This window comes from Polyodon spathula, chromosome 23, assembly GCF_017654505.1.
Source record: "Polyodon spathula isolate WHYD16114869_AA chromosome 23, ASM1765450v1, whole genome shotgun sequence".
NCBI lineage: Eukaryota > Metazoa > Chordata > Actinopteri > Acipenseriformes > Polyodontidae > Polyodon > Polyodon spathula.
Genome location: NC_054556.1, coordinates 6734870 through 6879048, shown reverse-complemented (window position 1 = coordinate 6879048; position 144179 = coordinate 6734870). Strand labels below are relative to the sequence as shown.

At 36.2% G+C, this 144179-nt stretch overlaps 2 protein-coding genes across 4 annotated transcripts; one reads left to right on the top strand and one right to left on the bottom strand.

Annotated features, from left to right (window-relative positions):
* The first annotated feature begins 25333 nt into the window (after nucleotides 1-25333).
* Nucleotides 25334-72693, top strand: LOC121297797 (leucine-rich repeats and immunoglobulin-like domains protein 1). 3 transcript variants are annotated; one of them, XM_041224301.1, is made up of 19 exons: nucleotides 25334-25621; nucleotides 44518-44589; nucleotides 45799-45873; nucleotides 55427-55564; nucleotides 55975-56118; nucleotides 56727-56870; nucleotides 56989-57132; nucleotides 58446-58589; nucleotides 60327-60407; nucleotides 64379-64450; nucleotides 64903-64974; nucleotides 65075-65238; nucleotides 66257-66577; nucleotides 67154-67435; nucleotides 67776-68207; nucleotides 68360-68491; nucleotides 69579-69674; nucleotides 70021-70317; nucleotides 71036-72693. In XM_041224301.1, exons 1-19 carry the CDS (start codon nucleotides 25419-25421, stop codon nucleotides 71263-71265), a joined length of 3243 nt encoding a protein of 1080 aa, XP_041080235.1. In that variant the 5' UTR covers nucleotides 25334-25418; the 3' UTR covers nucleotides 71266-72693. The 3 variants fall into 3 exon arrangements, with proteins under 3 accessions (XP_041080235.1, XP_041080238.1, XP_041080237.1); XM_041224304.1 differs by lacking the exon at nucleotides 25334-25621 and adding an exon at nucleotides 26446-26647; XM_041224303.1 differs by lacking the exon at nucleotides 25334-25621 and adding an exon at nucleotides 42194-42392.
* Nucleotides 72693-126593, bottom strand: LOC121297798 (S-adenosylmethionine mitochondrial carrier protein-like). The gene is made up of 10 exons (XM_041224305.1): nucleotides 126463-126593; nucleotides 123957-124113; nucleotides 121799-121908; nucleotides 113863-113967; nucleotides 113469-113516; nucleotides 86065-86109; nucleotides 82240-82309; nucleotides 79876-79940; nucleotides 78398-78471; nucleotides 72693-75148 (listed from the first exon to the last, which is right to left on the bottom strand). The coding sequence occupies exons 1-10, from the start codon at nucleotides 126493-126495 to the stop codon at nucleotides 75052-75054; spliced, it is 804 nt and encodes a 267-aa protein (XP_041080239.1). The 5' UTR covers nucleotides 126496-126593; the 3' UTR covers nucleotides 72693-75051.
* Between the last annotated feature and the right edge of the window lie 17586 nt (nucleotides 126594-144179).

Genomic DNA, 144179 nt, shown 5'->3' with positions numbered 1-144179 from the left:
CTAAAAAACAATGATTGAAAATATTCAGGTGACATGGGTTTCATCGTGTGGATAAGCACAACCAACAAGTACAGTATGTTTTATTTCTTTTCCCATTTTAACAGAAACAACAGTTGGTAATGTTGACAACAGAAGCTTGCAGTTTTTTGGGTTTTTTTTTTTTGTTTGTTTTGATGAAACTGGTTGACCCTCTCTGCCTTCACAGCTGAACAGCCTCGGTTTGCCATATTTCAGTCAGACGTATTTTGGGCAGGTTTTTAAAAGCAATCCCCAGGGTCGTCTGAGATCACAGGCCTCCAGAAGTCTGTATTAGTTGTGTTTGTGAGTAATGCTGTGATTAGGATGGAAAAGGCATCTGTTATACCAAAAAAAAAAAAAAAAAAAGAACCAGCACTTTTACTCATTTAGGTCAAATTAAGATGGTCTGGAAATCATTAAGTAAATTAAAGTTGAAAATAAACTTTCATACTGAGATTTGTTTACTTCATTGTCCATCTGATTTTGGCGTCCTCACAATATACTATTAACGGACTGTATTCAAAATGTTAACTTTTAGATTTCAAACTTTTACAATGGATACATTCTAGATTTCGTTATTAATGAGTGCATGAAACGCCACTGTGATTCATGTGCTGATTATCACATTAATTGAACAGATGGTCAATCATGAGAAATTAATAAAAAATACAGATTATTCTCAAAGATCTTGCATTACTGCTACCTCGTTTCACAGTCAGGAGCTGCCGCTCCCACGAGCCATCTCGGGGTTTCAGCGTTAGCCACCACTGTCCAGCAAGTACCCTGACCCTTTTGTTTCTTTCCTAATCAATGGTCTCACAAAAAGGTTTTCTATTGGTCTTTGTCTCCCTACCTCTTCCACTGCAAAAACCTCCAATCGGCCATCTTAGACCCCGAATCTGTTGATATTTTACTAAATAAAGAAATAGACAACCAGTTCATGACAGGCCCCTTTGAATCCCCTCCTTTTCCCATCTTTAGCATTAACCCCATCGGGGTTGCAATAAGGAAATACTCTGAAAAACTTATAGTCGCCCTTTCTGCTCCCCATAACTCCACCACCCTCAGCATCAATAGTTTAACACATCAGAGATTTCTCCCTGCAATATGCAACAATCGACCACACCACCTTAATTAAAATTGCTGGGAAAAAAGTGTGGCCTAAAGCCGATATATCAAACGCATTTAAAATCATGCCCATTGATCCTGCGCTCTGGCACCTCTTCGGAGTACAGTGGCGATCCAAATTTTACTTTTCTGTTGGCCTGATGTTTGGATGCTGAAGCAGACCCAAGATATTCAATACCCTATCAGAAGCGCTGTGCTGGATCCTCCTTAATAACTATCGCATTCCTTTTCTGCTGCATCTGGATGATTTTATTCTCATTGACTTTCCCGATGCTCACCCTGCCCAGAACATAACGATCCTTAAATCATTATTTTCAAATCTTGGCATTCCCCTAGCATCAGAAAAAACCTTGGGTCCTCTCAGTTCTAGGCATCACCCAAATAGACTGTATTATATCTATTATTTCCATTTTTCTGTCCAGTCCCCCTCCTACCAAATACAATCTTCTGTCCCTCCTAGGCCATTTAAACTATGCAATGAGGATAATTCCTCAAGGAAGACCTTTAATCTCCTAACTTCTTCTCCTGACCCCTTCCATTGTTTCCCTCAATGATATAATACTCCTGGATCCTTTTTGCTGCAAGGAACTCCACCTGTGGGAGCTCCTACTAAAAGAATGGAATGGTATTACTTTATTTTACAATGACTATCTCCTGCTGCACGAAGACATTTAATTGTTCACAGATGCAGCTCCCTCTCTCAGCTTTGGAGGATGCAACAAGGGAAAATGGTTTTCTGCTCCATGGCCCAAAGAATTCAGCACCTTTCCTTTACCCGATCAGTCCTCGCCATTGTACGAGATGCATCCGATTGCTGTAGCCACATTCCTCTGGGGGTCTTCTTGGGCCCAAAAATCCACTTTTATCCACTCAGATAATTTAGCTACAGTCCAAATCATTAACAAAGGTTGTTCATCCTCCCACCATATAATGAGAATATTCAGAAGGATCACCTGGTCATCTATTACTCATCAGTTCATTCTCAGAGCTCAACACATTCCCTGCCACCTGAATGTAATCACTGATTCTCTTTCACGTGCCCAAATGCAAAGATTCAGAGCATTAGCTCCCTAAGCCGACCTCCTGCCAACTCTGATTCCTCCCTTTTCAGACCTGACATTCCTGTGAGCCACCCGCTGCATTCCCTGATTCTGCAGGTTCAAGAAACAACTCTTCTCAGCATCGCTCCCCACTCATTGCAAATGTACTGGTCATCCTGGATTTGCTTTAAAAATGTTCACATTGCTTTCAACATTTCCTTCCCTTCATTTTCAATGCCTGCAGTATCATCCTATATTATGTCTCTTAAGAATAGAGCAATCCTCCATCAAAGTTTCAATTTCCGGCATCCAGTTTTTCCACAAACTCATTTTCGGCACCCCTAGCTCTACACTCAGCAACTCACAAATGTCACTAATCTTGAAAGGGCTTCAACAATCTGAATCTCCTTCTCCCCTGGCTCGCCTATCACCATCAACATACTCTCCCAGTGCATCTCATTCATCCGCTCCGGCGACTCTTCTGTTTTTAGATAAAACCTTAGAAGCCTTTTTTTTTTCCTAGCCTTTTCTGGGTTACTTAGGTGTTCAGAGTTTACATTGCACTCAGATAAATTCAACCCCCAGATTCACCCCTGTATCTCTGACCTATCAATCAGTGACCAAGGAAAGGGTTTCTCTTATCTTCATCTCCGTCTTTCTCAGGGTGCATCACCCTCAGACCTGCTGTTTATTAATGAAAATGGAACAATCGTCACCGCCATTGGTTCCTCTTTCACCTTCGCCAGATTCTTTCCAGCTTCAGATTCGCAGCCGAGCAGTTCTCTGATCATTCTTTCAGAATCAGAGCAGCATCTTCAGCTTCTCGCCACAGAGTTCCAGACTCCCTTATCAAACAGCTAGGTCATTTGTCCTCCAGTGCTTACCAAGTTTACATTAGAACAAATATTACAGATCTTAAAAATGCTTTTATAAATATGTGCTCTTAAGCATCAATAGATCAGCCCTGGATTCCCATAAGTTTATTTCCCCACTGGGGTTTTGTTTTCCTCTCCTGCATGCTGACTATCATTTACTAAAGGTTGGCTAAACCTTCAGGTGGGCTATATCCAGTACTACTTGCAGCATTGAGACCGGCTTGTTCTTTCTGGGGGTCTGCGCCTCGTCCAGTCGGCCAGGCAGTGAGCCCTTAAACCAAGTTAGCTTTGATGCCAAATGAATGTGTGTGTATGTGTGTGTATGTATGTATGTATGTGTGTGTGTATGTATGTATGTATGTATGTATAAAAATGCTTCTATGTAAAATTATATACTCTGCATTCTCCTCAAATAAATATTTGTACTTAAACATTTTGTGATTGGTGTTTGTCCTGGCTACTGAAATCACACTTTGAAAACTGACACTTCCTGTTGTCAAACTGTTTTGAAAGGTGAACTCCCTGTTGAAATTAACCCTCTATTGAAATTTTTTATTTTTTTTTTAGAAAGGTACACAATGTAGCTTGAAACAAGAAACAAACATTCTTGTTTATTGAACAGAGACTTCCAGCCACAGGTGTTGAATTGTTAAGACCCTGAGGTGGCTTTAAAGGAGGTGTTATTATTTAACACCTCCTTTTAAGATAGAGATTACACAGGCATGTGAGGCCCAGCAGGAAGGGTGGGGAGAAGGGTCAGAGGTCACTGACAGCCCTCATGTTACAGATTTGTTTTCTGTCAGAGCACAACAGGTGAGCTCTGTGGAAATCTCCTGTCATATCTGACAGCAGCAAAGATCATGTCAGGAATCTGTGGAACACACAGAAAGCCCCATCAGTCAAGATCATCTTTTTCCAAACAACCACTGTTTAGCTTCACTGCGTCAATGGAACGTGGCATGTCTTAGAAGAAAACAGTTCTCCAAACCTGTATACCCCCAAATTAAATGTCACCCTCTGTCTTAGCTTTTGTTAACATTTTCTCACTTTGGAAGAATTAGCTACATTTGTACCTGCACTACTGGATCATTCAGCCTAAGGGAACAGAGCTAGCTATTTCAGATCAACAGGTTTTTATAGTTCACCTAACCCCCCCCACCCTGAGCATGTTCAAGATACATGGGGGCCAGAAAATAAAATAAACATGCAGTGATGCCCAGTCCCCTTCTTGGAAAAATAGAATGCAAACTAAAAGCAAAGACTGCAATTACAGTGTTTTTTTTTTTTAATGTGTATATGCTTTCACCATTTTATAGGCAATAACGTGATTAAGTTTGTACTTTCTTACATCCACTTGGACTATTAAGACAGTAAATTGTTGCCATGTGTCTTTTGGGAACAGTAGGATGTATTTAAACTAACTATCTAAGTCCTAATGCTGCCGTCATAAAGTTAATGAACTTGCTCTTTTGTAGACTTTTTTCTTTTTCTTGGTGATTTTTTTGTTCTTCTTAGTGATGTTAAAGGGATATTAATACAGAAAATTGTCTTTTTTACACCTGCTGTTAAGATCATTGAAATGGACACCAACATGTTTATGAACAGATCCATATCAACATATAAAGAGTCCCTGTGTCATACTAGCTAATACTGTGATATAGATAATTACATTTAAATAAAGCAATTTCTTAACAACAGTGAATAATGTATTTAGGTCTAATGCTATTTATTGTAAAGATATGTTTTTGTATCTGTCAAGCTAGCTTTTCATTTCAGTTAAGCAAAAAATTGTAGTGATTGGGTAATACTGTTATTTTGGTCTTTTATACAAATACCATATAAAACTGAACTTCTCTTCATCAGTGTTGTAATAGGACTTCAACACAGCACTGTTAGGCATTAGCTGAAAAGCAGTGGAGCTAATTTCTTAGAGCTTTACTTAGTAAATTCTTTATGCTTACCCTATTATACGACTGTTAGTAGCTGCATTTAGTCAGACAAATCCAAACCCCTCTGTCTTTGTTTGTTGGGTTTGTGATTGAGGGATACATTACAAAAGCTTTAACCTGCTTAGAGTCTTAAAGGATAACTTGGACACAGATAATTCACAACATTCCTTACCTTTTTAATACGCTTTGAAGAACAGAGAGGTATGCTTCGGACTGTCTCACTTTAAATGAATCCTAACTTAGATTTATGAGTCGCTGTAAATCATGACAATTTGTAAGAAAGCTGAATACAGCAGCTATCCATTTTTAGCAAAGTAATTTGTGTTAAACCGCTCAATCGATTATTGCACATTTAATGCTGTTATAGTTATGCTTTACAGCTCCACAAACTATTATTTTCATTTTATATTTTATCCATGTTATAGTTATTATGAGAGAGAGAGAGAGAGAGAGAGAGAGAGAGAGAGAGAGAGAGAGAGAGAGAGAGAGAGAGTGAGAGAGAGATTTACCACTGTCTATACCATGCCATTATTTTGAAAAAGTAAAAATAAACTGTTAAATGGTACAAGAACTAGCAAGAAGGAACAACACAAATACACCTACTGAGATACTTACCCTGTCCTGGCTTAGCACAGTGGTAACATTTTTGTGAATATGGCCCAGACTTATTTCGATCACAATCTGACAAAAAAATCTCACAAAAATGATTTCCATATACAGCAGGGCAGAAGCTTTCCTGCGTTCATCTCACTGACAGGACAAGACAGAATCCATAACAGCAGTGTGTCACACAACACTGCCCATTACACATACACTAAGTAGAATTTAATTGTACAATATCTTTCACATTGATATAAAATAGAAGTATATTATTTCTACTTTTACTTATATTTGGTAAGTCCATGCACAGCAAATAAGTGTTTCATTTTAAACGTGATAGATTAATTTGTTTTACGTTGTGGTGTGTGTTTTACAGCCTACCCAACAGGGAACCATTTGAAGTAGTCATAATGGATGGGAAAAATATATACATTGTAGTACTGTATCTCTATTTGATAATTCTGTTTTAGTAATCCAGCTATACATCTCATCTATTCCCAAAATTCCAATACTTTGCTTGCACACTGGCTACAATAAACTGGACACTTCCCAATGGCTTAATTTACTCCCAAATTCAATTTGATATAAGTAATACAGCTCTCTAGTGGCCTTTGTCTCATTTCATAACAGGATTCAGAGTGACAATGATCTTCCCACTCATGCAGTTATGTCATGCTATCAGTGCCACAGCTGTGCAATATGTCTATCTAAAGACAGCTAATACTGTGCTCTGCCAGTAACAGATATGTAGTGTTTCTGTAGCTGCTTGTTGTGTAGTAAACTTGTGGAGTTAAAATATTTCAATAATATTATAATACATAATTTCTTATAAGACATATTTTAATTAAGTGTATTTTGTTTGTTAAAAAGACAAAATGAGCTTCTTTTATATTTAATGGTTATACACCAGAAAGTCATAGATCAATGATTCTTTGTGAAATTACACATATATATATATATATATATATATATATATATATATATATATATATATATATATATATATATATATATATATATATATATATTTGTGGAAAACTGAAAACTATCTGTTTCATCTGGCATGAACAGTTATTATAAAGAAAGACAGTACACTCTTAATTAACCTCTGCAGTCCAGGTTGTTTGTGTTTTGTGTCTCAGGGTTTGAAAAAAAATCCCTATGCCCCTTTTTATGTTTTAACTATTAAGGCTGCTGTTGCAAAAAGAAAACCAAAGTCAATTGCAGCACTCAAAGCTGTATGTGTTGAAGAATAGGCAAAAATATCTCTAGATGCCAGGAACTGGTTTCAAAATACAGAAAAAGGAAGCGAAGGGTGGACACGCAACATATCAATGTAAAGGTACCCAAATACCTTTGTCAAAGTATGAAATGAGTTTTTACTTGTTATTTTTCATTTTATGCATGTTATGTCATAATTTGTTGTTTTATTATAAAGCTGAATCTCTACTTTAATTTGTATCTTTCAATTGAACAATTAGAAATGATAGAAATCACTTTCTTTGTGGTTTTTTAAATTTGTGTGAACTGCCCAAATACTTTTGTCTACGACTGTATATATTAAATAACATGCAGCATCTGGACAAAGCATCACAAACCATCATCTGTAAACCTCGTGGTCTATTTTGGCTTTAATAACAACATATTTTGCCAGTGTCTTAAATAGCCCTGAATAGGGGTAATATCATAACCCTTGGAACGTTCTTCTTTTTAAAAATGTTCAGGCTTCTGGAATCATCCAACTAGTAGCCTTTCCAAAAGCCTACAGTTGGCAAGGACACAGCACTGATGAAATGCATTTTTTCACTGTTTACCTTTGCCAGCTATTGTTCTATGTAGAGGCAACATCTATGCGAGAGATTTCTTAACTTTGGGCATCAGGATAAATGTTGACACAAAAGGACATACATAGGATCTACATTTCAATGTCCTGGAGTGTTTGAATTTGGTCTTAGTGGTTTGGGAATAATTTTGAAAAATACATTTAATCTGTCTGAAACCATTTGCTTGATTACGTGCTATTCCATATTTATTTTTTTATTTTTTTAAATATTATATCTGTGTTAAATTTTTAATTCAAGTTAGCTATTGAAATATAGAAATATTCAGAAACGCACAACTAATGTATACAAAATATTATGTTCTAGGATCACCTCTTTTTTTGTTTTAATATATTATATAATGAGTAATTGCAAGAAAAATACAAAACCAAAAAAAAAAATCAACATTGCACATCCTCTATATTTAAAACTGCCAAAGAGGATGGCTGGATCTGTTTGAAAGTAATATAAATCAATATCCTGTACATGAATGCAGTGTCTGTGGGATGACAGTAAATTGCTCAATCTAGTGGTTTACCCAAAATTATTACCATTTTGAATATTATAATAACCTAGGAAATAAATCGCCTTCTGCAAAAAATGTTTTTTATTTTTCTGTATCCCAAATTGACATATTCCTCATGAATTTCTTGCAAGAAATTAGCTTGCACAGTACTAAAATAAATCAATATAGTAGATTGTTGGAAAGACAACACTTATGATTTATACTGTATATGTACTCGGCTGTCACATGATTTACCATGCATACTATTCTCCCCTGTTTTACAGTGTTTACAGTGATTTAATATGATAGACCATACTGTGTTTATATATTTGATAAAACACAAAACATGGAGCAAACATTGTGTCCAATTTAATTCATACAATGCTCTCTGCTTTAAGAATACAATAGAATGTACTCACTCAAATCTTGTTTGCATTCCTCAATACTCTCAAAATTGTAACTATAGTATTATAGTGAGTTTTTGTTAGGCTACTTGTCCCCCACTCTGTCCTTCTATGAAATCATACTGTTGACTACAAAACCAGACTCAAGACAGATTTTTCTTCTTTTATTCCAGATCAAGACTTGTCAAAAGCTGATATGCAACAATTCTAACATTCAATAGATTTATTTCAGTCTCTGGATGAGTGCCACAGCTTTATTCTATATACCAGCAGTTCATACCTGACTAATTAAATTGTTTTCTTTATTAGAAAGTGTTTCTTTCTCAGACACAATTTAGTCTATCAGGAAATTATTCAGAATGCAATGAAGCATTGTTCTTTATGTGGAAATAATTAGTATTTAAAAATGAATACAGAGCTGATAACTCATACTTCTGTTTTGTCTGGCACGTGAAGTTATTAATAACTTTTATATAACGTTGAATTAGAAAAATGTATTCAAGCGTGAATATATTTCTCAATTTTTAATCTACTGTACCTTGATCTAAATAAAGATCTGAATTAAAATGCAATTTCTAAATGAAACTGTTTTCTAAGGTTTAAGTATACTCTCCTTTCATACATTCTACATTCCTGTAATTCTATATTTATTTCACTAATGAGGTAAGCCTTAAACAATCCTCTTTCCCCTTTCCGGGACTTGTCGCTTATAATGTTCATGAAGTATCCTCTATTTATCATATATTTGAATTTCCTATAACACAACAATATTTCATAAGCATAAACAAAAACCCTTATTGATGTACAAAGATTAGTTTTAAAATGAGTTTTTCCAGGAGGATTCTTACGATATTGTGAATTAAGTTAGAAAGATAATAAAGTGACAACATAGTACAACGGACTTGTTACACTTGAATGTGAAGAGTTAAATGCTCTGTGGAAGAATACATGGCTCCACACTTTCCTCTCTCACACTGTCACACACAGCTGCGAGAACCTTCACTAATCTTTTCAATTAGTCAGGCATTTTCTGAGGATCCCGTGTTGAGCCAGGAGAAGACATCTGCCAGGCAGAATGGGCACTGTACACACAGAGGCCGCAGTCCAACACAAGTTGGAACCAGTCACCTGATAGCAACATGCGTACAACCACAACCACCTCAGAAGGATGTTGCAGGATTTCTATAAACACTTTGTGCTTAACAGTGAGTCTTCCCTTTATTTCAAGGTGTCACAGCATTTTTGTAACCCTCCAAATACCCTAAATAAAGACCATCTGCAGTGCTACTAAGAACTGAGCAGAGGAAAAAGTGAATCTGTTATGAATATTTGCTTTGGGAAGATCTTAGGTTAGATTTCTTTTTCAAATGGCGTCCACTTTAGCCATTTATTACTGGAAAAGGGTTTAGGATTAAGGTTACAGATTAAGGTGTTCTTCGAAAGACAGAGAGACTCGTATTTATATTAGAAGCTGCCAAAAATAATAATACAAAATGACTGCTGAAAAATCGCGGCAGTGTTTTTCAATCAATTCTATTTGATCCTGTTAAGGACTTCCCTTATGGGGAGTGTATTCTGGGTCCCTCTCAGGGTATTGTAAATGTATTTTATGATCTCTTTTTAATATCACAAAAGGGATAGTTACATACTGCATCCCAATGCCTAATAAGAGTTTATTAGGATGCTAAAAATGTTGTTCTTCCTGAACCTATTGACTGAGATAGTTCAGTGAAACATGGGACACTGCTTTATGTCCTTTTAAAGTTCTGTCCACAGTTGCAGTAGGCTGTTTCTATGAGGACTTGTGGAATTCATTATTCATTTACAACTGCTTCAATACATTTATAAAGTAATTATCTGGCAAGCTGTTTCAATCGAAACATTCAGCAAAAGTGCTGCAGTTAAGCATTTTTATATTTCATATACAGGAATGTATTATTGGTCTTCATGGGTAAGACAGCAATAATCAATTAATGAGAAAAGACACAGCAAACTCTGTTTTTACATAGCAAAGTTACATATCATTTCGTTGTGTCCTTAACTGTATTCTAGCTAACAACATTTTTCTTGTAAAGGCATTTAACATGTGTTGATATGGTTGTGCAAAGCCAACCACCTTAGTTGTGGTAATGTGGTTTTACAACTGGTTTCATTGGTTTTAACAAGAATTTCGTTGGAAACCAAAATACAGTAATGGGTCCCAAACTTCCAATTCAAAATCAATATGGAAGTAAATAAGTAGAAATCTTTAATCCAGGGTCTTTATCTAAAAGAGCTCAGCCACAATGTCCTGTTTTGCTGTTTTGTGATTATGATTTGGTTTTTTGAAAATAATCATTTGTAAGAAAATCCAAAAAATCAACAACCCCCCCCCCCCCCCCCCCCCCAAAAAAAAAAAACAGTACAATTTAACTTTTGGCCCCTAAAGTACACAGAACCTACCCATTTCAATACAATTAATCTTTTAGAACATGCACTTCACCTGAATCAAGAGACATTATATGCTGGAAAAGAAGTGTAGATAAATGAAACACCTGTGTGCTTTCACCTCTTAACCTCTCTGAATCATGGAACACTTTCACAATGCAAGATATGTTGTTTTGTTAAGACAATCTTGGTCTTGATAGACATGAGATTTTTGAAAAGGGTGTAGTTAATGTTTGTCTAAACCAGGTGGCTGAAAGTAAATGCCTGACTTATATAAATGTGGAAAACAGGCTGTTGGAGTTGGTCACGTGGAGCTGCATCACATCTGCGTTGTCAGTCGTCCAAAGCCCTATTGTGAAAATGCTTGGCAAATTCCAAAAGCATTATGGAAGCTGCTTAAAGGTGTAGCAACTGAATTTGTTTTTATCAATTTCCCTTCTTTTAATTAGATTCTAGGTGCACTTTACATAGTGTTTCTAAATGCCGTGTATTCACATAGTAGTTACTTAGAAAATACACGTGTACTGACACACTTACAATGTGATTATGTATAATATCTCAGATTTAATATTTAACTCTGCGTGGTGTACCCATTACGCTGTTTCAGGAAAGTAGATTGGTACAGGGTTATGTTAGATGGATATACAAACATACTAACACACTGATCTATAGCCTCTCTTGTACTTTTCAAAGAGAATATATTAAAATGAATTTCCCACAGCTGGCCTTTCTAACAAGGAAGAAATAATTTCAGTTTTCTGATTAAAACAATAAATCCATCACTGTGAAAACTGAACAAACTCTCCTGGTGAAACTAGAAATCCAGAAACACAATAGCAGAAAATTTGGATCAGTCTCTCCTATAAAGAGAAATCCAGACTACTGATTTAAAGATCCCAAATAAATCACATTTAAACCCTAAGACATTGGGTTAAACCATTTTCCTGATGCCATGATCTCTGCACAAGTGGTCACTGTATTTGCTTTAAAAGATAAATGGGGGCATCTCTTATTATGATCTGCTCTTAAATAAGCGTTCGTCATAATCATTTAAATAGTTGAGAAATGTTACAATTTTACATTCTATTTAAAACCAAATGGTAAATAAAACACACCAACAGAATAGCAAGCAGGTCAAAGGTAAAAGGTGAAAATATAGCACCCATCGATCTATATTAAGATACCATTTACACACGTAAATGTATAACGAAAATTGAGACATTGAGAGACAAGTTTCTAAAATTACAAGTGATGCGTGGATACATAAGACAGGATCAAGAAAGCGCGGCTTAAAAACATTTGATTTTGTTGTGATCCTGTTTTCTGTTATAAGGAGAGCAAACGAAAACCAAAACATTGTTTTTTTTCTTTGCACAATGCCCCTTTTTGCACATTTATTTTTTGAAGAGTTTATTTAAGTTAAATCTGACCGTTTTTAGTGCGTATACAGCTAAAACAAACAAGGCATAAATAAACCTCAGTAATGCTATTACTCTGAAATGTGTCTTTTCCTACATTGTTTATTACGAAGGAACTACAATGGCAGGGATAAAAAAACACAACAAAACACAACAAAAAAACCTTTTCTGCCTAAATACACAAAAATGTATCTTTAACTACTGTGTGACAGGCAATAAGGACTTCACAACCTAGTATTATTCTGAAAATTTACATTTTTACATATAATATTATGATAACAGCATTGTAAATTATTATACATTTGTTAGACTTAGCTGGGAATAGTGCAGCATTTGATTGGAACAGGAAAGTGATAGTTTGTGTATTTATTTATATATGTTATTTATATACTTTAGCTTAGGTATGTTTGAGAACCACTTGTCTGTATAGTAAAAGCATATTTTATTAGATTGAATAAATGTGAAAACAGCATTACAAAAACTGGAGCTTTCAGTTGTAAAAATAATTTAAGTATTTGCCATGTTGGCTAGCAAATCTGTTTTTTTTTAAATTCCCCTGAAAAAGACTTCTCAAAGCGGATTCCCAAAAAGCCATCACGCTATGTGCTCAATTTAGGTGCACAGTATGTGTAACACTGATCAATTCCATCATGTTTCCTCCAGTTCAGCTTTGAGAAGCCTTTTCTTAAACTTCTTTTCTGGAATAGTTAATAGTAATTAATTTACACAAGACACAACAGAGAAGCAAACATAATATATTATTGAAGATAAGTAATGAGTAAAAAAATAAATAGAAATAAAATCAAATAAGATATACGTTCTAATCAAAGTAGGGTGGCCAAGTTATGTGGTGATGATTTCAGGAGAATACTATGGAAATTATGAAATACATTTTTTTTTTTTTTATGAGTGGTGCCTGCTACATTAAAAAAAAAAGTTATTTCAGTCCTTATTGTGCATTGTTTAACCTTTTTGTAAATGTGTTCATAATAGAGTTGTTTTTTCATACAATTGTATTATAACATCATGTCTTTTTTAAGATATCTTGAAACAAAACTCCCTCTCTACAGTAGTTACTGCATAGTGTAACAGTTGTTAATGCTTTAACTGAAGTGTTATATTACAGTACATGATTGAAGGATACATGCAGAGAGTACAAATCTTTCAGTATTTTCAGCTTCCGTATTGATGGTGAATTGGTTATAATTTATCATCAGTTATTTTTTAAGGCTTATTTTGTATTGAAAAATGTATCAGTAGGCCTGTTAAGTCATTTGAAAAACATGTCTAAGCTATTATATGTTGAAACAAGACTTAACAAAAGAAAATGGCTTATAGAACAAGTCGAGCCGAATAGCAGGAGTAAACCGACCACAAGCTAATTTTTTTAAGAATATTACTGCAGGAACAATCTGTAACACTACTAAAATGGTAAGGCTCCCATCCATCAAAAAATGTCTAGAAGATTGATGTTGCCTGAAACATTCTTTTGTTTGCCTCTATTTATCAGGTTACAAGAGGCTGTGACACCTCTCAAGTGCTTGCAGCTGTCCCCTTCAATGTTTTGCTTTGCTCTACCAAATTAAAGGCTTTCAGTCTGTATGATACGGATATGCTTTAAATGCTACTGCTTGTTTTAGATTTATCTGTTGTAATCCTTGTGAACACTAAGAGTATTCTGAATTCTGCAGAATGATATATTAAACGCTGAAGATAAAAGCAAGGTTAGCTGACATACACTGTCAAGAAACAGCACCTTCCCTGCGCTCACCCCTAGAGCAACCCCAAGAGGCTGTAACAACTTTCACACGGTTGTCACAGGGTCTAAATCTGTTGGAAGGTCTCCTGAAGTATCAAGGATCCTTCATCTTTTGTTGGTTGGCATTTGGTCCATTGGATTCTACTGGTTTGGGGTGCAGCAATGTGACAGCTTAAATGACATGCAAAATGCAGTTCTACCTGTGCAGTTGATGGGTATAAAAGCTGCAGATAACCCTATCCATCCAAATACAGTAGCAAGGGCAGGTACTACTTTGAAGAGCACTGAAGCTCAATGGAATGAACTCCTATGTGAAATTACATCACATTTGGCACTGGTACTCTTTGAACAAGAAAGGCATTGGACTGACCAAAGACTACCAGTCAGTGGTGTTTGTCAGGTCAAGATTGTGTGCTTGAGTGTGATTGTGTTGAGAGTTGGGAACCACTAATATAACCAGTGCCACACTTCATAAATACATTTTAGATTTAAAACAAAGTTGTTTTTTTTTTTTTTTTTTTTTTTTTTTTTTTTTTTTTTTAAATGAGCAATATCTAGCTGGCTATATGCTACATTGTGGGTGTAAAATATATGTATTTTGCATAGGAAACTCCTGTAACTAACCTATGCAATGTACAGATGTGATTTAATTAGCCTTGACAAATCAGGAATGACAGTATTACATCATAAATCTGTTACACCTTCACCAAGCCCATACAGAGGTACAGCTAGCATCCATAACAAGTTAAGAATGTTGAAGTCGCTGGGAATGTGAATACGCTCCATTATTTATAAGCAAAGCTAATACCCACGATTAGTTCAGTTTCCATGTTTACAGCTTTAGTTTGGTGTCCACATGGTATTAACAACCAGAAAGTCTTTACATCTAAAGTAAGTTTATACTGGTTTTGTTGGATCCTATAAACGTCAGTAAGCATTAGCTTGTAAAAAGTTCAAAAACCAGAGTTGATCCGATGTCTTGAACAAGTGTGCTGGCAGTTCACTGCTTTCTAACAGTGAGTTTACTGTCCCTTTTCTTTTCTGTGGATTCATTTCAAAAGGTTCTCAGACGAGATCTGTCTGTATCAAGGTTTAAGATAATAGAGAAAATGTTTGTTAGCATAGTGTTAATCTGTTCTGTATCGCATGCAGTTCCACATCTAAACTGTCTCAATTTAATAAGAGGTGATTCTTTTCCAATCGGAATTACTTTCCAGAATAAAAAAAAAACCCTACTGGAATTCTTGTGTGCATATAACTGCACTGCACTGCACTGCATGTTCGACCACAAAATCCTAAATATTTCAGAACCATATATATTCTTAAACAGAGCTTCTGCCTTCACTGAAAAGAATTTTCAAATGCTGTTTCATTTGGGATTCTGACTCAAAGTTAATGAATATAAGAATAAAGCAAATGTATAGAATTACTGTCAAATCATCAATTTGCTGCTAATAAAGAGAGTGTGGCTGAAAATATTTTTCAGCTTTTGTTACCAACCAATGTCACTGACCACCTGTAACAGGAAAGGAATTGAGAGATTGGAATTTAGTAAGAGCACATTCCAGAACAATAAACAATAACTGATTGCTGTAAATACAGTCAATAGAAAGCAACTGCGTTTTTGTTAGGTTTAATTGTTTGAAGGCAATGAATAGAGAAAAATAACAAAGCCAAAAACAGTCATTTCACATATACATAGCTCAAAAAAATATATATTTTCAGATTCACATTGTGATCTACCTATAAAATATACAAAGGATATCTGAAAGCAGAGGTGAATTTTACTCTCAATTAAAACTCCATTGTATCTGTTCAATAAATTCCTCCATAGTTTAATCTTCTGTGCACTGTGCTTTATCACGAATAGTTTTATCTTCCTCCCCACTTGAAACTGTTCATTCTTTATTCTCAAATTGCCATGCTTCTGCTTCTGCTTCGACTGCAAGCAGGACAATGGAAACAGGATGGAAAATAGTGTTTTGTTAATTCCAGGTTTTATTATAAATGTATTCATCCAACATCTGTACAGACTGCAGGGAACTGTTTCTTTCAATATTTCCAATATATACTGAAGATTTTTAGAAGAATGCATGAATGCTGACTAAGAATAAGAAGCAAGTTTCCTAGAGTTGGGTGCCAACAGAAATAATAAATATTACCATAGTTTATATTTATGCTAAAAAACGTATCTTGTTTTTTATTGACCTTGAAAATGTCATACAACAACATATTTCACGCTTTTGCTTCAAGTCAACGTTTGCTCCACTTTTTATCTCGCCTAATTTGAAATTTAAAAAAAAAAAAAACAACTTTTTTTTTTGTTTTAAATGAGTTATAAGCAACTTATGTGTACAGTGCACTTCATCACTGGTTGCAAGTTAATAAAGTGGTCTCAGCTGTTTGATTTCTCATATTTGAATGGTCTGATTCAGCTCTTTTTCTATAGTTTATTAACTTTAACTCATTATTGTTCTAATTTTTACTTCATCCTTACAGAATGGCCTGTGTGGTTATCGTGAAAATAATCAACTGCACATAGATACAAATCTTAATTTGAGCAATTGTGTTGCCATTATGTGAAAACTCTGCTTCTTTCCACAGTAATTTCAGTTTTCTATCTCATGACTTTCATATCGGGGAGAGCTGCCAATTACATGCTGGCTGAAAGTCACAGGCATATTCTCAAAAGCCTCTTCACGTTCGATCTTCTGAACTGAAAACGGACTTTTGAAGCTAGTTCATTATACCATGCTAATTTCTATTGTTAAACATCAAATAGACTTCTCACTGCTTTATCCCTCCTGTCAGAATTGGCAGGATGAGCACAGACGCAACAGGGACTCTGGTATCATGCCATGCTTTTATTTTAAAAGCTGGTTTATTCAGCAGAAGCAAAATCAAAACACAAGCATCTGGCAGCTGTGAAACGCAAGTCTTTTTTTTTTTTCCTTCAGTGAGACATCACTTGATAGACAGTCAGGTAAACAATTAAGTTTAACTATCATGTATCCTGAGAAAATGTTATAGTAACTTTTAAATGAGGCCTCTATCATGAAGTATTTCCTATGAGCACAATTGGTTTTCTTCTGTTTACACTTAAAGGGGAAGGTAATTAAATTGTTGTGTACTTTCATGTGCTATTTGCATCTCGCATGTGTTATTTTGAAATAGGCACATTTATTTTTGGCACCATAACAGGTTAAAGGCACCTAGGGTGTTTTTTTTATTATTATTATTTTTTATCTCAGCTGCAAAGCATACCAATCATTATGTATAGCACCGGATTGGATAATAATAAGAGAAAGTGGAGAGGGGAGTGGAGAGAGAATCTCAAAAAGACACTCAAACATGCACTTGCAGTCAATACATTCAATGTATAAAGCATCTATTAAACTGGGATCTTTGTTAAGCACAGAAAATATTTTTCTTAAACTGTGTATGAAATAGGAAAGTAAACATGTGCAATGAGTTTTTCAGCCATGTATCTTTCACAGTTTAATACAAAAAATAAACCAATGTTGGCAAAGGCTTCTTTGGGGATCTTTGTACAAATTATGGTTAAACAGAAAAACTGTTCCCATAGCCTTTCTTTATTAATGCATGCCTTTACGGTTGCTTGTGTGGACAAAGTCAAGCAAAGGGAATTTCTTTCAACAGTTTCAGTTAGAAGCTTTTATTGAGAACAAATGCAAGTGAAAGGAACTTGGCTCCACACCACAAGCCTTTCTCTTTAAAAGAAAGAGTAATTACTAATGTGAAATGCTAGAGCATGTTCATCCAATGAAACTTAAACAAGCAGTTTTATTTAAATAATTGGGACAGTAAGGTTGCCACGTATCCAAAAGTAAACTGAATGTGACCATTTACCTAGTTAGAAACGCGAGGTGGTATTTGAATAGAACTTCCAGTCCAATAATTCAGTTGCTAAACTTGTTTGGAAAAACCATCATAAATCACGTTGGTGCTCTGTGCCAATTTAATTAAAACTGACAAGTGGCAACCACAATCTTACCAAAACATGTCCAGACGAATCATATTTTGAAATCAGAATTTGAATATAATAAGGTATGACTAGAGAACATGAACCAGTCTGGTAAGTATAAAGACCCAATCCCATTTTGGGGCAAAAACAAGATTTCTGATTTTTATATATTTTTTTAAATTTTATTTTTGCTTTGTTTGTTTAGTCTAAAAGCAGTTACTGTGCAGATATCATACATGTTTAAACTACTATACACTTTCCCACTTTAAACTGCACACAATTTACCAGTGATATCTAAAAAGATAGTCAAGTGGTTCTGCTTCCCATTATCAAGGCATGTCCGTGCTCTTCTGCTCACACCTGTTAACCATTTAGGAAGACGATGATGTGTTTTCCTAGTTTAACGCCTTTCTATTTTATTGTTGATGAATGGCTCAAGCAGATGTCCTGTTATCTTTGAAGATTCCAACAGATGACAATGATAAATTCCCCGAGTATTGGTCTGAATAATCTACAATGTGGAAAAGCATGAAACAACATTTTCTTCCAAGCGAACATCTCTCTACTTTGTACCGTCTCCTAACAGGACCTTTCACGCATAAGGGCGTGGGGTCTTCACTCATCTGCTGCACCCGTTACTCTTTTATAAAACAAACACTAGGTGCTATTTGCGCTGTTCAAGTTCAGATAATATTTCAAGACCAGACAGAACTGTACCACTCCATTAGGGAGACTGTTCATTGGCTGAGACGTTTTATAGTCAATGTCTCCATTTATATGTATTTGCAGTTATTATATTTAATAACTGTTAAACCCTTTACAGGTAACTAGTTAATGACCTACAGGGGCAATTTGAAGAACTATCTATTATTGATGATTCATTTAACAACCTATAACGCTGTTTTTTTTTTTTTTGGTTCCTGGGTAGTAAGTGTTATTTCCTAATTGCTTATGCCTCAAAAGTATAGAAAATGGCTATTACTCCCCACAAACTTTGCTTTTGTGACCAGGACAGTGATATTTTGAAATTTACCTATTTTCCAGAACATTCCAGATAGATTCAGTGCTGAGTAAACTTGGAGTAACTTCTAGAACTTTCCAGTAATATAAATAGTAGTATAAATACAGGGGCCTTAAGCCCACCAGTTCAGTTTAGTTCCAGCTGCCTAAGTGGATACATATCTGCATTTTTATGAGATGGCATCAAGAGGCTGCAATGGTGGCATTCCTGATGGGTCTCCAAGGCAGTTTTACCAAGTTTCCCTGCTATCTTTGCCTTTGGGACAGCAGAGACACCAAGGCGCACTACCACAGGCGGGACTGGCCACAGCGGGACCGAGTTCTCTGTGGGGAGGAACAACGTCAAGTGGGAGCCACTGGTGGACCCCCGGAAGGTGCTGATGCCACCACTGCACATCAAATTGGACCTTATGAAACAATCTGTCAGAGCTCTAGACAAGGAGTCGGCAGCCTTCAAGTACCTTCAAGACTTCTTCCCTAAGCTGTCTGAGGCAAAGGTCAAAGCCGGTGTCTTCGTAGGACCACAGATAAAGAAGATCCTGGAGTGCAATGAATTCCCCAAGAAGCTCACTAGTAAGGAGAAATCGGCTTGGAACAGCTTTGTCGCAGCGGTTCGGGGCTTCCTGGGCAATCACAAGGCCAAAAACTACGTGGAGCTGGTTGTGACTCTGGTGAAGAACTACGGCACAATGGGCTGTAGGATGTCCCTCAAAGTCCATATCCTTGATGTTCATCTTGATAAATTCAAGGAGAACACGGGCGCGTACTCGGAGGAGCAAGGCGAGCGCTTCCACCAGGATATACTGGATTTTGAACGCCGCTACCAAAGAGAGTATAACGAGAACATGGTGGGAGACCACATTTGGGGGCTGAGTCGTGAAAGTGATTTACAGTATAATCGTAAATCTCGAAAAACTACTCACTTCTAAATCTTTTGTAGTCATTTTTGTATTACTTTAGTATAAATACATGTTAATTTGGATTCATGTGTTGTTTTTTTCTGACTTTATGTGAACGAAAAGACACAAATTCTCCAGTTTTCTCATTGGAAATAGGTACATTTCAAAATGTCACTGTCCTGGTCACAAAAGCAAAGTTTGTGGGGAATAATAGCCATTTTCTATACTTTTGAGGCATAAAGAATTAGGAAATAACACTTACTACCCAAGAACAAAAATTGTGTTACATAGTGTAATTAGTAGTAGCTGGGGGGTTAACAGCAGTATAAAAATAGGCTACCTAGTGCCAAATCAATGTTGTAGAACCAGTCAAAAGCACTGACACTAGTAGTAATCTTTCAGAGGTCGTGATTGAATTAACATTGGACAGAATTATCAAAAGATTAAAATATCTTCAGTTTTGAAAAGTAACGGGGGCTAACTGACATTCATAAACCTCTAAACAATGCATGTTACTATTTACATAGATGGTATAAATGGGGTGGCACAAATAGAAAAATAGAATTTCAGAATGAACAGGTGGAAAGCACTTTTTTGTATGCAGACAGTAAGGAATGCATGTGTACTAGTGTAGCAGGTGAAGTTTTCACTAAAACACAATTAGTACATCCTGCCGTGCTAAACGAACCTCTTTAGATCCCTACATTTTATACGTTCTTATGATTACTGAACCTCCTCCAAAAGCTGGTCTTTAAGTATTCATGTGTTTTTTGTAGGACTTTATCAAGGTAATAGGCACTGAAACTACTGACAAACCTGTCTTTTCGTAATTGTGACAATTTTTTTTTAAAAGTACTATTGTCCATTGGCTTTTACCATGGTGCAGTATCCATAGTGATACTATATTATTATTGTGACAGTTTTAGTTGGCCACCATGTGTCAATACCATGGAAAACAGGCTGAAAGGGTACTAAAATTGAAAGTGTACAGATAATGCCAGATTCCATGGTTCTCTCTGCAATTCTACATTCCCAGAAAATGTCACTGTTTCCCCAAGGGATAGTCAAGATAAAAAAAAAAGCAAAAGGGAAGGTTTCCAGCTAAAAAAAAAAGTTGTAAATGACTCCAACACTCCAATTTGCCAGTATTAGGGTGGAGGCAAATAATGCATTTCTGAACAGTTCAAAAAGGTGGTAGGTTTTTAAATGGTATCCGAGTGTCTCCAGTTCTGAGCACAAAAGCTATGTCTTTACAACCCAGCTGTGGGTTTTCTGACTCATGAGAAACATAACAGCATTTTGTCTTAAACTGAACAATTATCCTGTTGAGACTGCATCAATTACACTGAACCTTAAGGAGATTACATTTAGATTGCTGTATAATGAAGTACTTATTAGGCAGTTGACAATCAAAAGGATTATGGAATTATTTTATTAGAACACGGTCATTCTTCTGTTAGAGGAAAAGTATTCATTCATTCATTTTCTTATATTATCTTTATGGAAAGCAGCTTTTTTGTTGTGGTTATTTGAGGATGCTTGCTGGTTTCCATTAAAACCACAACTGTATCTTAACCTTAAAATGTAACCATAAGCCACAAATGAGAGCTATGGGGAGGTTCAAAAATAACGAGTTTGCTTGCGCAGTGTTATTTATAAAGGTCATATTAAGAAAATGGCGTTTTAGAAAAGTCTGAAATTAGACTGTTGAGCCTAGGGTTGGGGAGTAAACCACCAAACATACTATTCTTATTTAAATAAATAGTTGCTCTATTAATTTAGGATAGAATCGCATTCGCAATTTCATACAAGTATAAAGCTGCCAGAGACCCCTGACTGCTTCTAAAAGCCTTTTAACCAGAACGAACTCCTTCAGCTAGATGCGTGTTGTTTCTTCTTGAGAGCTGCCTTTATTTTTTCCTCCAGAAATGATGCACTGTGAAAGCTATTGCTGCTTGGTAAAAACTACAGATCCATTGCCTCTCCAGACATACAGCTGCAGATACAGGCAGGCACTCCCAACATTTGTGATTAATTGCTTGAAAAACACGACTTACCTTCCCTGACAATAATATATTGTCTTGGCGTTTGGTTAAAAATTATCAATAATTTGAACCAGGTACTAGGTAGAGCTCAAAAGATCTTTGCATTTGACACAGATTGCATTTTTTTTTTTTTTTCCTTTTTTGATTAACAGGCTACCATTTGGAAAAGATTATAGGCTATCATGTAACCATTAAATGGATCATGAATCTGCAGCTATGGGATATACAAGTGCAATGAAAATGGTGATTGAACCGAAACCTTAGAAATTACAATGAAATAAATTAGTATGATCAAATAAAACACACACAATAAAACAGTGAGGAGGCATTTGGGGAAAAGGTACTGGTGCTGAAAATGAATTAAATTATTTAATGTGATAAGTGTATATATGTGTATGTATGTGTGTGTGTATATAAAATATGACTTAATTATATATATCACTATTCTACATATATACACATACATAACACACATATATAATATATATATAATTTACTAATGTGATATTTTCTAATGTTTTTTTTTTTTCTTGGACATCATCAAGTCATATGGGGAGGATATACATGTACAGTAGTTACAAAAACGAATATATACTGTAAAAAGACGCGTTTTGTGTTCATATCATTAAACGAAAATGAACATGACAAAAAAAGTGACATTGTGACAAAGTGATCATTGACAGCATTAATTCTGTTTTAAAGTTTCTAATACGTTCTTTTGAAGGAGCACTTTACGTGAACTGCACTTTGTAAGTTCATGTACAGAGCCACCTTTACATTAAAACGCAATCACAAAGAAAACCGCGGCGGCAAATCTTTGGTAATCCAGTTTCAATGAAGTGCTCACACCTCATCAATGTGTAAAATGCGTGCACTAGATTAATTTAGCATCGATTTCCACTTGCTATGGTTTTGCTGAGTTTAATAATAAGAACGGTACTTTGGTGTCATTTTTAAACGTAGCAATACAAAAGCAATTTTCATTTAAATATCATTCAAATATGAAAGTAGATTTATGCGAAGTTGTCGCAAATAAGCGTCATCACGTTATGATCAACTTATTTTCACGCTTTATGAATATGCAGGCATATTTACATATTTTGTATTGTAATGTATGGGCTTGTCAGGTCTTCAAAACGTCAATGCATTAACTGAGCAGTTAATGTCTGAAATAACAAGTTTCATATTTAAGTCAGAAATAAAAGCAAGGTGCGATATGAATTCCTAAAATAGTTTAATGCAATACTAAATGCTCAATATCCATTAAAAAAAAAAAAAAAAAACAACAAAAAAAAAAAACAATTTCCCCTTTTGAGGTAGCTATAGTACAGGATCGGATCAGTGCAGTGTCTGTAGTGAGGCATGTTCTATGTACTTATTTAAATATATACTTCAGTAAATGCATAGGAAGGGGGAATGAGTTAAACATAGTAAATCGAATGACTTATTTTTCCTCACCTGCGCCTTTGATGAACTTTTACAAAGGGATGTCAGGTTGGAAAAGGTTTTTAAACTTGATCAACGTGAAGAACAAACAAGTCTGCAAGTAGGCCTACTTAAGCTTGCTCTGGAACTTATTATTATATCTACTGCCTAAAAGAGCTTTTACTTAATGAAACTCAGTTTCAATATTAAAGCAGCCTTGAGCTGTTTATTATTATTATTATTATTATTATTATTATTATTATTATTATTATTATTATTAAATAATAATAAAAAACTTTATTCAGGCAGGGTAAATACGTCTCGTGTCCAGCAGGTATGGGATAAAACAAAATAAAAATAAACGTTTTTAGATGGGTTTAAAATAGACTGCATGTCAGAAATGTATAAACCGTTCGACCTGTTATTAGTGATATATCTTAAAACACACCCTTGGAATATTTGCCAGTTAGCTTTTGAATATCAAAAGAAAACAAATCATGTTAGAAAATGTAGCAAATTTCTTATGGGCTACTGGCGTCCTTTAATTTTGCAATAAAATGATTTCCTATTGTATGTATGGTTGTTCACATCAGTTGAATATGACATATTTTAAATTGAATAGTATTTTTAAATTGTGTATGAAGATCATTTTAAAACATTAAGAAATGTAGCAAAAGCGTAGTAATTATATTTTATTTCATTTGTTCTGCTTTATTAAATGCGGTAGGGGGAATGTTAATTATACACTTGTTTCTTGTTCTGCATTTACAATGTATTTCCAATATATAACGCAAGTTACACTCTATACGTTAAAACTGTAAAAAAAAAAAAGGTCAGCAGCCAAACACTTTACAAAAGTGAGTGGTGTTGTTTCACATTCCGGTTGGGAAAGGTGGGTGTGGCTGACTGGTGATTGATAGCTGGTCAATTTTAATCGGACTTATGGCGCCTGAAGAGCTCTGGACTGCCAATGAGCTGACGAGCGTGCATGTTTCTGACATCCGCTTAGCCAATAGAAGGCAAAGATGGGAGGTTTCAGAACGCTGTGATGTATCCAACGTGGGTTCAGAAGCAAGCACTCTCAAAAAAAAAAAAAAAAAAAAAAAAATCTGAATAATGCTTACGATCTGAAGTGGGGGGGGGGAAAGGGGGGGAATCAATTTGGTAACAGTCGTATTGCTGCGATTTATCTGGCGATAGTGTGCGGTTGATAAGCAATTGTAGGAAACTCGTGGAGTGTGGATTGGGAATCGTAGAAGCGAGATACTGAGTTGACGTGCGGGCTGGAAAGGTGATTGTAGTGCAAGACGCGGAACAGCAACAACTGAGAAATAATCTTGATCATCAAATAGACCGTCCTGCTACATCTCACTTATCAGTAGTAGGCTGTTGCAGTATTGGAACTTGTTACAATTCTGTAAAAACTGAGTCGGTAGAAACCTGATACACAAGTAGCCTGCTTCCGAAAAGTTTTCAGATATCATTGTTTCCAGAAAAGTGGCAAGCTGGATCGTATCTTTGAATATTTGCAAGAAATCTACCACTCCATCAGCATACTGAATATTTTACATATTTTCCCCGGAAGAAGTAACACGCTTGGATGTTGCGATTTTGCATAGCTGGTGTACAAAATAGTCGGCTTTTTTTCGGAGAATTCGCACGTTTGGAAAAAACAATTGGATTTTTTTTTTTTCTCATACGTTTTAAACAAAACATCGTTGAGAGAAACCGTGTGTGTCTGTGACAGAGCCCGTCTCTTACATCCTTTTAAGGGCAACCGCTTTCGACTTGCATTTAGTTTTGGCCGGTAGACAAGTTTCTTGTATTTCTTTGTAAATCGCAAGCCACTTTTTAAATTTTGCAGTAGAGTGCAGTTCGGGTATCCCAAAACCTCTCAGAGCTGCTGGAAGTATCTAACTAGTTTCACAAGGAGAATCGGGACATGCAAGCGTCTTTAACTTTCATCAATGGGGTAATGAATACCGAGCCTGGAAATGCCAATGCAATTTGTGTGTGGGGTTTTTTTTTTTGGTTTTTTTTTGAAGCTGTTCCAATCTGTGCTTCATCTGAGCTGCCGTAGACTTATTAAACTGGATACAAAATGGCGGCCTCGTTGGGACAAATTGGATTGCTGCCTTATTATTTTCCGTATTTAATTTGTATTCTGCAACTGCTTATTTCCTCCGGGTTCAGCATAGAATTGCAGTGTCCTCTGAATTGTACATGCACTGGAAACCTGGTAGACTGTAGCAATTTGGGACTGACGAATACTCCATTGGATCTCCCACCCTGGACTTCCTATCTGTAAGTAATTATTAAGTGGTCATCGACTTCAATAGGCCCTAATTTACAGTATATTCTTAAGAATGCTTAAACAAAATACAGGTGCAATATCCCTGTATGTCTGTGTACTTAAATAATGTCCATTCCAACTAAAACATTTTCCGCTAACTTGCTAGAATTAAGTTTAATATGCAGTGTCCAAATTCATAATTTAAGGGTTAAATGCTGTAAACATGCAAACCATTTTAAGATTTTTAATTACAACAGCCGCGTTAAAAGGTAGGCATGTGTGTGACGTATTTGTATTTTTAAATAGTAAAATCCATCACATATAACCTATATCGGCTATTTTATATAATTACCCGTGTTTCCGTTCGTGGATGCTACCTCTGGGATCAGGTCTCCTAAATATCCCAATATTGTTCACGATTGATGCAGGTAGAGGTGCAACACAGTAACAATAGATCGCAGATCAAATCTCCATTATATTATTTAAAAAGTAACAGAGTTAAAAACAGGGCAACGTTTCGGCCAGGTGGCCCCTCATCAAGTTTAAGATTAAATATTTTGTAAAACAGCAAACTCTGTTATAGAAATTAGATTAAAAGATGACTAATTTATGAAACTTTTATGACGCTCCCGTAGAGAGCGCAGAGCATGAAGTAAAACTCCAGATTCACTGTCAGACTTGTTGAGAAGTTTACAGATATTCTCGGTTTGTGGTAAAAGATGTTTAAAGATAACGTGGAGCCCTGCCAACAAGTTTGCTTGCATACGACAGTTATTGTAACAAGATTAAAGAAAACAACAACAAAACACTTTAAACATTAAACAAATAGAAAACTTAAAAAAAAAAAAAAAAAAAAACAATTCAGAAAGAATCAACCATTATAACAAGAACATTGATTTGAATGTACTGCCAATCAGATGACAACACAAAACAATATTTAATTATCGAAGCTTGCTTTAACTTTAGTAACGTAAAACCTATTAGTCAAGCAGACAAACGTTTGAGGAGAAGCCTTTATCAATGTTTTCGTCAATCAGGTAAGTTACTCTATTCGTTTCTGGATAATTATACTTATTGAATGGATTTTAAAAAAGTAATCAATTAGGAAAGTTGATCTGTACTTGTGAGTTTGTGCAATAGGCCTACAGAATTACCAAAACAACTCTTAAGGTCTCAGAATAATGTAAACCGTCCATATATCTTACTATCCCTGCTTAGTGTAGGCCAATGTCTTCAGTGCAGATTAAACACACACACACCTCGAGTTTATATATAATATATAATACAATAAATAAATATATATATAGAAATAGGGGGGGGATATATATATATAATATAGATAGCCCCAACAATATATTATGTATGATTTCATCAAATTTCCTGCGTAACGAGAGTGATATCCCGTGTCAAACTAAGATCATTCTATATATACACACACACTAAAGTAGATGTGTAATAGACACATAAAGACACATTATCTCTCCATATAGTCCTACAGAAAACTGTTTCAATGTTCGCCTATACTGCAAAGTTTGCACCGTTTCTCATAAGTGGGTGAGGGGGAGGTTGTACGATTTTAAAACTAGAAATCAACAACCTAAATATTAATGCAGTGCTTTAGTATTAAACCAGACAGCTTGTAGTGCAACATCATACAAGGATGTCCAGAAATGATTGTTTGGCCCAGAAGACTAACTATTTATAACTGCAAAAGTAGTTGTGCTGCTTGTTTGGTTTCAACACTTATCTTTTTTAAATGGAAGCTCTTGAGTGAAAAGCAGTGAATGTAGCCTATATATTTTTTGAAAAGCAGGGAATGTAGCCTATATATTTTTTGAAAAGCAGTGAATGTAGCCTATATATTTAGTTTTCTTGTCCTTACCTTGGAACGTGAGAGAATGTTTCCGACTTGTTGGCCAATGTGCATGTTTACAGTATTCAGACTGTTAGTCTGGAGCTGAACTGCTAAATAGCCTGTGTCTTACTGAGCCCGCCAAATGGTAAGTGGCAAAATATAATATTTGTGGTCTGCACAGGATCCAGATTATCTAAACTATCCAAACTATTGGTGAAGACTTTTTTTTTTTTTTAAACTCTTTAAATTTGGATTTGGGGTTACAAAAAAAAAAAAAAAAAAAAAAAAAAAACAAGTTCACCTTGTTTTTAACATCAAAGTGACATCTTTGCCAGGATGAACATTTTCTTGGCATAGTCCTGTGGTTTGGTCTTCATTTACTTGGCGCTTTAGTTTCTTTTTCCCTGAACAGCTGTTTTTTCGGGGAGACCCGATCCTACAAAATTGCAGTTATTCAGGCCGTATTATTTAATTTTCTGCTCAAATCATACACGCTCTTGCCAGACACGTTGTAAAGTGAGTTGACAGAAGAAACAGTGTTTCTGCAGGATTGCTGGGCATGTTATCTCCAGAGATACTGTAGGGAATGTCTTGCATTCAGTTCTTCCTGGCTCATACAAAACGTGTTGCAGTTACTATTCCAATATTGATTGAAATACAAGTTGTTCTTGGTTGAATATAGTATCATTTATGTGAGATTTCCTGCCCTCTGATTGTGAGATCGCAGGCCTTTTTATTCTGTACCCAGAAAGCATGTTAATGCAGACTGAAAAGAATGACCACCTTTATAAAGGGACAGGGGGCTAAATGGACCATGTAGAACATCAGCTGCTGGGACAATGAACGTGATTCTGGGGGGACGGGGACGGGGGGACATAAAGAATAAACTCTAAAAGGGGGTGGACAAGTTCTCATTGGACTGGTTGGGCCTCTGAGGGGATTCTGTTGAAGGGATGGGAAAACTACAAGAGGCAATGTAATGCACAACTCCACCTAGCTCATAGATAGTTCCAGCACATACTGTGTTTTTAGTCATGTGTACGTTTTATTTAACAGCATACTGACACAAGGATCTAATCGAAGCCACAGTCTCACATTAAAAGGAAATAGAATGAAATGTTTGCTCTGATTTATACTGATTGCAGGAGAATTAATTCACATTTTAAATTTTAGTGTGCACAACAAAAATCGCATGATCCAGACTGGACATGTTAACAGTGTTGTCAGGCTGTACAATACTGATTTGTGGTCAGTCATTGTGTTTATGAAATGTTTAGTGCAAGTTTCTAATAAGAACATTTTGACACGGTACATTAGCATACCCCCTCCTTACCACGGCACTTCAAAAAGGCTCTTCCATTCAGCAGCTATGTATAAAAGTTTATGGCACACATTGTGTTTAGATAAAGTCAACAGAGACTGACTAGCCTGGGTCACACCGTCTGTTATGAAGTGCTGCTTGGGCTGTGTTATAATTTATAATGAAACAGTTTTGCATATGTAAAGTCCCTGCAGAATGTCTTCATACATTATAAATGAAAGCAGTTGAATAATTCTCTCTAATAGCATAAAAAGTATACTAACATTTTGAGTTGAGTATTGGCATACACTTGGAGACTAATATTTTTGCATATTTATGTAAATAATGTAGCCTCACTGAACAAAATATTTACATGTATGAAATAGGAAAGCATTATTTATTTTTAATATAAATGTAATACAAATATAATTCAGTTGAAATGTATTTTATCCAGCCACACTACACACTCACACTGTTGAGTGCTTTATTAGGTGAATAAAGTGGCTCTAATGTTTAGCAGCCTTACTGTAGTGGTGGTGCTGATATCTCATTTAGAGTAGGTGTCAGTGAAAACAAATGTCTCTTTTACAGATATCTGCTTTTCACAGCCCCCTCTGTTGGTGTGGTATGCACTGACAGATGGTCAGAGTTTATAAAGTTTTGATCACCTAGTCTGCAACGTTCTATCAGAAACAGGTTATTAATGTTAACTTTGATCGTTACATTGATATAATGTATCTCGGGATTCAAGACAAACGTGCAGTGATTTCTGGATATACACAAGGCAACACACAACATTAGCACTAAAAGCTTTTGAGTTGTACTGTGTATTTGGTGTGTTGTGCTGGCGAAGTGAGTGGTACCTTAAGTTTGCTCCAGGTTTCTAGCCAGTAGCAGAGAGAGGTGAGAAGTCCTTAGGATGTTCATCAGTATTGTATCACTTGAAGAAAAAAAGGCCTGTGTGAAAAATCTCTTCTTAATGTCTTTCAGTAGTCTAAACGCCATGCTCTTCCTTGCTTTTACAGCCGTTTTTGTGGTAACCTGTGATTGGAAGGCAGTAGAGCCAATTGTTACATTTCTGAAAGAGAAATTAGTACTTCAGTACATGCTTTTAATAGCTTAAACGTAGAAAACTATAAATTGAGGACAAAATAATTGTTCTCCAGGTAGAAATTGGACACATTATTTTCTATCCAGCTTTGTCTCTTAATCATATTTCCTTAATGTGATCTTGTTTATGGCCTCTGAATGCCTAAGATGTAGTACTGGAAACTTATGCAACCCTTTGTCTGGCATTGCAAAGTTTTAACATTGTACAGCAGTGCAGGCGGGGCGGTGGGGGGTGGGGGGGGGTGCAGGCGCACATCCTACAAATTACAATAATCACATTGTAATGCCTCTCTGTTCACTTTCATTAATGACTGTATTACAGTGGCCTAAATGTACATTCATTTGTACAGCATACATCATGAAATCGTCAGTTGTGCTTGACAACAGGAGTCCTGATGCACACAATAGTGAGAAAAGGTTTATCACCTGTTGGAGAGCTCTTGTTTTTTCAAGTGTTTTGTGTTGTGTCCTTATCTGACCTATATCTGTTCTTTGGCTCTCTTAAGGGTGTCCTGTACGGTATGGCATTAGCCATAATGTCATGTTTGCGTGAAGGCAATGTTTGCGGCCATAACTGTTTTATGTACTGTATGAATGGGGTATTTGCAAACCTTTAACTGCTACATTGACTGTGGGCCCATTGTGACCTGAGTCCACAGTACTTCTAGTGATTTCCTGTTTGGCCTGACCAGTGATTATTAAGCGTGCTCTTCCCGTCAACATTGTGACACCCAATTGTACAGAATTTTAGATCTCCCGGTATCTTACTTCTGTCAGCAATTTGCCCTCGGCCTGTAGTGTTTATAAATGGGGGGGAATGAGGGCTTCCCCTCCAGGAAATTGGTTTGTTGATGGTGTGGTGTGATAGGAAGCAATAGTGGCAGCTCGTGTGGGATTGTGTTTTCTTTCACTTGGGAACCATTTCAAACTGTACTGTGGAAATGTTTTGTCAATGTTATGGTCTGCTGCGCCCAAGATCTTTTATGCAAACTATGCATGGCTTTTTTGTAACCCCCTCCACTTTTACAAGACCATGTTTTAAGACAGTGGCTGGGGAAAGCTGTTTAAATCTTGTGGTTTTTTTTATTATTCCTTTCTTGTGGCTGGTCATATCTTCTGCATGGAACTTCTATGTGTGCGACTGTCTTTCTCTTTGGGCAATACAATAACCCAACGTGCTGGAGCCAGATGCCAGAGTGTTATTGTTAGAGGAATTTAGAATATAATTGAAAACAAACCTGAATTTCACAAAAACAAAACAAACAAAAAAAATAGCCGGAACAGAGCTAGTGGAGCAGAGGGGAGAGACACAATCCAAGTACTTTTAAGCGGGTGTCTACAAAGTGGTCATGATAGATGAATCATCTGTGATTTCTCCACATCTGGTAACAGTTTGGAAATCTGGAAAAGACATTAGAAAAACATCAAAAAAGGTTCAGAGGTACAGTATAGTGAAGTAACTGTCAGAGTGCTGGAATTAAAGATACAGTGGAGCAAATCAGCACACCCTCTTCCCTTTTCTTATTCATACATAGACTTTTTTATTGCTCCTGTCTATTATTGTTATTATTAATGTATTGGTCAAAGATTACCGCTCTTGTTGATAGGCCACACCACTTTTTTTTACTTATAACTAAGAACACGTACAGTATATTAAATAGCCTATTTCATTTTGCTTAATAGGTGATTCTCTGTTAACGACCTGTTTGTATGTGAAGTTGTTTTTTCACAACAGTGTAACACTGTATAATTAAATGAATACTAAAACAGACCTTTCTGTGCTTTTATTATGAACTAATGAACTCTCAACCTTTCAGCTCTCACTGATATCAATTTATTATTGTTTTTTTTCAAGCACTCCAGCAAATGCAGACGTAATTCTATACTTTGAGGAAAACTTAAATCGTGTTCTTTCAGATTGTGACTTGCCATTTAGCAGTTCCATGACTGTAGCTACTCCAATGTGGTACTGGATTGAACAGGCTTGGATTTTGCTGACAACAGGGCAGAGTGCTATAAATGTTCAAGGAAGCTGTCACCAAGCAAGGCCTGGGCACTGACTGCAAGAGCCAGATGGATAGTTACTTAAAGCTTTAGGGTGTTTTGTCTTCAGTGCGCTTTCAGTGTTGTGCTACAGTTCATTTGTTTGTCGACCTGTGTTGGTTTTAAAAATGAAACCATTATTTTAATCCCCCCCCCCCCCCCCCCTGCAGAAGTTAACATTTACTTCTGGGTATAGAAATTTCTGCACACAAGCCTCTTCCCTGTCTCTGGGTTTTTGGCCTGGTTTCGGCATTTTCTCCACTTTGCCTCAGGCCTATGCAGACCCTTTTACCCTTTATCTGGACTACTCATTTAATGGAAAAACACTAGCTGAAAACTACAAAAAGTTTTGAAAGGGCAGCCAACCACATGCTACCAAAATGTGATACTGCCAGTCTCGTACAGACATAGACGATTTCCCACAATCTCTTGAAATAGTTATATGTTTATTTTCTTGCCTCAGGCTGTTTAATATTGCTAAATCATAATGTTATTAAAGCTATGTTGTAAAAATGAACTGCCTTCCTGTCCCTTTCTAATAACAAAAACACATACAAAATAAATAACATGACATCAGAAAATGAACTATTTAAAGAAAAAAAATCATTACTGAAGATCACAGAGCATATTTTAGCCTTGTGGTCTACTAGTGCAATAACCACACAAGCTTCTCAAAGCTATTGGTTTGTTTTTGCATACAACAGTGAAATAGCTTTAAAGAGTAAGTAGCAGGCTTCCAAAGTGTTACACATCCCCACTTGTTGCTACAACTGTTTAAATAATGTACCTAGAATTTTTATTTATATTAACACCCTGACAACGGTTTACACTTATAACTTTAAATTCTGTTTCAAAGCTCTTTTCAAAATGGCTGCTCTAGTGCACTGGGGTTTGTGATCTGTCCCCTAAACTACTGCAGGAAGAGCGATTTAATATCATGTATAGTTATCACTGTGTTACCTGTTTGACAATGGGCAATAATCCTTACACTATCTGTGCACTGCAGAGGCCATTTTGAAAAGAGTTTTGAAACAGACTAAAGTTCTAAGTGTAAAAAGTTGTCCGGTTATTAACAATGAAAATAAAAAATTACTGGCACATTATTTAAACAGGGGGACGTGTAACGCTCTTTTTCAAATACTTGATCTTTAAATGTCAAGGAATGTGACACTATATAATTCTGAATCCCAAGTCCCTCAGTTCTCTGTCCTTTTATGGTGTATTTCAAGGTAGTGCAGCAATAATTTTCCTGAAATCCAGTGTGTTTAAACTGAGAGTAAAAATAAACGCCAAGCTGTCATTGTGCCAGGCCCAGGGCTTTGGTTCGGCTGCACTAGTCTGAGCTGGCCTGCACTAGCTGAACTGTACAGAATTAGTGTATGTTTTAACTGTGGCAGGGTGCCTGGAACAGCTAAACTGCCACAATAACTGCCGAGGGGTCTCTGCCTGCCTTGGTGTGAATAGCAAGCTGCCCCCGAATATACATTTATTCCTACAAATCATTTAATTGGAAGTTTGGGCAGAATAGTTAAAGCGTGCCTTTAAGCGTAATTGAGGTTACGCTGACTAACAATTTAACTTCAAGGCTTCCTTAACTGCTTAACAGAAATTAATCTGTTTTATACTGTAGTTAATTTATTCTTATTAGTGTAATGTCAGAATTATGGTTTGTAGATTTGAGGTATATAAAAGAAAATAAATTAGGGCTGTCATTCAGTTACTATTTTTATCTGTTAATTTATAGGCATTAGTTGATTAACCAGTAGATTTAATTGTGCATATTTAAGAAAAGTAACGATCTTACAGCAGCTGTTCTGCCTATTAATCCTTAAAAAAAATCAATAGGCTCTGAAGAAAAAAACAAACAAAAAAAAAAAAACACTACTAAAAAGCATTTATTATTTTTATTTTAGTAAATATAACTGAACAACATCAATCCATGAAAGAGTTTAATAGCAAAATACAATGCACAAGAACGGAGAATGGAATTTTGTCATGTAACCACTGCACTCCTTATGACCAATTTATAATTTTATTATTCAAAAGAACAACCAATAAAAAAAAAAATACAGCTTACATGTTTCAGAATCTATCACAGATTCCAATAAATTGTTATATATGTCTGTCTGCAGTTGTGAGCCTCGGCCAGACTGACTACTGAGCTATAAAATGTGCTTTTATGACAGAAAGAGAAAACAAGTTTGTGCAGCGTTCTTCCGGACAGGCAGGTTATTTTAGCAGGGTGGTTTATATAAATGCAGGTTCTTCTTTAACCAAGTTTTTTTAGTTTCAAATGAGGGGTAATAACGGCCGCTGTGGTCTTCCACCTGTGCAATAAAACCCTACCAGTGAAATCACTTCACACTTTTAAAGTACAAAGTTCTCACCCTTTTGCCTTTCATTCACTCCCTCCATTGTTGTCAGTGAATATGTTTTAACCTGGTAATCTCCAAACAGATTTGATTGATACTGATTCTGTAGTGTGGTGTAGGACCTCTGAACTCAACAGTTATGGATCTTGCATCGCTGTCCTTGTGGTAACCTTACAGTACCAAGGTTACAAGGAGTCCTCCAGACTACTCACTTTTCAATACAGCAGCTTAACCATGTACTTGGTAGTCTCACAACTTTCATAACCCAGTTTCCTTAAGTCCTAGTTTGCAGCTTTATCACTGTTTGTTTTATGGACTGTTGGTGTCCCTTGCAGGCTTCTGACACACATGAACACTGCACCGTTTTACTGTTTTGCAAATCGGTTCCTAGAACGGACGACCAGCCCTGTTTTTAAATGACTTGCCTCAAACTGTGAAATATTTTTGTAAAAGCTATATGAGCAGAATGAACAATGTTAGCTTTTATTTGTACTTTTGAAAATCATAAAACGGTTAGTTGTGAACTCTTTGTATAGCCTTTCTGAAAGTCAAAAAAAAAAAAATATTACCGGAGTTAGATTTTAGCATAAAGCAGTTCCTGTACCAGCAGGAGAACAAATAAGCAAGCTGTATTTTGTGTGTACTTCTGGTGAAATTAATTTTTGTTTTGTCCTAATCCTCTTTCTGCCCCAAGGGACAGCCTGCTTCATCAGTATGGCTGTTTGCTGCCCATAAATGTAGCTGGAAATTGTACTGCCGCTCATACTGAGATAGAGTGATTGCTCTGGACAGGCCTACAGTAGGGAGGTGTGAAGTGCTTGCTGTCTGCCTGTGTTACCAGCGATGAGTGTGTAGAGGAAAGCACTGTAGTGTAGCTAGGCCTCTCGACAGACGAACATGCTGCGTCACCACTGAAATAGTGCAGCATGGGCGGCTCTGTGGGAGAGTGAGTTTTGTGGGTCACTAACTTTATGGGGGATTGTGAGAAACTACAAAGCAAATGAGCCTGGAGTAAGGGTTCGCTTAAATAAATGCCATGAATCACTTGGGCTTCTGTAGACATGGACACCTAAAGAAAAAGAAAAGATTCTGAAAGTTTCTTCTAGTACGATGAGGAAATAAAGCCTGCAATTTCTGTGTGTCAAATCGTTATTACCTAAATTCTAAAAACAAGTTTGCGGACCGCCTGCCTTATAAAGGCTGGGCAGCAGTACATAAATATTGACACCAAAGCAGTGTATGTTCTGCAGTGTGCCAGTCACTGTAGAATAAAGGAGCTGTTCATTTGCAAAAGCCTGCGGTGTTAACTGAGCCAAATGGTTAGTACAGGTGCTGAATAACATACCCACCCTAACATGTAAATTCAAGTTACTGTGACATTTCATGAAATTCTAACAAACTGGCCGATGTCAAACATCAGTTCTGAGCTATTAGCAAGGAGGTTTATTGAGTCTATGTTAGACAATGTAATAGTCAGGAATATGCATCAGATACCAGTGTTTGCTCCAGGACTACCAGACTGAGGGTCAATGTAGCCCCCTCTCTCATAGGCTGACATTTTCTTCAGTGAGGGGGTCAATATGTTTGATTCAGAACCAATCACCATTTCTTATTTTTGTTTGTTTTAAATATCCCAACAGAGTTCACTGACCTTTTTGTTTCTGAAGAACAAAAAAATAAAACTGTAAAGCTGTAGATACAACCAAGGTGTCTCTACAATATTCACTGTCACTTTTGGGGAAAATATTGGGACAGGTGTCACAGTGATGCTGGCTTATCACTGAGTAAAGGATATTCATTGTACCAAATCACTTTAGAACAGGGTTTGCAATCTTTTTAAGCTGCATACCCTTAACAAAAAATGTATAATAATAATAATATAATCATAATAAAATGAATACAGAAAAAAGGTATGTACAATAACATGATACAACAGGAGTGTGTGATGGATACAATTATAAAAGTGACAGTATTATAACAAAATATGTTTACTTTTGGATAAAAAAAGACGGTCAAACCGGTTTCTAGTTGTTGGAAACCGTCAACATCATTTTATTGTAATTACTAATGAATTAAAGTCAACGAAGCCTCCGTGCTGGGCCTCAAATCACTCAGAAATGACATAGGACTATTCCGTGATAGTAAATGGCAATCATGTATTTTTTTTTTTTTTTTTTTATTGATAATAACATTACAGAAAAGCAGGCAAAGAAAAGTTCACTATCCAAGCATCTCTACAGATGACCTCATTACGAAAACATGTTACTGGCATTTTCTAATTTTTTACTGACGAGAACGTACAGTCTTTTGATGCAAATAAAGAATAACAAAACGCTTACCTAGCATCAGTGTGATGGATGCCCATGCTTGTCACAAATCACTGGTGATAGATGGCAGGGATAGACGTCAGGGAAATTGAAGAGACCTTCAGTCGCAAGACATTTGTGGCGTTTTTAATCTGACGGTATTTCGCCTTGATTACATTACTTTGCTAGTAATGTACTAGTACTGAGCCAACAATCCATACATTTTTCACTGGTTTGAAAGCTAAAAACTCATACTCAGACACCAGACTAACGTCTTGTAAAATTAGACCTCATGACAAACTGCGGTTTTTGATTGGCCATACATTCTGTATTTTTAAATGAACCAATAATACTTAAGTTACAATAAACTTTAATCGGGTCATTGAAAAAAAAAATCGATTTGCAGGCACAAACGCACACATTAAATAAAATGGAGTTAAAAACTAGGCTTTGAGTTTTTTAAAATATGTATTTTTTCCCCTATATCCCAAAGATAGACTGCAGTAACCGCCCTACTGTTTGTAAGACATTTGAACAGGACTTATTTCAAACGTACATATAGACATTAGCCACAAATGCACCGAACGCTCTGTCAGCACACGTGTCTGGTGTTAGCGATTTAAACATTGATTACAAGACAAAAGTTTGCAATAGATTGGTAAGTGGTACTAAATAAGCGTTGTCCGCCATTCCAGAAGTTTTCTCGCGTACCCCAGTTTGAAAACCACAGTAGAAGAAACCACATTACCAACAGATACATGTTTAATAATAGTCGTATTTAAATACATGCCAGTGTCCTGACTAGTAAATTCTTACCTTCCAGCTGCCCCTTTATTTTGACAATTTTCATATCAAAAATGGCATTTTTGTTCGTTTACATTTTTCATTCTTAGCCCCCAAGTAAATATTTTGGACAGTTTTCAACACATGTTTTGCTTTATTTTTACAACACACGGTGATGTTGTTGATATGATAAACGCATATATCTGCTTCAGGTAGTGTATTTTTTTTTTTTTTTTTTCAAGGTTAAACGATGCCCCGTGTTACACAGAAAACTAAAAATAAAATGTCAAATATACAACATGCATTTCGTTGGGTTTTGTGGATTTGCTGTATTTTAACATATTCTAATACTGCACATAAATATAGTTTTGAAAATGTTGCTTACCAAAACCGTGACTGCACGTGAACTGTATTACATAATTTCCTTTAAACAGAATTGCTGAATTGCTGTATAGTGGACTGCCCATGTACATAAAGTAGACTTTTAAGCCCATAACGACGCTAAAATAAGTCTGTCAAAAACTGTACAGACGCGGTACAAAAAATAGTTGAAAACATAACAGGAGATGCAAATATCTGGCTACAAATGCCCACTATTGAGGTACTGTCAGAATCCAGCAGATCGCTTGGAATACCATTAATGTATACAGTGAAGGGTTTATTGATGAAAAATACAAGGACAGTGAAAATAAATGGGTTTTCCCCTCACATTTCAGATAGACTTTAGACTCCTACATGCACACCTGCAGGGGCAAGCTAAAAGAGAACTACAGGGGGGCTACTGTATTCAAGCTTTCTGACTTGTGGTCAGACCTGGTGCAATGCACACATTTTCAAGAACATGAGAGCAGGAACACATCTATGGCAGTGTTATATCAGACGGCTCAGTTTAATTAAAAATAAGATTTGATATCGACTATGCATTGCAAGCAAAAAAATAAATAAAATGTGAGATATTAAAGTATTTTTAATTTTAGTAAAGTAAAAAAATAGCACAAAATAAAAATGCTGTTATCAATCAACAACAATAATAATACTTCTTTTGTTTTGAGCCAAGATTGAAATTATACTGTCAGTATCTCTTTTGTGATTTTCTTATTACTGTGATATCTGTCTTATTTGGGTAATGAAAGTCAACAGTGCAAGAACCACAGATTTCCTTAGAGCTTGTCAATAGGATGATGATGATTTTTTTGGGCGGGGGAAATGTGTACTTTATGCATACATGCCATGTCAAGCCTTAGAGGCAATCTTGATGTGTTTGTTTTTGCTGTGAAGCTTGCTTTTATTTTTTCAAGAGAAGTAGCTGAAAGCCAAATTCTATTTATCTCTGTTGCTGAGAGTATGCAAAGGTGCTTGGTTACAGCTGTTGCCATCACAGGAGGGCCTACTGTAGCCTGCTAGGCCTCAATGCAGAGCTGATGAGAGAAATGGCAGAACGTTTACAGTATGTGCCAGGCAATGGCTCACATTTTAAGCGCTACCTTTACAGTTTGCTTTATCTTTGTCTTGAATCAGAGGATACGTTGCATTTTAATATTTACATTTAACAAAAAAACTAGACGTTTCTAGAACTTTCTCTGTACTGTAGCTTTACTTTAATTTTTGTTTTCTCCTGAGTACAGGGTAAAATGGGTTTCCTTTCTTTAGGATTAACACAATAGCTTGCTACTCAAATACAGACCCTTTCTTTTCAGTATCAAGTGAACTGATAATTGTAGGCATAGAGAGACTATAATTGGGTAATCCTGCTCATCGTTGTTCAAAAAAGAAAAACCCAACAGTCATTCTAATCTTCTTTAGCCAGGGGATGGTGATTGGTTTAATTTAAACCCTTTGCATTTTGCCCCCATCCCCCTCCCATTTTGCTTTGTGTGTAATAATTATTCAAATCTACAATAAAGATAACCCTAAAAGAGTCAAAGTGGATAACAGTGTGTCAGAAGTTGTCTTTGTAGACTCCTTTAGTGTATTCAAGGCACAGTAAATCCGTCACTTTTTATTGCACAGTAATCCTTTCATTTCTAAACTGCAAAATTTATCATCTATATGAACAAACAAACACCGTTCTTACGATTTATTTTTACTATCGGTAACATTCAAATCCCATATTCCTTCGAATTTAAGATGTGCTTTTATTTAACCATTTTTTGCTTCTCAAAAATAGCCTGCGTCTTAAATTCGAGTACAGTATGGTGATGTGTGTATTAACATTGGCAACAAATGACGTGACTATCCGACTACACAAACAGCAACGTGACTGCCGAGAAAAGGCAACAAAGACATCTGCCTGAATACACAAGCAGCAACGTGATTTACTGCTGAGAAAAGACAAACCAAGCTTCCTGAGGAATTCCAAGAGAAGAATTTACAATTTCAGCATTTCTAACAAACAAACAAACAGTATCAGCTTGGACAGATCGGAAATGCTGATCAGACCCCTGTATTTTTCGACATGCCAAGCAATACCACAGTTCAATGCTGTTGTGGTTGCTGGGTTATGTGTTGCCGTGGAGTGTTATGTTGTGCTTGCTGTTGCCAGGATGTGGGATGCCGTAAGTGAGTGGTGGTATGTGTACGACAGAGACGCCATTTTAAGTATTAGGTATACAGTGCGCAGCACAATAAACAAGCTCCATGATTAATCTACAACAACAGTGTTTCGTGTCAGTTTTGTACGATGCAACGCTGAAATGTAGGTGTTATCTTTGTAAATGCATATTTAGTGTTTCTTATTTTTTCTTCAATTTGAGAATTGAGTAAATTTGGTCTGAGTCTTAAATTCGAAGAAATACGGTATATATTTTTGAAAGTTTTATAAACTAACCAGAGCTCAGCTATGTCTTTGTAATGGCTTCAAGATTGTACGGTTTAAGTAGGTGTGGCGTAATCTGATTAACTGTAAAAACGAAGCTCAATAAAAGAAATCAAAGTCAAGTAAACAATCCAACTAATTTCTTTATCGCTACCGGAGAAATTAATGAGCCTTTGTAGCTTGTTTTAAAGTGGGAAGAACCTTTGGTGTGTGTGTGTGTTTTATATTGTTCAAAGAATCTGCTTTCAAAGATAAGGTTAATGTGTTGGATATAAATGTAATCGCGTTTCCTGGCTCCAGGCACTTTGAAGGAATAGTGCTGCATTATTATTTGTTCCATTATTCATAAAGGCTAACGCTGTTTATTAAAGGATAGGCTTATGTGCAGGTCAAGCTTGCCAATGCCACACTGAAGGCAACAACACTGCACCTTGTGGTTTTCGATTGATGGTGCTTTCCTTTTTTACTTTTCAAAAAGGTCTTTAGATTATTCTTTGGCATAAATTTGTTGGTTTGTGCAGAATTGATAGAATATTTTCCAATGCATGGCTATTGAATTTATTTAAGATTAGAGTGAAGGCTGAGCACTCAGTTTACCGTCTTTTGTTGACTACTTAACTTCTGATTCCCATGTGACTACAGCAGCACCCTGCTCTGCTTGTCGGGGTCATGTTCTGTTAGTTTTAAGTGGAGAATAAGAAAGTGTGACTCACTTCTAAATGGAACTGCAATCTCAACAGTTGACGTAGACACGCTTTATGAAGGGTAGAATGTTTGTTGTCTTCACTGTACATTAATTACCCACTCATAAATCACTTACTATATGTGGTTGTAGAAAATGGAACTGCAGAGATTTGAGATTTATGCAGCCGAACCTAAAGGGCACAAATTGTTTTTTGTTAACTTTTAGTCGATATACATTTTCTTTTTTTAATTACATTTTGGAGGTTTTTTTTTTTTTTTTAAATAAAGCAATAACTTTCAGTGTGTTTAAAATAATAGTAACAGAAATCTATTCAAACGCACTTTTAATGCAGCAGATAGAGGACACAGCAACACTGTACTCTGTTACATTATAAAGTTATGATGTAAGTAGCCTCTTGTTTTTATCTTGAAGGAAACTAAAGCTCAACATTATTTTGCCTTGCAGCACTTCACATGTGTCAACCCAGTCGTTTTTACTGTATTTAGTGTAATTTAGTAATTATCAGTTTGTAAGATGGGCAGCAATTTTCCTATCTGCTGTACAATGCCTTGTGTCATTTCAAAGGCTGAGGAGCGTGTGATTTTATAATGAAGCATTTTGTCAGAGCTGTAGCTGCAGGGGATCTTCAAGAGTGCTATTTTCTTGTCTCCATGTGGAGAAATTTGAAATTGGTGGCTAGCACTGCCCTCCTCCTCCTCCTCCTCATTCCCAGCCTCTCCAGTTGTACTGCTGTAGCAGCTGGAGCATTGGCCTGATATAGTGTTGAACTTCTGTTGGGGGTCTTCAGTCGACAGCCAATCTTCTTTCTGACCACTCCAGCCAAACTATACAACTGTGCAATGTTAACCATCTTAGTATTTATCATCTTTAAATAAATTATGCTTGTTCTATTCTTCCTGTGTTAAAGCATTACACCTTCTGTATTGATGTGTTCCAATTACATTTTTTTTTTTTTTTCACGAGCCTGGGGACTCGCAAGACCAAAGATGGGCATGGAGTTCTCTAGAGCTGGAAGATGGTTCGGAACAGACTGAGAGCTGTTCTGTCACCTGGAACACAGCTTGACAGTCACATGATGTATTTTAGAGGAGGGGTTTGTAGGGCTTATGAAATACTGAAGTTACAGCCCTAAAGAGTTTATGCTTGGGATCTGATGATGCTTTATATGTGTGGAAGACTTCTTTTGTGCTTCTACTGCTACAGTAACTGCTCAGAATCCTGTTTATATAACAGATGCATGCAGTGGTAGATGAAGCTGTATCTTGAAAGTGTGATGATGGGTTCCCTGTGGGGGAGTTACTTGACGTTGGTCTTCCCATGCTTGTAATTATTGTTGCTTTTCTCGGTGCTCGCAGGCTTGCCTGTTTTTGCCAGCTTCTGTTTTCTGCTGTGACAAGGGGCCTACTGTACCTAGCAGTGTCATAGTTCTAGTCTATTTTTATCTTTCAGCTATGCTTTTGGAACACCTGAATGTCCAGTGGGATTCGCAAATGTACGGTCCTTTCATTAAGTGTAAAATTTTAGATTGTGTGTGTCCGCATCAATTTTAGCAATTAACATTTGTAATTTATTTGTGTGTGTTTTATATTTTGGAAAAGCTGTTTTAAGTACTTTGTTAAACCATTAGTCACAGCATTACGTTCATTTTTAAAGTCCACTTGGCAGTATTTTGTAATTGGAACTGCAGCTATCAAGATATTAAGTCACTCTATAATTAGATCAAATGCTTTCAGACATTTTTTTTTCTTCCTACTCAGGAAAGGAGAAAGGGTGATCAAAAGAGTTGCAATATGAATCAATTTATAGAAACTTTGTGCAGTAATTGTGCTGTTTTGTCAGTTCTTCTTGAAGGCAGGCTTTGTTTTCTCTCACAGACTGCAGGCCCAAGTGCTCCCATTCCCAGGGGTCTGTCAGAGGAATGTAGTACATCAGGTAGTGCATGTTGATTAGGCCTGGGAACACCCAACCATCTTTCGACAGATTAGCTGGAAGAATTTCTGTAGCAGTTCCCCATTTGTTCATGGGTTCTGGGCTGCTTTTGTTTTTGAACAGTAAAAAATGGTGTTATGACAACAGTTGACAAAGTGTTTAATGAAGGCTAGGGGTTGGCGATAAATGAATTCCAATGTCTGGTCTTCCTCTGTTTGCTGTAACTGAAAGATGCAGTGTTATAGCTGCCTGTGCACGTATTGTACAACTCAAATCAGGAGATTAAAATGTTTAAACTTGTCCAGTGAGAGAGAAGTGGAGGAGGAGTGTAAAATTACCGTATGCTGACAGACTTTCAGGGGCCTCAAGACCATGGCTAAAAACAAGTTACAAGCTCCATTTATAAGGATCAGAAAATAAAAACCTTACCCTAATGAATGGCACCTGTAATGTAATTAAATATCGGAGAACATCACAGTGCAAACCAGTTTTGAAATCCTAACTGAGCACATGCACACACATTTGTGTACCAACCAGCATAAGCCAGGTATAGTACACATGCATTGTTTATCTTCAAATACAGGGCTGTGAGTCCATTTTCATTAATAAGATCCAACCTACTGTAGGCTACTGTTCATCATTACAGGCAAAATCCAGTTTGCCGTGAACATCACCACACTTCTGTTATTGTATATTTTCAAAGTGGAATCCTGGGTTCGAGGAACCCCACATGTGACACGTACGTACACTTGCATGTCATCTCTTGAGACTAGCAAGAAAACTGCTGTTTTAATAGCACGGCAAGGAATGCGACATTACAAATGCAATTGGAAGTGAGCACTGTATAATGGTAAATGGGTGTTTTGCCAGATATTCAATACTGCTTACTCAGGCCTCTAGTACTCGCTGGAGAGAATCTCTCTGGATACAATGTAGTGTGTGGCAGAAACCTCTATCCTTGCCGTAACATAATCCTTGGACAAATTGCACTTTAATTCCAGTTACAGTATGAATATAGACTTGGCTGTTAAATTCACTGTTAGTCTAAACTGCAGTTTGACTTTTATACAGATAAATGTCTTTGAGTTGGGAGTGAATTGGATACCTGCTGAAGGCAGCATATCGATTTGAAAATCCCTCAAGTGCTTTAGAAATCCATTCTGGACTTTTACTGGCCAGGAGTGTCATAAAGAGGTCTAGATTTTATCTTGTGATAGTGTTGTGGATCCACTATAGCAGCACTGAATCTTTTATGTAGAAAAAGAAACTAACAGCAAACACTACATTTTTGTGTAAAATTCATAGTATGCTACTGGTGCACCACAAATATTCAGTGACTTGAACTGAAAAAGAATTTCTTGCATGTTGTAGATGGACGTTGGACTAAAATTATTTTTGCAGTACCATCTTTTAAAGGATGTTAAATGGTGTGCATTGGAACATGGCTCCATTTGCCAGTACAAAACATATTCTAAATTTAATTAGTACAGTACCTAAAATAGGATTGTGAGGCTCTAAATCTCTAGACATTTGTGTGCGTGCTGGTAAAGTGAAATGTGTTTTCAAATTTCCTGAATGAGCTTGTAAAACAGTGTAGCGTTTCGCAGGCACAATTGAGAATAATTACCAGCGTGTGTGAGCAGTGTGCCCTGCAGCGTGCTGATTCCACTGTCTTTTTATTTTAACAGAAACCTGAGCTTCAACAAGCTGACAGCGATCGATCAGGCCGCCCTCTCTGAGCTGCCGAACCTGCGGGAGTTGTAAGTATCCCTACTAAGCATCTTCCGCGAAAGCATTTTTTATGGGGAAAGGTGGAGCCTACCAAAGCTTTAAGTTGCAAGTTTGCATTGTGATTTGAACTTTTAAAGCAATCAGTTAAATCCACAGCTCTTACTGGATGACAGCCATTTAACACACCTAATGTTAAGACTTCAGATTAATGTGATTTTAATCATACCCGACGACTATATTACAAATGATGGCATGTTGTATTTTTTTCCAGTCTCAGATTCCATTCTGTCAAACATGCTTTACAATATAATACCTGTCTGATGGTGACTCTAATTGGAAGGGACCTGCTATTTTAGGCAATCTCCATTAAAACTTGACACCAGTCTGAATCCAGGGCTTAAATATTTTATGCTCCAGTCTGTCTGTTACCATTTCGGAGAAGCAATTTTGTTTAATTACAAAGCAAGTGAGCTTGGTAAAACTGAGCTGAGTGATTGGAACACTTGTTCTGCCTAGTGCAATTTCAGAATTAAAACTAGAAGCTTAATTATGGTTAACAGCGATCCTGAGCTAGAACAGTGAGTGAAATTATATGGGAGAAACACCAGGTTGTGCTCTGCAAAATATTTTTTAACTTGAAAATGAATTATTCAAGTCCTTAAGATCATCCTGAGTTAATGTTACTCGTATACCAAACCATTCTGCCCTTGAATTAGTCAATTCTGGCATGTTTTTGTAATTAAAAATGAAAAAAAATAATACATTGGCTTTGCTATTTTCAAGCACCTGTAAGTGCATTCGCATGAACAAGGTCTACCATGGTCATGTAATTACAGTAAGAAGAAGAGTAACTACAGTAAGGCTCCATTGTGCGCTGTACATGTTTTTTTGTGATAATTTGTATTCCAGCACCAGTTGTGATTTGTGGTTTTGTACTGTGAGCCAACTATCCACTCAGGACTAAGCTGCAATACCACCAGAACTCAGTTTACTTAATAGAGTTTTGCTGCCTATTTTGCTCACACAGCCACCTTTTAAAAGACATATAGGGTCTCAAAACTTTTAAACTGCCATTAGCGTTTTCAGAAAGACAAAAGTGAGCAAATAAACCAGGGTCTGGTAAATTCTCTTAAAGTTGTTTCATAATAGTTTTCGAGATCCAAAAAATTGTACTAATAACCATGAATGCTAAACATCGCCTATTCTATATTCTTTCTTTTTGTTATTTTGTTTTTTAGGCGTCTTGGTCACAATGAGCTGACAGACATCCCTTCAATAGGAGCCAGTTCTTCGAACATTGTCTCTCTTTATCTGTAAGTACAATACTGCAAATTACTGTACAAACATGTATACGTCTTGAGTCGGTGGTAAAAAGGAGTGAACCTTCTTTCCAATGTTAATTATAATGAAAACATCAGGTAAACTCATATCTGCTGCTATGTAATTTTTTGTAAATGAAGTATAATTAGAGTATTGCTAAATGTCCATGTCTGTATAGCAATTGACATAGTAGAATGTTGGAGCCTGATCTGCAGGGAGACTGTAACTTTCTTAAAACGCGTCCAATTTAACGAAGCAAAACAATCCTATCAGAAGAGACGGCTGCCAAATTTTCCTTTTCATCATGCAAAATAAAGGCTTTAAAAAAGCTTACTCAAAACCACAAATTTATTTTACTTGTCATCCAAGGTTTTTAGTAGAGGAGGAATAAAAACCTTGAGTGTCGGCAAGTTCCTTGATGGCTACTGTATCGCATTGGTAAAAACAAAAAAAAATAATTCCCTGGGTTTAACCCTGGGTTGCATTGTCAAATATAGTCCAAAACTATTTGAAGGGTGATAATGGTTTGTGGACCACCTAAATTAAAGGGGAGGCAATAGTAATGTGTGCAGTTCCTTTCCTGTAAGTTTCTAACTCTGAGGTCACAAACTGGTCATTCACTCTATATTCATTTTCTATATTGTCAGGCTATATCTAGAAAATAATGAAAGAATGTGGGAGCAAGAGTGGTTTATCCTGTGCACAGTACCACATAGACAGTGAGAGGCAGTCGGTCTCAGCATCGTCTGCAGCAGTCAGGCCAGAGGGCCTGCCACAAGCTCAGTGAAACACTGCAATGCTTCATAGTTCTTTACAGTAGGTAGCTGTGCACGAGGCTTGCTATAATAATTGAAAGTCTGAGGATTTATATTGGTAGCACACTCTCTTGTTTCTGCAGGTACTGTGACTGCCAAACCATAAGCACACCCTCCCTGGGCCTGTGTGCTGACATGTGTCTTTTTAAATATCTGAATTGTTCCGGCAATGCTTGTTGAAAATAGCAATGCGTTGGCCAGGCACCAGTGTTTTTTAGAGGTTACAGAGTTTTGTTATATACAGTAGAAGGTGCTTCATTTTTGTTCCTATTGCAAGTCTTAAGTGCCTTTATTCATTACTGTTTGCTTGGCGAATTTGGTGAACATTTTTGCAAGCAATAATTAAAATGGGGTGTAAAACTGATGTAATGGATCACAGTATTGGCTTATAAAATATACATTTTGATATACATTCTACATATTAACTGCTGTAATATAGTGTTAATAAAAATAAAAAGATTCTGCCAGTAGATTTAAGGAAGCAGTGCTGCCTCCTGTTTTTTTTTTTTCTGTCTGTTTTGTCATAACTAACCTGTATTTAGATTAGCACACCTGGGACACATTGTTACTGTGTGTTTACACGGCACTGCCTGTTGTATCTCTCACAGCCACAGGATAAACGGCAATCCTTTCTTTGTGATCTTTGCTTATTGGTTTCCATTTTAAAGAGCATGGCATGCAAAGAATTAAGATCTCAAACAATGCTGTCTACACAAAGAGAGCAATTGAAATGAACACAGTGTTTGACACAATATTTGTCTACCTTGCTGAAATATGAAAACAGGCAGGATCAGGGGGTCTTGTGAACCTGTGTCTGTGAAAAGGAAATGGTTTGAGTACGATGTTACATTAGAGCATCTGTATATGTTGGAGGGATGTAACAAATCAATAAGATTGCTTTGATGGCAAACTGAACATAAACCTCTTTAAAGAAATCAATGATCTTTAGAGCTCATTTTATGTAAATATCAATTGCAATTGGAGTATATGGAAACACAAAGGACTTAATTAAGCAGCTCAAGGTGATAAGATGCAGTGTGTATGTACAGCAATACAGACAGGAGTTCCAGCTGTTCAGACTCTGGCCTCCTGAAATGTAAGGATAATACATTTGTCCCTGGATTTCAGATACACTACTAATAACAACTGGGCATTTTTTTTATTTTTTTAATCGTAGGAAATACTACATGGCAAACGTTTCAACTATGTCTTTTTCAGCATCTTCAATTATTATTATTATTATTATTATTATTTACATGTAGTTCAATGCTGCAGAGTTTAAAAAGAGTGAACAAAAACAAAGCAAAATCACATCTGTAAGTTCTTTGTAATCTGACGATACTCAAATGTGTCTGTCCTCAATTTAGTCTAAAGTATTCCTTCATACCTAATTGTTTGTCTGCTTCGAGGAACTTTTTTTGACGTTATGATTTCCCGTTATGATTTCCAAATAATCATCTGTAGCTTTTACATGTAAATATTTTGAATGGCAGGCCTTGTACCTAAAAAACACAGATTTGCCGCTTTTGAACTTTCTGCCCCCCCAGGCCTTGTTTGACTGGAGGAGAGAGCGCTACAGACTTTGCAAACTGAAACTTAACATATGGTATTGTTAGACGAAGAGTTTACATGTTTTTATTACAAACTTCATGTTTTAATATTACTTTTAGATTGAATCTTGTTTTCTTCAGTGTTTTACTTCTTGTAGCCCAGCACTGGTCTACACACACATATGTTTTAAAATAATGTACAGAGCTCCAACACAACCTCCCCTTTTAAAAAGATGTACAGAGCTCCAACACAACCTCCCCTTTTAAAAAGAAGTAACTTCAAAATATCTTTTAGTATGCAGTTTGTGTCATGATTAGGAAACAATTCTTTTTGTGCCTCCTGCAATTCTGTTTTGTTACGCATCAGGCATTTGGTTACAATTATAAGCCTGGCATCCAATAAGCGTGTGCGTGCTGGCATTGTGAGAATAAACGTGTTGCCCTTTTTGGGAAATAAAATCCGCAGGCATGTGCATGTTTCTCAGATGTGATTCATGGATCCAAGCATAACCTTCCTAGAACAAATTTAAAAGCATAATTTGGACTGCTGACCACCTCAATACCTAATCATTTTGCTGTTGTCATTGTTATTACAGTTTCATAACTCCTCAACCCATCACAGGATGCCGCAAGTCATTATCCTGTTACAGCGAACTGGTCCTTCAACCACTGAAGTCTAACCGGTGTAGACTTACTGTTAAAACAACTTTGGATTGGCTTCCTAGTATTTCTTGATTTACTTGAATTGTTGTTTTTGTGCATTCCTATAACTATGTATTTCTACTTTTATTTAACCCTATGTTGCATTGTGTGCATCCAAAAATCCAATTCAAGTTCAATTAAAATTGAGGTACCTGATTTTATATTTTGGTCCCATTTGGTGCGTTACTGTGTAAAGTTGCAATGAACTGTGGGGAACTTTAACTTGGATCTCATAACCACAGCCTCCATTGTCAATCAGAGGGCTTACTGTAAAGTGATGGGGGCATGACATCATTGTTGGAACCGTCTGGAGCCAAAACTGTACTCCTCGGTTTCTACTTCTGAACTTGTGACCGCAAGTATCAACTCATGATGTTTCTGTGTAGAGAATTCTTTTAGTGTTCGTTCACCGGCTGGATGACTTTCAAACAGCAGTGGGACTGATAAAGTTCTAAACCTCAGGGTTGAGAGACATGGCAAAGCATAAGGTGTCTGTGTTAAATTGTGAATTGAATAGTATCGGTTGCACGCTGGACTGTATCCACTTAATTTTCTAAAGTGGTGTCATCCAAGTGCAGTAACAGTACGCCTACTTTTTAAATAATTGTGATGTGATTTTATTAATTTAAAAGGGTGTAAACAGGTCTCGTTTCGTGTTTTGTCAGGATCCACTAGTCGAACATAGTTGCACACATATCCTAGTGACTCGAACATTTTAACAGGATCTTTTTGCTGCAGTTTTTTTTAACGTAAAATATAAGCAATGCATCACACTATTTTATGAAAGCTGGAGGAAATATTTATGGTATATCTTTCTATAATTTGGACTGATTAGTGACTCGGAAATACATTCCAGTAAGTGAAGTATAATCAAGAAGTCATTCAGTGTTAGTGATGTTATTTGTGATAGTAATGACAAATCAGTTTGTAAAACTCAGATAAACTTTTATTCACTTAAAAGAAAAGCTTAGTCCTAATTGGTCACTGGCTAATCCCAGATCTGTTCGCAAAAGCCCATTGGGCAGGCACTAAATGTGGTTACTGTGACCTAAATGTATTGTATTTTTAAACACGCACAAACACACTGTGGCTAAGTTTGGTTTCAAATGTAGTCCAAATGATGTAATCCTCACATGGCTCTTAAATTGGCATATCTCTTTAATACGTGAGTCAGGGTGATCTGTTTGGGTTTGACCTCTCCTTGCGCAGTCCAGCTCACTTTGATGTAGTTCACCGAGCAGATAAGCCGATCTTGGTGTAAAACAGCAAATTTGCTAATATTCAAGATTAGTGGCTTTAGCTTGCTTAAGGAGAATAATGGGGTAAAACCTTAAGACTTTGACAAAAACACAGCAAGGAAGGTGACAGTGATCACATGATACTAGGGTGGGTGTCAGACCAAAAAAAAAGATAATGCAGATCAACAATTATTTTCTAAGCCCCTTTCTAACTGTAGTTCATAATTAGGCTAGAACCAAGCATGGGGGGGCAGGGTGAAACAAGGTGACAAGCAGAGTGTTAGAGAGCTCTATGTAAATTTTGATTTTGATTTCACCATATTAATAGAGTTTCATCAGAGTAATACATGTGTCTTATTTTGTCATACATCTTTATAGTTTAATGTAATGCAAAAGCTTTGAACCGCAGCAATTGTGTTTCTCTTTTGCTCCAAACTGTTTTAGTGAACACGGTTCAGTGTTGCCTTACCCCTGTAACCTTGCCTGACCCGTTGACTCTTGCTTGTCTAAAATTCCTGGTTGAAACTCATAAAGTACACCAATAAATTGTGCTGGTGCCTCGAACCTGTTGTTTTGAGTCTGCCGGAGAGTAATTAGAGCCTTTTAAAAGCGGCTTGGTCTGCTTGAGGAGAGGTCATGCTAGTAGCTGTGGGGTGTTTGTGGAGTGCTGTGAACTGATGTATATGAGATTACATGGGCCAATATAACCACATAATGAATATTGATTTTTATTTATTTATTTATTTTTGTTTATCATGTTGTACAGTGCATAACCCGACAGGGGACTGAAACATGCAAAAAAAAGTGCAATTAGTAACATAAGTTTCTACTGCCGTTCTTTGAAGAGAAAACTGAAGTACAATTCTGTCACAAGTAACTAATACCAATCATAATTGAGACTGCTTTAGTCAAATTCTTTTAAACTTAAGGTCAGCAGCTGTTAAAACTCCCTCCATCCTCCCTTTGATGCGGACTGTGCACGGCCACCACAACAATTCACTTGTCTATTCAAATGCCTTCCCTCCTAAGCACCCTCCATATCAGCCCCCCCTCCCCCTGCTGGAGCACATTCTCAGGCCCCCTGCTGGAGCACATTCTCAGGCCCTCTGCATCTCTTGTTTATTCAGGTGGACGCTCTCAACTGAAAAAATAAAATGCCTCCAATTGGAAAGCAGTGCCAGCCTTAGCAAATTCAATTAGCTGGGACTGGAATATAAGAACATAAGAAAGTTTACAAATGTTTGGTTGTTAGTAGCTTATTGATCCCAGAATCTCATCAAGCAGCTTCTTGAAGGATCGCAGGGTGTCAGCTTCAACAACATTACTGGGGAGTTGGTTCCAGACCCTCACAATTCTCTGTGTAAAAAAAGTTTCTTTTTTCAGATCGAGTGTCCCTTGGGTTGACATTGTCAATACCTTTTAGAATTTTGAGTGCTTGAGTAGATTCAGTTCTTTAGGCCTGTCTGCATATGACATGCCTTTTAAACCCAGAATAATTCTGGTCGCTGTAATTTGCAATCTTTCTAGAGCAGCAATATCCTTTTTGTAACGAGGTGACCAGAACTGAACACAATATTCTAGATGAAGTCTTACTAATGCATTTTAAAGTTTTAACATTACTTCCCTTGATAGATCCAACACTTTTCACTATATATCCGAGTATCTTGTTGGCCTTTTTTTTATAGCTTCCCCACATTGTCTAGATGAAGAGATTTCTGAGTCAACATAAACTCCTAGGTCTTTTTCATAGATTCCTTCTTTAATTTCAGTATAATATGATATTTATAATGCACATTTTTATTACCTTGCACTTTTCCCTATTAAATTTGCCATGTGTCTGCCTATTTCTGAATGCTGTCTAGATCATTTTGAATAACCTTTGCTGCCGCAACTGTGTTTGCCACTCCTATTTTTGTGTCGTCTGCAAATTTAAAAAGTTTGCTTTCTATACCAGAATCTAAGTCATTAATGTAGATTAGGAATATCAGAGAACCTAATACTGATCCCTGTGATACTCCACTGGTTACCTCACTTAATTTTGAGGTTTCTCCTCTAATCAGTACTTTCTGTTTTCTACATGTTAACAACTCCCTAATTCATGTGCATGAACTTCCTTGAATCCCTACTGCGTTCAGTTTGAGAATTAATCTTTTATGCGGAACTTTGTGAAAAGCTTTCTGGAAATCTAAATAAACCATGTTGTATGCTTTGCAGTTATTTGTTGTCTATGCTGTATCCACAAAGAAATTAAGCAGGTTAGTTAGACACGATCTCCCTTTCCTAAAACCATGCTGACTGTCTCCCAGGATACTATACCATATAGGTAATTTTCCATTTTGGATCTTACTATAGTTTACATATACTAGAAGTCAGGTTTATTGGTCTGTAGTTACCTGGTTTGGTTTTGTCTCCTTTTTTGTGGATCAGTATTTGTTTATTTTAAGAGCCCCTAGTCCCTTTTTAACACTTCTGCCTCTGTTATGCTTAAGTTATTTAAAACTGGATAGAAACAGGTCAACATGTGGGGCATGTTGCCCGTATCCTCCTATAATATTGAGCAAGTACCCTTGTTAGTTAAAGTGATTGTTCATTACTTTATAAGGGTTATAAAATACATGGTGTATATCTGACGGTGCCACCTTGGGTTAGGTTACCGTAATTTGTCTGACAGTCTTCCTCTAATTTGATGGAATTCACAGTGTTTATTTGTTCATTTTTGCCTCTTAGCTTCTCCATATTTTTGTCCATCGTTGTGAAAGGAGTGTAGGTGTGTGATGAAGCTAAACCTCTGCCTTTTCTAGCATGTGGAAAGCTGTTCCCTTAAATGGATTTGACAGTATCGCAGTAAAAGGCTGTTGGGATGCGTGCCATGAGCTCTGTCTGTGGCGCATGGTGAGATAACCACGTATTGACGTGCTGTAGCCACTGCAAACGTCTGCTGGGAATTGGGGTCAGTTTGGAGGAGAGGTGGTGCTGTAATTCTACCTTGTGTCTCAGGGATAAGCTAGCTAAGGAATGTTTGATCCATGTCATTTAACACTGGCTTTGATGTGAGTTCCAGTAACTCTCAGGCATGGCCTCCCTCAGTGACTCCGGGCCCTGTTTGTCCTTCAGTAGGTGCCGACTATAACTTTCTCGTGTCGGGAGATTAGCATTTGGTTTGCCCAGAAGGGGCTCAACGAATCATAGCTGTCTTTGCTAACTAAAGGAAGTGGACAAAATTCCTTTAGTTTCCTGTCAGTCCACAGTGGTGGATTATTATTGGACGCATAAGTGCTCACCCTTTTTCCATTAATAGGGATATCCTATTAGGGATATCCTGATAGGGATATCACAGCTTTTTCTTTTTTTGTGGTTTGTTTGCGATGGCTGGAGAATTTTTTTTTTTTTGATGTGTAACCATAGTTATGAACTTTAATTTCCAGTTGTAAATGTTATGGTTATAAACTAACAGCTTCTAAACACTGTCTGCTGTTTTGCAGTGATTTGCTGTTGCTGCCGAGCAACAATAGCCACAAGTCATCAACTCCCAGGAGGATGAAGACAGTTTGAAATCTCGTTATTTACTTTAGACAGGGATCTGTAAGCAGATTTCCAATGTGTAACTGTAAACGAGCGCAGACAAAAAAAAAGTGTTCCAATATTGCTCAACTTGTGTAGATACCCACTCAAATAAAAAGTGACTTGATTTTATCAGTTTGGGCATGTACATTTTGCAGGGTGCTGTGCAGTATATAAGCAAGTCTAGTGTGCTCAACTTTTGGCTCAGTCACTATTTGGTAGATCGCAGATAAGTCAGGCATTAGCTTTGGATGTCAAATATTGCACTTTGTCAAACTAGCAGCTGCTTTGTGGAAAATAAACAGTCAAACTGACACGGGCCACCTGGAAATTATAAGAAACGTCTTTTGCCAGGTTCTTCTAGTTCTCTCTGCTCTGCAAATTACTGTGGACAGTAGGATTATACCTTCTTATCAATCAATCAATCTTTCTTTTATATAGCGCCTTTCACAGTGGAATACCATCACAAAGTGCTTTACAAGGTGCAAATGTAGCTTCTTATAAAGTGAGTAAAACAGTTTAAATAAAGAAAAGGGTTAAATTATCATTCTTGAACTTTTGCCTTGAGCGTAGAAATGTCCCCAAAGTCAGGATTCATCCCATGGTTTTTGGAAAGTCAGCGTGGGAACATCATGTTGACAGATGTGCAGCTTTTGAGCAAATATGGGATGCTGGCTAAACTACCAACCATTTTAAATAACACCCTGTTAGAAGCTGCAGCTTTTGAAAAATGACCAAAAGTAACATTTTACAAGAAGGATCTTTTTACAATGAAAAAAAGTTTAACTCTACTACAATAGCATTACAAGAGCATCCACTTCCTGGTCTGATTTCTAAAATCTTAACTAATTTTTCAAAAATTAATTTACTGCTACTTGTTCTAGGGCAGGGGTAGATAACCTTGGCTCTTCCAATTCATTCCACTGCAGGACTTTGTTCCAACCAGACCCTTAATTATTGAATCAAACCTGTTGCAGGTCAATTAAATAGTGAAAGGTCTGGTTGGAACAAAGTCCTGCAGTGAGATGGACTGGAAGAGCCAAGGTTGCTTACCACTGTTGTAGGGGGTCCCAGTGAAAGAAAAGTTGAAGCAGTCTCTGTTAACAGTCTGACCTTGCAGGAAGTTAGGCCAGACCCTAGGCCTCGAACAAGTCTTTCAAGTGGAGGAAAGTGTTGAGTATCTCTGCAGATAAATGGCTGTAACAGAGTTGCAGCTCTTCTTCACTCAAGTGTGTTTATTGACATAAGAGCCCACTTTGTAACAAGAGGCCTTATTGGCACGTTTACATGAATGCACTGCTTTGATTGGCTGAAGACATATTTTTGCCTCATTGCAAAGAACAAACCTGGAGATTGATTAGGGTCCAGTGTGGTTCTAGTAAGTGCTGTCGTAGGTTGGGAATGTAGCTTTATTTTGTGTACTTCATCAGAAGTTTAAGTGGCTGAACCTTAAACCTGTATTGAGTGTTTTTCAATTTTATGCTATTTGTCAATGTACAAAAATAGCAGATTGTAAATCTGATTTAAATCATTTCCTCATGCAAAACAAATACAAAAATACATTAGCATGGTATTTTATTGGCAAAAGTGTCAATGTTGTTTTAAGTTGCAGTGTTCCGTATCTAATATGATTTCTAAGAAGGGGGCACTGATTCTTTGCTCTTGTATTCCCTTTTGCAGGCATCACAATAGGATTCGCAGTATAGAGTCAAGCCAGCTAAAGCCTTTCGTCTCCTTGGAAACCTTGGATCTAACTTCCAATGAGATCACTGAAATACGGAGCACCTGTTTTCCATCGGGACTGCAACTCAAAGACATGTATGTTTCTCTTTACTGCATCAACTGACTAAACATAAAACTATTTTTAAAAAAGCCAGACAGAAAATGTCACTGAAAAAACATTAAATTCTACCTTCTGAACTTTATAAAAAATGCTCATTAGGAAAGCCAATTATTATTGTTTTTGTTTAATAACAAATATGACTTTTTGAGCTTAACAACTGTGTTCTTGTAATGACTTTAATACGTACATTGATACAAGAGATAAAGTGCTTTTATGAATGAGCTGATGGACACAATGTAACAGTAGAAAGGTGGTTCCATTTCTTGAGGCCTTCGTAGTTCTAAGGTAATTAGTATAGTTAGAATCAGAGCTCTATGATTGAAGGGGGAAAAATCTAATGGTGTGACATGTCCAATAAATTTACAATTGTAAATCTTTATTGCAGATATCTGGGCAGTAACAAAATAGGTCTCCTGGAGCCCGGTGCTTTCGATAGCCTGTCACATTCCCTGCAAGTACTTCGTTTGAGCAGAAACAGGATTTCCCAACTTCCTGTCAAAGCGTTCAAGTTACCCTGGCTAACACAATTGTGAGTGGCAGTGGCTGTACACATTATTAATGTTTATGGCTTTAGTTTGAATTTGGTTTAATGGTTCTCTGCTATTTGAATACTACAGTGTGTGATATATATATGACACAGACTGTATAGGATAATTTGACAAGATAGGAACTGGATAATTCAAGGTTTGGAGTTTTGTTGGGATTCAGGTACAACAAAATTAAACGTTAACTTAAACACTTGCTTCACTGCATATGTTGGACTGAGAGGCAAAACAAAATTGGTCCCATACTGTTATATATTATGTGCCACATCTCAAAATGAACAGAAGAGTACCTGTAATTGTGTAAAACCAATGTCGGTAACTAAAACAGCCCATTATCCAGGTGGTCAGATTTTGTTTTTGGTCAAGCGGGTATCATATCACTGACCAATTGTAAAAACAAGGCATATCATACAAAGGAACCACAGATATGTGTATTGTTAGGAAGCTCAAAGGCCTTTTGAAAGCAAACCTGCTCACTTCCTCCAGGTGTAGATAGGCGATGAGATAAGGTGGTCATTTTGAAGGGCAAGAGAATTGTTGATTTTGTGTGTCTTCTTTTTCAAGACAGTGTATAAATGTGTTTGTGTTTCAGAGAGTTGAACCGGAACAGAATCCGCTTGATTGAGGGCCTGACTTTCCAAGGATTGGACCGTTTAGAAGTGCTGAAGCTACAGAGGAACAACATAAACAAGCTGACCGACGGGGCCTTCTGGGGGCTGGCTAAAATGCAAGTGCTGTAAGTCTGTCTCCCTTTCTACTTTGATATAGGGGTACAACAGACTTCCCATAACCATTTGTGTGTATCCAGACCACAGTGTGCTGTTTTCTGAATGTTTTTTCATTGTTTCCTGCAGCCACCTCGACTACAACAGTCTGACTGAAGTGAACAGTGGCTCACTGTATGGGCTGTCCTCTCTCCATCAGCTGTACCTAGGCAACAACTCCATATCGCGTATCAATCCTGATGGCTGGATGTTCTGCCAGAAACTGCATGAGCTGTAAGTGTTGTTTATATGAAAAAGCAAAACACTTTACCTGTTGTAATGTAGTTGTATATTTTGTGATTGTAATAAGCAGGAAATGTGGTGCGACTTATGAGTAGCCTCAGATTCTAGCAGCAACAACATCGCACACCAGTCTTTCCCAGCAGCTTTTCCCCCTTAACGCCCACTTGTCTGCCTGTCTCTGTTTTAATTATGATTGGGAGGGGGGGGGGCAGATCATAGGGGATATTTTGACACAAGAGCTAAACATTTAACATTGCTGTAATGTCTACAGACAGGCTTTTCACCAACAGGGAGATGGATTCTTGTTTCCTAAACACATCTGCTTAATTCACTCCCAGCCCTTCCTAATGTAAACCTCCACAGAGAGCTGCCCTGTTTAATAAAGCTGCCGGAGCCCAGCGGATGAGCGCTGTGAGCTCTCCAAGAAGAGCTCAGCCTGTAAGTGCCGCTGCTGTGTGAGACGTTCCAGCTGCTTTCCAGCGCTGACGGACAGCCTGAAGAAAGAGCTTGAAAGCAACAGGCATGAGCCTGCAAGGGTGGATGAGAGCTCCAGAAAAGATTCAATAGTGACACTTTCTCAAAGAAAGAATTTGGGAATTGCTTTAAATAAATTAGTTTCTGGTTACACACCATGTGCATTCTTACTTTCCATAGTCTCTTCAGTTGTTACTATAGGTGATACCTATACCTATGATACCTATACTATAGGTATCACTAGGAGAAGTCTTGTTCCACTGAGACCAGCAAGAAGCACAAACTATATACCTTCCAGGTTTAGTAATGAATTCATAGATTTTCCAGTAAACTTTGGTTTAGTGTTTAGTACTTTGCATTCACTTTGTGTGAAAGCTGCCATGTAAATTGATCTACATCCTTAACATCCCTAGCTAATTGTGTTCTTCTGTTCACTCAGAATGCTATGCTCTACTTTCTAACAGCCACACTGGAGTCAAAAAGAGACATGAATTTAAAAACATTGAATAGGATGTAACAAGCTGAAACAAATGTGAAAATGTTCCCAACCCTCACACCAGCGGTCTTTGATGTGAAATTGTGTGTGTCAGTGTTCTTCACAGTATTTTTTAAATGTTTTTATGTGTATACCTTGCTGAAGATCACATACACTAGATCAATCCAGATGTCCCACTGAGGACCAATAATATTTATTTCTTAAAAACAAAGACACACATTAAAGATTGATTGTGTTTGTGTGTGTGACTGCTTGGGTGTATGGTACTGTAAATATAGTAGAAAAAGCTGCCAAAAAAAAAAAAAGTTTTAAAAAACCACTGCTTTTTCTTTAGGGTTCTGTCCTACAACAACCTGACGCGGCTGAACGAGGGCAGCCTGGCTGGCCTGGGGGGGCTGTACACCCTCCGACTGAGTCACAACTCCATCAGCCACCTCTCCGAGGGAGCTTTCCGGGGACTCAAGGCCTTGCGCTCACTGTGAGTATCCCTGAGTGACCCTTCTCTTAACACCTGCCGTTGGTAAATCCCAGGGCTAAAACTTTTGTTAATGTGTTTTGTTTAGTTTTTTTGGTTTTTTTGATATATTACTAATGAATTTACTTTGTGTAATTTTTATGCTAGGCTTAAACTAATACATTTTTAAAAGGATCATTGTCAGCAGATGATACAACTCTTGGGGAACAGACATACATCAGTGTGTTTTACTTTCGATAGGTAAAACATTTCAGAAGCTTGCAAACCTATGGTAAACTGACTCAAGCTACAATGATGTTAAGGAAAAGGGACTAGGTGAATAAGCCTCCACCTAATCTATTGTGAAACCTATGTATCTGCTTTGTCTGCTTGGAATTATACCAAAGATCAAACTTTGTGCACGTACTGTTTGGTTCCCACAAATACTGAGTGTGGATTCCCTAGAGAATTTGGTTCAATGCAGAAAGGGAAGAATGAAAAGAAATAATGGGAGCTTGCTCCCTTACATTTCATTGCACACTTGAACTCCTCACAGGAGGGAGTACAGTAGCTGCTTCAAGCATGTTAGGCGAGAGCTTTTTCCCAACAAAACAAAAAAACACTGTCTCTTGCCTGCAGGATAAGGTTTTCTCATAGTGGTGTGGCAATCCAAGGCCTAGGCCTCTTTTTCACTGTGTTTCTAAAGCAGGGAGGAGGAAAGCAGGGGGTTTGGTTTAAGAGAAGCTTGTTTTGTGTATTTGGTTTAGGGCCTCTAACTGAGCACTGAAGCCTTCCTTCACCCATTCAGAAAGAGTTGTTCTAATCTAATGATGAGGGAAACTGTAGGGTCCTGCACCTGCTGAAAGAGACCCGGGCATGCTTTAATTAGGGCCTATTGTTGCCGGGGACTGACGAGCCTTCAGTGGGTGTGAAACTGCTGAAATGCAGAGCTATTCAAATGGAGGTCAGGCCTTGGGGGGGGCCCTGGCATAGCCATGATTAACAAGGCAGCAGGCATTCAGGCCCATCCAGCCAGAAAGAATAGGAAATTGGCAGCAAAGCCTGGGAGAGGAGGGAAGTGAATACAGACAAAAAGTCAGAAAGAACCCTTTAAACAAATCAAAGGATTTTGTGATGTTAAAAAGAATTTCCCCCTACAGACGGTAAAGAAAGGAAAACATGACAGTATCTTTTTTAATTATTTATTTTTTTCTAAATAATGTCGCAGCCAATTTTATAAAACACTATGTTTGAGAATAAATTGGCCTATTTAAGAAAGCATAATAATTCTGCTCATGCATTTCTTCCTGTTGGTCAGGTTGTGGGTGGGGGAAAGAGAAACATGAAAATGTTCTGCACTGTGTCAGTGCCTTACAATAGACCAGAAGATGTGAGAACTACTTCAAATGCTTCATTTTAAAGTCACATGTTGATCATATCTGCAGGATTTGGACACTTTTTGGCAATAAACTAATCTTACAGATTGTTTATACAAGTCAGGAAAATCCAGTTCTACACCAGTACAAGTATATGCAATGATTTCAAGTAATGATAGTTAATAGTTTTGTAATTGTTTAATTTGTTTATATTTTAGTAGAGTTAAGATACTTAAAGAATTGTATTGTATCTTAAATAGGTTAGGGGTGGGGTAAAAAAAAAAAAAAGCTTTTTACTAGAAGTTCCCAACACCCCAAGCCCATTTATTCTGAAGTTTTATAGGAAGCCTCCAGGACTGGAATCCTCTTTTCTTCTTCTCCCCAGGGAGCTGGACCATAATGAGATCTCTGGGACAATAGAAGACACCAATGGGGTCTTCTCAAGCCTGGGCAGCCTGAACAAGCTGTGAGTATTTCAGCGTTTGAAATCACTTTGAGCCGAGCAGGCAATTTTTAGGCAGCTATTGTTGTGCCTTAAGTGAGGATCATGTTGGGATTTGACTTGTATCAACCTGGGTTTAAATAAAAAAAAACGGGAGCTTGTCTTTTAAAGTAAACTTAGTAAGGTCAGTTAACAGGCTAGGGATATCTTCTGCTAAAGCAATGCAGAATAACAGGAAGCTGTTGATGAGAATTCAAATAAGTTAAGGGCTGGCATTTAAATGGTGTTTGTTGGCAGTATGATGTAGTTTTTGTTTTACATTTTTTAACATGTAGTTAGCTAGATAGTTCATTCTGTTAAGTCTGTTAATGAAAGTTTTAATATTTTCCAAATAAATAACTACTCTATTCTTAAAGCATAGTGAAATGTAAATATGACTGTAGACAAAGATTTGATGGAAGAATTTTTTGTATTTTACATAGAAAGTTTTGTTAGTGAGGGTTTAAAAAAAAAATAAAAAATCACAAAGCAAGTACTTATCATTTTTGTCCTAGCTCTTGAGAAGCAGGCATATAAAATGACTGAATAATCGCCTCAGCCTATGACAGGATTTAAGAGTCTGTTTGATCTACAGAGGATTAGCCAGTGAAAGGCAAATCATGAACCCGGCAATGAGAGTGCTATTCAGGGTAGAGAAGGTGCTAAATAGGAAGGGGGAGAGAGATAAAACCAGCCAGTTCAAAAAGCCCTCCAATTCTGTCTCGCTGCTTTCCGGTCCAGCCTTGTTCACTTCACCTCCTTGTTCAAACTCCGGCGGTGACTACACGATGGACCGTCCTCTTGACTCCGTACTAATTTCAGTAATTCCTTACGACCCTTTGGAAGTTCTGGGACCCTATTCTTATGGGGGGGGGGGGGGTGGGGGGGGGGGTCTCTTTTGTGATAGTTGTCATTTATTTTGGAAATTGTTAACCATCCAAGTTTGAGAGAGACTAAAAAAAGGTACCATTTTATTAAAACCTATAGAAAATTACAGTATAAACATTTAATATTGTGTAGATTTTTTAAACCATATACAGTTCCTAAGTGGTTTTGTCTGTGGAAGCAGATTTAATCATCAGGCTAGAGAAAACAGTTCTAAGTTTATGAATGAGTAACAACTTGGACTTAGGGGCCCATTTAAAGCTGTATATAGTAATTTTATTGAAGCTTATCTGACCTTCAGCAATATATATTTTGTGTGGATCCTTTTACGAGGTGTGAAGTTATCCTACTGTACACCTACGGGCCTCCTGATGTAGGGATCAGTTCAGAAGGTAAAAACTGTAAGGGAGGGGGGGGGGTTGGGTGAGGAATAGATATTCAAGGGATAAGCAGCAGAGCTATATATAAAAATGGCTTGTTTTCACAGCATTCCACAATCTAAAAATAGGAATTAAAAAAAAAAATAATAATAATATTTCCCAATTTTAAACTCTCGAGTTATACAAAAAATATTCCTAAAGATTTAAATGTTTACCTGAAAAACACTTGATGCTAAATTGTAGAATATTTCGTTTTTATGTCTACCTTTTTAAAGACATTCTATTTTCACAGTCAGTAAATTAACAAACATAAATAAATACAAATGACAACACATATGTTAAAATGTCCACTTGTATTGGTGAGAGAGATCTTTAACAGAAATATTTCCAATTTTTTTCGTTGAAGACATTTTAAAGAAGTAATGCAGCTTTTTCATCATTTAAGCAAACTAAACCAGCTGTCAGGTTCCTAAACACAGTAACAGGTAGTGTGTTAGTAAGGCAAGCGTTTGCTGTATTAATTTTTAAGTGATACAAAATATATTTAATTACACCATTCTTCCAGAATTGTGAATTTTCATGAGGAACTGCATATTACACTGCAGTGGGTACATTTCCCAGAAATTAAATGGCTATTTTAATATACAAATTATACACTTTTTTAATTTAAATACATGTGGTGTTTCTTATTTTACTTACTGTTTTAAATAAACATTCTTATTATTCCCAATTATTTAAATTTCTGCATGTTTTTTTTTTCTAATAGGCACGAAATATTTGTTAAGATAAACATGGAACTTTAAATTACTCGGCTTGAACATATGAATGCAGTCCAAAACAAAGAATTCTGTTAACATTTAATGCTTCAAGCTTGAGATTCCTGGTAGCTGAATTGAGTGGACATTTACAAGAGTCTCCTAATGTCTGAACTTAAGACCTTACATGGTATGAAATGTCCAGAAGTTGCCTTTTTTGCTAGATTAAACATGTATTGTGTTGTTACTTCTTACTGTGGGAGTTGTTGGTTATTCTCAAAAAGGGTGAAATACAACAAGCAGGTCACGAATAAAAAGCGGAGTTAAGCTTCTTTTGAAAGCTGAAAGCAGCTTTCCCAGAATAGAACCTGCAGCAGTAGCAGCAGTAAATGAAAACTCAAGATATAGTCATAGCTGTGTAGCTGGGCGTTTAATACAGAGAAGGCCTTAAGAATGGTAATTTGTTTCCTATTAAATATGCGACACATTAAGTTACCATGAAATTGGCTGCTGGCCAGCTCTAGGCTGAGTTGCCGGAGGGATGAATTAGTGGGATGTCTCACTCAGGTTGAGACTGATCCAGCTTGCATGGGCCTCCTGATTAGGGACGCTGTAGCGAAGTGATTTGGATATAGCTATTTTACCATTGTGAAGCTTACTACTACCACTAGGGAAGCTGACATGGGCTGCTGATTCTTATGTCCCAGGGTTTCTTAATGTTTCTTACACAGTAATTACTCTTTTTTTGTGTACTGTGACTTTAAAACTTACATTCACAATACACTTGTATATAGACACCTCACCCTCTCAAAAGTGTGTGGTTTTTTTTTTTTTTTTTTTTAATGGTAGTTCTATTCGTGGTATGACTTTGCACTGGAGGCTATTTTTCCTGGATCAAAACTACTTCAGTTGCATTCTTCACCAATTTTGTGGTAAATGTTCCTTTGTGCACTGAACAGTAGGGACTGAAACTGTTTCAGTTTGTGTATGTCATGTCGTCCGCCTGATTTCGTTTTATACAAGCTGGTCCTATACCTTTTTGAATTGGTACAAGTACATACATTATGACCATACTGCAAACGTTTGCAAATATTATCCAGCCAATTGCACAGTCCTGTCAGTAGCTGCCCTTGGGGAAACATTTAAGCTTTTCCACCAGTGCAAAGTTGTGTCTAATTTGGTTTCTGATTTCTAATTTTTTTTTTTCTGGAAAATAAATGTCAAACTGTAGATTAATTTAAAGGCAGAGAGTGAGAGTTCTGTCCTTTGCTGGCAGAGTTGCTATACCATTGGTGAGATATGCAGTAATAGGTAGATATCCCACATATGCAGAGGCCAGCTGCTCAGCATGACTCTGGGAAAGAAATCCTCTTGCAGGAAACTCTAGGATACAGAAGCTTTCATCTGTGTCTTGGCCAGTTCAGATGAGTGCTCTAATGACAGAGTAGTTAGTATTCAGCCTCCATTGTTTGAAGCAGGGGGTGCTGCACTGATTCAGCCGCCCGCTTTCCTGTACAGAGTGTAATGTTTGAAGATTGGCCTGGATTAGACTCCAGAAAGAGGGAAAGTGTCCGTTCTCCGCTTGCACTCCAGGTTGACAAGGGTACTTGTATTAGTTTACAAGCTGTTGTGTCCTTTCATGTGGAAACCTGCCTTTCAAGTCACCCAGTACTCGCAGCTCTGTCCTGTCATCGCTATTAAATTCTAATTAAGATAAAAGTCTTTCTTTGAAGAGCAGCACAGGGCCAAAATACTTCACCTTCCTAATCTCTGCACAGTTCGAATTTCGAGTACTTCAAACTGGTCTCTTATCAGATTCAGCCAAACTAATTGTGCTTCTTTCTTTTTCATGCTCTCTCTCTTTCTCTCTCTCTCTTTCTCTCTCCCACCCCCCTCCTAAATCTTTTAACTGGACCTACGTGTTTGGAAACTGCAGAACTCTGTTTGGAAACAAGATCAAGTCAGTGGCCAAGAAAGCGTTCTCAGGCTTAGAGGCCCTCGAGCACCTGTGAGTATCCCAGCATGCAATGCAGTTCGTGTGGAACTGCCAGTAGTGGCTGCTTGAGAGGGCTGCTAGCAATTTAATCGCGTCTTTGTAAACTGAGAAGACGGGCCGTTTGTGGAGGCCAGCTGCTTCCTTCTCGTTATAGACAGCTTCAACTCTGGCCTTTTTTTCCTGATGCAGGGAACAAAGTTATTGAGCATATGGCTAGTTTTGTATAAGAAATTTGAATTTTTATAAGCAGTTTCACGTGCTTGCTAAAAACTCACTGCGTTTTTGTCAGAATACAACTTTTAAAAGCAACTGAACTGAAACTATTTGATTGATGAATTATGTTCCTAGATGTACAGCAAAAAATAGCCTATGCCAGGAAAAAAGAATGTAATGCATATTATAGTATGGTTTCTTATTTATTTATTTTTGTAACTAAAACAATGTACAATTTTTTTTGTTTGTAGGAATTTGGGAAACAATGCAATCCGCTCCATCCAGCCTGATGCCTTTGCTAAAATGAAGAGCTTAAAGGAACTGTAAGTGAATTTGAGTGGTTTTCTTATCCTTTGTTTATTAGTATTAAAACATTATCTTATGTATCAGATCTTAATAGTTTATTTTTTTTTTTTTTAACAGACTTATCAACAGTGACAGTTTCCTTTGTGATTGCCAGCTGAAATGGTTACCCCAGTGGCTCAGCGGGAAGAAATTTAAGTCCAGTGTCACGGCCTCGTGTTCCCACCCAGAGTCATTACAAAGCAGAAGCATTTTCAGTGTCCCTGCAGACAGCTTTGTGTGTGGTAAGAGTGTTCTGGATTTTAACTCTGATTAAATGTACTGAGTGTGATTTGCAAAGTAAAAAAAATAAAATAAAAAAATTCTTATTAGGTTTTGCAAATTTCTGATAATGTTGTGCTTCAATATACATCTTTCAGTAAAAATGACACTCAGAAGCTGACTCAGACTTTTGAAATGACATATTTCCCAAACAACAAACCTTTCTGTTTTTGAAAATTCCAATCAATTTCTTCTGCAGGTCTTTCTGCTCAGAGTACAGTAGATCTCCTTGAATTAATTAAATGCTTATCGAATATTAAATTACTCTGGATGTATAAATCTTTGAAACGGCACAGCCTGGAATGCAGCTTAAACCAACAGGCTCCTCTGGTCACATGGATGCCACAAAGGCACTTGCTTTGGAGGAGTCAAGCAAACACAGCTGTTGCACGCAGACATTTTGTAGTTTTGTTTTTCGCCTTTGAGAGCTCCTGTCTCACTAACTAATTGGCATAACTCTGGGGCTTTATTCTATGTCATTTTGATTCTACCAGCAAAGCAGGGATGCTTGTGGGAAAGTTTTTTATTTTGCCACTTTATTTGCCTTGAGGTGGTTATTGCTGAATCAATACTTTATTAAACTAACATGCACAAGCCTGTAAAAGAATGTGTTTCATCCACACTGAAAAATGTGTTTCATCCTCTTTTGCAGACACTTTCACATCAGATGCATGTCCATAGCTTTATTCTGCTTAAACATACACAATTAATTAAGAACCAAGACCACAGTGTTAAAAGGGGAGAATCCTGAGAAATACTAAGGAAACACAAATAGGAAAGTCCCTCCTGTGTTTATGTGTTTGGCAAACACATCCTAACAGCAAATTAGCACATGGCTCTCTTTCACCTTCAGTGTTGTGTTCAAAGACATTTGAGATTTCAAAAAATTTCAGCCAAATCAAAAGCAGAATGGCATTCTGGATTAGTAAGGTCATCTACAGTAGTCATCCCAGCGTGGCTAAACACTTGTTCTACCCTCAGATGATGTCCCGAAGCCACAGATCACGCTCCAGCCCGAGACCACAATGGGAGTGCTGGGGAAAGACATCCGTTTTACCTGCACGGCAGCCAGCAGCAGCACCTCTCCAATGAGTTTTGCTTGGCGCAAAGACCAGGAGCTCCTGCGCGACGCGGACATGGAGAACTTTGCTCACGTGCGGGCCAAGGATGGCGAGGTGATGGAGTACACCACCATCCTGCACCTGCGTCATGTAACCTTCGCACACGAGGGCCGCTACCAGTGTATCATCACCAACCACTTTGGATCCACCTACTCGAACAAGGCGCGTCTCACTGTCAATGGTATGTTAGCTCTGCAACAGTTTAGGAATGAGGAGAGGGAATGCTAATGTCATTTGCTTATTTTTAAGTATATTCCTGTAATGATTAAAAAATATGAAATGCCTTTGTCATTGCCTTCATAGGAACATACTGTAAATATCAACCATTATCAAGCCCAAGGCCTCAAAAGCTTATTACAGCCGATGTGTCTTTTTAGTTAGTCACAAGTTAAATTTGTGATAGCAATTTGATTTCTCTTACTTTTATTTTTTTTATTTCTGTGGAACTAATTGATTTAAACCACATAATGAATTGGATAATTTCCAAATTACATACATAGTCTCATTTTGCCAGTCTCTCTAGAACATAACAAACATTTAACAGCCGCAGACAGGCTTGTTATCCACATTCCATGCATATGGATTTCAAAACTGACTCCACATGTAAGAAACGAGACATAAACAGGCTTTCCAAGATATAAAAATAGAATGCGCCTAAGTATGGTAACATTAAAAGCTTATGTGAGAAATGTAGATCCTTCATGCAACCATAGATGACACTGGTTACATCACTTTTCTTTTCCACCTCTTTGTACAGTCCTTCCCTCCTTTATCAAGATGCCACAAGACATCACAATCCGCACTGGCACCACGGCCCGCCTAGAGTGTGCTGCAGAGGGGCACCCCTCTCCCACCATTGCCTGGCAGAAAGACGGGGGCACAGACTTCCCAGCCGCGCGGGAGCGGCGTATGCATGTGATGCCCGATGACGACGTCTTCTTTATCATGAACGTGAAGATTGAGGATATGGGCGTCTACAGCTGTACAGCGCAGAACGTAGCTGGTACCCTCTCCGCCAATGCCACTCTGTCCGTGCTGGGTAAGGAAAACTATTTAAATTCACACCTGCAGCCTCACAAACACTGCCTCTTGTTATCATTTTTTTTTTTTTTTTTTTGGTACTACTAAAGACAGTTTACGGTTGAGCTGACAATACTTCATTCGGCTCCTATCGGTCTCACGCGGCCACTGAAAGGTTTGCTCGGCTTTTTCTGGAGAAAAAACGACTAGAGACCTGTGCTTTACGTCTTTTTGATGATATCGGACCGGAAAGGGAAAATTGTAATGTCGGACTACAAAGGGTTAGACATCAACTTTTTACAGAGACTCTGTAAAAGCTGTATCCCTAACATGTACCTTATGTGGTATTGTGTTTGCAGAGACACCTTACTTGGTTCAGCCGCTGGAAGATCACACTGTGGCAGTGGGGGAGACGGTGGCACTGCAGTGCAAAGCGTTGGGCAGTCCCCTCCCCAGGATCAGCTGGCTGAAGGGGGACGAGCCCCTGCAACTGACGGATCGCCACCACTTTACTCCTGGCAACCAGCTGCTCATAATCCGCAACGCGGAGCAGGAAGATGCTGGCAAGTACACCTGCGTCATGTCCAACACCCTGGGGACCGAGCGAGCTCACAGCCAGCTGAGTGTTCAGCGGGCAAGCGGCTGTGTGGTCAGCAGGAAGGATGGCACCATGACTGTGGGCATCATCATCATCGCTGTGGTTTGCAGCATCGTCATCACCTCGCTGGTCTGGGTCTGCATCATCTACCAGACAAGGAAGAAGAGTGAAGAATACAGCGTCACGAATACAGGTCTTTTGTTTTTGCTTTATATTTTCAATATGTCAAGTTACAATAACTAGAACAATTGTTGAAAAATTGAGAAAAGAAGAGCTTCACACCTGTGTTTTTACCAATATATGAAGTATTTTAACAATCCACTATTTTTTTTTCTTTTTAAACAGATGAAACCATTGTCCCTCCAGATGTCCCAAGTTACCTGTCTTCTCAAGGAACTCTGTCCGATCGACAGGAAGTGTGCATTAGCGTGGAAGCCAGCAAAGGTCCTCAGCCCAATGGACACATTGAGAGCAATGGTACAAACATATGCTCTATTTTTGTTATATGCACTGCAGATTTTATGCTTCTGGTTATGTCAAAAATGTTTGAAAGCAATTTATTCCCCTGTGGGAAGGAGTTTTACATATATCTAACCATGTATCCAATAGTAAAGAAACTTGGTTAGAACATTATTTAATTATCTGGGATGTACAGTCAAGGGGATGTTTGTATGTGTCTCACATTTTAAGATATACAGTAAATGCCGGTTATAAGCAACCCTGGTAAAGACAACTTTCGTTTATTAATATTTTCCCAGGAAACAATCCTGACCCATAGACTTTAATGTTAATGGAATTCTGATATTAGCAACTGCATGCCGCTTATTGACACTTTATAACTAGTTACCAGTGCTACAGAGCGCACTTGCACGATTTTATGCCCATACATCATCCAGCTTTTATAACACAACTGCGGACCGAGGCAGAATCGTGCCTTTGAAACTGGCTACGAAGCTGCTTGCAAAATTGAGATGGATTTACAGCGGGAGGTGGTACATTGTAAAAAGCAGACAACATTGGACAATTTCTTATTTTAAAATTGTGTTCTTTAGAAATGGTTGTGAGAACAACACATTTTTTTATGCTTGCTTTACTCATTGTAAGGACAATTGCAGCACATCGTTGTGCGGTACTATTTAAGCGCACTCCCTTTTTTTTGTTTCATTTTTTTGTTTTACACACATGAAGTAAACAGTTCTATGTTTGTGTACTTCGTGTTTCTCATGTTAATTTTTTAACACTAATATTTATAACACATGTATTTCAGTGCCATATTTGTACAACTACAGTAAATATCGTTCCGTATAAACACTTGAAAACAGGGGAGTTTCGCTTATTGGCAACACTTGGTTAATGACAACTTTTTGCTGGGAACAGAGAGGTTGTTAATAAGCGGCTTCTACTGTACTTGTATTGAGAGAACCGTTTTATCCAGTTGTACAATGTGATAAACTTCCAGGTTTTGTTTGTAATTTTCCCTGATGAGCTGGAGGTGAGAGTCGCCAGTAACATGTATTATACAGTATAGTCACTAAACCTCTTGTTGTTTTAATTTGAAATGCAGGTATTTGCCAGAGTGATGCAGGAGGATGTGAACACATGGAAACCCACGTGGCGTGTAGAAGAAAAGAAGACGACACAGCAAGGCCAGAAAACACAGGTACAGATTGGACTTCAGTGTGGAATTTGCCCCACCTTTTTTTTTTTTTTTTCTTCCCTGAAAAGACAAACTAAAAGTCAGAACAGTTTACTTTGTTTTATTAACAAAACAAACTATTCTGAATGTTAATACAGGTTTTCTTTGTTTCATAAAAGAAACATTTTGCATTGAAGGTTAAGAAATCAGGTGTTGCCTTTTGGGGAAACATTTATTTTTTAATTTTTTTTTTAAACTAAAATAAAACATACCGAGACATGGGTTGGTCATGGGTTAATTTAATTTGTATACAGTTGGAAATTATTGGAAAACATTTAGATTTTTATAATTTTTCTCATTTTAAATTCAGCTGGGTATGGAGTGCAAGTGATCTGCAGCGATTGTTTGAATAATACCAACACTTACTCCAAAAATCAAGAATGTTATTCTCAGAACTTCAGAGCAGAGGATCACTCTCATCAGCAAGCACTTAGCAGCACAGGATCATGCAGGGCTGACCTGGAAGATTCAGGCCCTGAGAATCACCAGCACTACAATGGGACTGTCAGTAGTTTGGAAAGAGAAGGCCCTATGTATCCTAGCAACCATGACAGGATGACGCCACAAACACAGAAAGGACCATCACTGAAACATTTTGACATAAATGGTAATATTTTAAAAGTTTTTATTTTGATTTTTTTTTTCTTCCAACGTTTCACGGCAGGGTAAATAACCTGTCAACCACTTCAAGCATCCTAAATTCCATGGTTTGTACAGGTTTGTACATTTTAATAGGGATAATGATATTCGGTTTTATATACAGCTATGGACAAAAATTTTGCATCATGCTATATAATTAACTCATTTTGCTTCATAAATTCGAATTAAACCTGCTGAATGATGTAACGTTAACATAGTGAATTACATACCACTTTGTAGTTTTCATATACTTTAGAAAAAACTGACACAAATTGAAAAATGTGACATTTCAAAATCTAACTTGAAATACTGTACTACTTTTATGGCTTCCGGTAGACTTTTACAATGTAATTTTATAGTTTCTTTGATTACGTGATGTTAAATTAAAAGATCAAAATGATGTTCATCTTGTTTATATATATATATATATATATATATATATATATATATATATATATATATATATATATATATATATATATATATATATATATATAATTGTTTCAATCCTAAAATTCTAGATGATGCAAAACATTTGTCCACAGCTGTAGGATGCCAATATGTCCAGGGGCTGAGTTAAACATGTTATACCGTGTAATTTATGTTCTAGAATACCTGTTTAGTATGTCTTACCACCTTAAGTGCATTAAAGTTAATATATCTCAACTCTTCTGTTTTTGTTCCAGGTTCCCATTCACAACCTATGGAAATTTCAGGACCACTTGGTACTTTCTGCCCTCCATCTTTAGAAGGTTCATTCCACGAACCAATTAAATTAACTGGTCTTCCTCAGACGTCATTGGACAATAAATGTGAGGCCAAAGCCAGACAGGCATTGCCTCATAATGGACACCTACCCGTGCTCTGTGACTCTATTATTAGTGAGAGTACTCCATTGAGGAGAGCCAGTGATTGAAAGGATGGCCATAAAAACTGCTTTTCCTCTTTGCACTGAAAACCCTTTATTTATTGTTTTTGAGACACTACCTCAACTTTGAAACCAGAAGCTCTCCAAGGAATCAGAAGTTTGAGGACACTGTTGTTGGGGGGGGAATCCTGTTCGAGTGTTTTTGAGTTGTACATAATTGTGATCTTCCCAGAGTTACCATTTGTAGTTCAACAGTTGACGTGCATTTGATGCACACAAATGTAGGGAATATTATACAGAGAAAGAGTTTTATTGAATATGGCTTGTACATAAGAGTTTTCATATATCTTTTACAAAGGATATTTTAATGTTTATTCAGTGCATGAATAACTGAGTGGATTCTTTTAAACTAGTTTTTTTTTTTTGTTTTTTTGTTTTTTTTCCCAGTTTCTAAACCGAAAAAAAGTACTGTCTGGTGCCTTACTGCATGAACACTAAGTATACTCATAGGAATCCACTTCTCACAACATTCGATCAATTACAAATATATATTGCAAAAGGATATTGGAAAAATCATCAGCACACATTTTTCTTCAATTTTTAATTGCACTTCTAGATTTAGTTTTATAAAGAATTACAATGCTGGTGATTTATGGCCTTAAACACACTTCTCATTAACTGAATTGTACAGTGGAAGAGCTTTGATTCGACTTCTCATTGGTGTAGAAATGAATGTAAACCTTATACAGTTGTGTGGATACAAAAAGGAACATAATATTTTCAAGCACTTTGTCTGGGGACAGATATCCATTCTTGTAGCTGCTGAACCTTATTTTGGATTTCAAAAGTTGGTGAAAAACAGGTTGCAAAATGTTTGGCCTACGCAGTGCAATTACATTTACAAAGGTAATTATTACCTTCATCTAAATCTACTGTTTGCAGACTAAAATTGTGGTTTTAATAATTTAGTTTTTTTGTTATGTTACAATGTTTGAAAGTAATTGTGCTAGTATTGCAACTCTTTAGTGAAAGTACCAGTAACTTTGGCTTATCCGGTCAAAGTGTTGCTGCTGGGTGCCGCAAGAGGAGTCGCACAGCTTGGACGGCACCGGTTCGTGTCCAGGCTTTGCAAAGAGGCTGAACTTTGCTGGGGACTCCCAAAGGGGAGTCGCATTGGCTCTAACGCTTCCAGGGAGGGGGATAGGGAAACTGGCAGGGACTCTTTCTCCTCGTCACGCAACAGTGAACCCTCCTGGCCAGACACCGAGCACATTGAGAGTGGATAAAAGCAGGGCTGGTTTCTGTTCTCCGGTATGGGTAGCCCGCCTGCCCACCTCTGCTCTGGATTGCTCGGCGTAAAAACGATTCTGGCTTTAGGCTTATGAGATTGGAGGACTATCACACACCCTCAGAACGTCTGTGCTGTGTGGGTACTCACAGTGGTGAGGAAAAAAAAACAGAATTGGGTAGAAAAATAACTATGAAATAATAATAATAATAATAATAATAATAATAATTGGTCACTCTAAATTTAAAAACAAAACAAAAAGCACTACCAACTTTTGTTAAATGCAGTGCTTTATAAAGAGGTGAAACTAAAAGCCTCTTAGCTTATCTCATTTACAAATCTCAGCTATGTACTGTACATTAATTCATAATAAACCTACATATTTTCATTTAAAATGCCAAAATCTAAATTTTAGATTAATAATCAATTAATCCATTTTTAATATGGTCAAGTGTAAGTGTTTTTAATATAAGGTTGTTTCTGGTTTTCATAGAGTGATTATCTCAAAGCCCAAAGACTTTGAGACTTATCTCCCCTGTCATTTGCTCCACAATTTAAAGTTAATCTCTTGATTCCTATTGGCCCTATAGGGGATCTTCATTCATGTCACCACATATTTAGTATATTATATATAAATAAAGTACGACAGAAATGTCTTTAGTGCTCAGGATGCGATTCCTTTTCATGTATCCTGTAGTTATATTTGAAATAGGAATGAATTGAGGTGTTAACCTCAACACTATCTGGTATCCAAGCTCTTCCATATAGAATCATTTTACATAAACAAAAGCTGCTGCAGTTGGTGTTGGTTACCTGTGGACATTATCAGTTTGTGTATATTAAAAAATAAATAAAGTTTTAATATTATTACATGTTTGTTAAACTGTAGCGGTAGTAAGAAATATGGACCACTTGAAAAAGGAGAATCTTATTTGGGTTTTAAGTAACATGAGACAGCAACACATTATTTTCCAAGCTACTTGACTAGATCATTCTAGTCTGTTTTTGATTCTCGACAGAATTGTACTTTTTGATATGAGTGCCAATGTACTGTTGATGCTGTGGGGAAGTGAAAGGATGTGTAATATTAAGGAAAATACCTGCAGAATAAAACGTGAAGCTGTGATTCAAAGAAACAAACCAGAGATTATGTTTATCAAATTGTTTGCAAATTGGAAGCAAGATGTTAGACAACGATGTGAAAGAATCTGTATTCAAACTGTTGGCAGAAAAATATTTCCCCCTCTCTAACCAAATGTTATTGAACACACAACATTGCCTCAAATATAGAATGGTAAAAAGCTCAACGTTGTATTATTTTTTTTTTTTTTACTGCCACAACTATGTTTATGTGCTGCTTCCGAGAGATAAGGGGAGAGTTAAAAAGAAAGTATCGCTTTTCTGTACAAAACTATTTATTTATATAAACTTTGGTAAAAAGATTGTACACGGAATAGAACAAGTGTCTAACAAATGACACTGAAGTGTCTTTATTAAAAACCCAGTTATAATATGACATGGTGTCTTTGCATCATTGCTCAAATACACACTTTTTTTTTTTTTTTTTTTTTTTTTTTTTTTTTTTAAAAAGGACATTCTTTTAATAAGATTCCTAAAACTAAAGTAATTATTTTAACTCCACCATTCGTCAGATTCAATTTACATGTAATAAGGGTTTCCGAAAGCATTCCATTCTAATTAGTGCAACAGCACAACGTTAGTATAGAAATCTGTGTTCATTTTACTGCTTTTCTGTTTGCAATTATCTGCGTATTCCATAGGTCTAATAACTGTGTCTGTCATTCCAGGAAATGTGGAATTGCCTGCTAATGCCATTTTCACAGGTCAAATGTTTTCATTTAATTCAAATTGGGCCAATCCATATAACTGCTACAGCTGTGAATTGAAATTGGAGCCACTTTTACCTTTTTTTTTTTTTTTTTTTTTTTAACTGCAACCCTAATAAACTGCCATTATTTCAAGGGAATTTCACTGAATGGAAAACTTGTATGATTGAAAACAACTTATATATCAGAATTTAACATCGTAAGTACATTTTATATATATATATATATATATAATACTTATGTTTGCAGTGTGTATTCTGGATACAGGGACGCCATTCTCATGTCACACAATTTGTTGAGGAAATTCTTGCTATTGTACAGAAAGTTGACAATGTGCAATCAAATTCAACAAATCATCTATCTGCACACCTGCTTTATGCCAAATGCACAACTTTTCTCTCCTTTATCTTATTCCGAGAAACAATTTAGTAACAACTACCAATTACTGAGAAATGGTTATGGACACGACATCAACCTCTTTGATAACTTTGCTCCATGTGTCCAAAGACTCCAGCCAGAAGAAATGGCAAGTGGAAAGCCAGACGATTCTCCTCTAGGCGCTTACGTGATGGTCCACAGATAAAATGCACAGTGTGAATGTCAGGTACCGGCAAGGAGGCTCTAGGGGGTTATCTGCTGCTGTTTCTCTTTCATTCTCCTCCACTGGCACTCGCTGCAATAGCCAGGCGTTCATCTCTGCTACAACAGCAAGCTGCGAGCTTTCTCATAGACCCCTAAGAAAATGAAACCACCGAGGCTGATCCAGGCCACTCTGGGGACAATGCCAGCAAACAATCTGAAAAAGAAACAATTGTACAGCAAGGGTTTTATTTAACGCAATTAAAAATGGTAAGGCTTCAACTTTTCCCAGACAAGTTTTTAAATTGGTAAATATTTTCTTGTGTGTTGCATGAAAATTAGAATAAAAAAAAAAAAAAAAAAAAGATCCCACTGGAATTTAAACCATAAAGAATAATGACACACAAACATAAGTTAAAGTCATGCACAGTTGGTCACCAAGCTTCTATTTACTGTAAAAAGAATCATATGTAACAAACTTTCTCTTGCTGCTAGAACTCGACTAAAACAGCACAATATGCTCTGGGTTGTTATTTAAGTAAACAACTTGTCTATCTTGATTTTGTTAGCAAGCAAATGCACATTAATAAACACATTTTTTATATAAATATACAAAGTGCTTTATATCTTTGATAACTGAGAAAAGGGTAAAAAAAAAAAAAAAAAAAGTTGAGATTGAGACATTTTAATACCTCATAATTGGGAACATAGGCTATATTTTGTATCCGTATAAAACATGTGGGAAGAGTACACCCTACCTAAAACTGGATATTAATCGAATTATATATATATATATATATATATATATATATATATATATATATATATATATATCTATCTATCTATCTATCTATCTATATCATTTTATTAACTAATCAAAATGCTTAGAACTGCCATTACTGCCCAGCAGTACCTGAAGCACCGTGGTATAATTTACTGTACTAGATCTAGCCCAAGATCATGATCTGCCTGTCCCTTAATACATCACTTTTGTGAACTGCACAGGTGCCAAACATAGTAAAGACCGTTCAACAATTCCAGCAATTCACAGATCCCAGCGTTTACAGGGTTCTTGAAGACAAGGGGTATATTTATTTTAACAGAGGCGTTTCTATATTCTGACGTTTTTTTAATTTTAAAGTTCACTGCAATATGGTCCCAATTAATTTTTTTATTGTATGCCGGTAAGTTAAGAAATGAGTTAATAAACCCTTCCTCGGTAGAAACACAAGCAGTGTTAATATAGAGTTAAACGGTGACTGTATTAAAATAAACATCAGTGTGTACATTGGACAGTGTCACAGGTTTGTTTTTGCACTGTTTCATCTATGTACCTTTCTATATTTTCATCATAGACAAAGCATTAAAAAAAAATCCTGTGGCTTGCTCCCTGGCACTGCCCCCAACCTTGTACGTACTCTGGATAGATACAGTATGCACTACTCATTATCACCTTGCCCTGGAAGAAATATCTCGCATGTTCGTCATGTTTTAGCTCAGATGAATCATAAGCAAATAGACAGTTTTTTCTGGCCCAACACATGAAAGTATGAGTAACCCCACCTGTGACAAACATTTGCGGGTCTCTGTTTCCAACATCCCCCCCAGAGCATACTGAGTAAGCGTGTCATCAACAATCTGGCTGCATCATCATTTAACCACTGCATCAGAGCTGTCGTGTATTATTCATTGTTCAATCTCAAATCCACTTTTATTGGACAGTGCAGTTTTAATCAGCTGCAGATCCCCATTTTCTATAAACTGACAAAAAGCACCAGACTTTAACTATGTGTGGGATTGTGGGTGATATTAGCTTCCAAGTAATAAAATAAATACTGCCATATTCAAACAGAGTACTTTGTCCCCAACATTAAAACTTGAAATTCATTTTGCTAAGCATAAATAATCCAAATGCTCAATTAAAAGTAATCCCTATGCCATTTATTTATTAATTTTTTTAAAGGGGGCACAACATCACATTACGAGCGATAAAAAAAAAAAAAAAAAAAAAAAGAAAAAAAAAGGCCAGCGCTAAATGAAAGTATTGTGGCCCAATATATGTTGTAACTTTCTATTCTCCAGAATATATCTGCTGGTACTTCCGAAGATCCTATCACAAATGTGGTCTAACATGAACCTCTAATTGCAGTTCTGCTGGTTTTTGTAGTAATGAACACTGCTCAGAGCTTCAGGCAATCTGACAGATGGAAGCAGTTTATGGCTTCACTAGACAGCAATTGAGCTTATTACCATAATTATAGCTTTAAAGCAGAGCAATTTGTATGAGGTACGTACCGGCGGAACAGTTCAGAGTTTACCCATTGTTTTCTTACTTTATATATATATATAAAGATTTGCTTTGTTCACAAACAGTACACAATAAGAAAAAAAAACCAAAATGGTAAACATCAATGTCATTAACCCAAAACTAAATAACAATTATATGTTCCAGAGCTTGCATCCTTTAATATTTTTAGTGCTATGGTAATCTTTTTGGCTTTATAACTGCTCATAAAAAAAAAATGTTTAAATGAAGCTGACTTCCTTGTGTAAGAGTATGAAGGGTATGGGCTGTGGATTGTCAAAAAGTAAATGATTGATGTTGGCCACAAATAACTTGTTCTGAAATAATTACCCAGAATCTGAAACACTTTTTATAAAAACAATTCTATCTGCGCCATTTTTGTAAAATATATTTAATGATATCAGGGCATGTAGTTAGCTAAATTGCCAGGAAACACAGCTCTTAAGACAAGGCCTCTAATTCCTTTTTTCAGTTTGCCAAACTAATACCTTCTAAAAGTTATGCATCATTAGCCATGTTCATTGGTTAACGCAAAAAAAAAAAAAAAAATATATATATATATATATATATATATATATATATATATATATATATATATATATATATATATATATATATATATATATATATAAAATACTACAATAAATCTCCTTTGAAATATGAATAATTGTCCTCTGGTAGGCTATGGATGTTTTGTTTTATTGTTGTAATCCAGGTCTCCAAATGATTAATTAAAAAAATTAAAAAAACAAAATCGATAATTAAATATTGATATCGGTCAACCTTCCTGGTTCTCAATAACTAAAATACCTATCCGGTGTGCTGCAACTGGAGAATGGAAGAAAAGTGAGAATGAACGGACAGAGCCCAGTCTACATATTCCTCAATAAACTTAAAAAAAAGGAAGCCACCTAAAACAAACAATGTTAGTACCATTCTTATCCCACACCAAAGGATGAAAATAACACTGTGAAGCCAATTGTATCATGAAAAGCAGTATGATCTACATCCACAGCCTCTCAGAATGCATAGCACTGGTACAAGCTTACAATATGATCTGTGGTTCTCAAAATATAGCTAAAACTGTGGCATACCTTGTTGTCAGATATGAATCCCTCAGGGTAGGTAATGTACAATAAGATTATTGCAGAAAATGCTTACCCAGAGACTCCTTTTGTGTTCCAGACCTCTTGCAACACAAAGGGAATGTTTCCTCTAGCCGTGGTGGTACCTGCCTACATCAGCACAAAGCAGGAGGCAGATCAAAAATAAAATAAGCAGAAAGAAAACAGTGATTTATGACCCGTCTTTTTAACTTCCTTTGACGTTCCACAGTAATAGAAGCAACGCTTTGTTTAGTCTAACTGCATTTTTCTTCTTTCAAGAAAAATTGCAAAGCATCCACTTCCTGCCAGTGCAACAGGTGATCCATAATAATCCACACTTTAGGTATCTACCCTATGAAATTGCACCGTATGAGCCTCACTAAATCATGGTTGTCTAATTTTGTAAGCAGGAAGCACACACCATTTTGGATTATGTTCTCATTATAGAGGGTTATTTTTTAATTAGGAAAGATAGATTATCGCATGTAAATTAAAATTAATTAATTAAAACTATGGATGGATCTGTGTTATTATTTTTCACACTTGGACGCTGATTACAGAATCCTATGTTAACATTTCAATTACCAAAGCCTTTTCTTTTCAGACTTTGGCTAGGTTTTAGGTTAAAACATACAAGGCATGTGTCTGAAAGGGAGGCCCTTCATTCTTTCAGTAAAAATGCAATTCCGCGTCTGAAGATTCCAAACAAAAACACACATCCACTGATGCAGGTCTTCAGGGCAGCTTTCAATGAAGTGACCAAGCTTCCTCAGCTAAGCCTGACGAGATAACTGTGCAACATGATGAAATGAAATACAAAGTCCACCCATCCAGACTGTGCTTGCCTGTACATTTCAACACATGTTGAAATACAGCAAGATGTTTTTCTAACCTGTCAGGCTGTTTAGCATTTCAATAGCTTTATTCATTATCGCCACAGAACCAAGTGTTTTGGTTAACTGTGTTATTCTTTGGGTAACAGTGCTTTAATGTCAAGGGCATCCTATGAACTATTTCCATAAGTATCGAGAAGTGTTAATGATTCCACCATACCAGTAGAACACCAGTTAAAAAACATAAAGAAACTAAAAATATACTCCAAGGGCTAAATTTAATCATGCCAAGTTGTGAATGACAGCTTTCATAAAACACCTACTGTGCTGGCAATGCTTTAGAAACACATCTCTACTGCAATTATGTATAGGGTATTAATTACTGTGATATGAAAAATAAGAGTTATAATAATCCAGTTATTGGAAGAAAAAAACATATTGAAAAGTTATATTGTAGGTGTTCTATAATTTAAATACTTTGCTTACTTTAACATTTAGTTTGTGTGCGTGCACGAGTGTAATTCAGCTAAAAGGTTAAATACGTTTTTATTCGAAGCAACACTGAAACATAACATTTCCAGTCTTGACGTGGCTGGTCATGCTGCAGCTCAGTTTCAGTCCAATTCCCTGTGATGTGTATTTTGGCTCTATAATACCTCCCAGCTGTCCTTTGCAATATTATGCTATGGCTTATGCTTACCTTTGCCAACATAATTCTGGTCTTTGCTACGTCCAGGGGTGTCGTGACTGCAGCTGCAACTCCACCTGAGCGTGCACATACATATAAAAGGGAAACAAAAAGTAGAACGATCCTGCATTGATCAACAACGTGTATTCTATGCAAAATTGTAACTGTGAAGATCGCAGGTTATTTATTGCTCTATAAACCTGAAACACAAGTGTTCCTATATAAAGTATCTGCTTAAATGTCACAAAACGGCTTACACTCCAGCTACAAACCACAACCAAAATTGTTCTGCCAGGACCACACAAATGCAGCTTCCATACCAAGTTTTGGTTTTAAAGCAGGTTGCATTTATGGCCATTATATACTGTTAACCCTGGGAATAACTTACTTTAAAAAAAAAAATAAAAATGCACAGAAACAATTCTGTAATTGAAAAAACAAAACAAACAAACAAAAACATTTACAAACATAAACACAAAGCAAACAACAAACACTGTTAAAAAAAAAGACTATATCTGCGTTTGCTTTCAACTCGTTTCAAATAAAAGTCACCGAAGGATGCTTTGCAAGAGTGCACATACATCTCTGATGTAATCTGATTAAAGCTGTTCTGCCAGAAAGGTGTTTCCATGGGTCACACACATCTACAGTAGCATGAATTATCTAACTTGGTTAAGTGGCTGCAGTGACAGTTTTGGATGACAGACTACAGCAAATGCGACAGAGATGCCAGACAGCCATTACATGACTGGCAGACTTTTTAGTGCTGTTCAACAGCCTGCCTGCCTGCCTGCGCGCACACACACACACACACACACACGCACACACAGTACATCCAGGGAATATACTACACCCATCCATACCCACAAATAAAAAAGGAGGAACATATAAAATTAACCAGAACGAATGATTTAACTAGCAGGATCTTTTTTTTTTTTTAAGACCCAATTACAAACAAGTTTAAACCCAGGACAATGAAGTGCACTTATTGTCATTTCAACCCAGAAATATTGTGTACAATATTTTAAAAAGGTAACACCCTGTGCTTATGGCTCAATAAATGTATTGACTATATTTATACATGCTTTCCCAGCAATGAGCCAAGCCTCTTCATTGTGAGAGAAATGAACAGTCCAAACAAGCACACTGCCAGACTGTAATATGTAGCATCTGATTAACTTCATTTTATTCTTGAAGTAGCATATAAGTGTGTGCTTTGCAGTGCTTTCAATTAAAAGTAAAAGTAAATTTGCTGGGTTATATGACTTTTTTTTTTTTTTTTTTTTTTTGCGCAACAAGTGGAGGGTATGGGTACTGATCTGATGTCACAGGACCATTCTGTCTGAACCACCTGCTGTTTGCAGATCCTTGCTAATCCAAGCTAGCCAGCACCACCAATACAGTACAAGACATCCAGGTTGGAGCTCACTGGGCTGTCTGCCAAGAACATGTCTTGCTACTTTGTGCTAAAGTCTGAAATGGCGCTATTTTTTTTTTAACCCACCTTAAAAATATAGATCCCCTTGAACTATTTATTTTTCAAATTCTGCATTAGAACTGATGTATAATTCAGTACAATGTAAAAACATGCCCACAAGCCATTCAAACTGATCTGCAATCACTGCTTTAAACATCAGCCAACAATAGCAGCAGAAATCCAGTGTATTTCCTATCTAAGACTTGAGAATTAACTTGTCATCAATTTATAAAATCATGCTGTACAAAGCCTTTAAAAAGAAGTAAAAATCATTAAACTATATTAAAAGTGCAAACCCATTTAAAAGTTTCTCTTTCTTCTCCCCATACTGGGATTATATATACCAGGTGGTTGTGGCCAGAAGCTTTGCTAAGACAGTAAATGGCAGGCTTTAGGCCCTCGGGGTGTTCTGTCAGTATCCTCAACCCTCCCGACTACAATTCATCTGTTTTCTCTGTCATTCCTGTCACATGAGCTGTGAATTATGTCCTCTTGTTGAAATCACTTAAAACCCCCGAAGAGCTGTGTGGGTCAGACAGCTGCATGGCCTAGCACCCAGGGCAGGCCTCTTGTCACAGATCATTTTAAAAATTGTCCAGTGGTAGGACGCAGTGAATTTTATTTAAAATGTTTAAATTTACATTTGGTTTACCAGGACTTGCCCTTTATATCACAACTAAAGACCATGCTACTGTTGACACTATCTTTGTGGAATTTGTTAAGGAATGCAGCGTCGCTAAACTTGTGTGTATATATATATATATATATATATATATATATATATATATATATATATATATATATATATATATATATATATATTATTTATTTTTTTTTTTTTTTCCTGGCTTTTTTCCCCTCCCTTCACATTTCCCAGTATAGCATATAATCCTTTGCACCTGCAAAAGCTCCACACACTGCTGACTGCCAAGAATACAGCACATGACCTTGCTTCCATGACCAAAGGCCCTGCAGTGGGAAAAAAAGGGGGGAAATGAAGATATTAGATGCAGTTAAAACCATTTGAAACCCCACTGGGTTAGCTCTGAGGGTAGAAACTCAAGTGTGCAGCTATTTTTGTGTCCTCTTGTTTAGTGATGTAATACACTCATTTTCCCAAGAAACTTAACAGGCCACCAAAACAAGCAGCTGGAATAGAGCAGGGGGATACAATTATGATATAGACCTCAGTAAAAACAAAGGCTTACAATAATAAAGATAAATGTACAGAAGATTGTCCTTGACCTTTTTAATATGGCTTCAATTATTTCCCCAGTGTCAAATTATAAGCATTTCCAAACTATTTCTCATGTGTAGGTTAGTATAATTTACAAGGGAGTTGCATGTTGATTTGTTAAATAACCATCTGAAAGAAACTGTACAGCTATGCAGGCATGCATAAAATATTTGAAAGCAGGAAAAATGTCTCAACCTCCAGCAGGGGAGCTTTGTTTTATCCATACCCTTGAAAGGCAACGCTCACTGTGGTGCTAACCTAGCCCTCAGTCCTCATATTGTGCTTGTTCACAGCAGAAAAAACTCCAGAGACACCACACCCTCTTCGGCAGATCACTGTGGTCAATGTTTCTTAGGCTTTCTGATGAATTGTTTATTACATTTATTTTAGTAAATGGTCATATTGTGACCATTTCAATTGACCCGTTGACTCCACTTTTTGTTTGTACAGTAAGTACCATGAAAGAGGTGAAGTCAACAGATTAAAACACCAACTTTGAGCAATAGAGAAAAAAGAATGCGCATCTTATTATTACAGCAATATAACTTAACACCTAATAAAACAATGCCAAATGAATCCTAGAAGTCCTTATGAATGATGTGAAGATCAGTCCCTTGCATGTTCTGTGCTACAATACTGTGCAGTACACCGATTGCATGTTAAAAATACACATTATAATCTGATGCCTTTGCAATGTAAACCATTACTTGTAACGGGGACCCATGTAGCATAAAAGATGACTATATCACCTAATAAAGTACAGCATTTAAATCCTAGCATTTAAATGCTCATAATTAGCAATCCTGTTTTAAAAAGCTTTACAATTGCTCAGCTGCCCTAAATAATGACAGCCTGATTGGTAAGGAATCCCATTTGAAGAACAGCGTGAAATAATTATTATCAGTAGTTTTTTATTTTATTTTTTTTAAAAATGGCACTATCCTTCCCCCACACACACACACACTACTTCACTGGAGTGTGTATTCCAGGGGCTGCATTACTGTAAGTGCCAAGATGTGTCATGTGTATTCCATTAAGCTGCAGATTGAATGGGAGACTTTGTTTTTTCACTTCAAAGGGATGCCGTTGCAGAGAGCCATCCCAGTCTCTCGCTCTTCCCTTGTGAATAACAAACTGGAATTAAATCCGCTGGCTGTGGTGCATGGAAACTCACATAGGCGGAGCTCTGTTCAACTATCATGCTCTCTGACCCCCTTTTAACTCCTCTGGACTGACACTGCACTATTTATTTACCCTCCTTCACAAGCTTTACACAACTTACTTTACCACCTTAAAGCATTGTACCCTTTTTCTTGTTTAACAATTACATTTAGTTCCTGTTAACTAATTTAGTTACATTTGGCTACCTTGTTAAAACCCGATTAAGGTTGGAAGACCAGGAAACTCTTATCATGAACAGTGAGTTTACAACATCAAAATCTTATCTACAGGAATTCAATGGTGTTCTTCCGGACATATGGATAGATATGGACCAAGGATTGACCATACTTAGACTATCTCTAGTCCTGTATCAGCTACATAAATGCAAGCCTTCAAAGTGGAGCATTCAAGGAATCTGTATGAGCTGGGTTTGGATACAGAAAATCCCCTTTAAGGCCATTGCACACTGGATCCGATAATGCATCCGAATTTAACGTGCATCTAAACAGAAAAACATGCGTCTAAGCAGAAAAAGCCTACCATGTGCATTCCCTATTGCACCTTGCACAGCGAGTCCTTAATTGTCATACGGCGTGATGCGTCGATTTTGGAATCGAAACAAGTTCGAGTTGATCCAATTTGACGTGCGTTAAAAATGACATTCACCAATGAAAAACGACTGGGAAGACATGTGGATTCTTGCAGTTCCCTGAACAAAATGGAAAATCTAATTGTGTGTGCCGCCAAACAAAAATTAGAAACATATGGAAAGACATTGCCACGGACTTGGGCATGAATGATTATAAAACATGAAATTATGAACTGATAGCATACATAGACACATGGATTTTGTGCAGTCCAGGTTATTGCAAGCATATACTTTTTATTTCAATTGTAGTCGAGCAAGTAAAGAAACGATGGCCTAACCTGGAGACACACATCAGAGAAAGACGCGTGACAGGGCAAGGCTTAACAGTCAGAAAAGAGGGGCACAGTACATGAAAGTGACGGAATTTCTGTCTCCATCCCCAGACAGAAGTAGAAGATCATTGTTGTAAAGTATTTTTGGTAGCTCATTGCTAACTTCCCACATTACATTGGTCGTATGATTTCTGATGCTATGACAACTGTGTTGTGTAATGACATATGTTTATTTTTTTTTATTATGTATTGCGTAACATTATTGGAGATATAGTAGAAACTTAATAATTAGCAAATGTTTTAACTTCCATCAGCATTTGCTGATCATTAAGTTTATACTACATTTAATTTTTTTATTATATTTATTTTTATTAAAATACTGAAACTAGGTATATTTACTATAAAGCCGCTACTGTACACCACACTCTGAAGTATGATATTAGCGCATCTACTGTGCAATGGATTGACGCACAACTTCTTTGGATGACGGATGCCAAATGATGGAACGAATCCAGTGTGCAATGGCCTGACTAACTGAACCAAAGATAACAATATTATATCTGATTTAGTCCAACACAAACAAAATGCGGAAGACTGACTTTTCCACATCATGATCCTAGTAGGTTTTTTGGTATGGTGGAATTTTCAGTAAATAAAATGAAAAAGTAGTTGCCTCCGGTTTCAGCAAATACATTTTATTACAGCAATTTAATGAAATCTTGTCATTTGTCTGGCTACCATTTTCTATTGAGCCATTTTGGCCACTATTATGATCGTGAATAAAGATCTGAATTCCTCTGTTCCACACAAAATGACTTACAAAGCAGAAACAGATGGCAAGAAAGCATCCCTTTCAAAGTGTGAAAAAAATCCTGTGAATGAGTTATTATTTCACTGAGAAAGTGATCTCTATTTCCCTCACAGCTGTCTGTCCTTTTAGTAAAATGAGGCTGTTATGCCACTGGAATATGCTGTTCTCATTGGTTAATTATGACATCATGTCTTAAAATGCTGCATTAAAAATCACTTTTATGAAGCAGAAGCAGACAACTGAGACACATGTGTTGTTCTCCTTTATGGTGAAAGTGATAAATTAGCAATCATTCCTGAGAGATAGATAGATAGAGGAAAATGCAAGATATTGTTAAAATTTACTACAAGCTTGATTAGCCATAGTGTATAGCTAAGAAGTTCAGGTGTGTCTTATTAAACTCATAGTAAAGCCAGTAAAGGATCAAACTGCTATGCAATGGGAGTCTTTTTCCATGCCTTATATCTAAGAAAATACATTTATTTTGTGAGTTGAACTCTAACAATGGTGCAATCAACTTTGTATTAATATTATTTGACCACCAAAACAGAAAGTCATATTCTAAGGTTTCAAGTTGGCTAAACATTGACCTACCTTTAAAAACTCCCACAAGGGAAACTGCACAAGAGAGAAGGGAATCTGAAACCAAACAGAAGTCATGTCAGTAAGAAAAAAAGAAACAGCACACATTTGTTGGCTGACCAGGTCATGGTTTTGCCACAGGTTCTTGCAATGGATTACCCAGGTGTAGTCATTGATTCACTCTGAATACAATGACATCACAATTTTCTTCAGAATATCAAGTCCAATCAAAACAGTGAACCTATGTGCACTTTATGTAACTACTATTACTTTCTCGATCAAGAGAACACATCACCTAACGCATTTGGAAGACTGAATGTTATACCACTCAAATAAGTTGACAGTGCATTACATTTCAAGAGAACACTAAGCTACCTCATTGAGATCTTGCAGTTGAGAAATGTACCAAGTTAATGAATAGTTATCTTCCTGTACTCCCACAAGGCTCTTGAGTAATGATTAATAAATGAGAAGTCCCCAGTTTAGACTCCAGTGTAAAACAGAACTTGACAGGCACCTGCCATAGCAAATGTGTTAACTGCCCAGGCAGGAAGCAGCAGCGAGAAGAAATCAATGTCACTCTTGTACAATGAGCTGACAAGCTGAAATCTCAGAGGAAGTTTGTCATCTCCAGCAAAAATGGACCCTCTCTTGAGATACTCAAGTCCCACAGAAAGGTCAAACATGGCCAACACTACCAACATCTTGCTGCACCAGCCAGTGTTCATATAGTGTTTATTTATTGTAGATTTTATTTGATTGCAACACAATAACAATTTCGTATTTGTCCTATAGGCAAAGTAATGTACAGTACCACCACTCTCCACTTTCTTCTCTAATCCACCTTTCAATCTTTTTATTTAACCTTGTCGATATTTCTGAGCTTACCAGTGGAAGTTTAAAAGCATGACCAGCTGCTCTAGAAATAATCCTTGAGCCAGTATTTAACGGACCTCTGCTGCGCCAATGTTTCTCTTCTGAGATAATGGTGCACAATATGAAAAGATTCTGAAGACTGCAAACCTGTCAACACCGTTGCTTTTAGTTGCACACTAACCTTTATAATGATCTGTCTATGGTTCTCATTTCTGCTCTTCAGTAACTCAGATTGTTCCAGGTTACTGTTCCAACCTGGAAATAAAGACCTATTTTTTTTTTTTTTTATGTGAATTGTAAGACTATGTGGCGACCTAATTCAAGCATTCAAAATTCTAAAAGGTATTGACAGTGTCGACCCAAGGGACTTTTTCAGCCTGAAAAAAGAAACAAGGACCAAGGGTCACAAATGGAGATTAGACAAAGGGGCATTCAGAACAGAAAATAGGAGGCACTTTTTTACACAGAGAATTGTGAGGGTCTGGAATCAACTCCCCAGTAATGTTGTTGAAGCTGACACCCTGGGATCCTTCAAGAAGCTGCTTGATGAGATTCTGGGATCAATAAGCTACTAACAACCAAACGAGCAAGATGGGCTGAATGGCCTCCTCTCGTTTGTAAACTTTCTTATGTTCTTATGTATTAAGAACAAAAGACCACAGGGATTCTATGCTGGACAGTAAATGTAGATTTGAAATCAATATATTGTTCCTGGTTTCAGTTATAATAAAAACCCGGACAGCTGGAGCTTCAGAAGAACTGGTGTTGAGTACCACTGACCTCCAGCATTTCCAATATATAATGCTGATCTGTTCTCTAATCCAAGCCTTTTTATTTGTGCATCACAGCCAAAGCCAAGACTTGAGAAAAGACTGGAATGTGAAACAGCTGATATTACATTCAGTATCATTAACTCTTTAAAGACCGGGATGGTGTTAACACGATCACACTGAAGTGGATTTCTAGGACCGTGATTGTGTAAACACGAAAAAAAAAAAAAACATTTTTATAAATATCAAGAAATGAAGGAATACAAGCAGATACTATTTCATGAACTAAAGTTATCAGGTATGTTTCTTATTCCCTTATTACTGATAATAAAACTATTACTTTATTTATACATACTTATTTTGAGAAAATAATGGAGAGTGGTGACATTATTGTTTACAAAGACCCTGAGAATAAACGTGTATTCTGTCATTGCAATCACTCAGGTGAAACACTGTCTTGTAATTTACCCAAACATCAATACTTTTCAACAAAACTTTCAGGAAGTATTGCAAGATCCCTTGGGTCATAGAATAACAAGTTTTTATACATGTATCTCTAAGCAGAATACAAAATAAAAAACACTTTACATTTAATTAAATAAATACATAAATAAATAAATAAAAACAAAGTGAAAAGTTTGTACGGTTTCTGAAGTACTTTATAATGTTCCCAAGACATAATTTCCAAGATGCTACTGTAAAAAAAATTGATTTTTACTGAATTTGTATAGGAAGAGAGTCAAATACAGCCAAAAAACACCTGGTCCTGGGGGAGCATCGCACTGAAAAATGTTTGGTCCTGAAAGGGTTAAAAGTTCATGCTGAATAACTGTGCAATCAATCAAAATGAGTGAAGGTATGCTATTTTTTCTTAGAGCTGCCATTGTGTTGCCACATTGCATCTTCCATTTGAGCTTTTTGAGTGAATTCGTATTACAAGAATGGTATTAAAACGTTTAAAAATGTTGATTTACAAGGCTCTAATGAGTCAGAATGTTCTCTTTTTAGGTGTTGCTTTATGTCAGGGTTATCCGTTGGTTTCAGAAAAAGACATTTGTATGGAGGACTGTAATAACTGCATATGTTCAGTGTGATGAACAAAAGAAAAAAAAAACACATTGAAGAAAAAGCATAGACTGCAGCATGCAGAGCAGGGCCCAGATACTTTAATATTAATTCAATTGTTAGAAATAAATACAAAACTAAACCTGCATTTCATAAACTTGTATACTGCATAAATACTCAATCTGCCCAAGCTTTTTACATTCAACGTTTAGATACTGGTAATGACTGGATTTAAACTTTTTAAATAGTGTGGATTTAAACATTAATATCACCATCATCACATCATGCACTGAATGTTACATTGAATTAAAACATACAGTTCCACTTTATGACCCCCCATTTCTTGCATTCTCACATTTCTATGCCATTAATCAATCAAAAAGAACAAACCTAACTACAGGAAGTTTGATTCAATGTCGTGATAGAACTGGGTAACAATGCACTATTTATTTTTTAAATGGATCCACCATTTAGCATATGGCTGCTGCTTTGAGTTTAGCAGAAACAATAATACGCTATTTATACCTACACACCCTCAAGGGCCTACAATAAAATCTGTATTAGCTAAAGGGTCTCGCGGGTCTCTAATCGCCAACATTATATCAAGGAAGAAAGAGAAATGGAAAGGTCTTTGCCATCCCCAGAAGAAATGTTCACTGACAGAATGGTGTCGCTCTAGGCTAGACTGTAAAATTTATAATCAAAGCAGGCAAAGCGCAAATCTGTTCCAGACATGCAGCAGATCTACTGCCAATGCTTCTAAAAGTGCATACCCTCGGCAGAGTTATGCTCTGACTCAAAGATACCACGCACAATTGAGACAGCTTTCCAGCTCAATACTCATTTAGTAAGGGCAAGAACATTTCACATTGTTATTACAGAAGGAAATGACATAATACAAAGTTTGTAGACACCCCATTAGACAAAGGCTCTTCAAGTACCATATTTTATACTGGTCTTTTTTGTTACAGTTATGATCAATCACTGTTCTGGCTTCTTAATATCTGGAGCAAATATATATATAATACGCAACACAACCTGTCCATAACTAAAGCAAAAACAATATTCAATCTACAGTATCACATGGTTTTGTAAAAATGAATGCCACAGTAGTATGTTTTATTAAAGGCAAAGTACCACAGTCAAATGGGTTTAGGAAAGCAAAGCAATATGCAAATTATGCTGCCCCCAACAAACACTCAGCAGTCTCCAAAGCTGCTTGATCCCCACATATGCCGTACTGTACATTCTCTGACTAAGGTAAATTGTAATAACATCTTGAATATTGTTTATCCTGTAAAAGTACTGTATTTACATTGGATGCCAATGTGTCTAACAAACCTTTAGCTGCACCCTTTACAGAGGTACTTTTTGTTTAGTACATGTGGCACTGACCATGTAAGGGCAAAACAGCAAAATAGATCCTTGCATTTTATGCATGGCTTTTTTTGATGAGTGAGTATAATGTTCATGTTCAAAAATAACAAATATAGCTTTATTTACACCAGTTTTGAGAAGACATTTGCATGGCATTAACAGCCAAATGTACAGATTTTCCACCAGTTATTTTTAGGAATAATCTTTACATTTATAGGCTTGGCAGTAGAGTCAGCTATAATAACAAAATACCATTTGCCATCTTCTTTTCCAGTATATATTTTAAAATGTTTAAAAGAATAAATAAAAAGGAAAATTACATTTCACCCATACTTAACCTTCTTTTTACAGAAATCAGAAAATGTACTACAGCAAGCCATTAGTGTAATGGAGTTATGAAGTCCATATCAAAATATAAATTCTACAAACTGTGGTACGGATCTGGAATCATTGTGACTCGGTCAAAGATGATTGTGTTATAATAAATGCATCCCTTTTGCATTATAACACATCCATTCTTACAGAAAGGTAAGCATGACCTCATGGGATTCTGATATTTATTTGATCTTTCTACACATAAGCACTTCCGCTGTAGTCAGCAGGTAGGGGTAATATAATTGCCTTATGAAATCTTTATTATAAACTTGAAAGCATGTAATTATCACAATTAAAGAAAAAAATCTAAACTGTGTGCCACAATCAGTAAAAATATGTTAAATATGTTTCTGTAATGTCTTTCTTGTAAAGTCCCTTATATAAGCTTACTAAAGTAAATTGTCCCATGGTTGATTTTTATTTTTTTTTACACTCTGAGCTATCTTAATGCATTTGCGACAAATGTATTATGCTTTTGTTCCAGCGCAATCTAGCAGACCAAATTCACAAAGTAACTCGTAAGGACTTACTGGATTTTAAACAAAGCAATTTTTTTTCCCCTTCTCTTTTTTTCTTGTATAACAAAAAAAAACAGGTGCAAACTTGGAACTGTAGCAAATGCGTAGTCAATCTGTGCCTTAAAAGTTCAAGGAAAAGAGGTTTTAAAAAGACAATAAAAGGTTAAGAAGGATTAAAATAACCCCTTGCCTGACTTGTTACAGGTATGTGTTTCACTGTTGTGACAGTCCGTCTGTTCCCAAGATGGACCCTCCAGGAATTTTGGTATGGGAATGTTTCCACTGTGCAGCTGAATCACTGGGTTGCACATCAGGTGACATACAAAAATACTTTGTGCTGTATGGCAAACAGTACAGAAAGTACACAGTTACACTCTGCTCCATGTGTTTTTTTTTTGTTTTTTTTTCCAGCTTTTTACAAGCTTCATAAAGCTACTATTAAGGAGCACATACAATAAGGTGATCTACTATACAAGCTGGTATAACAAGAGGCCTGGGAGCTACACCTTCCGCATGGTTATTACTGTAATACTGTAGCTATTAATACAATAGGTAACATTCTAGCTTGTATCAAGCACCCTGATCCATATTATATAAAATACATTACAGATCAAGAATGTTAGAACATGCAGAGTAGCTTGTATTTCAGATTAGAATGTAAAGAATCGCCAGTTAGTTAGTCATCGATGCAATCAGAAGCAATGTGAACATACGAAAAACAAGAAATGAAAAGGCATATATAAAAATGATCATACTGCAAGTGCAAATAATCTTAACATAGTTCAAAACAATACACAACAGTCCCAGAGGATATAACTAACAAGTTAATAAATATCTAGACATCTATGCAGTGTCTTAAGTTTCTAAGACAAAGATAGAAAAGATAAGCACCAAGTGCAGCAGCTCTGAAGAATGACGATATTGTGCACCAGGAAACAGATGTGTCAGATGGCAAAATCATTAGCGTGTGCCATCTTTAAAGGAAATGGAATAACAATGAGCCATCTGAAAATGTGAACTGACCAGGAAATACACAAGCCAAGGCTAATCTCCAATTTATTACCAGGTAAGGCCTTCAAATCTTGCACATGTTAAGTTTAGTGAGCATAAAGATACTTGTTTCCCCTCCCAAAAAAAGGACCATGAAAACCAAAATAATTTGTGTGGAATGCAAAAGTCTTAAGCCACACATTCAAACCTTCTAACATAATATTGATCTTCCCTTCACTGCTCTTAAAAAGAAAGAGGCTTCTTGCCTATGTATCAGGTTCCAATTCCCATTGAGAAAAGGATGCCACATGCCTAGGCTTAGAAATGAAACAATTCACTAAGAATTGAGATTGCATTACTCAGTGCAGTAAAGATTAGGGTACTGAAGTAGTTAACCAAGATAAATATAATTGTTTTATTGTTTATATGAATCTTCCACCAATTTTCATGTTACCTGTCATATCATAGACTATAAATAGAACTATCAGGAGCATCATGTACAGGTGGGATTGACACCCAGACCCTACAAAAATGCTGCCTAGTGCATTTTAACCCAAGATCCTCTGGTTGCAAACACCAAAAAGCTTAAGTATATACACCGCCACCACCTGCAGGGCAATTAATATAACATACCTCATTGAATTGTTTGTGGTTTATAACCATTTCACTGAAATGACATCATAGTAGAACAAAACTGAAGAACTACTAATGTCCAATGAACTAGGCACTTCACAGGATCTGTTTGAAGTTATGGAAGAAAATAAAACAAATTTAAGATTATAAAAATTGAGCTGAAAAACTTAATGGCTATAAAAATGTACTTCAGGAGAGTATCCAACTGTATGCAACTTGTACAGGAACATTAATTTACAGCATCAGTTTTAGTTTCAAATTCTAGTGGTCCTAAAGGTAATACTTTTATAAACCAAAACCTCCTATAAATGGATAAAACAGATCGGACTTTTGTAATACTGCATTGCACGTAATGAGTTACCCAGAAGTTAAAAGCAATTAAAAGAAACTGCTGTTTTAAGTCAAAGTTTTAGAGTTAGAAAAATTAAGGTTCAAACACACACAGTATTACGTTTTGCAAATAAGTGTATCTTCGATTGTCATCAATTAATGGCATTTACAATACAAGGTGGCATTTAAATGGACAAACAGTTCTGTTGCTAATCCCCCACATTTGCTTTCATTTGACTAACACGTCATAACCACTGCATGAAAGATCTGTTTTGTACCATAACAAGCCCCTTGACAGTGATGGTCTTGATTTTGAAAGTGTTTAGAGGCCTGGTTTCAGCTAGTTACACATTCCGGAACACTGGGATGCGGCTGTGCTATATGTGGCCACCAGCACCACAAGCTGTGTTTTATACTTTTTTTTCTGATGGCAGTTCAGAAGTGAAACACCTTCCAATTTCTATATTTACCCAACACACTAGTCCCATGGGGATAATAGCATTATGTTTAGATTACTACTGGTATTTAGATCCATTTACCACATACTTAGATGCACAAATAAATCTTATTCTACCTAGAACTGCTGCCACCCTCGAAAATAACATATTTTATGACTTTTAGTCTCTAGTTCCGCCTTCAAATCATATAGAGAATTAAACAACATCTAATGGTGGTGAGCAGGAAACAGGCTGTGCCATAAAGGTCAGAGCATATATAAAAAGATTTCAAATTCTTGTTTTAGGAAAAATAATTTTACATTTTTAAATAAAATAAAAAAATTCCCATATATATATATATATATATATCACTCACAGAAGTTGCAGTACATTAGCGATCGCCCATTGAAAACAAATACTAGTCAAATTCTTTAGTACAGGTATTACAATTCTGGGATAAACCTTCACTTCTATGACCAATTCAGTAAAAGCAAAATTGCAGAAAACAGTCCGTTAGAACATACTAAAATACTGTTGCTGAAATTATTTTTTATAATGCAAGACACGTTATATAAGGGAAAAATGCAATGACTTGAAATCCTACAAAGCAACACACTAATATGAATGCACTTGCTGAAAAATTCCACCTCTCAGCTCAAAATGCCACTTCATACAGTGTTTACACAAGATAAACCAGAGTTGTTGCCTTGCATGTCAAAAACATAAAATCCTTGCTGCACTGTGCTTTGTTCAAACTGGCCTGGGGATAAAACGGGTGCCTGTAAAGGGCAGTAAACAAGCAGAACTAGCTCTGGCTTCTTGGATCAGTACTCTGGCAAATTTTCAAGATCATAATTCTCAGCAACTTAAAATAATATTTACACTGTGATGTGGTTTACCAGCATGTGGAATTAGCATGTGTGTTGCTTTTACTAAGACACACGATTCCAGCATGCACAATTAAGTCTATCTGGGAGGTTTACTTTTAAACCTTGTGATGGACTAAATTGGACCAACATTAGTTCTGGATTCCGGTGAACTGTCGGGTCTGACCAGCCAGACTAGTCTGACCTGTGCTGGGTAAACAGCAAAACCATCCAATAGTAATACAGTTACACACACCGACAATCTAGAAAGGAATACAATCACCAAGGTGACTTTTAGATAATCACACTCAGTTTACCGTGTGGAAAATATTGTTCAGCTGTTCAGAGCTATAATGGATACAAATAACTGCATTACCATTAACAAATAACTTTTTATATATATATATATATTATATATATATATATATATATATATATATATATATATATATATATATATATATATATATATATATATAGAGAGAGAGAGAGAGAGAGAGAGAGAGAGAGAGAGAGAGAGAGAGAGAGAGAGAGAGAGAGAGAGAGAGAGAGAGAGAGAGAGAATTACAATTCTACAACCAATATAAAGCACAATTTATATTAAACTAAACTGGATTACTGTCTCCTTTTTGGAAATATCTAAAATCATGAAGATAAAATAGAACAGACCACAAGTTTGATACAGCAATCATGTTAGCACTTAATTGTACTACACAGTACCTTTCATTGTGAAGGGATGTTTCAGGAGCTTGCCGGTTGTCTAAAAATACTACAGTATTTCAGAAAATCGTACACTTAATGATGTCAGGTGATAATTAATTGGCTAATAAAAAAATGTTTAAAATCCCCAGGATATGTCCAAAAGACAAACTAATTAGACGATGCCAGTTTCCTTCTGATATATTGCAGTTCTGAGAAGAGATATGGACAAAGATAAAAAAAGAAAGAAAGCAGACGCCAAGAACGCTTTTCAATCTGTAATAGATTCATTTGTCTCTGTCCAACATTTGCATATTTATTATGTTATTTTTTCTTTGCTGTCCAAAGCTGGTGTGAAACCACTTTAGTATAAACTAATATTAATTATATGGATTATAATGGACTGGGGCCATCCATTAAACTTGATATATTTCCTTTTGACAGGCACACAGGTGTGAACTTACCTTCAATGCACATGAAATACCAGAGGTAAAGCAGGAAACTGTTCAATACATTGGCTTTTTGATTTTGCTGAAGGAAAAAATGTAACACAGAAGTTAATCTGCAGAGTCATATGGTACCAAGGGTAAAAAAAAAAAAAAAAAAAAAAAAAAAACACATTTTATTTTTTTGGTAGGGTTGATTTATTATATAATCTTCACGGTGGACGCATGACAGTATTAAGTAATATCGTCTCTTATGGAATGAGCATAAATTAATTTACTTGTCCAATTTGGGTAGCTGCTTCCTAATGTCAGTTGGGTTCTGCATATTGCCACTAACTGCAATTTTAGTAAATTGTACAACATACAACTGCTATCCATAAAAAGTATGCTTACCAACAAAGTGGTTTCTATTCAACTGGAGCCAGGGGATTAATCACTGTTGGTGATGATAACACTCAAAGAAACTTGCACTGCATTCGCCTAAAGGTCCAGCTTTTTTGATGGTAATGTGTTCAAACAGCATAATCTGTTCAATTTATTGAAAAGAAAACATTTCATACTTTTATGAGGCACAGGAAACAGAAAGCAGGGGTGACATCTTCTTAGATACAGAAGATGTGATCTTCTTAGATGAAAGTCTGTACAGTAACGGGCTGTTTTTTTTTTTTTAAATCTCAGAAGACGGGTGTAGGTTTATTGAAAAGAAAACACTTCATACTTTTATGAGGCACAGGAAACAGAAAGCAGGGGTGACATCTTCTTAGATACAGCTTTGCTAAGCAAAACTCCAGTTGCTGTGCATATGGCTGTTTTGACATTTAGCAGTTACGTCATGGTTTAACATTTACCCTTTTGCTGCAAGCGTCTCGCAGATGTTCCTAGTCCATAGCGGCTGTTACTTGAGCTAAAATAAATATCAGTGTCATTTCAATTACATATCAACTTCTTCAGCAGGTGCTTTCACTGCAGAATTTAACAAGCTTTAAAAGATGATCCTTTTGGCCAACATATAAATCAGATCATGCTAAAAAGTACCTGAAGCAGATCATTTATTTAATGTAACGTAGCTGATAAAAGCAAACTAATCTGAACTCATATTCAGCATAATCCAGAGTAAGATTAAAGAGTAAGTAGCTGGGTTCAGAAAAATATAGCGCTATACATCCCCAGGTGTTACTATAACTGCTTAAATAATGTATAATTTCTCTTTTTGTTGTTAACATCCGGACAACTTTGTACATTTATACCTTCAAAGTGTGTCAAAACTCTTTTCAAAATGGCTGCTCTAGTGCTACTGGGGTTTAAGATCTATCCTCTAAATCAGGGTTTCTCAGTCCTGGTTCTAGCGGACCCCTGTGTCTGCTGGTTTTCATTTCATTCTCAATTACTTAATCAAACTCTTAATTAAACTAATAATGTGCTTAATTAGACCTTTTTGATTATTCTCAGCTCCTAAAAAAAAAAAAAAAAAAAGTTAAGTATAAAATTGTGTAGTTAACTTGAAATCTCCAACTGTTTAAAAGCTGAAAGCAATTAAAAAAAGGTCAAATTAAGCTAATAGATAGTTCAATTAAGTGTTCAATTAAGTAACTGAGAACTCAGTTGAAATGAAAACCAGCAGACACAGGGGTCCCCAAGACCTGGAGTTGGAAACCCTGCTCTAAATCACTGCAGGAAGAGCAATTAAAGAAATCACACTCTGTTTTTTTTAGTTCCGTACCACAACATGGATCGTTATTGTGTTGCCTCTTTCACAATGTGGGCAATAATCCTTACACTATCAGTGCACTGGAGGACATTTTGAAAAGTGCTTTGAAACACACTTTGAAGATATACGTGTAAAATGTTAACAATGAAAAGAAAAATGACAGGCGTTACTTAGAAAGACACATAACGCTATATTTTTCAGAACCCTGTTACTTACTCTTTAAGCACCTATTATGTAAGTTAGCCAATAGAAAGATTATACTATACTATATTTTTATACAGACACGTTGTTTAATTAAAAAAAAAAGTAACCACCTTATCTATTAGCAACCTCACTATCTAGTCTCTGCTTTAATTTATTTCCAGGAACATACAGTCATGCCAAAATGAGATGCATTACTTGTACATACTTGGCTGGTTTCACAGACCCTGATTAGGACTAATCTTGGACTACCTTACCTAATTTAACATTGGGTAGACCAAGACTAGTGCTTAATCCAGGGCTGTGAAACCAGCTGTATATGGCTGATGTTCCAGCAGAACTGATAGACATCTAGTATTTGTCTCTTATGTGCGGGTAAAAAAAATTAAAGTCCTGACACCATTAGACATTACATCACGTTTCTAAAATGCAACTTTAGTGTTATGAATACTCTGACATACTGGTTACATATGTAACCTTTTAACAATATGCTACTTTGCTGCCTGATTGGATGTACCGAGCAGAAAATAACCAAAATTTTGGTTATTTTGGTTTACTGCAGTCAAATTTACAGAAAATAAAACCACAAACCAGTCATTAAACTGTGCATTCCCCACCTTTTCAGTGTTCCCTGAGGCAATATCCACTGGGTTCCCTGTAAAATCAACTATCTTTACAAAACTGACAAAACAAAACAGATGTTGTTTCTTGGTTCGGGACAGACAACTCTATCAGGAATGTTACAATAAGGGAGATTCTGTAATAATGACTGCTGTTTCCTACCCAGGTTCTATATACGATTGGAAATGTGCCTGGTAATATAACTGTGTATTTGATATTGTTATTTCAACATACACTTTCTTTGTATATCAGAAGGACATACTGCCCAGATTGCTTAAGAAAGGCAGAGGGTCTCTGTATTGATTATCAAGGTAAAACCAGGAGTGAAAAACAAAATTCTCATTCACAGATGCAGCACATATATTGGTTAGCATCAATTAGGGAATAATTAGCCAGCCCTCTAAAAGAGAGTAGGCAGTTCAGTTTTAGACTCCATAGCAGAAACAGGGTGCAGAAGTTGCAAAGAAGGGCAATTGGAAATATCCAGTTAGAGAAAGCATACAGTCTGTAGGGCTGTACACTGTAATATTGTTTTACTGGGCAACAAGTCACTGGTAGTGTTCTTATTCTAATTTAGTGTGAATAAAATATAACCCTGCAAGTGTTTAAACTCCACTTGTTCTGGTTTGACTTCCTACTACATCTCACAGTGCCAATTCAAAGACAACAAGTCTCCTCAAGCTTTTAGTACAGACATTATGAACAACTAAATACAATAAATACTGTGGAATGACTCACAACCCTCATTCAACACAGCAATACTGTGGTTTTCCTAAATAGAAATACTTTCACACACAATTTACATGTAGAATAAAGTGTGCTATTGGTCCTAAGAATGTGAAGTTTCTGTATTTTACAAGTATCCTTGGCAATCACTACAAAACATAAGTAACTGAAGATTATCAGGAGATTTCTAGGAATTCTTAAAAGATTCCAGAACAAGACAAAATGCTAAAAATAAAAGCAGCAGTCTGAAGATAAACCAAAACCACACAGTTGGTGGACTCAATTTTTAACTATAAAATGCACCAAACTTTCATCCAATAAATGCAGATAGCTTTTTTGTTGTTGTTGTTTACAGTACATACTGTATACTTAATATAAACAAACAAACAAACAAAACAGCGATGACATTCGGCCACAAAGCTTTTTGTTCACCTCGGTTACATAGCGTACACCTGACAGCCTGACAGGCACCTGTTTGACCATGATTGGGTAAACAACGTGAGTGTTTCTTTTACAAGAAATTCCCCCGGACCGCTCAACCACTGAAACATGGCAAGCAACCGTTTGTTGTTATTATAGATTATGATGCCGAGCAGTAAAAGTGACACAAGTGAACTTTCTGCTGTAATAAATCTCTCTCTCTGTCAAGAACACAAGTAAAGGCTGTAATTAGAGGTTAACCTCAGTATAATGTATAGTCCTGGGATGTTTATAAGGCTGAATGTGACATAAAACATTGACTCTTTCATCTGTTTATTCAGATTTCTCTTTTTTTTTTTTTTTTAAGTACAACTGATCTTGGTTTATAGGTGTTGCTCCCTTGCTTCCCTTACAGTCTAAAGGAAAAAGCTGCATTCATAAGACAAAATGAAAATTACACATATATTAATGTATTCATTTGTATGTGGTGAAAGATTTTGTAATCAGAAACTTTTTTTTTTTTTTTTTTTTAAACCTTACCCATCCAAGGCAGTTAGCAAAAACAAAAAAAAAGTTCGAGTAACAATAACTGCACTGCAGAAGAAGAAGAAATCCTTAAATGGAAAGGTAGAGACTATCTGCAGCAGACTCAAAACGCCCGAGTGGCAATTTTTAAATTCCTCAATCCCTTTTATGTTTTTTCACTCTTCTGATGTACCAAACATTTCTTCCAACAAATAAAAAGTTATCTGAACATTCTTTAAGCATTGCTTTTAAAGCTTATAAACATGGAAAGTGCCATGACATTATAACAAATCACTACAGTGTAATACTGAGCACGACTTTACAATAAACTGAAACAGTGTACTGGTCCAACAGATGCATTATATCACTGTCACACGTTAATCTTGCTCATTACTGTATGCTATCAAGAGTAAACAAACTTTTCAGAAATTTTCCGGCCAAACTGCAGAATGCTTTATTTAAAAAGAATAACAAGCATTCTATACTGCAGGTATCAGTCTGATGAAATTAGTACACATTTGGTTCTTGTTTTCCTAAAAACTTCACTCTTCTATTTACATACTAGTTGATCAGTAGAAACCCCTGTGATCCTCTTATACTGGGAACTCCTTTACTAGCCTGCTGGTGAGGCTTATTGGAAACACATGTTAGCCAAGTTCATTTTACGGTTGGGTTGAGACAAACATGTAGAAAATTGTGGGAATCAAATACAGCCCAAAGAGTTGGTGAAACTAACATTTGGGGACCAATGCAACCTCATCCATGTGTACAATGTTTTCAGAAGCATTAACACCAAAATTCTACTGGCCGGTGAATGTAAGGCCACTCCATCAAGCATCTGTATCCATACACAAGCAATGCATGCATTCACAGTATCACTCATTGAATATGTCATTTACTCAGTTTTTAAAATTTCAATAAAGGCTTACGATGAAATTTTAGTTCTTAAAAAAATGACACAGCAATCTTGTACACATCTACATAACATTGTAAACTGAATTCTTGAACACCAACTGGAAATGCAGCCACCACTGGGATGGAATGTGCAGTCATTCCTCTGTACATGCATCTATTAAAAAAATATATATATATATATACACATGGCAAAACTTTAAAATACAAACTGTTTTTACAAAGCAAGAACCTGGACTGTTGCCCTTATTAGAATGTGTTTTTTTGTTTGTTTGTTTGTTTGTTTTTAAGTTCAAAATGATATTCTTAACCAGGAAATGCAGGTACACTCACTCTCACACCCATACACACCTTAATGTAAGAACAGTGTAAATAATTTCACCACCTCCAAAGACTACATCAAATATAGATGCCAAACAGATTACATGTGTGTTCTGCAGCTGGGGCAAAATAGCAAGTAAATGCCAGATGGTTTTTCTAATGACTCTTCATTCAGTTATTTTACAATCACACCTATAAACCCTTGTGGCTATATTACCAGCTTTAATGCATCTAAAACGTGCTTATGTGGCAGCTAAAGGAAGTGTGCCATACGTTCTCTCATTTTTCATTATACCACAGGGTGATGCACTGCTTTCTTCATTATGGGGTGGTCTTCCTGTGTTATTCAAAAGCGATCACTTCTTTTTACAAATATCCCTTCCAAATGCAAATGCTGTATAAGGAAACATCTACCATTTTATTGGACATGTGTAGAATTTTAAAAGCACATTCATTTGGTGCTACAGTAGCTTACAGTAAGTGGGCTTTTTGTTACAAGTCATTTTACTCAACAACAAGCACGAGTCAGTGCATTATGATGCTACAAAGAGATATTATGCTACAAAGAGATACTTCAATGTAAACAATAGGCATGAAAAAAATGTATCTTAAGCAAATGTTTCATCTCTACGTAGTTCCCTTGGTAAAACAAATTAAAGCAAGTAAGTCTGTCCACTATTATGCTTCCTCTGGAAATCTCATCACTAAAAAAAAAAAGTGGTACAAAATATATAATAAATCACGGATAAATAAAGATCAACATGAAATAAATGGGGAAACTTAGTGTTACTGTATATTTCTAAAGAAAGGGAATTACATACGGTGCAGTATTTAATTTTCCAATCACAGAGCAAACACTGACACACACATGCTTCAAATGAGAATAGTGAAAACCACCCTCTGAATATTAATAAGCAATGACAAATTATGTCAGAGCAATCATGATAACACATTAGGACTTGCAGTTGGATTTGTAATGTTCAAAACCTACCAATCGTATATATCGCAAGCTTAGTTCATCGTTATGCACAGTGTCACAAAGCCTCTACTAATCAACCAACATTACTCACTGCAGAACCTGACAGTGCTGATTAGGACCCATCATCAGGTAACAAAAATGTCTAAGAAAAAATTGTCCATAATTTCTAATTCCGAAGGCTTGACTATATTGTGATGCTTAAGTTGGTCCACCAAAATGAGATTAAAAAATGAATTGATTAACAATGGTAAAGTGTACCAACACAACCAAACTCAAAACATTTCAAAGCAATGTGAAACATTCTGAAACAAAATGAAGCGTTCCTGTGATTGCTATGGTACATTATACACCTGTCATGGCATGGCGGTATACTGCAGGTCCACATGATAAATTGCTATGATCACTTTTGAACCTTGTGAAGGGTTAAATATTTACAGTCAAACTGTGTTAGAGGTCATGTGGAACTGCCAGATGTTCTTATGTAACCGTGTGCTGGATTTAACTTAAGTTCATTAAAATAGAGAGAATTTGAAAGGACAAAATTGCTTTTCTAAATGTATCAGGGTCACCAGTTTTTCAAGAATTTAATGCAGAGTTCAGAGAGCTGCCACCAAACTAAGCCCCATGTGGTGTAACAAACACTCTCCTGCCAGGAGCACTATGCAAGCCAACATGAGCCCAAGCCCCTTCACACTGAGACAATATAAACGATTCAACGCAAGCACCTTTTTGACGTCGTGTATATTTCAGACATTAAAAAAAAAAAAAAAAAAAAAAAAAACATTATTTAATATTCTGCTAGAACATTTACGTGATCCTGTCACATGCTGTAGAAACCACTTTTCTTTGTATTCTCTACACAGTACACTGGTGACTAGGCAAGCTGACCACATTTCTTCAAGGTAAATTCAGCTGTGTCAACAGAACACTACACTGATGCAAGTTAAACTTGCTGTAAACAGATAATGACTAAAGTCTGATAAACATTAACAATGAACACTGTACTTTCAGGGCTTTATGTCGGACAGATTTAAAATTTAAACATGCATAAGACAAAAAATGTGTAGAATTGAATTTTACACTGAAGAAAGCATATGACGGAAAGTCTGTCTACTTCACACAGGTTTTAGTAGCTTTACCAATGAATTACATATAGCCAATTAACATCACTCTGGAGCAGGCCATTGCTAGCATTCCATTTTGTGCCTCTTCTGCACAGCACCTACCAATGGTCCAGGCATTGTGGCCAGTTTGTAATGTGGACTGCTGTCCTCTTGGGTCCAATCTGTGACCACAAACTTGTAACATAACATAACACAACTCAAAACTTCATAATATCACTGCACATCACTTATTTTCTGTGTTGTTTTGTTAACTGCGGCTAAACCACAAGTGATACAGTTCTATGTTACCTCTCATAAAACAGCTGCAGGTATTGACAGAAAATGCCTTACAGTACCCCACTCTGTAAAAGCCAAAGTTATCCATAAAAAAAACACTCACAGATTCTAAGGTTGAAGTTTTACTCACAGTAATATTCTGATGGTCTTAAACACACAGAGAAGGTGAGTTGGCACTTTGCTAATGTGAATATGTCTGAGTAAAATGTACTCTTCACCACGGTGCAGACAGAATACAACCTGGAAATACAGTACAGCACGAAGGAAAAGAATATCAGCAGGGGCCGGCTGTTGGAAACAGTAGCTTACCAGCTCAGTAGGAGTCATTAATAAACAAAAGGTTCTCAAAGAAGGCAATAGTTAAATGGGCAAAAGAAAAAAACGAGGGGTAAAAGCATGCAAAAAGACTGTTAATGTGCCGAGAGGCAACAAGGGGCAGCTGTACAGCTTTAACACTGGGTCTCTAATCCAAATGCCAGCCTCAATATCAGTTTACACAGCACTTGATTAAAGCTGGTACTTATTATTTCCTGATAGTAGAGCTTCATGTTTCTTTTTTTTTTGTTGGGGGGGGGTTAAGCTAACTTTTATAGTATTACATATCTGTGCTGACAGGTTAGAAATCAGCTGAGAGAGGTTCGAAATACCAGTGACAAATAAATAGGGTGCCCACTCCACGGTGCATTTTGATAGCCTGGCAATCAAATGAAAGTTAAGCACCTCAGAACAAGAAAGCTCTTCAGTGCCTTTCACATGGATCTCAGGTCTGAGATTCGGAAGCTAGTGATCTTTGTAACAAAAAACATTATTTTTGTTGAAAAGTGCTGTCTTTGCCCCCCCCCCCCCCCCCCTCTACTGTATAACAAAGGCAAAAAAGAAACTACAAATTCCATCTGTGTTTATTGGCTCTTCACCACAGCTTTATTACTGTATAAACAAGCAAAAAGAAACGACAAGGCCAGCGGGGTTGAGTGGCGCTATCACCACAGCGTATAGTTTGAAGAACAATTAAAAGCGTATATCTCCCCCGGGGAAAGATACTGCTGGTGTCTGATGACCACCAAATCACTGTAATAAGCAGACTGGAAAACCGTCTAGAAATAAGGCACCCCTTGTCTTTTATCATACTATGCCTATTAATTTAAACAAATGAACTGCAGCACAGCATGCATCATTTATGATTACAATGTTCCAATATACTAACAAGGTTAGAGTTGAAGACACTAAGGTTACTTGAAGTTGAAAACTAGTTTTTCTTTTTTTTTTGGAAAATTTAAAAGTGGTTACATTTTATGTGTCTGTTTTCAGGCATCCGAAGTGTAAACAAAAACATTTAAAAAGAGAACAAAAGGAACGTATATTCCACAGAAAAATAAAAAACACCAACAAAGACCCACTTTCTTTAACAGTTCAAAGCATCAGCAAGTCCACATTTGAATGTTTTTCAACATTCTGCTGCCACTGAAGCGCTGGATATAATAGAGTATTTGTAAGACAATTACAATCAATATTCTGAGCAAATTGGGTTTCACTTCTACTGCAGGGTTAAAGTCTTTTGGCATCTTAACCGCTTAAACTAAACCTGCATGGTGTGAATACAAAGGATAAATATCTAACCACACTTTCGGTGTAAATCATCCTTTGTTTTTCCATTGCAAAATATACACATTCTTCAACTTATGACCATGATTGATGAAGGGATGTAAACAAAATGCAGTCAGGATTACAGTAAACATCTCCAGGATATAAACAGAGATCTATTATCCAACAGCTGCTGCATATTGAAAAAAAATGTGTGTTCCATGTTTGCTTTAATATCAAGAGTGTGTGAATATTTCTCTGATGATAATCGCTGGAACCACTCACTATTCACAGTAACTATCAAACAATATCATTAAATATAAATGACTCTGGGCTTATGACTTAACAGTCAGTGTTTATGGCAACAGCTTAGCTTAAATATATAGCTACAAGTTCAATGGTGCGTAAAATAGTAAACTGAATCGAACATACTGAAATCAAGAAAAGTGTGTGTGTGTGTGTGTGGGGGGGGGGGTAAAGAATTGCTTAAGTAGGTTACCCGTCCCTTTAAATAATGTCATTTTTTGCATGATCAGAACTATGAAACGAACATTTTAATGTGACATTCAGCCACCTGTCAAAACACTCCCTGTACTTTCTGATTCTGTTGTTCTTTTATAAGGCTTGAAAACCAACTGGCAAAAACAGAGCAGTAATATGTAGAAACCCAAGCCAAGAATTTTTTTTTTTAAAGTTATGGGCAGCATTCTTTCCAGCATTGGAGCAAACTGTTCTCCCACCTGCTGAAATTGGCAGAGACTGACTGCTCCAACTGTCAGGAAAAGTAAAAAAAAAACATGGTAACTGTCTTACAGCATGGTGGAGACAGATGGTTCTCTGAATTGCAAAGTGTATATAAAATGTGAACACTATAACTTCTGACAAAAAAAAAAAAAAGTTTAATTCAAATGAACAACAGCTGGAAGAGACTATATTCCTGTATAGTATTATGGTTTCTAGTGTGGATTTAAAACTATTGACTTTTAATGGCAAAAAAGTATTTAAAAGCAGATGGGCTTTCGAAGATGACAAAGATATACCTGTACTGTCTACCAATTTAAGGGAACTCTAAGACAACAGTACTTCTCTCTGATTTTAAACAATTTGAGCAAGCACACAAAATAAAATAAAAATAAAAACATAACGTATTTGCTGATCAGTTTCAAAGTCATAATATTTATCAGCACTGTTAGCTGCAAATGATTTACAGTTGAAGGGCCTGTTTGGATGCACAGTATTTCCAATCAGCCACACCTCCTCTTTAACAGGTGGCTACAAAAACCAAAAACGAGCAAGATGTTCCCAACCTCCTCATTAATTTAGAAGGCAAATGATATATTGGATTTTGGAATGCTACTTGTCCACTTGTATTTAACGATGAGTGAGAGGGCATTGTGGGATTAAGTGTCTTGTTTCAACATTTAAATACAGATTTCCTGTGTCTTATAATGACTTATATTGTCACAGATATCATAGAGACCCCCTGATCCTCTCTGTGATAAATGAAAATGCTGATGGCTTAGACTACCCAAAGCCTGGACATTTGCTTCATCGCAAGTTACACATAGCCACGCTAACTGCTTGCAACCAGCAGTGTACACAATGCAATAATTATGCATGCCACTAAAAAAAAAAAAAACACTTGTTAAATTAAGCTTGTATGAAGGCACTCTAGAATTGTTTAATAAAAGCCTATTTCTAAAGATCTCTCGATCTCTCTCTCTCTCTCTCTCTCTCTCCAACTGGACAAATTCATTGAGACATGTTACACAAGAAGTTTGTCTATTCACAGATAACATCTATACCTTAACAATCTATCAGGAACAATTGGAATGTGGAAACACTAGAATCCATTAACCTTCAATCCATTTTGCCATGAGTCAAAAAGCCTCCCTAATTTTTCCACCTTGTCTTGCATGGATTAATGACAGTACAGATTATATACAGCGGTTTTAAAGTAACCAGGGTGCTGTATTGGGAATAGATGCACAGGGGCCTTTGGGGGATCAAAAATAAATAAATACCGAGGTAAAGGGGTTAATCCCAGTTATACCAAACAAGCCAAGTGATTTGAATTTGTCTGTAGGAGTGACTGATAGGGTTCCCTGGCAGTACTGCTGCCTCACCACACCGGTTCTGACATTCTTATTAGAAGACTGGTGTGCATTTTAAACAAGCCTTCCCATCAAGTGACACAATAAACAAAAAAAATATATAATGTTGTTCACCTGAACTCACCAGATTTGTTATGTCACGGTACACATTTCACACAAGCAAAATGTGTTTATTAATATCTAACTGGAACTCTGCCTGGCAAAGAAAGCATGGGGACTTTATGAACTGCGCACCAACTTGGAGGCTGCTCTACTGTATTGATTTGACTTCAAAGTAAACATAGTGGATCTTCAATTAAAAGTTCATGCAAGTAAAAGGGTATTGAAACTACTGTAGCTTTTTAACCGATTTAAAACCTTAAGCTTTTTAGGAGGATTCTAAAATGCCAGTGTTGTTATTACTACCTGCATGAAGATGAAGACACTACGGAAAGAGTTAATGAGAGTGAACAGAACTAAAAAAAACACATAATCTTACAGTTAGCATGTTTTGAATTATTTAGTTAAACACTGCATTGCAGAAGCATATCTTGATATACATCACAGTTATTTTGAAAACCCTGAGTGATGGTGTGGAGCGCATAAGCACATAAATCTTTTTTTTTTTCTAGACACAGCTCAGACAACTTTGACTTGAGGCATGGAATGGTATTCTCGTTGAGACAAGGGGAATGGGTTCAAACTGAAAGCTCACATTGCCTGCTGAAGATGTCATTGTGCAACACTGAGAAGGAAGCTCATGCATCCCAGGTGTGAAAGTTAGCTGCAGGGCAAAACACAATATTTTACATACCTTCAAATGGAGATGACACATCAATAACATCTCTATGAAATGTCTGTATTGATTGATTTTCTTTCTTTTTTCCAAATCAGCTATAAAAGCAAACATCAGCCTTGTGGTCTCTTTACAAAGACACCTTATAATGGTATAGTATGGTAGTCTAGAATATCAGTCAGCTATACTACAGACTGCATGCAAAAAACATCCCTTACAATTACAATATGACACCATTATTACAATATGTACAGTATTTGGTTAATACTGCATGGGATTGGATTAGATTTGTACAGCAGATATAAAACTTGCTTAAATAAGTTTAAGAAAAACACCAACCTGCCACGATCACCTGCAACTGCTGAAAAATGTTAAACTACATTATTATAAGACTTGAGAAAGCCATTTTTTTGCATTCCATGAAATAAAATAATGCATAGGTAAATTGTGCCCTCTGGTGTTCAGAAAAATTAATGCAATTTAGTTCCCCCTGCAATAAGAGTCACAGATAGTGGTGAGAATAACAGCTTTATACAGCTGAAGAACAAGAACTGTGTAAATGTATGTGTGTAAATGTATGTATATATATATATATATATATATATATATATATATATATATATATATATATATATATATATATATTAGCTCAAACACACACACCAGTGCCCTAACCATTTATCTGCCATGATCAACCTCTTCAGCAATGCTACTTTATTATGGAGCAGAGTAGATTAGTTCAGGGATTGTAGATCCTACCAAAGTTTTTGTACACTGTGTTATATGAGATCCGTGCGCTGCCATTGCTGGTAGTGTCAAGTAAGCTGTTCATTGTGTTGTAAATAAATCCTGTTCACTAGCGGGGGGCATTTAAACTTCAACCTCCATCTCAATCTCCTGCCTGTCACTCAGCAGCGAATGCACACACCCACACGGCAGACGGCTATTCTGTCAGAAGCATTAATACCCTCTATCTTTCTAAACAAAGGATTTAGGGGAGCTCCCTAATAAAAGCTGAATCTCAAAACAATAAATGTGTGACTATAGCAATTGTTACAGCTGTGTATAATGGGATTTAAAACAGGATTCATTCATCCGACTTCTTACATATCCTCTCTTACTCTGGTCCCACTGTAGTCAGATATGCAACGGGTCACTGTATCTATATATTCTGGACACCACATATAGCCAATTCATTTTGAAGTATCCAACAATTAGGTTTATTGGAAATATTGAATACAGATTACAAGACTCTTTAGCAGGTCAGAAGGGTCTATTTTAATTCAATCTAAACAGTGAGATCTAAACACAGTACCACCGCTCCTTACCAACTCTCCTGGCCTGATTTATTGAGCCGGTTAGCATCACAGCAAAAATATAGTGAAATGACGTTTATAAATGTAAGGGCATTAAGATCTGCCACAGTTGTGATCACTAAGATTCAGATCATCGTTCACCCCATCTACTAAATCCCATGTTTGTTAAATTCTGCCAGGCGATACTGCAAGACACGTTAATAGGAGAGTTCAAAGTAGCACAGCTGGTACATTTTAAATTGAAGATTCTTACAAATACATTTCTAAAGCCAAAGAAACATTCTGTACAAGCTTGCCATTCATCAAATAACAAAGTTGGCAATTAAATCCATTACATAAACACACAGATAAGTGTGCCTAAAATAAATCAGAATAAAATATTGGTTCTGCAACACACTGTAAATGTTACCCCTACTTTGCAGGACAAGTCTGAGCAGAATTAAAATATTTAGTTAAGAAACGGGTTTGTTTAAATGCCATTTGGTACTGCATTAGCAAAATGTTATTCTTGATGGTAAACATCACACCCACTCCAAATACTGTACAAGTGTTCTAGTTCTGAGCTTATTTCATTCCTGTTCAAACATTCAATATCATCCAATAGCTAACACCTTAGGCATATTTAAAAACAAATACAGAAACTCCAGAAACTGATTATTATTTTAGATGGGCAGGTAGCAAATAATGCTGGCTTCCCAGATACAGTTCAGGCTTCAATACTTTATTTTTTTGCTCCAGTCTAAAGTGAAATAAAAAAAAAAAAAAATCAAAACTAGCAATAAACTCAGGTCTTAGGTTTTTTTTTTCTTTACTTGTTATGTCTAATTAACAGATTTTTATTTCAGAAAGAAAAAAGTGAAACATAAAAATTTTACTAGAGCTAAAGTTTTGTAACTATGTCCCTTAATCTGTTTTTTAATTAGATTTAGTGCAATAGCTTTACCAGCTGTTTGTGGCCTAATAGGGCCAAAATCTTTTTCTTGGGCCAAAACCAATTTAACAACTGACTTTATTACAAGTGCCAACCAGGTTCTGTCAAGCTTTCCCTTTCTACCACTATAACAAAATAATGAAGTGTATTGTATTACTTAGTGGGTGAACACCACCACCACAAAAAAAAAAAAAAATCTCTATAATGGAGATCTACCAAATTTAAATAGACTAAAATTTGGTTTATTCTTTAACAACAGCGATAACACCTTAAAAGTCACCATAAGACTTTAAACAGACATGGTCGAATGATATCACGTCTAGACCTTAGCAGACTTGGCAATGAAGCTTTATTAAAAGGCACAGAAAACTGTACAACATATTCCAAGACCCTAGTGACAGCCAAGTAGCACTGAAGTGGTCTGACTTCATCAAAAACATACTGGAATCGGTTTTATTTATTTATTTTTTTAAATTGACGACAGAACTTTGAAAGTAAACCTTGCAAGAACTTGAAAGATGTCACTTTATAAGACAGATTACATTATTTTTGCAGCCAATTCCTGAGTCTGTCATTAATTCATCGTTAACTTTTAAATAAATCTGAGTTAAGCTAAAGAAACTCCAGTCTGGAAGACAGATGTTTCGACAACTTGTCTTTAACTCACAATAATAATAATAATTTTAAAAGACTGGATACCAACGTACTATAATAAATTAAGCCTGTGTAACAAGGTGATAAAAACCAAATATCTAACCATGCATACATAGTTTATCTGTAAAAATCTGTAAAACAACAAGACTACTTGATTATTATTATTTTGATTTCCATGACATGAGAGTAGATGTTGAACTTCATGCTGATTTGAACTCGGCTCTCGCCAAGATAAGCACCAACTAAGACGTAGCTTTACAGTAAACTAATGTGATCAATCTGCTTCTCCATCCATTTGCATTGCTTCCCATCTGATAATGTAGATATCCTTCTGTCTGGGGTTGATTGCTGAAGTGTAATGCTGGCTCCAGGGATCAGCTTATTTTGCCTCCCCAGCGCATCAGCATTATTTATATACCATGAATGGCTGAATGCAACCCATGCTTTTGTAACTCTGTTCTTTAGATGGGATAGCGTTCTGCATGACTGATAGCAGGTGGTCAGCAATGTGAAACTGCATACATACTGTACATACAAATTGCTCACACATGATTTATTCGCTTTGAATACAAAATACAATATTTGCAGAGTATCTTTTCACAACAGGGTCCTCCTTTTGGGTTTTGCTCCCTGTTGGCGTGCAGCATCAATATGCATGCCACATTTTAAAGCATGAAGTTCTGTTATGAAGTCTCAAGATGGTTGAGTTTAAAAAAATAAAATAGTCCTTAGCTTACATGGGCTGTGTGCTAAAAAAGTTCAGCAAAGTAGATCGTATTTACCTACTGCACAGTGCTTGCGATAATCAAATTAGAGGAATGTTTGCTGAGCATTTAATTCATCCCAAGCCAAAAAAATGAATAATGTTCTAGCGTAATGGCTTCCAGAGTTATTCAGAAGCAGCTATAACTATAAATTATATATACCAATATTACAGATATCATATGTAATAATCCATAATATTACGGGACACATATACACATTTCTGTTATACAGCACAGACCATCCTAATTAAAGGCAGGGTTTATTGCTTGTTTTTTTTTTTTTTTTTGGTTTTTTGCAGTATTGCAAGCAGAGTCTGTCATTTATTTCTAAATACTAAATACTAAAATACAGAGAACCTGTAATACCTGCAGGGCAGGGTATGGCAGCGCACCGCCATGTCTGAACATTTGTAACTTTGTAACTGTTTGTAGAGCAGAGAGGATAGAGCTGTATGCAGAACACATTCAAGCGACGTCTTCAACTGGTCAAGTCTTGTATGTCACTATAACTTATGGCTGAAGAATATTAGTATAGTAGCTCTTCATCATTTACATTGTTTTTTTGGTTATAAAGATTATTAACTCATAAAACAATGCATGAGATATAGTGACAGACTAAGAGCCACCCAACCACATAAACACAGAACAATTGTATTTTTCTATATGAACACATTACGATTATTACAATAGTATGCTGAAATGGTAACCCCTTTTTAAATTATAGAACCAAGTTATCTTCACAATTAACTCAACAAACATGTACAGTATTTATCAACTTCCTCATATTTGGTACCAAAAGAAATGCATCAATGCCAAGCTAACGTCTGTGTCTTGTGATCAGAACTGGGGATTACAACTAAATCAAGGATTTGTGCTCAGCACTGCTGCTGTTGTTCCATTGCAACATACAGTATATTTCTGTGTTAGTCTTGAGGTATATATGGCAGTTAGTATTAGGGTTTAAATTCATATTGTAGTTCAAAAGTTTTGAAATGAGGCTTGAGCAACAGTATTTATCATATGGGCCACTCCTGTCAACTCAACCAATACTGAATAAACTACTCACCTGTCAGTCTTTACACTACATGTACAACATGTAGAAAATGTGTGTAACTCTTCCAAGTTTTAGGTTCTAAGACAGAGTGGGTTTCATAATCTATGTACACATATGCCATGGTGTGTAATGGTTGAGCGGCAGGCACTGACATGAAACAAAAATTGTATCTTGCAATGATAAATGATGTCTCTTTACCAATAAAGCAATGCACCAGAGACAGAACTGGCATGTTTGTCAGTACAGTACCGCACAGCACAGCAAGGCAAGGACAAACCTATCTTCTTTAAAAGGCACAAGCTATAAGGTCACTTGTGATTTGCTTCTATTTGGAAAGATAGAGCATTTCCTTTGTCAATAATTAGTTCTCATTTTATGGGCCAGCACTCCAAAACCAGAAATATTTAATCAGAAATCAGTTTTGAAGGTTCGTTAATGAATATACATAATGGAAAAGACCCCAATTAAATTTCCCGCAGAGCACTGCCATCTTGAGTAAACAAAGTTATCTAGACAGGGTCACATCCCGTGCTAAGATGTTGTCCAGAAAATTAATTACCATCCTGACATTATGTCAAAATGAATCCTAAAGAGAATCCTATTCGTTTGTAACTGTGTGTTTTATCTATTGGTTAGTATGCAGAATCTGTTTTCTGTAGGTTTGAAATTTATTCATTTATTCTCAACCCCTTGGAGAAATCAAAAAGGCTTGTTGCCCTTTTTTTTCCTGTGTCCAGATGGAATTTGCGTGAATAACATCTGTTTCAGGAGCCAGAAAATAAGTACAGGATAGAGTGGTGGAGGGTTTGATTACAGTGTCACCTTCACACAAAAAAAAACTTTTGTGAAAATCCTGAAAACACAGAATTAATCGCCTTTACGCCGGCTAGATTAATCTTAAATAACAGAACAAGATGACAATGCTGGCAAATGAAATATTTTTCATAACATGATTAGAAAACCCAGAAACAGCATGCAAATAAATGGAATTATATGTTTGAGTAATTATCAGTTATTCACAGCACGTCCTACCTCTCGGAATACTGTACTTTTATAACCTCGGTATAATCCCAGGAAACCCTGAAATCAAGATAAAAAAAGGTACATTGAAAATATAAAATAACTGAAGATCAGAAATCATAATAAGTTAACAAGGCATTGTTTAAATGTATATTTTACAGAAAAATAACAAATTAGATCATCCCCAGAGTTCAAATTAAGTCACAGCATATCCTGTTATGCATGGTGCACCAGTGTACAGTGTTACCAAAAGGTAAAAATATTATAAAAGTATACATTATAATAAACTAAATAATGAATTGCATATCAATAAAGAAATGGTATTTACCAGACTTGCCACATGGTGCTCAAATCCACAAGCCCCTGCCCAATGCCTTATTTAACTCTTATTTAATGGTGTTCCTACCTCCTCCCTCAGAGTGATAAGAAGAACTTGGTATGTGCTGGACGAAGGGCAGGCTTGTGTTCTCTGCTTTATAACCTCTGTAGGAACCCGGAAAAGACATGCTATCTGAAAAGAAACAGAAAAAGTATACAATAATAATAATAATAATAATAATAATAACTGGTGATAAACAAATCATTCATTAACAATGCTGTCCTGGCAGGACAATGAAGGCGGCCGATTCACATCAGTTTAATAAAATTAAAACAGCACAAATCAAATTATAGAGTTTTTATTTAAACCAGGCCTATGCTAAAGACAAGTTACAATCTGAAGAAGATTATGAAGTATAAAAGGCCAGTTTGAAATAAAAACTGCACTTGAGAGAGTCAGCAATTGAAAATTGCTTTGTACAGATTGCAACACACGTTTAAGCTCAACATCATTTACTAGAACAGTCAACTAAGCCAAATACTGCCTGGGTTAAAAGTAGCGTACAATTATAGCTAACAGAAACCAGACAGCCTATAATACAGTGCAGTAACTACAGCTATGGCCAAATGTTTTGCATTACATAGAATTTTAGGACTGAGACAAATATATTATATAATTATTACACAATCTTTATTTTTTATTGAACATCATGTCATCAAATAAACTAGAAAATGATAACGAAAGTCTGTGACTGTTTTGTGAAAGTTTCAAAATGGCACATTTTTCAGTTGTTGTCAGTTTTTCATTAAGTATATGGAACACTACAAAGAGGTACGTAATTCAAGATGTTAACAATACATTACTTTGAAGGTTTCATTCGACTTCATGAAGCAAAAGTAGATCATTCTAAAGGGTGATGCAAAACTTTTGGCCATAGTTGTACGCTGACAAACTCTCAAGAGACAATTAATGTGAATGTGTGAAACCTTAAATGCAATTGCCACTTTAGTCACAACTTCCAGAGAGAAAGGCACAGTATTTCCGGTGTGCACCGTCTATTCCCACAAAGACTTAGGGAGAGATTGACAGGGCAAAGCATCCTACTGCATAGGCAGAGGCAAATGTCTGCAAACTTTGTATTTTCTGGCTAAAAATGAGCCACATTTGAACCTAATATTAGCTACATTTGTCATTTGATTCCAATAAATTGAGATACTGTCAAAGTGCATCACATGGGGACAACCATTACTTTATTACAATGAACCATGACACTTTCATGTTAACAAATAAGTCAAGTTTGGTTACTAGCTCACAGGAGTCATTCATTAAACGCAAGCAGGCCATTTAGTTTGAAAAGCACTTGCTATTCTGGAGCTAGCCTGTATAAGAGGGAAATGTCCTCTTTATAAACCAAACATGGACACGTCAGACCATTGTAAGAGCATAGCAGACTTGGTCGGCTATAAAAAGTCATTTAAAAAGAGGCAAAATTTCATGCCCACTTCAATTCAAGGAGTCACAGATAACATACGACCCCAATATGTCAACAAAATATGAATTGTCAACTACTGAGGTTTGGCATAAATATTTATAGCAATTCATGCTTCATAACACCTTATGTCCTTACGGTAGCCTTTTTTTATTCTGTATTAATAAAATGGCAGAAAGGAAGCACTAAAGAGTCAGGCAAATGAAAAGCAATCTCCCCAGCTGAGAGGGTACAAAGAACCCAGCGTGGCCTCCTGACTTCCACAGCGCCTCAATCTCGGCAAGCAAGGAGGCACAAAGTGCCACATCCAGCAATTTCCTTCTGATTCTCCTCCGAGTGCCTTACATTTTTGTATCATAATAACTTTGATCTTTCTCAGATTTAAATCAAAACTACGGGGGCAGGTAGGGGGGGGGGGGGGGTATCCTTCAGTGAGCAGGAACAAAACAGCAATATTGTTATTGACAAGAAGAAAGAGAAATGAAAGTAATGTCATCCTAGGGACTACTTTTCAAATCTACTTCGTATTACGCTCAATGCATATACACTTGCCACAATGTAGCTGTGCAACAGGGGTTTGAATGTCAAGCCAAGACAGGTGGTTGGCATTTATATTTTACTACAAAAGGTATGCAAGGTTTGAAATGTTTCTGTCACACAAGTTTGTGCATTAGGTAGTTGAAAAAAAGATGAAGCCAGTATTGAATCCAGTGCTAGTAGTAGTTTCAGATATAATACCGTCAATTAACATTTTCATTTTCCAGACCTCAAACCTCCAGCCCTTTCAATGTATTAAATACAGTAATGTTAATAAGTGGGTCATTGTGGTCCAGTGGTTAAAGAAAAGGTCTTGTAACCAGGAGGTCCCTGGTTCAAAGCCTGGCTTAGACACTGACTCACTGCGTGACCCTGAGCAAGTCACTTTACCTCCTTGTGCTCTGTCTTTCGGGTGAGACGTTGTTACAAGTGACTCTGTAGCTGACGCATAGTACATACACCCTAGTCTCTGTAAATTGCCTTAGATAAAGGGGTCTGCTAAATAAATAAATAATAATATGCTTAAAATAATAATGATAAAATAATTATTTAAATTGCACAAATGGGAAGTCCCTATTTTTTGGTTTGCTGACAACTCATTTGATAGTGCATGCACATTATGGTATCATTAACCATTTATGTGACAGGTTTGGGGAAAAAAGAAAAGTGCTTAAACCACCATGAATATCTACTAAAAACAACCCTGTCCACCGTGGATCTAGGGAAGCGGTTTTTAGTTATTTTTTTCTTCTTTTTTGAATACAGACGTTTGTTTCTCTCCAAAATGTGTGGCTTCTCAATTTTCCATTGATATGCTTAAAACATTCGTCCCCCAGCTTGCAATGTCATTATAAGGCTAGTCTAGCTAGAAAGCACTTCATTAGACATTTGATCAAATTCACAGATCATTTCAAGCACAAAGAAAGATGAGCGTTTGCTGCTGCTTGAAGAGCACATGCAGTGCACAAAAACATAATTTCAATATTATACTCCAACCTGACTGAGGAGCGTTCTGCGATATAATAAATTATAATTTCAGAGACTGTTCAGAAATGGCATCCAGAGACTCTCTGCATGCGAGGGCAGGCTTGCATCTCAAGCTACCATATAATCAGACAGAATTTCAACAAGCAAGCAAGCAACAGGGGGAATTAGAATGCCAAACCAATTTCATTCAAATTCTATAATAATAGGTTTATAATTATCTGCTTGGAAATTCACTTTGGTAATTGTAACAGTCAAACCAGGTTTATGCAAGTGGTCGTACGAAATATAAAAGCCTTCAGGCAATTATATATATATATAATCTGTTGTGTGACATGCCATTTAACTCAGTTTACAAAACATTCTCTTTCTGCATGTGCTAAAGTGCATTTGTGTAGGAGTTGTACTTTATACATACTGTAACACTTTACATTCAATTTGTATTTACTGTATTTACAACCAGATTTGGTTCATACCCCTTTGTACAAGAAAAACAACATTATATACACTTTTAAAAATCATTTAACAGCACCTACTAAATGATCAATTTACAGACTTCTGTTGAAATATGAGGGCAGATTAGTTATATAACGATATCCGGCAAGATGCGTTCAAAAGTCAGTCGTTTCTTTCAGACATGTAACAATACTGCCATCTCGTGGTCAAATCAACCCTGCTTTTACATTGTACTCGGAAACCTTCTTAGAATGCAACTTCTATTTCCTGGAAATTACTGAGAAAACATGTACAATTCTAGAGCACTCACAAAAAGATTAAGAGGCTGCTTGTCTGGAAATACAACAAAAAACTATTTCAGATATATTCTTTAATAAATAAATGGGAGATCAACCAAGGCATAAAACTATACAGTGCAAGAATTTGAGAAGCCCTAATCCTTGATGATTTACAAATGCTTAATGTAGAAACTGCTTGGCTTATATATGTCATTATTAAGCACAGTATTTGTGAAATGATTTATTATCACATACCCTGCTACACAGATTTTAGCAGCCCTTTTTAAATTGCTGTTTCTCATTGTTTTCTTGCTGTTTCAGAGGACAGAGTGGGTGGGTGGTTGACAGTTTCTAATCTGCTACTGTAGGTTCAGCCTCTAATTGTATGATGCATTTGTCTGGCAGTGTCGTTTTAGATTTCTGAATCAATTCATCTTCATTTACAAGCTGATTGAATATTACAAAACTACTGTAGCTGGAAACCAGTTCAATTTACATTGACTGGTAGTTTTTTTTTTTTTTTTTTTTTTTTTTTTTTAAAAAGCTTTGTTTAATTTTTTCTTCAATTAAAAAAAAAGATACAATAAAGAAAAACACAGACATTACTTTGGCAGAGTGTGTTGAATTTGGAATTGTTGGTTAATCTAATAGCATGTAAAAAACAGTCATATGCTAAAATAAATCAATTTTACTGTAAATGTGTCCCTCAAAATGATTCATTGTTTATATATATATATATATATATATATATATATATATATATATATATATATATACACACACACACACACACACACACACACACAAACACTCCAAAAATGGGATTTTGCAGTGCCTGTGCTGAATGAGAAACTGTTTAACAGTGGTCACTTTAAATATGTTTGTATGTAATTCCAATGAATACACAAATTTGGTTCTTCAAAGAAAAGAATATCTATACCAGTATCCAAAAACTATCCTTCAAGCCACTTTGTCTAACTAGCCAGCTTATGAGACAGACCAACATGCCTGCAAACCGGCAATCTCGATACAGGATACAGTCTAAACAGCAGTGTCAGGCAAAGGCATGCATATGGTAATTCAAATGCAAATTCAACTGCTATAGATTTAAATGGGAACATGTTGTGTACAGAGTGCTAAAAGGAATACAATGGCTTAGTTAGCAATGCCCAATAAATCATTTCAAGCCACAATTCTTGGATTATTTGCCATACCAAGTTAAGCGGCTGCCAACTGCCCTACCTTGTCATGTCACACTGTATTTTCACGTACATCCCCAGGGGGACAAGGGTTATAAATGCAAAAATCATTCCTTCAACGTGACAAATGAGCTTTCAAAGAAAACATCGAATGAACGGGAATGAAGATAAATCTGACATAATGGCTGAGTAACAACCTGTTTGCTACCGCCATCAGACATCAACTTATCCATTTTTCATAGATACTCGAGTTTTCAAAACAATGTTTTTATTTCGGCGATAAGGATGATGAAATGGGATCTTTCTGTTTTCATACATATATACCTTTTACTAAGCGACGGTAAGTTGAAAGGCCGCAGATTTAACCACCTTCGCATTGATTTTGCCATAAAAAGCAAAACAGTTGTCAGAAACCCCATTAACCAGAACACACTCTCAAAGTGGATCCTATTGACTGTGCTAGACTATCTTTGTTACACAGCTAGCTCTCCAGTGTCCAAGTTAATTAATTTACAATGAAACACTGAGTTTAGATTTAAAAAAAATAATGCAAAAACCTGCCTGTGCAGCGTAGGGCAAAAAAAAAAAATAAAAAAATAAAAAGCATTTAAAAGATAGACACCAGATTGAAGAGTAAACACCTTTCAAGTGCATCAAACAATGTGTGTATAATGAAGGCCATTCAAAAACTAATGAGACAGCAGTGCAGTCTATTTGTTTTTTTTAAAACAGCTTTCCTCTTAACTTTATTATTCAACACATACAGACTAAGACGATTAAGTTTTCTGAGTAACACTAGGTAGACCACAATTAGTGCTAATCAGTCTGTGAAACCAGCGACGCTGTATTGCTTGGTCTACAGGAGTGAAACAGAAATTTACCGAATGATAGCTGAAAGTTGCGTTAATGAGAAGCTCCGTCATTCAACGTCACAAACAGAAGACAAGACGACCTCTGCAAATGCTATGATCATTGGTAATCTGCAAGGTTTTCACTGCACGTTTTCTGGTCCCCTCTTCATGTTTATGAAGTTGAAGGACGTCTTTACACCTTATTAAAAGGCTAGAAGAAGGTGCAGGGGCTTTGTTAGCATGGCTGTAGTTTTTTTTTTTTTAAGTTTCACCAAAAGCCTCACACAAAAAGGCATTAAGAAAAATGAATAGACATTACTGAATTCACTAATGAATTGCTCATATTAAGGTGAAGTTCATAAAACTGGTATGGACACTTAGTGTTAGTACAACTAAACAGTTATAGTATATTGTTCTGTTTTGTTTAGAGACTCATTTATACAGGTATTAAAACATGTTAAGAAACATCTAAAAGGAGCACTGTTAGCTTTCTGGCCTACCAACACAGTAGGCTCAGTTGTTGTTTTTTTGCTTAGAACATCTCTTGAATACAAAAACTTAACAATGCAGAAGCTAATACTCAGTTTCGGTGTTTCATTTTAAAACATTGGCCTGAGGAAAGTGTTAAGTTGCTGTGAACAGAGAATTCCATTATATGTCAATGGAAATGCAGCGATCTGTATTCCCAATATGGTTTTTGAAAGCAGCACACCTCAGCCATATAACAGATACTTACAGATCAAATCTAGTCCCTGTCAGTGTGTCTAATCTCTGTACCCGGGGTGTTAGAGGAATCACCACCTTCTGCTGTGGTCCAATTTATTGTCAATTTAGAAATGAAATGAAAAACTTGGGTTTTTAGGAAACAATATCACTGCATTTCACAGGTTTTCAAAAACCGTTAGGCTGATGATGCCATACAACAGCACTACATTTATTAAACAAAAATATATTTTAATATTTACAATAATAATCATAAATGGAGAGGTGAGATTTTTTTTTTCCTTTTGTTTTTTACAAGGGGGAATTTCATGAAAATGTTCCTTTTATTACATTGAATTGAAAAGGGTACTTTTGTTACAAAAATAAGTTATAATACACACAGCATACACACACACACTTACTTCTCTTAATGTGACCATTGAGAGACTGTTCACATTTTCAGTCAGGGTTGGATCAATCACAAAACATTCAAATATTTGAAGATACTGAAAAAGACCTTGAGTCATGTAATTTACTGAGCGTCTTTCTTAATTCAGTACTACTGACTGTTTAATAGCTGTGGAGGATAGGTGTCAAGAATATCCACTGTATTTCTAAATGTTCTGGGTTATTAATAGAGCTTTTCAAAACTACCTTAAATATTCTGAAATGTTGCATGTCCATGTGTCTAAGTACCAGCTAATGTTTTTGAATGCCTTCCCAAGATATAGTCTGTCTGGATTGAACCAAGTACCTAAGTATCAGCATTCTTGGAAGTCATCAAGAGACGCAGCTGCTGGGCGACGTAAGAGAGTCATCCTGTACATCTGAAATATCTAAAACAAACTCCTGCTTACTAAGGCTTCTGCAGGACAGTGTGATGAATGATCCTTTGATTCTTCAGTCATGTAACCATGGGAAGACTCATAATGATTATTTGTACATTTCTTTTACTTTATAAACTTGAGAGACAATTACAGGCAACAGCTGCAGGGTGCTTTTTTTTTTTTTTTTTAAAGAAACACATTTATATGTATTATGGGCACTGCATAGAAGGTGTGCAACTCAATTAAATGTGCTTTAAATAATTTGCACAAATAGAAAATCAGTGCTCAAATATTTTATCAGACCATCTGTATCAAAATATAAAGATGCATTAAAATAAGCTTTGACAAAACTGAACTAATAAAACATACTCATTCATCACTTGTTTGACCCCACAGATTTGAACATTTAAAGTAATATGTATTTTGAGATGATTAGATGGGTTACAAACATGCATCGTGGAAACACCATGAAAAAATTAAAAACATTCTAGCACTACCCCTGGGAAAAAACTAGTGGTAGCTGCTTTTGGAATAAGACCCCAAATAAGTAATAGAAAGTAATGAGACATTATGTACTCAGCTGCTTTGAAAATATCAGGCACCTTAGTTCTAACAGTATTTACCCAGCTGCTTTGAAAATATTAGCCAAACATGTAAACGTGTAAATTCTTTAGGTTTCGCTAGTAAATATATAACTTACCATTTCTCCAAGGGATGCTGCCGCCATGTGTTTAACTGGTGCCATGTATGGAGATGAAGAACTGCCAAGCAGGGCCTTCATATATTCATAGGTGACAAAAAATGCAGCCGCTGAAATGAAGCAGAACTGTTCTGTTTAGGACAAATTAGTTACAATTACAGTAATGAATTAACCTACTGGCACAGTTTAAGCCTGTTCTTGCATCTGCTATAGTTTAAAGGAAACTGTATGAACTGGAGGTGCATGGACACAATAGCTTGGGTGAGTAGAAACGGACACCCAGACTGTAAGTAAAAGATCTTTTTATGTTGGGTCTCAACAACACAAATCCCTGGCCAAGGATTAAAGTGACACATTACAGGTGTCATTATCACGAAAGGTCCAGTCACCACCTACATCTGCAGCTTGTAGAAAAGTATGACAAATCTCCAAGCATAGAAACAAAATGCAAATGCTTTTCAAAATATACCCTTAATAGCTCAACAAATCAGGTGTCAATTATGTGAAAAAAAGTAGGTCACCATGAGCTGCTGTACATTTACAGCATGCGGAATAACTTCTTGCATGAAATGTCCATGCACAGTTTAATCACATGTTTCGATCCCATGACAAAGCCTTCTTTAGGACAACCAATGAGATGGCTGAACTGATGCAAAAGAGCTGTCCTTATCAAAATGATTCCAAGGTCAATGTAATGATCTATTCCTTGGCACAGTATGACTTCATTAAAAAGTATCCACAGACACTTAATGCAGTCTAAAATAAAACCTCACTGATTCCACTGGTATGGTTTCAGACCCTGCATGATGCAAAAGGCCAAGCTACCAGATACTGATGTGTTTGTTTCTGCTCAGTTTTGTGCTCATGTTATGTCGCACTTTGCTACAATAAAGGTCACCTCTGTTTCAAGGCTGCTCATTCGAATACAGCAGGGAACTGCTGTAGATCCCAATATTTAGGTCAATTCCCAGTGCTAACAGTCTCAGGTTGCACTGCAGTTTCATTGCAGGTTTTACATAATTAAACAAACACTCTGCATATTCAGGCCCTCGTGAGGTATTCCTATTTTCTTATCATAATAACTTATCAACTCATCTAGAGAACAAAGCAATACAATCTATTTCCAAAATGTTATTTATGTATTACTGTATTTACAAATATTAAGGATGTAAAGTATCTTAAGCCCCTTTCGTATTGACATGATCTACCCGAGTATGACCTGGTGTCGTGTGGGTCTGGTACGCGATTTCACACTGCTTCTGATAACGCAGGGTTGACCTGGGTGACAGATGCAAGTACACAATACACATATCAATGCCCTGGAAGCAGCTTGTTATGGATGCTTCCATCCAAGCTTCTCTGGATTGAACCATCCGCCCAAATGTTGATGAGAGCAAATGTTTCTTCATCCCTGCTGCAATCTGGCTCATGTGTTTCAATCAACCAACATATGGCTAAACAGAACAAACAGAAACGTTCCTTGTGAAAGCATTTTGTCTCACTCAACCCGGGTCAAAGCATGTCAACCCACATCCCGAGGTGGATCACTGGGACCCGGGTAATATTTTGTAATGCATATGCTTCTGTCACATCTGACCTTCAAACTTTTAAAGCAAATTTAAAAAAAAAAAAAAAAAAAAAAAACCCAACCATGAATACTGCATAACATCATGAAGGACAAAGTAAGCTACTATATCGAAAATTTGCATTCTTTATCAAGTCTTGTATTTGACATTACTCACACCTTAAATAATAAATGTAATCAAAATGTTCTATAAACTCGCAACTTTAAAAACTATCACAATCAAGGTCAGCCTAGCATTTTTCATTCTCTTTGTGTTGCACGACTATTACTTTCAGCTTCTGATGATGACGATGGCCTGCTTTTAGACTACAACTTCTCCCATGACTCACATATAGGCCTCATTAAAATAAATGTCACTTTTCACAGATCCAGAACTAATGAGTTGTTTGAAAAGGTTTTTTTTTTTTTCCCCCCAGTCTGCTCCAAAGGGCTGCCATCATATATTTGTACATGAACTACAGCCAGGAGAAATCAGTTTAGTTCTGCTGAAACGCCAGCCTTTATCGAGTCTTGTCTAATTCTGGTCTTCATACAATATCGCAAACACAATACCCAAAGTCCCAGACACCTCACCATTAGGAAAAGATCCAACAGCAGCAGAGGGAACGCCGGCATAGATTCCCCGGAAACCACCTGCCTTGTGAAACCCCTGGGGAGTCTGGAGCCGTGTTTTAATGGTGTCCAGGGGGAATAGTGCCAGGTCCACACACATCCCTGCACAGCCACCTGCCTTGAAACAACAAGGGGAGGAAAATATGATACGCCGGTATAGGTCAAACACTCATCATGTACCGTTAGTATTCCTCACCTCACCCCCTGAAGCTGCAGCTTTAGGCATGCTTAGTATAGACCTGGCTATACTGTACCAAGTTTAACTCTCAAATTGGAGAATTGAGAGGTTTGTATTACCAGGGGGTTCCAGCTTCATCATAAAGGTTAAAAATTAAACCAATTAAAAAAGTGATTTACAGCTACGGCCAAAAGTTTTGCATCACCTAGAATTTTAGGATTAAGACATTAAAAAACAACATTAACATAATTTAGCTATTTTATTTAACATCATGTAATCAATGAAACTACAAAATGATATCACAAAGGTCTACTGGATGCCATAATAGTAGTACAGTGGTTCATGTTAGATTTTTTTTGTACATTTTTCAGTATATGGAATACCAAAGAGTTATATAATCCAATATGTTAACATAACATTATTCAGTAGACTTCATTCGACTTTATGAATCAACATTAATAAATTATACAGGGTGATGCAAAACTTGTGGCCACAGCTGTACAATTCTGTTCACTCATTCACACAAACGATAAAAAAAATACATAATTTCAAAGCAGTGCAGAAGCCTAAATACATTTATGAATTATTTCTAGTAGTCTTAGGATTTCTCATAGATCACACTGTAATGTAAAACTAGTATCCTGTATATTCAGTTGTGTGTGTAATTGTATGTGTGTGTGTGTGTGTGTATATATATATATATATATATATATATATATATATATATATATATATATATATATACACACACACACACACACCTACCTGAATATACAGGATACTAGATTTGAAAATATATCCAAGTGTGTATGTTCGCATATTAATGTTTTTGCTATTGTCAAGAATTTTTTGTAACCTAAAATGATATCAATACTATATGCACTAATAGTGCATATGCTCCTAACTGTCACATCTGATTTTCAAAATTTATAAACTCGTGAAAAGCAATGAGTAATTCTTAACGTATACAAGATCCAATGTATATTTAAAACATGCTCTTTTTTTAATCAAATCTTGTATTGGACCTTAAAATAAATGTAATACAAATGTTCTACCAACAAGCAACTTTAAAAACACTGTAGCGCTATCAAGGTCAGCCTATTTATTTTTTCTTTCTCTTTGTTCTTTGTGTTGCATGGCTATTACTTTCAGCTTCTCATGACGATTATGTTTTGAGACTGCAACTTCTCTTACGACTGACATAGAATTAAAATAAGTTTGATATTAATTTGATGTAGGTCTTTCTTGTGATATTTAAAAAAAGCACACTGAATTCACAGCCACTTATCCTTACTTATTAGGCCAATAAAAACAAAAAGTTAGCAAAATACCTAACCTCTGTGACAGTATGCTAAAAGTACTTATGAATTTGATTTAAAAAGACAAGAGTGGTATAGAGGCCAGTTTCAGTATGCATCCCATACTGAAGCAATACACTAATCAATAAGGTAATTGCGGTTTTAATCTCTATCCCAGGTTTGCATAAATCGATGCCAAACTTCTATCTACAGTACATCAGTATTCATGTCCAGATGAGGGAAGACAGATCAAATTTAAACTGCTAGAGTACTGTACAAACCAAGTGGGCAACTAATTACATGGTGCTGCTTCACTTTTGATTAAAACTGACTTTAGCAATTGTGATGGTGGTTTAATTTTTAAAAGCCTGCTGTGGAAATTACGATTGTTATAATAAAAAAAGACTGAAACATAACACAGGTTTGCAATCAATGTGTGCTTCTGGGAGATGCACACCAGTTACTAAATATAGCGTTCAATAGAACAGCCTTTCAAAAGCAGCTGCATGCAGTATGAATCCATTGGTTCAGACTCAAGCTAAAGATTTTAGATTTAAAAGAAAGTCAAATTTTAAATTAACACGGCTACACTTGGGGGAAATAAACTATACATACAATTACAGGTCACGTCCAGAATTTTGAAATATGTTTAAAAAAATTAACTAACTAACCTTTACCTTGAATACTAACTTTTACAACGTGACCAGCCTTTCGGTGAAAGTTGACAGGTCTGCTCCACAAACCATAGCTAATTAAGTGCTTATCAACACTAAAAAGAGAAGTACGTTGTAGTATAAATACCCGGTCAAATGCTGTACTGTACTGTACTACTATTGATTTTACTGCATTAAAGCGTCTGGCTCAATTACACAATTTTTTAAAATGTTGTGCCAAGACCGAATCACGTCATTTTGCCATGTACTAAGCTAGGAAATACCATGTAAAATATTTAAATCTTAACGCGGCTTATAAACTCAGACGTAGTATTTACCAGAAGTGATGCTGTAAATTCTCTTTTCTGCATTTTCCTTTATGAGGACAAAGATGCCGAGTTTTCCAGGCGACAAAATCATTAGATGTTCATCTGCCTATACGATACATGCTACTCAAGGGCGCAGCCATATTTCCTTGACCCAGAATAGAACTTCCGGGTTAGTGTACGCAAATAACTGCACGTGTTTTTGTTTTTAACTGTGCTTGTCTGTGCGACAGTGCGTACAGTTGTTGGACACATATGTAACCTTATATCTAATATGTAGTGTTATTTAGTTTTTCTTATTAATTATATATTTATTTATATATATATATATATATATATATATATATATATATATATATATATATATATATATATATAGATAGATAGATAGATAGATAGATAGATAGATATAGATATTTTTTTGTAAAATATATCTACGTATGACGTGTGAAAATATTTTGAAATTCGCTACAATTTTAACTATTTGTCTTCAAATTAAACCTGCTGTGTTTGGCTTATAGTGAAAAAAATGAAAAGTGGTTAATGTGGGATTGCCATCTGAAAACCACAAGCATATAGTAGTGACAAGCTAGAGATATAATATGTAATATAATAGAAATGGTTAGTGCATATTTCGGTTCTTGTAAAGTTTTTAAATGTCTAATTACTTTACGTTGCAATACAGTATACTCAGTCCTCTGGTCCTTAATTAAGATAGCAAGTGTGTATTTTTTTTTCTTCTAGCTAGGTCTAATATAAATTCTATTAAGTATTTTTGGTTTGATGTATTAAAAAAAAAAAAAGAAGTTTTAGGTAACCTTGAGATACACTTGCTTTGGCAGCCTTCACAATGAGCTTCAATTTGTCAAAGAGGACACACAAACACAATGTTACATTTTCAATGAGCTGAAGACCTCCTGGGAAATATAGCCTTTACAGGGCTGGTTCTGTGTGTAAGAAGATCTGTGGCAAAGAGATGTTATTAGCTGTGCGTGTTTCTGAGTATAAGAAAAACACTCAACAATCATCTTCACCTGACGAAGACATAGCAAAGCCTTTTCTTATGTCTCTTCAGCTTTCATTCTGAATGAACACAGCGAGGTTTGCGTTGTCTTGCCTTTGACTTAAAACTTTTTTTTTTTTTTAGCCAGACATTTATTCTGACTAAGCGTTACACAGGCACATATAATTCACATTTATTTTAGGATCATGACACCTTGTTTCATTTTATTATTATATAGTGACTTTATGATTGATCATAATCTGACAGTCATGCAACACATTGTCATTTGTGTAAGTCATATACAATTTGAAATATAGGCTATGATTTTATTTTGAAATATTATAAGAGCACAATAACACAAGCCTGTCACATTTGTTTGAATGAGGCATAGGTCAAAATAAAGAAAGCAACAGGGGGGAAAAGATATTACTTTTAAACAGTATTCCATAAATATAGGTACAAACATTGCCAAGTTATTTAAAAAAAAAAAAAAAAAAAAACTATACAATTCCATGAAATAAAGGGCAAGTTGACAGCCTGAAGTTATGGATGATTATAAATTTGCTGACCATATATTAAAAATAGACTTTTAATATAAGAATAAGCAATGAGCAAGTACATTACACTTGCTTATGAAAAAAGTGAGGCCATTTGAATTTCAGTGAAATATTTCACCTGCCATTTCGATCAAAACAGTTTTGCCCTTTACTTTGTATGGACTGACATTTAATCTGTGCCACTTATCACCTTTTTGCTCTGGAAATTCTTTTTTGTGATGTCATTGAAAGATGCAGCCACCATATCCGTGGATCTGTCCATCTTCTGATGAAAGCTGCTCTTTCCAGCCAAGAACCTGTCACATCAGAGCATGACAAAGACATTGCTGCTGATTGCTTCCCAATTGTGGTTCTGCGCCAGATAATTACAGGTCTCATCTGTGCCATGGGTCTGACAAAGGTACCAGCTAGAGGTAATGTGTTATGAGTTGTATAATGATCATTATTTAGAGGCTGTGCTGATTTAACAATCCTGAGCACAACAGTAATCTTTAGCCAAAGTAGAAGATGGCAAATTGCTATATAGCTATGGTCTTGTGGTCTTTTCTGAAAGTCCTTGAAAATGTCTCTTGTCTGATTGTTTCTAAATAGTTTTAGCTTGCTTTTATTTATTAGGTTACTTCAGTATAGATACTAAAACATATTTTAACGGTTAGTATATATATATGTGTGTGTGTGTGTGTGTGTGTGTGTGTGTGTGTGTGTGTGTGTGTATATATATATATATATATACACACACACACACACACACAGATACATACTGTTAAAAAAAACTTTAATATCTAATTAAAAATAATATCATTTAGTATAATAATTGAAATCTAATTAAATCAAATCTAAAAAAAATAATAATAATAATAATAATAATAATAATAATAATAATAATAATAATAATAATAATAATAATAATAATAATAGTTTGCACATGTTTGAGTCAAAATCATCCAGTAAGTGGCTGTTCTTGTTTTTTCTTTTTTCTTTTTGCAGATCCCTTGGTGTGGACGCTCCTGCAAACTCCACAGCCATATTTCACTGTGCCACTTCCAAATGCGCTCTGTGGCATTGTGGCATTTTTATTTATCACCTCCTGTCACAAGAGCAGCAGTTCTCCATTAGGAAGGCCTCAACCCTTTATTCATCTGAGCCACAGTGATGTTCTAAATGAGCAGGCCCTGTTTGAAGCTGTGTGCCCAACATTTATCTTCTTGATATGCCGCTCAGAGGGCACACTTTGGGCCTATGGGACCAGCTGCCGGAAGAAAGAGATTGGCTTTCGTCTGTTCCTTTCTGAGTAATATAATGTGCATGAAGCAAAACTCCTTTTGCTTAGTCCTTAAGGTATCCAAAAGCTCCCTGGTTTGAGATTCCAGAGACCGTAACTTCAAATGTTTGAAAACCAGAACTTATAATATTTGATTTTCTATCTGGTTCCTAAAAAAAATGTAAATATCATTCCAAATCTATTTAGACATTTTTAGCAACAAGTGACTGGTTATGTTCCAGTCAAGCAACGTATCAAGCAAGCGGTCACAGTGTCAATAAAGATTCCTGCAATGGGGTAATGAATAACATCTTGGTTCAAATTTGAAAGTGACACCTTTAGGGAAGGTCATCCTGTCCTAGTTTTCTTCTTTCAAAGTCATTATAGTACTAATTACATTTCGGTTCTTGCCTAATAATTTTGCAATCCACAGGCCAGTCAATCTGTGCTGAATTGATTTAATCTTATAGCCAGGATTGATTTTTGTCAGTCTGTTTCACACTGTACTAATCAATGAAGAGAAAAGGTAATCTATCACCCTGTCAATTCCAGTTCGCTCATTTGCCATTTCAGTTGTTTATAAATATTTCTGGAATAAGGTTTTGGACCTGAACTTGTCAGTTTCAGACTGCATTGTCCACTGGAGTTCTTGTTTAACCTTAACACTAAAATGCTACAGAAAAGACTAACCATGATAATATTCTTGTGGTATATTTAAATATATTATTCTTGCTTCAATTAAAATGACCAAAAAAAAAAAAAAAAAAAAAAAGTCTGAATTTTGGCTGCTATTTCTATGGTGGTCCATTTGAATTCATTCTGAATTGTTCACTTCTGTGGCCATTTTTCTCTTTATGATAACAACTTTCATTGGAAAGTATTTAGAGACCATTAGCTATTTAGCTGTTATTCCTGTGAAACACATTTGAATTTGTGATCATAAATGTTACTTTCCAACTAACTATATTTAGAATGAATTTACATCAACGAATGCAATATTTGTATTAATTTTAGTTACTGGATATGTTCAAAAATCTGGCACACTCATGTATTCTTTATTAATTAGGTGGAAGTGTTTGAAGCAGGTGTAATAATCTGAAACAGCAGTGCCTATTAGACTATTTGGATTTTTGCTGTATCAATTTGTTAGCAGTTCTGGCTTGCATTCAGCTGTGTGGCAATGACATACATTTATCTTCCATGTCATAGTCATATTTAGGACAGGAACCGTAAAGTGGAGAGATAGAGAGAGAGAGAGAGAGAGAGAGAGAGAGAGAGAGAGAGAGAGATTTTAACACAGAATAATTAATACACAATATAAACATAATCATACAATCACACATGATATTTTCACAGGACACATCCGTTTATGCAGATTAATACTTCTTTATAAGTTAAAAACAAAAACAAACATTTTCTGATATGTCAGTACATGGGGTTCAGCTGTATACTGTTCATTTGTATTGCTAGAAATATAACCTGTGAGTAGGTGAATTTTGTACTATTTACTATTAACTGTGTTACTTTGGGTATTTGAAACATCCAAGTTGTCTATTGGTTTACAGGAGGTTGAAATGACATTTGGCCTGTGATATATAGCTTGCAAACCCCAGCAAATGTGCGTGCATTAAAATGTTGTGTAATAAGTGGTGGGTTATATTGTACGCTCTGTTATTTCATGGTGTTGGAATGAAATTTAATCCGTATACCCTAAAATTATACTGAAATCAATGAAACAACTACTATCTGTTTAATGTGTCGTTAATTCAATCTTACAGTTGAGGTGATTAGTTACCCTGTATAGCCCTCTAGTGGATTGAACCCCAATTGATGGTGAGTCACAATGAATACAAATAATAGATCTATCTTTTTCAGGATTGATGTTCGGAGAGTCACTCAATTTAATATACCATTTAGAATGCATGTGGTGTATTAGCTATTGTTCATGTGCAGTTTTATTAGATTTTTCACCCTTTTAGAGAGTCCTAATGCTTTCCATATTTAATGTTCTACCACATTATTACCAAGTCAAAGTAAAATGACAGCTGTGATTATCGTAATTATACATATATATGTGCACTCCATTTAATAAGCCAAAGGCCCTTTCAAATTAACATTTTGTTCTAAATAAAAAGAACACAAAATGGAGACAGAATCAGGGATGCCCATTTATAATTCAGCGTCCATTGTGTTGTTCACTAGAAAACAGCAGCATCTTTGTAAGGAACTTAATTATTGTGCAAACTTGGTAGTACTTTATAATGAAATAATACATGTTAGAACTGAATTCATGGTAAAGCAAAATTGCCAAATGTAAGGTCAATCAGAATCACCTGGAGTCTCAATAGATGTGCACACAAGCGCATTGATCTTGACCCACTCAAAGTATGATCCGTGAGATAAAAGTAAATCGCGGAAAGGACAACGTATTCACTGTCAGCAACAAGTCAGCAAAGGCCTGCTGTAGCCTGAAGGCTGTCTTTGAAAAATGAAGGGCAAAGAACTGAGGATTAAACTTCAGACCCGATTCACTGTAACACCTGCAGCAAGGGAAGTGGCAAGTGCAGCTGCTAATGTGCTGTTATTACTGATTGGTGCGAACAAACTTTAAAGCACATTTTCAACTTGCAACTGGGCTTGATAAATCAGAGGATATTTGAGCTTGTTTGTTCCAGTTGGAGCTATGTAAACTACAACACTACTTTATTTCCATTTTTAACTGTTATACTTTTTTCTCCCTTAAAGGTAATTGGTGTGTAGGCAGGGAGTGATGAATTGAGAGTCTTAACCTTTGCAGGGGTGGTTATAGAGCGTTGAACCTCATCACACACAAGGGCCAGAGTCTGGAATGGCAATGCATTAGAAAAAACTGCCTGTTCCATAATCAAGCATCATGAAATAGGAATAGTGTCATTTGTAATTAATTACTATCAAATGTTCAGAGACCCCTGTCCAGGCTCCATCTGTAACATCCATTCATTCTGGAGTGTCCATTTCGCAGACATGTCATTTAGGTCAATGAGTGGCCCATTACCTGTGCAGAACCTATAATCTCTGTCTATGTGTCAGATTCTGCAGAGTTAAATACTGTGTGGAATATTTGTAATACTTTTTTCTACACTGATGTTGTTTTTAATGTATATTATATTTACAATATATTTATATTTCCACAACTTTGCTGAGCATTTATTAAGTTTTAATGCTACATGTATTATATTTAAGAAGTAATATTCCCTTCAAATGTTCTAATGCTGAGATTTTGTTTGAGTCTTAAAAGTATGTAAATGTTTATAGATAAAGTGTTAAATGTAACTACCAATGCAGTCCTTCATCATTTGGGACCGGGTGGTTTGTTCTTTTACTCAGAAAATGGCTACAATCTCATTACAATCCTGCTACTTATTGCAATGGGGTGAAGCTACGACACAGGAGACAAATATATGAAATCAACTTTTTTTTTTTTCTGTGATACATCCTGCACTCCATCAATCCGTTTTCAATTTCAGAGATCCCAAGCACCCACTGTTATCGCTTTTGTCTGTTGCCCCCTAGCTACGATGGCTATCACTACGGGAAGCACACAACCTCTGTGTACACCTAGAATTCTTTTTAAAGTGCTTGGAGGGAATTGCCTTTAAGCCCTGTCGTGAGGATGAATGATCTTCAATCACCTTCACATACCTCAACACCCTAGTTCTAGGTTCCTGACTGATATTTTGCACAAACAGAATGTGTCCTAATGTTTTTAAAGCCCAGGTCCCAATATCAGGATGAGACAATTGGATCACAGACAACTGCCTGGCTGTCAGTATTGTAGATGCACACTCTAGTTAGACCTATTCATTTCACAAAGCAAGTTCTTAATTTATAAACAACCAAACAAAAAAACACCTGAAATAACCGTGTAGGTAAAGTGTAGGTAAGGCTGCAGATTCGTTTTCAAAGTGAAGAAAATGCCAGCCTATACTGCAGTCTTCACATGTTGTTGCTTGAGTGGTTGGGAGGCAAATGTTCCAGAAATAAAAACAGCTCTAGGAGCCTCTACACAGAAGCCTAACAAGAACCTCAAACCATACTTTTACACAAAACCTTTTGTTTAATTCTAACTTTAAAGTTAATATCAGACTGCAAATTTGCTATTCAGTCCCCCAGTGGATCGATTGATATAATATTCTCAATACAACAGATGATGCTCCCAGAATATTCACCTTAGAGTAGGCAAATACAAGAGACATGAAGGTAAGCTGAGGTTCCTGAGGTAAAAGACTGGGTGATCAATCCCTGGGGTGTCACAGTGCTTTCATACTGTTCCTTTACCAATTTTCAGTTGCATTCGAATGTTGTACACATCTGAAATACAACATTATCCCCCTATTAATCTGCACCTGGTCCCATCAGCCACAGAATAGACAAGGCCCAGCAGGGCATGACAAGTCATTTTACAGGAGTGGAACACACAGCGTCCAGCCATGACACCGAATGAAATATTAGCTGCTGGCAGCATATTGATCCTTTGACTCATACCTGCCTAAATATGGATTTATCATGGGGAAAGAATAATGCTTCAAATGGACCAGCAGCCAGTATCGATTGTCATGATTCATTTTTTTTTTCTTCAGCTGTGAGCCCTCTAGCTGAGGGAAGTGTGTCACTGAGAGGACATTGGCGTGTATTGATCGGCTGTGAAATACCTTCCAAAGAGCAGCTGTTAGAGTTAAACTACCTGGCATACTGTATTACCTACTGGCGGTGATGCCACTGCAGCTGTTCACAGATTCATCCCTTTTCAAAGACATTCATATTTGTTTGAACTTTTTTTTAATTAAAAACAACTGTTTCCTTAGTTAGATCTTCACTTTAGGACCTTGTGCAGTTAAGCATGTTTATCATGCAATAAAGGATGTTGTTAAACTCAACCACATTATAGTATTTACTATAGTACTGTATAAATTCAAACTCCAAAAAGTTGTAAAGCCCTGCAGTTGTAGTGTTCCTTTTTTCTGGTGCTATACAAAATTACCTCTTCACCAATAAAATAAGAATAGTCACTGCCATTTCCTACAAAGAAAGGATAATGCATATGTTATTTGAGCCTTCTATTATAAATTGCATAACCTTTAAAAAGACATATGACCAGGCTGATAGAGTGACATTACAGGTATATTATTTACAGACAAGCATACACTTACCCTTATAAAGGTTATGAGTCATCTCAGCTAGGCAAGATCAGATAGACACCATAGATACAGACAGTAACAATCCTCTTGATCAACAGAAAAGGGACATATCATGTTTACAATGTACTTCAATCCTGATGAAAAGAAAGTAGAATAATTTTGGTTTTGATCAATCAAGACATTGAGGTTTAGCCAGCAAAATGCCATTAGAAATGTTTATGCAGGAGAAAATAATGCTTTAAGCAAACATGATGAATGTTCTATGACTGCGCCACTCTTCATTTTACATAAGATTACCATTGGCAGCACAGGTGCACATTTGCATTGTCTGTCCATCAACCCATTTCTAGTAACCTGAATGCAAATCCATATGTTACAATGGAATTGCTGGTATTCTTAAGATATTTAATAGAAATGAATTAAGTATTTGAAACTATCACTATCTTGTAGAGTTATCATCATATCTTATATCCACATCAGCTCACCTTTCTTCTAACAAAGCAACTTTAGTGGACAGGTAAGCTCCGGCCATTACCTTTTAAGCATGTTATGTCTGGGCTCATTAAACTCCACCCAGGATAGAGCTCTTATTTTAAGCTGGTTATTTGTTTACATGCCTAAGCTAATTACTGTATTAAATCATTTAGTTGGAAAAAAGGCACCATTGACTAATACAGGTAAGCAAGAATGGCAGAACCTCTAACAGTATCAGATGGACACAAATACATTCTTGTAGAAAAAGCAATTAAGTGACTAGTTAAGTATTCTGTATTTGTTAATATCAGCACATTTGTACTTTCACATATGCTTTTTGTCCAGTTGCTTTCTGCAGCTAAGTTTTATATATATATATATATATATATATATATATATATATATATATATATATATATATATAGATATATATATATATATTATATAGCTAGCTTCACTATTCATTATCAGAATAAAACACTATAATCACTTGAAGGGTCAGAACAAAACACTACTCAATGCATTGTGAATATATAAAATACCTGAATAATTCAAACAAATTCAAAAGCACTAACTGAAAAAAGCTGTATGTAGCACACTATGGAAAAGAAAAGTTGGTCCTGTAACCTAAAATAGGAACCAAATTCACCAGGTATATAGTATGTATATAAATTGACAATACTACTACTACTACTACTATAATAATAATATAATAATAATAATAATAATAATAATAATAATAATAATAATAATAATAACAATAACTGTTTTCAGGCGTAGTATTTATCTTCCCATTGGTGACACTTTTGTCCTTCACTCCCTCTGCTTGTTCAGGCCCAGAATATCTTTGCACCAATAAGAACTGCAAAGCCTCAGACTATGAAGTTATTGCTCTGTTTTTCCAGTCATTATCTTTTATACTATCTGTCTTTAGGTCACCTGTTGTTTAGCACTTCTTTAATTTAGATTTCCATAGATGTATTCATTTGCTTTTCATTAATTCTGTACCTCTTTTTTTCAGTGAAACAGATGGGAAGGCAGAAAACCTTTAATAACCCCCTTGGAAGCCTGTTGCTAAAAACACCTGTGAGGAAACTCATTACGTGTCCGTGAATGATGAGAATGCAGCCAGTGCACTCTCAACAGTGATTTCATTTCATTAGATTCCTTTTATTTTAGGCCAGGAAGTGATCGAGAGCAGTTAAACAAGGTCTTGAGCACAGAGCAAGAAGAAAGCAACATGAACAGCCTGCATTTACCAAGCACCCTCTCTAGAGATGAAAACATTTCATTGGGTTTTGTCTACAAAAGAAAACCCTTCTGCTGGTTTATTAGCTGTGAATATTTTATGCAGTTTTTGATGGTCGCAAATGAAACAATTCTCCCGGGTCTCAGGTGTTTAGTTGCACAGTAATAAAAAAATAAAAAAATAAATACTTGAATACATAAATACATAAATAAGTCACCAATATGTCTCTGAGATAGTCCAAAAGGTACAAGGCATGGCAGTCTTGCTATCTGTTGCCAAGTTTCTTTTCTCCATGGAGAACCTGAACAATTTTAAAATTCAAGTGGCATTTATCAAGAGCTGTGATTCTACCTGCACCTAGCAATAGATGTTTATAAACAATCTAATGGCATACCACCCTCAGCCTTCGATAGTTTCTGGAATATATTCATACTGAAGTAGCCCTTATGAATCATTTCAAATTATTTTCTCACTACCAGCGCACACCATTGAAATTGAATTAATCTAACCATAGGCTCTGAATGATTTGCTACCGCTTTATTGTGTGCTTGAATAGCCAAAGAAAGTACAATCAATTGCAACACAAGCTGCTGTCTAACTGGCCTGCAGATTAACTCTGCATTTAAATCTGCACTGTAACAGAACAGCACCTGGGTCAAGATGACTATAATAACATTGCACTGTATCTGCACTTCAGCATAATCCCATTTTCAAGATGAATGTTAAATTAACAGTTTTTTTCAAGATGAATGTTAAATTAACAATTTAATGTTTTGGGACATATTTTTTTTGGGGGGGGGGGGTAAATTGTCTGGTGACAAACTGTCCTGGAACCACAAAGCGTATTTAAGGTGGTGTTGCAAGTTCTAAGTTTCTAAAATACCTAGACTATATATAAATGTTGCCTTAACTCTCCACTGACGCCACCATATATGAAGGCAATATTAGACAAAGTGGCTTTATCTCTAGTGAAGAGGTGTATAGTTCACTTTTATCAAATGTCATTCGTATGAAGTGTGGCAGTTGTTAGGTTTTGCCAGGATTTGATTTTTTTTTTTTTTCTTTTTATGATTGAACATGGAAATTGTATAAGGAATAATATAAATCCGGAATTTACATTTAGGGTCGTACAGTACTTGTCTCTACAATGCATACAGATTAAGTGTGGCTTTTTCTATGAAATTGAGAATCCCAAGAGAAAGTGTGCAAGTCAAATTAATCACCAGGGACTCCGCTCTAATTAATTGATTTATGTGATTTGAATCAGGCATTGGGTTTCAGTCTGTTTCCATATTTTCCTGGTAGGTGAATATATTATTTTCCACTCAGGGAAAGCTAAATATTAACTTTCAATTTGAGTTTATGCTATTAAATAAATATGTTATTCAGGTGTATAATAATTGAAAAATATAGACAGAGGAAGCTACTTAATATTGTGTTGAATTTTTGCCTAATAGAAAGAAAATTATGACTTAATAAAGATTTTTTTCTAATGTACTGTATGAACTGCATACTGAATAGGTAAACAGAATTTCTATCAAGTCTGGAAAGGATTATAAATTAATGCAATCATATTATGGATACATAATGTCCACACACAAAACATGTTGACTAGATGTAGCCCCGTCCAATAATGGTTGAGTACCGTTGTGTTTATTTTTTTTTTTATTTTGTATATATATATATATATATATATATATATATATATATATATATATATATATATATATATATATATATATATATATATATATATATATATATATATGGTCATTCATTTTTAGTCAGAAAACAACATCAAAATCACAACACAAAAAGCAGACTTTATATTCTGTGTTGTGCCATTGCATTGACTCTCTGTGACACATGGCAAAGAGATAAGGTTGCATCCACCAGGACTATATTACTTTTGATCAATTTGACAAATTACTAAGCTAGCCTTTATTAGATTCAAGGTGGGTCTAGCTTTGTTAATGAAGAAAACTAAAAGCAATAACTCTGACACTGTCAGGTGAAAACACGCATTCTCTGTCATGGTGCGCCTCAAATATATTTGCCTTCAACATGATAGACCTTATCAAGACTGTGCTTTGCAGCAGGCTTGACCAACACTTAATCATTACTGACCCATATCCAGCTTTGTAAAAAATTAAGTGGATTATATTTACCTAAGCCACAAAGGTGAGGGCTGTCCATACTGCTATAACTAAAATTGCTTCGCTTGACTCTAGTGGCTTTTACAATTGAGATCCCATATGTGCACCTTTCTTTTATGAAGATATTTTCTTTTTGACTTAAGGTTCAAGAACAGTGCATCTCTTGAATGAAATGGAATAACAGATATACAAAACATTATTTGCAGTGACATGTACTGTTAAATGAATACTTCAGTTAAGGTTTTCCAAGCTTGTTCGTGAGCAATATTTGTTTCAGAAACAGTGTATGTTCATGATTGAGGCGTATAATAAATCTATGTGATTTTACATGACCGCTGTGAACTGTGGTAATGTGTACCTTTGACATAAATGTATTACTTAGAAACATTGAGGAGTAAATCCGTTAAGGTAACACATTTAATGAATTTAGCGGTCTCTACTTGATCTCCAGGGGACAGTGTATCAGAAATAATTCCTCAGACCATGGCATAATTAGCAGTCAAAAGTCTTCAATACAAAATTCATCAGTCCTTATTGCATTCGGATTTCATTTTTGAGCTGACAAATTGTAACTGCAATAAATATGAGAAGTTCACAATTTTAGACCTTTGGGACGGTCTTTAAAGGTATAGGACTTCAATAAAAATAATATAAAGAAATTACATATTTAAACAAATATTTAAAATGAATTATTTGTGTCCATTTGAACATACTTTACCTGTCAAGCTTAATTTTGCAGAATTTAAATATTAATGTTACCAGTCATACAAAACAAGAACTGTTAAACACCTAACCTCAGCAGTCTTTTCTTTTTAGCACCACACGAATGAGGAGGAATCATATGTGTTTGACAATGTTAATCCCACTATAACTAATGCATGTCACTCTGTACATGTCTTGGAACAATAGATACAAGAAGATTTGCAGATTGTTTGTTATTTTATCATGGTTCTAGAGAGAAGACAGTGTGAAACATTGGAAACTCTCAGTCTGGGAATGTATGTTTCTGTGCCTCACATCCAATCACATTTCTTCAGAATTCCTCTCAGGTCTTTGATGATCTATCAGGTGACATTCACAAAGGGTTCAGGAGCTGATACAATATCAGACAAAAATTACAAGTGAGAAGCTATTTTGTTGCTATTTGTTTTCATCTGCTAAGTAGCGCTCTCCTAAATGTCATTCTGGACTGGTCGATATTGCATTTTCAATCATCACAAAAGTTCCTCTAATTCTTTTCTTGGCTGATGTAGAGAAATCAATACATGTCTGCAACTTGTTATGATTTTAAAAGGCTCAGATTACCACAATGCCCATTCCATTTGCTTTTCTTATGGTGTAATTACCAGCCTAGCACACCAAAACATCTCAAAGCTCATTTTCTAATTTTGTTATAAAAAACGTGCTGTTTAGAAAAGAGTGTAAAAAGTGAGCATATAGTAACAAAGGCCTGGCTGGTATACATGTTTTCTCATTGCTGGTAATTTCAGAAATCAATAATTACACTAAGATAGCCATTTCCTTCTGTTTAGAATCAATATCAAATTCAATAAAACTTTCAAATGGTCCTTCTCTGAACAGTCTTCCAATGGAAGACATTACATATGAAAGGCTTTTCTAGATTCGATTCAATTTCAAATGGATATATATAGCGCTATAGATAGATAGGCTGGTCCTCAATACTCAGTAGCAGTATATGCATTTTACAGCATATTTCTCTGAAAGTACGGTAGCTTAATATTACATAGCACCCATAATGAAATGCCTCACTTGATGTGCTTACAGAATAAATTGCATGGATCTGCAGGTGAGTAATCAACATTTTAAGTCAATGCCATTCCAATGTAATAAAGCACAGCTCGTTTTTTTTTTGGTAGATTCCACTCTGAAAGGGTACTTTGCTTTGCATCCAGTAATCGTGCTGTGTACGAATATACACAAAAACATATATCAGCATGAGCAGCAAAGGACTATTAAACAATGGCTGTCTTGGACAATTTCTATACCCACAGTGGGAGCCGCGTGAAACTACAGTACAGTATGTACTGATAATAGCAAGCTTGTGTTTTGCTCACAGTTTTACCACAGTCTAACAGCACCATCGTGTGTTGTGTACTGCAAATTACAACCATGTTGAAAGAGGTTATCAGTGCCGTGCCAAATATTAACACTTTTTTAGGACACTCTTCTGTTTTTATTGAGTGTCTGTATTGTTGAAAGTTACTAAAATGTATTCGCCAGGACACAAGATAAAGAGTGTTAGTTGATAGCATTGGTTGGTTTGGAAATGCTTGCAGTGGGTATTTTTTGTACCAAGCAGAAATGAGCAATTGTGGTTTCTGATTTAGTACCAAGGTACTTTTAAATATTAGGATTTTTTTAAAAACATGCACTCCCTGAATTACCCCTACTCTGATAAATGTATTTAAAAATACATCACTCCTATTCTCAGTTACTGACTCTCAGCAGCCTGGTGATTAATGAGTAATGAGAAGTAGATTGAATTTTTCGGTTCTCTCAAATCTAATACACGTGTATAAGAAGTTGTTCTAAATATATTGTAAAATATATTTTTGGAATATAGGTATGATTTACTGATACATCCAACATGTTATCTATAATATCACAGAAGGACATTTTTGATATGCAATGTTGCTACCAATGTTTTATTTTTTAATGAAGTTTCATACAAGTTTACTTTTAGTTGTTTTTTGGGGGGAAAGATAGATAACATTTTGTTGCTAATATTAAAACTTCTCAAGGAGGAATATTCTTGCTGAAGTTTCTTTTAAAAAAATATTGTGTGTTCTTAAGGATTATTTGGCTTCCACTTTCCTTTGGTAGTTTTTCAAGCAACTTCTGTTAATGGTTTATTCACCTTTTTTCCAGCAAAATAATGAAATAGCCTCTGACAGTCTGGATTGTGCGGTCACACTGCAAACACACGAAGACCAGATCAACAGATGGCAGGTGGTTGCTTGAGGTTCCAATTCACACTCTGTCAAGACTGCCCACCTCAGAACAATGTTGTTTACTGCAACTCCAATTAAAAAACTCAAATTGTAAATGTATATGCCTCAACTCCACAGGTGTTTTCCCCCGCACTGAAATGTTGTATAATTTAAAACTTTTGTAAAAATAACTGTGCTGGATATGGCAGGTCTGGATAAGACTTCCCTCCTTGCCAAATTGAATCCTATTGTGCAGCAGGTTGCCAAGTGTTAATTGAGTGATTGACAATCAGTTTAAAAGGGGCTGGAAAGCCAGACCTTGGTTCTTCTGTTTTTTGTTTGTTTGTGCTTTCCTCTATGAGCCTGGAAGTGATGGGGAAGAATCATCGCTTCTGTGTGTGGAACCAGGGTGGCTTCAAATGATCGGCATGTGTTTAACCGGGATTGTAGGATAGGTTTATGAAAGGGATTCATTTAGGGAAATTTGAATCCCTCGCCAGTTTAGTTTTTGCAAGGAGAAGGTTCCTGGTGTGGGACATCCCTTTTAGTGCAAGTAGCACGTGGACCTAGCTTGGCCACCTTTTGTTTATTGGTGGTTTAAGCGGCCATCAATCGCTGCAACTGCCTGCACTATTATAAATAACAAAACATGGACGCCTGAGCAACGTTTTCATCTGTGTTTCTCTCCTTTCTCAGCAGATACGAAGACAATACAATTTTTTAAATTGAAGGCACTTTCGCTGGATATAAACTGCAGTTATTTTCATGAAAACGTGATGCAGAACATTAGGGCTCTCTGTGACAAAAAGCTGCCATTAATTTATAACATCTCGTTGTAAATTAATGGTTCTGTAATTCTAGTCTATTCTAACCCAAGGGGTCAGGATTAATTAGTCCCAAGAAGATGGAAACAAAAACCCCCAAACCAATCCCTTGGCTGAATGTGCTTAGTTGTGTGTGTGACAACAAACATTTGACACAAATGTGACAAGTATTTTGCCGTTTGAGCAGTTTGACGTTTTGACCATTAGATGGCAGTATTGACTTTTTAGTTGTATTGTGTTTTTTTTTCACCTCTGCACTCTCACGATAAATGTTGTACTTGTTTCGTCCATTTAGACAAATACATATGCAGTAATAGATGACCATTGATATAAAGTATATACACTATTTATAGAGGTCCGTAAAATTTTTAAAAAAAAACCCACGAAGATATAGTGCTTAAGCTTTAGTGAATATGTAAACAAACTAGACTGCCAAAAACATTTTCTGTGAAATGAAATAAACCTGTTTTTATAGATTTTATTGAATGTCCCAAATGTCACGGTAACCCTGTTTGAAACCTCAGGATTGGTAGAATTGCGCTGCTTCGTCAGAGCTAGTTATGTGAGTTTACAGCTTCCAGTTGAAGAAAATAATGCACAATTTAACATGATAAACTCGTGTTCCTTTGTTTAAAACATGTAAATGTGCTATTACGAAAATTAAAGTGATGTACCTGCACATGCAAACGAATACATTCATGATTCAGTACTTCACACTCAGTTCCGTCACTGCAGTGGTTGCTGGAATAGCATACTGTTTGTTTTCCTTTTTCGATTGTCCCACTGTAGTGTTGATGAATGCTTCCCCTTTCCAAAGGGACATATGTCATCACCCTGTCATGATGATAAACATGGCACAATTCAGCCCATTCTTATGAAAGTAAAGTAGATTTAAATATAGTTACATTAAGGTCAACAGCAACAAAATATAATATACAGAAAAACCACTAGATGGCACCGGAGTAAGAGTGTATGTGTCCCCTACAAACTGTATTGTATTGAAAAGTGCTTCATAGATTCAGTAGTACATGACTCATCCAGATTGATTGTGGTGATGTCAATTTAAATAACACCATGCAATTCAATGTGAAAACAAGAGCAATGCAGTACTGTTAGATTAGTATATTGATGTAGCTGACAGCGCCCTCTGTCTGTGTGTATACTATACATTTATATATATATATATATATATATATATATATATATATATATATATATATATATATATATTTTTTTTTTTTTTTTTTTTACTACTCCTATCTAAGAATTACAAAAATAGTGTTTATCGGCCAGTAGTCCACCAATGCACTCAAAACGTGAGAAAACGACTTTTGAAACAAATGTTCGTTACAACCCAAGTATTTCATAAAGACTTCTGCACGTCATAATGTTCTTAGAAAGCTGCATCATGTCCAGTTAAAAACACAAAACTCACTCTTTTCAGTGAGAGAGAAAAACCAGCACTGAAGAGCCGAATTACACATTTATATATATAATATAATATATATAATATATATTATATATATATATAGATAATATATATATATATATATATAATTGTTTAAACAAAGCTTAAATGCCTGCTGTGGCAATTAAAAGTATACATGTATTACATGTATTGTGTCTAATACCTTTCAGATTGAAATAGATTTTGCTAAAAAATATGTTTATGTTCAAATCATTTTTAAAAAATGCAAGTGGTGTGCTATGCTTCTAATTATTTCTTGTTTTTCCTGTTAACAGTTGGTTTGGAAACCCTCCGGAATCATCACAAACATTGCACACCTGTTGTTCAAACTGACTGGCATGTGTTGAAAGCGATTACAATCTTGCTAGGTTTTCCAAAAATAAAAAAAAAGTTTATACTAAACCATGAAAGCTTAATAGTGTGGTGCATGCTTTGTGAATACGGTCCTTTGTGTCTTCATTGTACAAAATGATTAAAAGCTGTCTGTTAGTAGCATGTATATTATTAATGCATCTAACCAACAGGGGACTATACAGTTTATATATTGTATGAACATCATGTTTCATGCAAAACAGCTCTTAAAGTTCATGTTGATCAATATATCAATAT

What these genes read in the sequence shown, in the direction of transcription:
- LOC121297797 (XM_041224301.1), top strand. Translation starts at nt 25,419, where the DNA reads ATGGCGGCCTCGTTGGGACAAATTGGATTGCTGCCTTATTATTTTCCG. An exon ending in TGCCAGAAACTGCATGAGCT is followed by an intron (nt 57,133 to 58,445) that starts GTAAGTGTTGTT and finishes CTTTTTCTTTAG; the next exon opens with GGTTCTGTCCTACAACAACC. An exon ending in ATACAGCGTCACGAATACAG is followed by an intron (nt 68,208 to 68,359) that starts GTCTTTTGTTTT and finishes CTTTTTAAACAG; the next exon opens with ATGAAACCATTGTCCCTCCA.
- LOC121297798 (XM_041224305.1), bottom strand. Translation starts at nt 126,495, where the DNA reads ATGCAGAAAAGAGAATTTACAGCATCACTTCTG. An exon ending in CCTTGTGGGAGTTTTTAAAG is followed by an intron (nt 82,310 to 86,064) that starts GTAGGTCAATGT and finishes TTCCCACTGCAG; the next exon opens with GGCCTTTGGTCATGGAAGCA. An exon ending in AACACAAAAGGAGTCTCTGG is followed by an intron (nt 75,149 to 78,397) that starts GTAAGCATTTTC and finishes TTTCTTTTTCAG; the next exon opens with ATTGTTTGCTGGCATTGTCC.